This window comes from Salmo salar, chromosome ssa09 (genome assembly GCF_905237065.1).
Source record: "Salmo salar chromosome ssa09, Ssal_v3.1, whole genome shotgun sequence".
NCBI lineage: Eukaryota > Metazoa > Chordata > Actinopteri > Salmoniformes > Salmonidae > Salmo > Salmo salar.
In genome coordinates this window covers 92,564,318-92,708,496 of record NC_059450.1, presented here as the reverse complement: position 1 = coordinate 92,708,496, position 144,179 = coordinate 92,564,318, and the positions used below count along the sequence as shown (strand labels likewise).

Below are 144,179 nucleotides of genomic sequence, written 5' to 3'. Positions count from 1 at the left end.
TCTGTCTTTCCATACCCCTAAAAAACCCTGTCCTCTCTGTCTTTCCATACCTCTGAAGCACCCTGTCCTCTGTCCTTCCATACCCCTGAAACACCCTATCCTCTCTCTCTTTACATACCCCTGAAACACCCTGTCCTCTCTCTCTTTACATACCCCTGAAACACCCTGTCCTCTCTCTCTTTACATACCCCTGAAACACCCTGTCCTCTCTCTCTTTACATACCCCTGAAACACCCTGTCCTCTCTCTTTCCCCTTCTTCTTTTACTCCTCTGCTTTACTGCCAGGTCTTTCTCTCCTCTTGTTGGTTTGATTGTTACTGTATGAAACATGGTATGCAGATGAGCTCTGCCCTTAGCTGTCATAATGCATATTGATAAGGCACTACGATGGAGTACATGTACAGTATGTGGCACTTTATGTCTGCGGGCCATTTTCTAGATTATTCAGTGTAGCTTCCCGCCAAAATTCGAGTGAATGAGCCAAGTGTACGATATATCCAATGTACGGCCAAAACACAAAGACGCATCCTCTCCATTGGCTAGCAGTACTTTACATTCAATGGATGGAGTTATATATACAGGATGAAGGAAAGGTATTTGTATAGATTCTTTCACATTGAAAACCAAAAGATATGTATCCTGGATTCTCTGTGAGATGGGCTTGTCTTTGTTTGTTTCTCTCTTTGTCTCATCCCAGAAGTTTGTCTGCATGTTCAATGGAGTTCAGTGGCTGGGTTGACGCAATATTTATTCGGTATAATCTACTTTTATGCTCCCAGTTCTTTTGAGCTTGTAGCCTGCTTCTAACTGGACAACAACAACAAAAAACACGGTTTGCATTTACATTTACATTTACGTCATTTATCCAGAGCGACTTACAAATTGGTGCATTCACCTTATGATATCCAGTATTGCGATTCTATACTGTGATTTTATTACCATTCCGTGGTCCAAATATATTGCTCACAATATATCTGCTGCAGACGGACAAGAGAGAGCCATGAGTAAACGAGTTTTGATCAGTCGTGGAAATAAAAGTGCTGAAAACAAGCTGGCTCCCTATTTAAGAAGATGGAGAACAAGCTATGATGTAAAAAATACTGTAGTTTTGGTGCAGCCAAAGATATTGTGATACGTGATCTTTCAGATTAAAACAAAATGGTTCATCACATTTAATTAATGAATGAATGTAAACCGGCGGATGAGGAAAGCAATAATTCCCATAGTACTAAACCTCTGTGCTGCAGGCCTCAGGATGATGAGGTTAGCGTGTCTGTTGCTGTGTCTCTTGATGGAAACAGGATGTTGCGTGAGCCTCCTTAGACCTCTAACTTGTCTGAGAGTACAGGGGCATAGAGCCATGACACGCGACCAGAGGGGTGTCCTGGCATCCTGGACCTGGTCGACCAACCTGAGGAGGATAGTGTCCACACACACACACACACACACACACACACACACACACACACACACACACACAGAGAGAGATGGAGAGAGAGACACATGCACCCTGTCATCTCCCCTACCGAGCTAGGAAGGGCAACCGACCCTCTGCACACAAACCTTATCCCTCCTCATTTGTCCCCTCTTCTTCCCTCACGAAGAGAAAGTACTCCAAAATCAAAGTGACACCTGGGTTAAAGAACACGGAAGATCTCTGAAGGTTCATAGAATACAGAGAGAAAAGGGTAAAGGTCCCTCCAATGACCTATCTAGTGTGTTTTCAGTTCTACTGTCGATGGACATTCCTGTGTTGAGGTTTTTAGTAATGGCAGTGCATCTGATCTGATGAAAATGATGTGTTGGTTAGGTACTTCTTAAAAGCATTTGCTGTCCATGTGTGCATTGATGATACTATGATTAGTGGGTGGCGCTTGTTCGTCCATTTTAGAGAATGTGTCTGCATTTGAAAAACGGGCAGATTGCATGCGACCAGCCTGAACTGATTTTCACCCCTGCTTGGGTGCTCTTCTTCTCTCACTCTGTCAGGCGCTCTGTCTCCCTCAGCCATGGTAGCTCTTCTCCTCTGTCTCCCTCAGCCATGGTAGCTCTTCTCCTCTGTCTCCCTCAGCCATGGTAGCTCTTCTCCTCTGTCTCTCTCAGGCGCTCTTTCTCTCTCAGCCATGGTAGCTCTTCTCCTCTGTCTCTCTCAGCCATGGTAGCTCTTCTCTCACTCTCTCAGACCATGGTAGATTAAAAGTTAAGCTGTAACGACTAGAGTAACTGTCAAAGGGATTTCTCTGTGTTGTGAATAAACATGACAAGAGCCTTGTGTTGAGAATAAAGAAACACAAAATAAAAATAGCAAATTAACCTGTCTTTGAACCTCATTCACAAACTTGCTGCTTCTGCCTGCCTCTATTATACCCATAGTACCCAAAATTTATACATGCAATTATTTCAGTCATAGTTTCACAATAAGTGTACATGAACACTGAGCAGCGAACATTTTATTTATTTATTTATCCCTCCCTTTGAGAGATATACACTGAACAAAAATATAAACACAACATGTAAAGTGTTGGTCCCATGTTTCATGAGATGAAATAAAAGATCCCGGAAATTTTTCTCAAATATTTCTCTCAAATTGTGGGCACAAATGTGTTTACGTCCCTGTTAGTGAGAATTTCTCCTTTTACCAAGATAATCCATCCACCTGACAGGTGAAACATGTCAAGAAGCTGATTAAAAAAGCATGAGCATTACACAGGTGCACCTTGTGCTGGGGATAATAAAATGCCACTCTAAAATGTGCAGTTTTGTCACACAACACAATGCCACAGATGTCTCAAGTTTTGAGGGATCGTGTAATTGGCATGCGACTGCAGGAATGTCCACCAGAGCTGTTGCCAGAGAATATCATGTTAATTTCTCTACCATAAGCCGTCTCCGTTGTTTTAGAGAATTTGGCAGTACATCCAAACGGCCTCACAACCGCAGACCACGTGTATGGTATGGTGTGGGTGAGCGGTTTGCTGATGTCAACGTTGTGAACAGAGTGCCCCTTGGTGGGATTATGGTATGGGCAGGCATAAACTACGGACATTGAAAGTAATTTAAATGTAATGGCGCCGGTCCGCCACGAAGGATATACTGCTTCCCCAAGGCCAGGCCCAAATCCCCATCATTAGCATGAAGAAAAGACGGAAATAGGGGTGCCTTTTGAGAATTTGTCGGCGAGTGGGTAACCCACCTCCGCCATCCGTTCTATTGGCCAATATGCCATCACTGTAAAATAAACTAGATGATCTCCGTTCGAGATTAACCTACCAACAGAAAATACATTTTTGAAATATCTTATGTTTCACTGAGTCGTGGCTGAACAATGACACAAATAATATAGAGCTGGCTGGGTTTTCCGTGCATCGGCAGGACAGGACAGCTATGTCTGGAAAGACAATGGGTGGGGATGTGTGTCTATTTGTCAATAACAGCTGGTGTGCGATGTCTAATATTAAAGAAGTCTTGATGTATTGCATGCCTGAGGTAGTGTGGTCTATAGCTTATCATGAGGTACTCTATCTACCAAGGGAGTTTTCATCTATATTATTCGTAGCCGTCTATTTACCACCACAGATTGATGCTGGCACTAAGACCACACGCAATGAGCTGTATAAGGCCATAAGCAAACAAGAAAATGCTCATCCAGAGGCAGTGCTCCTAGTGGCCGGGGACTTTAATGCAGGGAAACTTAAATCTGTTTTACCTAATTTCTACCAGCATGTCGCATGTGCAACCATGGGGAAAAAAACTAGACCACCTTTACTCCACACACAGAAACGCATACAAAGCTCTCCCTCGCCCTCCATTTGACAAATCTGACCATAATTCTATCCTCCTGATTCCTACTTACAGTACAAGCAAAAACTAAAGCAGGAAGTACCAGTGACTCGCTCAATACGGAAATGGTCAGATGACCTGGATGCTACGCTACAGGACTGTTTTGCTAGCAAAGACTGGAATATGTTCCGTTATTCATCCAATGGCAATGAGGACCATACCACCTCAGTCACCGGCTTCAACAATAAGTGCATCGACGATGTCGTCCCACAGTGACCGTACGTACATATCCCAACCAGAAGCCATGGATTACAGGCAACATCTGCACCGAGGTAAAGGCTAGAGCTGCCGCTTTCAAGGAGCGGAACACTAATCCGAACGCTTATAAGAAATTCCGCAATGCCCTCAGACGAACCATCAAACAGGCAGAGTGTCAATACAGGAGTAAGGATGTGGCAGGGCTTGCAAACTATTAGGAACTACAAAGGGAACCCCAGCCGCGTGCTGGCCAGTGACGCAAGCCTACCAGATGAGCTAAATGCCTTTTTATACTGGCTTCGAGGCAAGCAACACTGAAGCATGCATGAGAGCACCAGCTGTTCCAGATGATTGTGTGATCACGATCTACGTAGCACATGTGAGCAAGACCTTTAAACAGGTCAACATTCACAAGGCCGGATTACCAGGACGTGTACTCAAAGCATGCTCGGACCAACTTGCAAGTGTCTTCACTGACATTTTCAACCTCTCCCTGACCGAGTCTGTAATAACACCATAGTCCCTGTGCCGAAGAAAGCGAAGGTAACCTGCCTAAATGAATGATTTTTTTTTAAGGAATGATTTTTTTAAGCCTTGAGACAATTGAGACATGGATTGTGAATGTCTGCCATTCAGAGGGTGAATGGGCAAAATATTTAAGTGCCTCTGAACGGAGTATGGTAGTAGGTGCCAGGCGCACTAGTTTGTGTCAAGAACTGCAACGCTGCTGGGTTTTTCACGCTCAACAGTTTCCAGTGTGTATCAAGAATGGTCCACTACCCAATGGGCATCCAGCCAACTTAACACAACTGTGGGAAGCATTGGAGTCAACATGGGCCAGCATCCCTGTGGAACGCTTTCAATACCTTGTAGAGTCCATGCCCTGAGGAATTGAGGATGTTCTGAGGGCAAAGGGGGTGTAACTCAATATTAGGAAAGTGAACACCGGGACTTTAAGGGAACTGATAGGTTTCGCTCTCTCCGAGCGTCTCGTTAGGTGGTTGGTTTGTGAGGGGATCAGACAGAAGCTGAGTAGTGGAACAGCGTGACATTGGCACGGCAACTCAACTTATTTGGGCTGCCACAACTGCCCCTCCCCTGTTCCTTTTCACATCACATCACATCAATCTCCTTAGCAACAGATGTAGATGGGTGATCCCCAGTTGTCTCCTAGCACCGGAAGGCCACCGACCAGCCCCAAAGACATGAAAAACACAGTCAATAACAATTATGCTTCTTTGGTAGTTGTTGTTTTTCAATGTACTTTTTAAAGCTACCGCCGTTCATTTCATTCCCCCTCACCCCTTCCTACCTCCCCAGATAAGAGAAAGAGTTGACTCTGTGTGTCCATTTGTGTCTCATCTCATCCCAGACCCCTCACCCTACCTGTATAGAGCAAGAGATGTGGTTCTGTCCTCTCTCTCTCTCCCCCCAGGTGATGTAATGGTTCTGTCTCTTTCTCCCCAGGTGTCCTGGCCATATTGATCCCCCAGTTGGACCTGGTCATCTCTTTAGTGGGGTCCGTCAGCAGCAGTTTCCTGGCTCTCATCTTCCCTCCACTCCTCCAGATCCTCACCTACCACAATGAAGGTCTGTCTCCCTGGGTCATCGTCAAGAACACCCTGATCTCTTTAATCGGCTTCATCGGCTTCATCACCGGCACCTATATATCCATCACAGAGATCATCAAACGCAACGGCAGACATGACAATCTGGATGTGACCTTCTTCCAGGTCCAGTGAGAGATCTAGTGAGGAGGATATCTTGACAGTGGTTGGTCTGGCAAACAGTGGAGGCTGGCGGGTGGAGAAATCTGAAGACAGGCTCATTTTAGTATGGATGGTACCTTCCTTCGATTTAGTGACACCAGCCTCCACTGCTGTCAAACAATCACAGTTAAAAGATGTCTTCACCCTGGCTTCAGACATATTTCTTTCTCACTTGCTCTATTGTCCATTGATTAAACATTTATTGATATTGTGAGTCTGCTTACTGTTGTAGTTAATGGTCGCTGTGGAACAATTCTTTAATGGAATATAAGTGTAAACCAACTAATTGTTACAGTAATCGTATAGCCAAGAAGATAACACTTTTTTAACATTTTTATTTAATCTTTATTTAACTAGGCAAGTCAATAAAGAACAAATTCTTATTTACAATGACGGCCTACCCCGGCCAAACCCAGACGACGCTGGGCCAATGGTTTCTGCCCTTCATTCTCTCTGTGCCTTCTGAGCTTCCATGTTTTTAACTTCTTATTTTTATGACATATTTTGTATATTTTTTTAACTTTTCCATGCCGCAAGAGCACCTATCTTACATGTTTTATTATTTTATGTTGAATAATTTAAACAAATCATTGAATATTGAGCAATGACATTCTCATAACATTCATTATTGTTAAAACAAGGTACTAATAGAAATACTAATACGTGTTCGACGTTCTGTTGAAATACATCCTGGAAGTTGTTCAAGTGATAAAATAGCATTTAAATAACAGTTATGTTCCATTTTGAATCATATCATAATTCTATAGGCCTTGTGAAGGGGGAGATGAATGTTTTAACTCGACTATTTCCACTAGAATGGTAATTTGACTGACAGTGTTTAATATGACTATCAGAACACTACAACCTGTAGTCTGACAATCACCATCATCATTACTGCTGCACATGTAGCTATGACATTGACATCGAATACAGTTTCCTGACTCCAAATTGAATAGTTTCCTGACTCCAAATTGAATACAGTTTCCTGACTCCAAATTCAATACAGTTTCCTGACTACAAATTTAATACAGTTTCCTGACTATAAATTGTATACAGTTTCCTGACTACAAATTGGATACAGTTTCCTGACTACAAATTGGATACAGTTTCCTGACTACAAATTTGATACAGTTTCCTGACTACAAATTCAGAGACAAAAAGATGTAATAGTTGAAAGGTAACTTTTTGTTTTTAAAAGGAAAAGCATTATTTACATGTTTCAAGTCAAGCTGTCTGGATCACCTACTGTAATACTGATTCACTTGAGGGACTGTAAAAAAAAAAAAAAGACAAAATAATGTGTATATTGTGAAGCTAATACCATGTGTTATTCCTCAGTTGAGGTCATTTATGTTGGTGCTTTCATTTATTACATTTGTCTCAAATTGGGCACTGGATTTATTTATCATGCTCTATTATTTTATTTAGGCAGCATTTGTTTTATCACTTGTCTCGGTTGTGCCAGCTGTTTTTTTTTTTTTTTAGACTGAATGGGCCCAGTTTAGAGTGGGTTGGATGTCATGGTGATACCACATGGCATTGGGAGAACTTAACTGATTGCCACTTTTTTCAACTAGCTTTGAATAATGGCAAGTTTTGAACTATTGTTGAGTTTGGACTTTATTGTAAATAAAAATTGAGTATTCTGAATTGTCCATGAGAAAATACTGCTGAGTATTTAATAAGGGGTCTTTTTGTTGTGATCATGAACATGTAAAAAAATATATATTGTTTTTATTTCATTACCGCCTTAATGAAAAAGTTCAAAATTATACATATGCATTTATTTGTATTTAATTTGTTTTGATGCTTGTTGTGGTGTTGACGGAAATTCAGATGTTTACATCCCTTAAAAATTGTACTCATCATATATTTTGCGTCCCAAAAGGCACCCTAGTTCCTTCATAGTGCACTACTTCTGACCAGAGTCCAATGTGCCCTGGTTAAAAGTAGTGCACTATATAGGGAATAGGGTGCCATTTAGGATGCACAGGGGGTCTCATTCACTAGTCTCTCTCTAGCAATTATCTACAAGGGGATGACTAGGAGTTTAACCATCAAAGAACTCAATTAAAGATACTCAACGCTACTTTTGCATACTTTTTAGCCAATAGTTCTGAAAGTTGTGCCCACGAGCCAAAAGTGGTCCCCAAAAATGGCCTACTACGTCATATGTGCACCACATCATTGCTCTCTCTCCCTCACTCTACTGTGTGTGTTTGTGTCTTCCTAGCTGTCACTCAAATGGCGAGGGGCTGAAACTTAAATTGCTAGGGGGCTGGCCCACGTGGGGATAAATATAGGGAAAATGGCACCACACAGCTTCTAGAAAAGTTGCTGTCAAGCTAAGGATTTTGTGGCTAATTGAGGTGAAACAGTGATTCTCCTCATATATTATGTATGTATGAAGTATGCATGAACACATCCAGCCCAAAATACTTACTATTCGCCAAAGTACCGGAGCATGTCTTTAATGGAAATAAATATTTGCATAGTCTGAATATCTCAACTATCATTACAGCTTGTCTTGGGGTTTTCACAGATGTATGTTAAGCCAGTGCAATGTTGTTCATTTGAGTCACTGAATGTCATTTCAGCAAAATAGAAACTCCTGTAGTGTGTGGATATAGAAAAGATGTGCATATTTCCTCAATATCTAAAATGCTCTCCACTTAAGTTGTTGGGACTTCTAAGTATGCTTGCAGGGCTTTGGGGTGACTAATGTTTAATAATCCTGTTTTGACTGAACTGATGAGTGACATAGAGAGCGGGCTTTGGGGTGACTAATGTTTAATTATCCTGTTATTAAATGTGTATAGCTGTTCAAGCAGGAAGAAAAAATTATAAATAACTAGTCATTATGGGCACGTTGGACATTGCAGCTGACTTGAAAGGCAAGTTGAGACTGACTGATCTACAAATCACTGATAACTATATGATTTGTAAATCAGTCAGTCACAATCTACCCACAATGCATCATGGATTTGATGGTCTCGAACACAGCCTATTATTTGTAGAGCAGTGCGTCTGTCACCATTTACCCACAATGCATCATAGATTTGATTCTCTCGAACACGCCCATTTGTATATATCAGGTTGTCCATCAGTTCGATGAACAACATACAGTGCATTCGGAAAGTATTCAGACCCCTTGACTTTTTCAACAAACAAAAAATACGTTACAGCCTTATTCAAAAATTTATTAAATCATTTTTTCCCCTCATCAATCTACACACAATACCCCATAATGACACAGCAAAAACTGTTTTTTTGAATATTTTTTTGTTGTTGAAATATCACATTTATATAAGTATTCAGACCCTTTACTTAGTACTTTGTTAATGCACCTTTGGCAGCGATTATAGCCTCGAGTCTTCTTGGGTATGAAGCTACAAGCTTGGCACACCTGTATTTGGGGAGTTTCTCCCATTCTTCTCTGCAGATCCTCTCAAGCTCTGTCAGGTTGGATGGGGAGCTTCGCTGTACAGTCCGAGCTTTGGCTGGGCCACTCAAGGACATTCAGAGACTTGTCCTGAAGTCACTCCTGCGTTGTCTTGGCCATGTGCTTACGGTCGTTGTCCTGTTGGAAGGTAAACCTTCTCCCCAGTCTGAGGTCCTGAGCGCTCTGGATCAGGTTTTCATCAAGGATCTCTCTGTACTTTGCTCTGTTCATCTTTCTCTTGACCCTGACTAGTCTCCCAGTCCCTGCCACTAAAAAACATCCCCACAGCATGCTGCTGCCACCACCAAGCTTCACCGTAGGGATGGTGCCAGGTTTCCTCCAGACGTGATGCTTGGCATTCAGGCCAAAGAGTTCAATCTTAGTTTCATCAGACCAGAGAATCTTGTTTCTCATGGTGTGAGAGTCTTTAGGTGCCTTTTGCAAACTCCAATTGGGCTGTCATGTGCCTTTTACTGAGGAGTGGCTTCTGTCTTGCCACTACCATAAAGGCCTGATTGGTGGAGTGCTGCAGAGATGGTTGACCTTCTGGAAGGTTCTCCCATCTCCACAGAGGAACTCTGGAGCTCTGTCAGAGTGACCATCGGGTTCTTGGTCATCTCCCTGACCGAGGCTCTTCTCCCCTGATTGATCAGTTTGGCCGGGCGGCCTGCTCTTGGAAGAGTCTTGGTTGTTCCAAACTTCTTCCATTTAAGAATGATGAAGGTCACTGTGTTCTTGGGGACCTTCAATGGTGCAGACCATTTTTGGTACCCTTCCCCAGATCTGTGCCTCGACACAATCCTGTCTCGGAGCTCTACGGACAATTCCGTCGACCTCATAACTTGGTTTTTGATCTAACGTGCACTGTCAACTGTGGGACCTTATATAAACGTGTGTGCCTTTCCAAATCATGTCCAATCAATTGAATTTACCACAGGTGGACTCCAATCAAGTTGTAGAAACATCTCAAGGATGATCAATGGAAACAGGATGCACCTGAGCTGAATTTCGAGTCTCATAGCAAAGGATCTGAATACTTATGTAAATAAAGAATTTCTGTTTTTATTTGTAATAAATTTGCAAAAAAATCTAAAAACCTGTTTTCTCTTTGTTATTATGGGGGAGTGCTGTGTGTAGATTGATGAGAAAAAAAATATGTATATATTTTAGAATAAGGCTGTAACGTAACAAAATGTAGAAAAAGTCGAAGGGTCTGAATACTTTTCGAATACATATAAAGCTAGAGAAGAAAAAAACATCCACAAGACATCTTTATTAAAACTGATTTGAATTACCTTTGACACAAAATGTTCTCATCAAACTTATTAAAGTCATAAATACCATTCTCCATCTTTATGATTTTTATGATAATTTGCAAAAAAGCATAATGATGACAAAACTGGTACATTCTCATAATCATCATATTTTTCAACAAGCTACCCAGGACATTCAAATAACTCACAGGATAGACATATACACGTGATACGTAACAAAACAATTATATGTAAACAAATACGTACGCCTGATACGTAAACAATAGATGTAAACATTCAATCATTTCGTATACTCACGTCTTAATCACCACAATGCGTATCAAAGTAGTGTAGTGGAGGTATACGCTCTATTAATTAATAAAGCTGATGGAACAAATCAGAACGTTTAGCTTAAAATATTGATAAAGTATTATTTTGTCACATTTTATGCGCAGCAATGTACACGCGGTAGGCCTGAGCGAGAATGTTTCAAAATGCAATTTGTGGGAAAACACCGTTCTAACGTGCATCTTACATGCCGTTTAATGGACAGAGTCAAATATCCATTATAAATATCCATTATCACCTGGACTCCATTACGTTGTTGATGACCCCCTCTATTTCTGTCTGCTCTTTAGTTTGTTCCCTGTGTCAGCATTGATGTCGTTATTTTTTCCCTGTCCAGACGCTGTTCCTGTTCTGTTTCATGTCCGTTGTTTCATTAAATGTTCACTCCCAGTACCTGCTTCTCGTCTCCAGCGTCGATCCTTACACATTTCTTCATTGGCTATTTTAATAACTATGAAAAAACTAAACATTTCCTTAATCGTTTCCTTATATTTTATTATTTGATCTAAATAAGTAAATCAAATTGTATTGGACATAGGATTGGGTAGTTGCAGCTAATTGGCTAATTGATATTCCCATCCCACGTTACCAGTGAGGTCCAATTGGACCTTATAATGAAGTATTGTGACACATCAAATACAGTTGAAGTCGGAAGGTTACATACACCTTAGCCAAATACATTTAAACTCAGTTTTTCACAATTCTTGAAATGTAACCCTAGTAAAAATTCCATGTTTTAGGTCAGTTAGGATCACCACTTTATTTTAAGAATGTGAAATGTCAAAATAATAGTAGAGAGAATTATTTATTTCAGCTTTTATTTCTGTCATCACATTCCCAGTGGGTCAGAAGTTTACATGCACTCAATTAGTATTTGGTAGCATTGCCTTTAAATTGTTTAACTTGGGTCAAACGCTTCGGGTAGCCTTCCACAAGTTGGTAGCCTTCCGTAAGTTGGATGAATTTTCGCCCATTTCTCCTGACAGAGCTGGTGTAACCGAGTCAGGTTTGTAGGCCTCCTTGCTCGCACACACTTTTTCAGTTCTGCTCACAAATTTTCTATGGGATTGAGGTCAGGGCTTTGTGATGGCCACTCCAATACATTGACTTTGTTGTCCTTAAGCCATTTTGCTACAACTTTGGAAGTATGCTTGGGGTAATTGTCCATTTGGAAGACCCATTTGCGACCAAGCTTTAACTTCCTGACTGATGTCTTGAGATGTTGCTTCAATATATCCACATAATTTTCCTGCCTCATGATGCCATATATTTTGTGAAGTACACCAGTCCCTCCTGCAGCAAAACACCCCCACAACAGGATGCTGCCACCCCCGTGCTTCACGGTTGGGATGGTGTTCTTCAGCTTGCAAGCATCCCCCTTTTTCCTCCAAACATAACGATGGTCATTATGGCCAAACAGTTCTATTTTTGTTTCATCAGACCAGAGGACATTTCTCCAAAAAGTATGATCTTTGTCCCCATGTGCAGTTGCAAACCGTAGTCTGGCTTTTTTATGCCGGTTTTGGAGCAGTGGCTTCTTCCTTGCTGTGTGGCCTTTCAGGTTATGTCGATATAAGACTTGTTTTACTGTGAATATAGATACTTTTGTACCTGTTTCCTCCAGCATCTTCACAAGGTCCTTTGCTGTTGTTCTGGGATTGATTATCACTTTTCGCACCAAGGTACATTCATCTCTAGGAGACAGAACGCGTCTCCTTCCTGAGCGGTAGGACGGCTGAGTGTTCCCATGGTGTTTATACTTGCTTACTATTGTTTGTACAGATGAATGTGGTACCTTTAGGCGTTTGGAAATTGCTCCCAAGGATGAACCAGACTTGTGGAGGTCTACATTTATTTTCTGAGGTCTTGGCTGATTTCTTTTGATTTTCCCATGATGTCAAGCAAAGAAGCACTGAGTTTGAAGGTAGGCCTTGAAATACATCTCCAATTGACTCAAATCAAGTCAATTAGCCTATCATAAGCTTCTAAAGCCATGACATAATTTTCTTGAATTTTCCATGCTGTTTAAAGGCACAGTCAAATTAGTGTATGTAAACTTCTGACCCACTGAAATTGTGATACAGTGAAATATAAGTGAAATAATCTGTCTGTTGTCACAGGTATCTTCGTCTTCTGACGATAATGCGAAATCGTCATCGGAAAAGGTAGACCAATACGCAGTTCATTTTGAACATTTAATTAAACCAACACGAATACAAAAACAACAAACAAGAAAACGAACGATAAACTGACAGTCTGCAAAGCAAAGCTCAACACAGAACAATCACCCACAAATCACACACACAAACACACCCTAATATATGGGACTCTCAATCAAAGGCAGATAGACAACACCTGCCTTCAACTGAGAGTCCCAACCCCAATTAACCAAACATAGAAACACACACACCAGACTAACCATAGAATACAAACACATAGACCATCAACCAAAAACCCGGAAATACTAACTCAAACACCCTTTACACAAACACACCACCCCGAACCACATAAAACAAATACCCTCTGCCACGTCCTGACCAAACTACAAAAACAATTAACCTTATACTGGCCAGGACGTGACAGTACCCCCCCCCCTTAAAGGTGCTACCCCAGAAGCACCTTAACAAAAAATAACCCCAAGCAACACCCAAAAAAATTCCCCTTTTCTAAAGGGAGGGAAGGGAGGGTGGCTGCCGTCAACGACGGCACTGTGCTACACCCCCCCTCCCCAACCCACCTATTTCTGGAGGAGGCTCCGGCTCAGGCCGTTCCAGGCTGTCGCGGGCAGTCGGGCCACTCTGGCATCGCCGGGGGGCAGTCGGGCCAGTCTGGCATCGCCGGGGGGCAGTCGGGCCAGTCTGGCAGTTCGGGACAGTCTGGGCAGTCTGGCAACTCGGGACAGTCTGGGCAGTCTGGCAACTCGGGACAGTCTGGCAACTCGGGACAGTCTGGGCAGTCTGGCAACTCGGGACAGTCTGGGCAGTCTGGCCACTCCGGCAGTTCAGGGCAGTCTGGCCACTCCGGCAGTTCAGGGCAGTCTGGCCACTCCGGCAGTTCAGGGCAGTCTGGCCACTCCGGCAGTTCAGGGCAGTCTGGCCACTCCGGCAGTTCAGCGCAGTCTGACCTCTCTGACGACTGTTGACTGGCGGGCAGCTCTGACGACTGTTGACTGGCGGGCAGCTCTGACGACTGTTGACTGGCGGGCAGCTCTGATGACGACTGTTGACTGGCGGGCAGCTCTGATGACGGCTGTTGACTGGCGGGCAGCTCTGATGACGACTGTTGACTGGCGGGCAGCTCTGATGACGACTGTTGACTGGCGGGCAGCTCTGATGACGACTGTTGACTGGCGGGCAGCTCTGATGACTGTTGACTGGTGAGGCTGGGTTTACGCACTTGTAGCCTGGTGCGTGGTGCTGGTACTGGGCTTACCAGATTATTAACACGCACCTCCAGGCTAGTGCGGGGAGCGGGAACAGGACGAGTCGGACTGGGTTGACGCACTTCCGGGTTCGCACGAGAGACAGGAGCTGGAAACCCAGGGCTATGGAGGCGCACAGTCGGTCTAGATCTTACCTCCTGCACAACCCGCCTTGGCTGGATGGAACTAATAGCCCTGTACGAGCGGGGTGCTCGTACAGGGCAGACTGGGCTGTGCAGGGGCCTGATGGTAGCCGTGCGTAGAGCGGGAGTTGGGTAGCCTGGTCCTCGGAGGCGTACCGGCGACCAGATGCGCTGCGCAGGCATCCTCCTACCAGGCTGGATGCCCGCTCTAGCACGGCACCTGCGAGGGGCTGGAATAACGCGCACCGGACTGTGCGTGCGTATGGGTGAGATAGTGCGCTCCTCAGCGAAACATGGTGCTCTCCACCCCATACGCTCCTCCATATAACCACGGGTAGCTGGCTTCCGGCTCTTCTTACGCCTAGCCAAACTACCCGTGTGCCCCCCCCAAAAACAATTATTGGGGGTGCCTCTCGTGCTTCTCCCTCAGCGCGTACTTGGCCTCGTACCTCCGCCTCTCTGCCTTGGCTGCCTCAATTTCCCACTGCGGGCGGCGATAATCCTCAGCCTGGTGCCAAGGTCCGGCCCCGTCCAGAACTTCCTCCCAGGTCCACTTCTCCCGCCAGTCCAACTCGAAGTCCCTCTGCTCCTTCTTCTGCTGCTTGGTCCATAGTTGGTGGGTGATTCTGTCACAGGTATCTTCGTCTTCTGACGATAATGCGAAATCGTCATCGGAAAAGGTAGACCAATACGCAGCAGGTGTGCAGTTGTTCATTTTGAACATTTAATTAAACCAACACGAATACAAAAACAACAAACAAGAAAACGAACGATAAACTGACAGTCTGCAAAGCAAAGCTCAACACAGAACAATCACCCACAAATCACACACACAAACACACCCTAATATATGGGACTCTCAATCAAAGGCAGATAGACAACACCTGCCTTCAACTGAGAGTCCCAACCCCAATTAACCAAACATAGAAACACACACACCAGACTAACCATAGAATACAAACACATAGACCATCAACCAAAAACCCGGAAATACTAAATCAAACACCCTTTACACAAACACACCACCCCGAACCACATAAAACAAATACCCTCTGCCACGTCCTGACCAAACTACAAAACAATTAACCTTATACTGGCCAGGACGTGACATCTGTAAACAATTGTTGGACAAATTACTTGTGTCATGCACAAAGTAGATGTCCTAACCGACTTGCCAAAACTATAGGTTGTTAACAAGACATTTGTGGAGTGGTTGAAAAACAAGTTTTACTGACTCCAAACTACGTGTATGTAAACTTCCGACTTCAACTGTATCTATACATTTTTTTAAATTAATTCATTTATTCTTGTTTTCTGTTCCTCATTCTTTGTTTCGATGAAGCAAATGTGTGGCGTTTGAATTGGACATTGTTTAAAGGGATAGGTAGGATTGGGGAAGTGCAGTCTATTGCTTAGGATTGGAAGTGCAGTCTATTGCTTATGAAATAAATCTGAATATGTATTTGAATTTGAACTGAGTTGTGCAGTAAAAAACATTTGTAACATGTGTAACGATGTTGATTTACATCATGACCAAACAATGTACTTCAACAGATTGGCATTCAACTTTTCATTACTCTCAGATCCATACTAAAACACCTCCAGGGAAAATGCAAGACAGACATCCCATGGAAAAGGTGTGAGATCAAAACCAAAGTTTCAGAATTTGTAACTCAAAGCTTGCAGCTGACAGATAATTGTGACATTACCAACAGTTCTGACTTTGACCAGGACATCATAATTTGACTCATCCCCCATCATGACACAATGTTTTAGTCTCAGTCTTACCTGTCCCAGAACCCAATGGAACCCTCAACAGTGCTGTTCCAGAATCCTACGGAACCTTCCAGAACCCTCAGCAGTGCTGTTCTGGAACCCTGCAGAACCCTAGGCAGTGCTGTTTCAAAGCCCTCCAGAACCCTCAGCAGTGCTGTTCCAGAACCCTATGGAACCCTAAGCAGTTCTGTTCCAGAACCCTCTGGAACCCTCAGCAGTGCTGTTCTGAAGCCCTCGCGAAGCCTCTGCAGTGGAACTTTAAAATTATTAGAACTATCCTTTTGTACTCCTTCCTGAAGTTTTGGTTGAGCACTCCGTAGATGACTGCGTTGAGGCAGCTGTTGAAATAGGCCATGAAGTAGCTGGCTGTGAAGAGCCACTCTGGGATATTCACACCCAGTCTGGGGTTGATAGCCACCGCCAGCCCGATGAAGTTCAGCGGAGCCCAGCAGACAGCGAACAACACAAACACCACAAACATAGTCAGGAAGATACGGAAGTCGTGTGGTTTGATCTTGGGCCTCGTGTCCGGTTTCACCCGTCTCCTCACCTGTAAGACCAGGATCCAGATCCTCAGGTAGCAGTACGTGACGATACTGATGGGGAGGATGAAGTGAACCACGACCACGGTGATGGTGTACAAGGAACTAACCGACTGGGCGAAGGTACACGAGTAGACCCTCGGGTCGTACTGCAGAGACTCCACAAACCAGTTGGGCACGATGGCCAGCACAGTCAGCGCCCACACCAGGATGACGTAACACATGGTGTTCTGGTTGGAGAAGAGCTTGTCGTACTTCAGATTGTGACAGATGTAGCAGTAGCGGTTGATGGCGATGCCGGTGATGTTGAAGATGGAACCGATGACGCTCAGGCCCATCAGGAAGCCGCTGATCTGGCAGTGGATGTACCCGGCGATCCAGCCATTGTGAAAGATGGCTGTCAGAACCAGAGGGTAAGGGTAGATCGCCACCACCAGGTCGGCCAGAGCCAAACTCACCACAAAGGCATTTCCTATGGGGCAGAGAGTGCATAAGATTTGATGGATCTTCAGAGTGTTAGGACAGTAAACAAGGGCTGCCATTTTTTATTTGTAAATATATTCATTTATAATCTAAAAACAGAATAAATACAATAAAATATTGATACATTTCCACCCACAAGGTCTGTCAGAGCCAAACTCAGCACACAGGCATTTCCTATGGGGCAGAGGATACCTCAGATTAAATAGTCCGTTTTGCTCTGTTCTCTGACCGTTCATTAGTAGAAGTTCGAGGTCTCCCATCCTCTTTGTAAAACCATTCAATATCACTAAAACGTAATAAATCAAATAAGTATTGGAAAATAATCCTACCCTATCTAATATGTACTGGTTGCTCCAAATGAACTATAGTTCCTTTTTCTAAGGCTATATCCTTAAGACCCTGTTATCATTCCTGTCTTGCCAAACTCTCATTAGTATGTACAGTACATAGGGAAAGACCAGGGGATCGAGGATCCTTGTTAATTCTCATACTGACTTGTGTGTTAAAACTACATGATAATAATTGTAAATAGTTCATGAAGACCCCCAGGATTTCAGCATCAGCTAGTGCTTGCATGATAGATTATTTCATTCATTCATTTAATTCACAGCATCCCATCCACGTGTGCAATAACATAATACAAAAACATGATATTTACACGTTGTGAGTTGAATAGCCCCTGCAGTCAGACACACGATCTGACTTGAACCGGAGTCTAATGAGTTGAATCGTTGCTTCCAGTCAGATAGTAGTATCAGTGTCCTGATAGATGAGTGGGTATTCATACAAATCCATACGCTCTCTCTTTCTCCTCTCTCTCTCTTTCTCCTCTCTCACTATTTCTTCTCTCTCTCTCTTTCTCCTCTCTCTCTTTCTCCTCTCTCTCTCTTTCTCCTCTCTCACTATTTCTTCTCTCTCTCTTTCTCTTCTCTCTCTCTTTCCCCTCTCTCTATTTCCCCTCTCTCTCTCTTTCCCCTCTCTCTCCCCTCTCTCTCTTTCTCCTCTCTCTCTCTTTCCCCTCTCTCTACCTTTCTCCTCTCTCTCTCTTTCCCCTCTCTCCTCTCTCACTATTTATTCTCTCTCCTTGTTCTTTCTCTCTTGGTCTCTCTCTTTCTCCTCTCTCACTATTTCTTCTCTCTCCTTGTTCTTTCTCTCTCTCTCTCTCTCTCTCTCTCTCTCTCTCTCTCTCTCTGCGAAGGCTGCCAGTGAATCTACCTCGAGAGACGGTGCATGATTGTCTTTACATGATTGTCTTTGACAGAACTTTACTAATAATTAAGTAATTACCTGTGACAAGGCCAAGCAGGAAAGGAGAGGGGAGGAAGATGAGGATAAGGAGAGGGGAGGAAGATGAGGAGAGGGGAGGAAGATGAGGAGAAGGAGAGGAGGAAAGAGTGAGGTGTTTTTATTTGTAACGTAATAAGGTTATCAAACAAGGGGGTAGAACTCCCTGAAATAGCCTCCCTCTCCCTACAACTTTTCAATTGATAGTGTGTATCTTAGGCTACGTTTACACAGGCAGCCCAATTCTGATCTTTTGACCAATTATTTTAGAAAGATCTGATTTGTCAAAAGACCAATTAGTGGCTAAAGAACTGCATTGGGCTGCCTGTGTGAACGCAGCCTTATTGTCTCGATAATTAAACATTTCTCTCTAGATCCTTAAGATATGCTTGCAGAAAACAGGACTTTCATTGAGGTGACACCTACATAGGAGCCTGAATTTTGAAATCCTATACCCTGAATTGAAAACAGAGTTAATTAACCCCAACGTGGACATCTACAGTGTACTCAGATGTCTGGTATGCCCTTTGAGCTGAGGGCTGCATAGAGGTTTAGCTTGGTAGGTGGATTCATGTCCCCCGGTGCAAGAAAGTGCAGGATTTTTACAGAAGTAATGTATCATCATATCTCTGCCTCACCATAGTTCACGCTGAATAGCCAACTGAACTCATTGATGCGTTAATTCACAGATGTGCTGTACAGTTAAACAGCAGTCTAAGGCACTGCATCTCAGTGCTAGAGGCGACATGACAGACACTCTGGTTCGAATCCAGGCTGTATCACAACCGGCCGTGATTGGGAGTCCAATAGGACAGAGCACAATTGGCCCAGTGTCGTCCGGGTTTGGCCGGGGTAGGCCATCATTGTAAATAAGAATTTGTTCTTCACTGATTTGCCTAGTTAAATAAAAGTTAAAGAAATCAGTAGTCAATAGGGATCGCTCACTTCAGGAAGCAAATTGAATTGTGCCTGTTGTGACACGTCATGATGGGTGACCTGCAGCTGATGATCTGACACAGTTATGAAGCAGCACAACCAGGATCAATGTCCTCTATGCCTGCACTAACTGCACTGGTTAAAGGGTCAAAACGTATTAACAACAGTGTTTCTGTCTGACAACTTGTGGCCCAAACCAGAACAAAATACTATCTGCTTTTCAAATCAGTTGAAGAAAGGATATGAACACCCCTGAGTGAATCACTGGATACTGTATCCATATAAATATAATCAACTATTCTTCTATTTATATGAATATACTGTATTTGTCTTCACTTTACAATCCTCTCTGTTGGACATGATGCTCAAGAAATCGCAATCGCAAATGTAATTGTCCAACGACACATATAACTCAGTACTGCAGTACTACTAACAACACATACCACAGTACTGTAGTACTACTAACAATACATATAACTCACTACTGTAGTACTACTAACAATACATATAACTCAATACTGTAGTACTACTAACAACACATATAACTCAGTACTGTAGTACTACTAACAACACATATACCTCAGTACTGTAGTAGTACTACTAAGAACACATATACTTTAGTACTGTATTACTACTAACAACACCAATACCTCAGTAATGTAATACTACTAACAACCCAGATACCTCATTACTGTAGTACTACTAACAACACAGATACCTCAGTACTGTAGTACTACTAAGAACACAGATACCTCAGTAATGTAGTATTACTAAGAACACAGATACCTCAGTAATGTAGTACTACTAACAACACAGATACCTCAGTAATGTAGTACTACTAACAACACAGATACCTCAGTAATGTAGTACTACTAACAACACAGATACAGTAAAATAGTACTACTAAGAACACAGAAGAAAACAGACTGGGTGGCTACTTGCAATAGGTTATTACCTGCTTTCCTGAGTTTCCTGTTCCTGAAGACAGACAAGATGACCAACAGGTTCCCCAGAATATCTACCACAATAGTTACGATCAGGACTGTTGCCAGTAGAGTGACCACCAACGGGTAAGGATGCCCCTCTGTGTCCCTGCCATGCCCTTGTGAAGAAGAGTTTCTAGGGGCCACAGTATCTTCAACCATCCTCACCTCATCCTTTAACGGCAGGGACAGTATGTCCTGCATGGTCCTTGTCCTTTCAATTACGACTTGCATTGAGTTTAAGTTGTATGTCCTTCCAGTCAGTGAACGCACGAAAGTAATTTGTTATTTTTCAGTTAACTAATCTTCTTAAAGAGTAATGTTGTCTTCTTCTACTTTGATTTGAAATGGAATCATAGCAGATTTAATTGTAATTTATCATGATATTTTATGAGAATAAATTATTAGAACAAAAAAAAAAGATATTTTAGCAAATTATTATTCTTATTATTAAACTCGGAACAACAGCTTATTCATGGGTAGGCAAATAGTCAATGCACGCAGAGTTAATTGAATTCTCTCACATTGGCAAAATTGTGTGACAGAACCCCATGGTGACAGAAACAGTTAATCTCTACAATGTGTTCATAAACCTCTTCCTTCATATGGAGTTTTTAATCCTTCATTCATCAAATTATCTTGATGGCGCGCGCATAGCTAATTTTCCCACACCCTTCGCACCTCGAGCGGTTTGTATCCCCACTTTCTCCCTATCAATCCGGTGGTGCGCAATAGTTATGCCTTCCGTTCCGTATCTCCGCTTTAGCTTCGGTGTTGTCTTGTCTCCTGTCACTCCTGTGCGTGAGAAAGTCTCTGCTTTCCTCACCTTCGTTTTCAGATGATGATGCTGCTGCTGCTGATGTTGGGCTCTCCTCAGCACACGACACACGCACGGTGCAAATTAAGGCTATTCCCCTGCCATAGCACCCCTCCCGCGCTAAAAAAAAAAACCACAACAACTATGTGTGCTCAAAACATGAATAATGACAGACTTAAAAGCTGCAGTCTAATATTTTAATGTCATAAAAGTTAGTATTTTCAGAGATTATATTATGGTAACTTTTCAGATACATCTTGCTGGATAATAGGCTTCATATATACATTACTGTTGAATAGGCTACTTATGAGTCATCATTGTAGACACTAAAAACCTTTGTTATTACATTTTAATGACATGACTTTAAGGGTTGCCCATATTACTTAGTAAACAACACTAGTTTAGATAAAGTAAATGAATTAGGATTTTGATTTTGCATGAATGTAACTGTACTCCTCTCTTCCAGTCTCAGCATGACTTTGGTGTAATTGGTTTGAATGACTCCATTAGCTTGCCTAAAGTCACACCCCTTAAACATGCATTGTTTGCAGTAGCTACAAGTCATCACTTCTATTCGGTTGACTAACTAACTCTGATTATCAACACACTACTGTACGGTCAGACCTACAGATCATGGCTGGTGCACCCGGATTTCATCTAACTTATTACCTTCTATCTGTTATTGATGACTTGCCCTTGAAGATCTACTGAAATTGTGTTTCTTTAATACTGTACACCTTCCAAATGATTTTAAATGCATGGGTTAGTCAATGTAAAAGAGGTAGCAAGTTAGGGAATCCCAGAATGTCCATGTCTTTTCACATTCTATTCCCTACATATAGCACCACTTTAGACCAGGGTGACTCCTATATAGGGCAGTTTGGTACCAGCACAGAACAAGGGGAGAAAAACTGCCCAGATCATTTGATATTTCATTAATACATCCAGTGGTGGAAAAAGTACCCAACTGTCATACTTGAGTAAAAGTAATTAATAGAAAATGAAAAAGCCTTTTTGAAATCTGACAAAGCGGGCTGGATTAACAAGAAGTTAAGCTTTTAAACGATGTAAGACACTTGTATTTTCATGAATGTTTAATATTACGATTTTTGTATTTTGAATTTCGCGCTCTGCAAAGCGTCACTTCTAGCCCAAAGAGGTTTCTTTAGAGGGCATATAAATGCCGCCCCTTGGGCTCAGAGTCTCATCTCTTCTGCCACACATCTATCAAAATGGCTCTGATCTTACATCTGGCCTCACCTCTACCCAGTGGAACATTACAGTTTTTCTCAATTGCTTAAACACAAAAACTGGTTCCTGTAGCACAAAAACTATACCCTTACGTCATTTCCAAAAACACACACACATTTCCCATAACCGTAAACACTATTCACCTGTTTCTACACGTTTCAATATTCAAAACTCTTTCTGCAAAACCTTACACAAAAGTGGCCAAATGAATCATTCATTGCACTATATATTAATTCAGCAAACATACGCTCTCAATATAATTAACTCAAGTCATCACAACCTAAACTCAAAGAGCACACCTTTCTCCACGTGCAAACACTAAGCCTCAAAATTGTTAACACCAATCAGAATTGCAGGATCAATAAATAGGGCCTAGAGGCATGTCCATGTGCTTTGGAACAACGGATCCTAACAATGCCGAAGTTGCAAGACAACAGAGAGGAAGAGGACGAGGACAAGGACGAGGACGACAATAACAAAAAAGCCAAGTAATCTCAGATGATATCCGTGCCACCCTAGTTCATCATGTGCTCATACATGGGAGGACTATGAGAGAAGCTGGACAGCTAGTGCAACCCAACACGGTTGCATTCATTGTCCGTACTTTCAGAAGGGAAAACAGGTAATTTGCCTTGTTACTGTGATACATGTAATGTTGTAGTACATAGAGACTGAATCTCCACTTTGTTCTCAGTGTAGTTTTTACCACGGTAATGGATGACCATAGGTCAGTAATGGTCAAATGTCATTTTGCAGAACTGAGAGGCAGCCATCTATTGGAGGTAGGTGGAGACTTCTCACAGCTGAGCAGGAGCCCTGGTGAATATGGAGGTTAGGTGGAGACTTCTCACAGCTGAGCAGGAGCCCTGGTGAATATGGAGGTTAGGTGGAGACTTCTCACAGCTGAGCAGGAGCCCTGGTGAATATGAAGGTTAGGTGGAGACTTCTAACAGCTGAGCAGGAGCCCTGGTGAATATGGAGGTAGATGGAGACTTCTCACAGCTGAGCAGGAGCCCTGGTGAATATGGAGGTTAGGTGGAGACTTCTAACAGCTGAGCAGGAGCCCTGGTGAATATGGTGATTGCCAGTAATTCCATCCGTTTGAGGGAAACTCAAACCCAAACAGTTGCAGACCAGGTAGTCTCCCAAGGAACTGACAGCATCAGCATTTCCACCACTGACCGGATCTTTCAGAAGAACCTCCATAAGGACAAAGCAGCTGTACCGTGTGACTTTTGAAAGGAATTCAAACAGAGTTAACCTGTTTGGGATAGGGGGCAGTATTTTCACAGCCGGATAAAAAACGTACCCGATTTAATCTGGTTACTACTCCTGCCCAGAAACTAGAATATGCATATAATTAGTAGATTTGGATAGAAAACACGCTAAAGTTTCTAAAACTGTTTGAATGGTGTCTGTGAGTATAACAGAACTCATATGGCAGGCCAAAACCTGAGAAGATTCTATACAGGAAGTGCCCTGTCTGACAATTTGTTCTCCTTCTTGGGCATCTCTATCAAAAATACAGCATCTCTGCTGTAATGTGACATTTTCTAAGGCTTCCATTGGCTCTCAGAAGGCGCCAGAAAGCGGAATGACGTCTCTGCAGTCTCTGGGCGAAAAAAAGCTGGAGTTTTTGTGAGTGGTCAGGCAGGGAACAATGACAATGGAGTGCGCGTGCACGAGACGACTCCATGTTTTCCTTTCAGTCTATGAATGAATATAACATCGCCCGGTTGGAATATTATCGCTATTTTACGAGAAAAATTGCATCAAAATTTATTTTAAACAGCGTTTGACATGCTTCGAAGTACGGTAATGGAATATTTTGAATTTTTTTGTCATGAAATGCGCCCGCGCGTCACCCTTCAGATACTAACATGAACGCACAAACAAAACGGAGCTATTTGGATATAACTATGGATTATTTCGAACCAAAACAACATTTGTTGTTGAAGTAGAAGTCCTGGGAGTGCATTCTGACGAAGAACAGCAAAGGTAATCCAATTTTTCTTATAGTAAATCTGAGTTTGGTGAGCACCAAACTTGGTGGGTGTCAAATTAGCTAGCCTGTGATGGCCGAGCTATCTACTCAGAATATTGCAAAATGTGCTTTCCCCTAAAAACTATTTTAAAATCTGACACTGCGATTGCATAAAGGAGTTCTGTATCTATAATTCTTAAAATAATTGTTATGTTTTTTGTAAACATTTATCGTGAGTAATTTAGTAAATTCACCGGAAGTTTGCGGTGGGTATGCTAGTTCTAAACATCACATGCTAATGTAAAAAGCTGTTTTTTGATATAAATATGAACTTGATTGAACAAAATATGCATGTATTGTATAACATAATGTCCTAGGAGTGTCATCTGATGAAGATCATCAAAGGTTAGTGCTGCATTTAGCTGTGGTTTTGGTTTTTGTGACATATATGCTTGCTTTGAAAACGGCTGTGTGATTTATTTTTGGCAGGGTACTCTCCTGACATAATCTAATGTTTTGCTTTCGCTGTAAAGCCTTTTTGAAATCGGACAATGTGGTTAGATTAACGAGAGTCTTGTCTTTAAAATGGTGCAAAATAGTTGATTGTTTGAGAAAATTTTATTGTGGTATTTTAGTTGGTTTTGTATTTCGCGCGATGCCATTGGCTGTTGGCTAGGGGTTCCACTAGCAGAACGTCTGTCCTTAACAGGTTTTAAGGAACAAAGATTCTAGTATGTGCAGGTAATTGCTATACTGTACAGAATTTTTACAGTATGTAGAGTGTGACCCATCTCTCCAGCATATCAATACAGTACTGTATAGTAATGTTGTCCGGACCTCTGGCAGTCTTTGTGGGTGTACCACAGGGTTCAATTCTCGGGCCGACTCTTTTCTCTGTATATATCAATGATGTCGCTCTTGCTGCGGGCAATTCCCTGATCCACCTCTATGCAGACAACACCATTCTGTATACTTCTGGCCCTTCCTTGGACACTGTGCTAACTAACCTCCAAACGAGCTTCAATGCCATACAACACTCCTTCCGCGGCCTCCAACTGCTCTTAAATGCTAGTAAAACCAAATGCATGCTTTTCAACCGTTCGCTGCCCGCACCCGCCCGCCCGACTAGCATCACCACCCTGGACGGTTCTGACCTAGAATATGTGGACAACTATAAATACCTAGGTGTCTGGCTAGACTGTAAACTCTCTTTCCAGACTCATATTAAACATCTCCAATCCAAAATCAAATCTAGAATCGGCTTTCTATTTCGCAAACAAAGCCTCTTTCACTCACGCCGCCAAACTTACCCTAGTAAAACTGACTATCCTGCCGAAGCTCGACTTCGGCGATGTCATCTACAAAATAGCTTCCAATACTCTACTCAGGAAACTGGATGCAGTCTATGTCAGTGCCATCCGTTTTGTTACCAAATCACCTTATACCACCCACCACTGCGACCTGTATGCTCTAGTTGGCTGGCCCTTGCTACATATTCGTCGCCAGACCCACTGGCTCCAGGTCATCTGTAAGTCTATGCTAGGTAAAGCTCTGCCTTATCTCAGTTCACTGGTCACGATAACAACACCCACCCGTAGCACACGTTCCAGCAGGTATATCTCACTGCTCATCCCCAAAGCCAACACCTAATTCGGCCGCCTTTCCTTCCAGTTCTCTGCTGCCAGTGACTGGAACGAATTGCAAAAATGGCTGAAGCTGGAGACTTTTATTTCCCTCACCAACTTTTAACATCAGCTATCTGAGCAGCTAACCGATCGCTACAGCTGTACATAGTCCATCTGTAAATAGCCCAGCCAATCTACCTACCTCATCCCCATACTGTTTTTATTAACTTTTCTGCTCTTTTGCACACCAGTACACCACTTGCACATCATCATCTGCTCATCTATCACTCCAGTGTTAATCTGCTAAATTGTTATTCTTCGCTACTATGGCCTATTTATTGCCTACCTCCTCATGCTTTTTGCACACACTGTATATAGACTTTCTTTTTTTTCTACTGTGTCATTGACTTGTTTATTGTGTTATTGGCTTGTTTATTGTTTATTCCATGTGTAACTCTGTGTTGTTGTCTGTGTCACACTGCGTTGCTTTATCTTGGCCAGGTCGCAGTTGTAAATGAGAACTTGTTCTCAACTAGCCTACCTGGTTAAATAAAGGTGAAATAAAAATACAAAAAATAAATAAAATACTGACAGTTCATCAAACAGCATCCACAGAGGAGTCAACTGTATCCCTTTTCTAACATACATTAACATGAGCATTTCAAATATCACACTTCCGTTACTTATATACTTCATCCAAGGTAACCCCAGGATGGACCCTAGAAAATGTCTTCCCCCGCCAACAAGTCAGCTTTTTCTTTATCAGTTACAGCCATTTTTTGATCCACAACATAGACCATAGACCATAGACCATGCAACATAGACCATAGACCATAGACCATACAACATAGACAATAGACCATAGACCATGCAACATAGACCATACAACATAGACAATAGACCATAGACCATGCAACATTGACCATACAACATAGACAATAGACCATAGACCATGCAACATTGACCATACAACATAGACCATAGACCATACAACATAGAGCATAGACCATAGACCATGCAACATAGACCATAGACCATACAACATAGACAATACAACATAGACCATAGACCATAGACCATACAACATAGACCATACAACATAGACCATGCATCATAGACCATAGACCATAGACCATACAACATAGACCATAAACCATAGACCATACAACATAGACCATACAACATAGACCTTACAACATAGACCATAGGCCATACAACATAGACCATACAACATAGACCATAGACCATACAACATAGACCATACAACATAGACCATACAACATAGACCATAGACCATAGACCATACAACATAGACCATTGACCATAGACCATACAACATAGACCATTGATCATAGACCATACAACATAGACCATAGACCATAGACCATAGACCATACACCATAGACCATAGACCATACAACATAGACCATAGAACATAGACCATAGACCATAGACCATATAACATAGACCATACAACATAGACCATAGACCATACAACATAGACCATAAACCATACAACATAGACCATAGACCATACAACATAGACCATACAACATGGACCATAGACCATACAACATAGACCATAGACCATACAACATAGACCATGGACCATAGACCATACAACATAGACCATAGACCATACAACATGGACCATAGACCATACAACATGGACCATAGACCATACAACACAGACCATAGACCATACAACATAGACCATACAACATAGACCATAGACCATACAACATAGACCATAGACCATACAACATAGATCCTACAACATAGACCATAGACCATGCAACATCGACCATAGACCATACAACATAGACCATAGACCATACAGGGTTAGACCATAGACCATAGACCATACAACATAGACCATAGACCATACAACATAGACCATACAACATGGACCATAGACCATACAACATAGACCATACAACATAGACCATACAACATAGACCATAGACCATACAACATAGACCATAGACCATACAGGGTTAGACCATGCAACATAGACCATAGACCATAGACCATACAACATAGACCATAGACCATACAACATAGACCATAGACCATACAGGGTTAGACCATGCAACATAGACCATAGACCATAGACCATACAACATAGACCATAGACCATACAACATAGACCATACAACATGGACCATAGACCATACAACATAGACCATAGACCATACAACATAGACCATACAACATAGACCATAGACCATACAACATAGACCATAGACCATAGACCATAGACCATAGACCATACAACATAGACCGTAGACCATACAACATAGACCATACATACATACATCATATTGTTAAATAAAGGGTTAAACAAATAAAACCATTTAACTATAGATTTTCACCATCACACATTCATATTCAGATGGGACAGGTATAATAAGATATACAAGACCTTCCCCTATGAACGTATAACACCCACCACCCTGTCCAGTTAATCTATCAGGTCAGATTGAACAATAACCAGGAATAATACAATCAAGACGGGGTCTAAGCCATGTTTCTTCAACACATATCACATTAGGTTGAATCTCTAAATCTATTACATATTTCTTAAACTCCTGACAAAAATGTTTCTGGCATTCCTCTGAAGGAGAACGAACAACATTACTCTAATTGTCATCATACTGAGACATTCCATCATTAGTATTATCAGCAGTCAACATATCATCATACTGAGACATTCCATCATTAGTATTATCAGCAGTCAACATATCATCATACTGAGACATTCCATCATTAGTATTATCAGGAGTCAACATATCATCATACTGAGACATTCCATCATTAGTATTATCAGCAGTCAACATATCATCATACTGAGACATTCCATCATTAGTATTATCAGCAGTCAACATATCATCATACTGAGACATTCCATCATAAGTATTATCAGCAGTCAACATATCATCATACTGAGACATTCCATCATTAGTATTATCAGGAGTCAACATATCATCATACTGAGACATTCCATCATTAGTATTATCAGGAGTCAACATATCATCATACTGAGACATTCCATCATTAGTATTATCAGGAGTCAACATATCATCATACTGAGACATTCCATCATTAGTATTATCAGGAGTCAACATATCATCATACTGAGACATTCCATCATTAATATTATCAGGAGTCAACATATCATCATACTGAGACATTCCATCATTAGTATTATCAGGAGTCAACATATCATCATACTGAGACATTCCATCATTAATATTATCAGGAGTCAACATATCATCATACTGAGACATTCCATCATTAGTATTATCAGCAGTCAACATATCATCATACTGAGACATTCCATCATTAGTATTATCAGGAGTCAACATATCATCATACTGAGACATTCCATCATTAGTATTATCAGGAGTCAACATATCATCATACTGAGACATTCCATCATTAGTATTATCAGCAGTCAACATATCATCATACTGAGACATTCCATCATTAGTATTATCAGGAGTCAACATATCATCATACTGAGACATTCCAACATTAGTATTATCAGGAGTCAACATATCATCATACTGAGACATTCCATCATTAGTATTATCAGGAGTCAACATATCATCATACTGAGACATTCCATCATTAATATTATCAGGAGTCAACATATCAACAATCATGGCGACAGTAACATTCCATCATTAGTATTATCAGGAGTCAACATATCAACAATCATGGCGACAGTAACATCTGTTACTCCTTAAAACTCTGTTTCTGCTTCCACAATGATCTTCAACTTGCCAGTTGTTCTTTCCACAAACACAGTCCGGTTGATAACCTTTCCAATGAAGGCTATAAAGTAAATCTGATTAACTATTAAAGTGTCCATTGAAACGACACATTTGTGAGAGCAACATTTCTGAACAGGGCTTGTATTCTGTGTCTGGACCAGCATAAGCAACATTTCCTAAAATAGGTCCACTTATTCCAGGACTGACCCTGTTATCTCCATCGTTCTGCCTAATAGTTCCACCAATGTGCCTCGCAGCCGCTCAATAAGAGACATTATGAGTGATGTTATATCTTTGTATCTATCCTCTCTAGCCTCTTTCTGCACCTGGCATCCACCTAGTGCTGCACTGTCCCCCCCCACACACACACAATTAAAACATTTAACTTGACATTGTTCCCACGTTCACCATAATCACGTTCCTCTCCACACTTGGCACATATTTTCTTTCCTTTACACAGAGCCGCTACATGTCCCATTCTTTGGAATTTAAAACATCTTAATGGAGGTGAGACAAACTCTCGAACAGTGAAATCCATGAGGACTATCTGTACTTTCTTAGGTAAAACCTTCTCAAACATTAATAATACTGACAGGCTTGCCCCTTTTTCTTCCTGAACAGCCTTTTGGCTTTAACCACTATGCCCCCCTCCACATGTTATTTTATATCATCGATGGACATAGATAGTGGAACCCCAGAAATGACCCCCCCTCATCTTCACGGTCTCAGCACTAGAAGTGCCACTGCTGTCAGTGTTAGGGGTGTGTACGGGAGGCGAAGTCAGGTGCAGGAGAGCAGAATGTAGTAAACAGGCGCACTTTAAATCCGGTCCAAAAATAACAGCACATAAAAACATAAACGTGCCAAAAACACGGAACATAGCAAAAGTATGGCGCCTGACAATATCCACATAACAATAAACAATTACACACAAAGACATGGAGGGGAACAGAGAACTAAATACATGCAGTGTGATTGTGGAATGACAATCAGGTGTGTAATGGAACAAGATAAAACAAATGGAAATATGAAAAATGGAGGGGCGATTGCTAGAAAGCCGGTGATGTCGATCGCCAAACGCCGCCCGAACAAGGAGAGGAGCCGACTTCGGTGGAAGTTGTGACAGTCAGCAACGTTTATAGCAGGGCCATTCACTGCCTTCACCCACTTCACAGTCTCAACACTAGAAGTGCCACTGCTCTCAGCAGCGCTTATAGCAGGGCCATTCACTACCTTCACCTAGCAGCGCTTATAGCAGGGCCATTCACGGCTTTCACCCAGCAGCACTTATAGCAGGGCCATTCACTACCTTCACCCAGCAGCACTTACACAGGGCCATTCACTACCTTCACCCATCAGCACTTGTAGCAGGGCCAATCACTACCTTCACCTAGCATCACTTATAGCAGGGCCAAACATTTCGGTAGCCTTCCACAAGCTTCCCACAATAAGTTGGGTGAATTTTGGCCCACTCCTCCTGACAGAGCTGGTGTAACTGAGTCAGGTTTGTAGGCCTACTTGCTCGCACACACTTTTTCAGTTCTGCCCACAAATATTCAATGGGATTGAGATCAGAGCTTTGTGATGGCCACTCCAATACCTTGACTTTGTTGTCCTTAAGCCATTTTGCCACAACTTTGGAAGTATACTTGGGGTCATTGTCCATTTGGAAGACCCATTTGTGACAAGCTTTAACTTCCTGACTGATGTCTTTTCGATGTTGCTTCAATCTATCCACATCATTTTCCTCCCTCATGATGCCATCTATTTTGTGACGTACACCAGTCCCTCCTGCAGCAAAGCACCCCCACAACATGATGCTGCCACCCCCGTGCTTCATGGTTGGGATGGTGTTCTTCGGCTTGTAAGCGTCCCCCTTTTTCCTCCAAACTTAACAATGGTCATTATGGCCAAACAGTTCTATTTTTGTTTCATCAGACCAGAGGACATTTCTCCAAAATGTACGATCTTTGTCCCCAGGTGCAGTTGCAAACCATAGTCTGGCTTTTTTATGGCGGTTTTGGAGCAGTGGCTTTTTCCTTGCTGAGTGGCCTTTCAGGTTATGTCCATATAGGACTCGTTTTACTGTGAATATAGATACTTTTGTACCTGTTTCCTCCAGCATCTTCACAAGGTCCTTTGCTGTTGTTCTGGGATTGAATTCAGATTGAATTCAGTAATGGTCGCTAGCATTTCTTCATGAACAAAAATCTAAAATGAGGCCAAATCCTGCTTAACATGGACAAATTTTGGGCGGAGTAATCCGTCTCACTTCGCCTCTTCTTCTATGGCTCTACTCTAAGCATGTGAAAGGTTAAATACTTAGCTTGAGGAACCACCACCTGCCTGGAAATGAAGATACTTTAAACAGGTCATCCAAAATAAAATGATCATTCAACAGTCTTTAGATGTTATTATTGTCTTTCTGAGATGTTCTTATTGTAGTCATATGGTCTCTGGACATTATCATTGTCTTTCTGCGATGTTGTTATTGTCGTCATATGGTCTCTGGACATTATCATTGTCTTTCTGGGATGTTGTTATTGTAGTCATATGTATGGTTGTGTGTCTATGTACTGTTCTCATAATAAAATAAAACAGTATCAATGGGGGAAACATTTTAATAAAGACAATTTAAAACAACTCATGAACATAATTCCTGTAGCCATAGCATCATCATATGCCATGTTTATGTAGCGTAATGCTTGGAGAGAAAATCAGACTCAACCACTAGGTATCCTATTAGAAGATAAGTAGAACCTTGTCTCAACCACTAGGTATCCTAGGAGAAGATAAGTAAGTCCTTGTCTCAACCACTAGGTATCCTAGGAGAAGATAAGTAGAACCGTGTCTCAACCACTAGGTATCCTAGGAGAAGATAAGTAGAACCTTGTCTCAACCACTAGGTATCCTAGGAGAAGATAAGTAGAACCTTGTCTCAACCACTAGGTATCCTAGGAGAAGATAAGTAGCACCTTGTCTCAACAACTAGGTATCTTAGGAGAGAAGATAAGTAGAACCTTGTCTCAACCACTAGGTATCTTAGGAGAAGATAAGTTCCACCTTGTCTCAACCGCTAGGTATCCTAGGAGAAGATAAGTAGAACCTTGTCTCAACCACTAGGTATCCTAGGAGAAGAAAAGTAGCACCTTGTCTCAACCACTAGGTATCCTAGGAGAAGATAAGTAAGACCTTGTCTCAACCACTAGGTATCTTAGGAGAAGATAAGTTCCACCTTGTCTCAACCACAAGGTATCTTAGAAGAAGATAAGTAGAACCTTGTCTCAACCGCTAGGTATCTTAGGAGAAGATAAGTTCCACCTTGTCTCAACCACAAGGTATATTAGGAGAAGATCAGGTAAGTAGCACCTTGTCCATACACTGAGTTTCACTCCAAATGTCAGAGGTAAGAAGCATATCATAGGAGTCTGGTACAGGGCAGAAACCGGTCATCTAGTTCTGTCTGAGAATATCCACCTGAGAATCATGTCCTCTTTTCTAACTCTCACTGTAATCACTATGGACAGACTGGAGAGTAGGATACCTCTCACTGTAATCACTATGGACAGACTGGACAGTTGGATACCTCTCACTGTAATCACTATGGACAGACTAGACAGTAGGATACCTCTCACTGTAATCACTATTTACAGACTGGACAGTAGGATACCTCTCACTGTAATCACTGTGGACTATGGAAAGACTAGAGAGTAGAATACCTCTCACTGTAATGGCTAAAAAGGCAACAATGCTCAAGTTGTACGTGATAAGATTCAAACACAAGTGTATTTTTTTTTGTTTAAATGTAACCTTTATTTAACCACTAGACCCGAATTAGGCAACGCCACTCAGTTATTTAAGTTTGATCATAATCTGGCGGTGCTTTCACTCTAGTGGTAGCATGAGACGGAGTCTACAACCCACACAAGTGTCTCAGGTAGTGCAGCTCATCCAGGATGGCACATCAATGCGAGCTGTGGCAAGAAGGTTTGCTGTGTCTGTCAGCGTAGTGTCCAGATCATGGAGGCACTACCAGGAGACAGGCCCGTACATCAGGAGACGTGGAGGAGGCCGTAGGAGGGCAACAACCCAGCAGCAGGACCGCTACCTCTGCCTTTGTGCAAAGAGGAGCAGGAGGAGCACTGCCAGAGCCCTGCAAAATGACCTCCAGCAGGCTACAAATATGCATGTGTCTGCTCAAACGGTCAGAAACAGACTCCGTGAGGGTGGTATGAGGGCCCGATGTCCACAGGTGGGGGCTGTGCTTACATCCCAACACCGTGCAGGACGTTTGGCATTTGCCACAGAACACCAAAATTGGCAAATTCGCCACTGGCGCCCTGTGCTCTTCACAGATGAAAGCAGGTTCACACTGAGCACATGTGACAGACGTGACAGTCTGGACACACCGTGGAGAACGTTCTGCTGCCTGCAACATCCTCCAGCATGACCAGTTTGGCGGTGGGTCAGTCATGGTGTGGGGTGGCATTTCTTTGGGGGGCCGCCCTCCATGTGCTCGCCAGAGGTAGCCTGACTGCCATTAGGTACCGAGATGAGATCCTCAGACCCCTTGTGAGACCATATGCTGGTGCGGTTGGCCCTGGGTTCCTCCTAATGCAAGACAATGCTAGACCTCATGTGGCTGGAGTGTGTCAGCAGTTCCTGCAAGAGGAAGGCCTTGATGCTCTGGACTGGCCCGCCCGTTCCCCAGACCTGAATCCAATTGAGCACATCTGGGACATCATGTCTCGCTCCATCCACCAACGCCACGTTGCACCACAGACTGTCCAGGAGTTGGCGGATGCTTTAGTCCAGGTCTGGGAGGAGATCCCTCAGGAGACCATCCGCCACCTCATCAGGAGCATGCCCAGGCGTTGTAGGGAGGTCATACAGGCACGTGGAGGCCACACACACTACTGAGCCTCGTTTTGACTTGTTTTAAGGACATTACATCAAAGTTGGATCAGCCTGTAGTGTGGTTTTCCACTTTAGTTTTGAGTGTGACTCCAAATCCAGACCTCCATGGGTTGATAAATTGGATTTCCATTGATTATTTTTGTGTGATTTTGTTGTCAGCACATTCAACTATGTAAAGAAAAAAGTATTTAATAAGATTATTTCATTCATTCAGATCTAGGATGTGTTATTTTAGTGTTCCCTTTATTTTTTTGAGCAGTGTATATACTATGTTTCGTCTAGTTCTTGAGACCAGGCTGGTATGCGTTGTTTGATTCTGTAATGCATAATGAGCATGCCATCTGGGTAACAGCTTCAATAGTTAACCACAATGTCCTGATGTCGCTCTCTACAATTACCTACTACTCTCATTTTAACACACAAACACCTCTTCCTGTCTGAATGGTGTCATGTTTTTAGAGAGGGTAGTGGCTGAATAGTGTCATGTTTTTAGAGAGAGGCTAGTATTTGAATGGTTTCATGTTTTTAGAGCGAGGCTAGTATTTGAATGGTTTCATGTTTTTAGAGGCTAGTATTTCAATGGTGTCATGTTATTAGAGAGGCTAGTATTTCAATGGTTTCATGTTTTTAGAGAGGCTAGTATTTCAATGGTTTCATGTTTTTAGAGAGGGTAGTATTTCAATTGTTTAATGTTTTTAGAGCGAGGCTAGTATTTCAATGGTTCATGTTTTTAGAGAGGCTAGTATTTCAATGGTGTCATGTTTTTAGAGAGAGGAGGCTAGTATTTCAATGGTTTCATGTTTTTAGAGAGGCTAGTATTTCAATGGTGTCATGTTTTTAGAGAGGCTAGTATTTCAATGGTTTCATGTTTTTAGAGAGAGGATAGTATTTCAATGGTTTCATGTTTTTAGAGCGAGGCTAGTATTTCAATGGTTTCATGTTTTTAGAGAGAGATGCTAGTATTTCAATGGTGTCATGTTTTTAGAGAGAGAGGCTAGTATTTCAATGGTTTCATGTTTTTAGAGCGAGGCTAGTATTTCAATGGTTTCATGTTTTTAGAGCGAGTCTAGTATTTCAATGGTTTCATGTTTTTAGAGGCTAGTATTTCAATGGTGTCATGTTTTTAGAGAGGCTAGTATTTCAATGGTTTCATGTTTTTAGAGAGGCTAGTATTTCAATGGTTTCATGTTTTTAGAGCGAGGCTAGTATTTCAATGGTTTCATGTTTTTAGAGCGAGGCTAGTATTTCAATGGTTTCATGTTTTTAGAGGCTAGTATTTCAATGGTGTCATGTTTTTAGAGAGAGAGGCTAGTATTTCAATGGTGTCATGTTTTTAGAGAGAGAGGCTAGTATTTCAATGGTTTCATGTTTTTAGAGAGGCTAGTATTTCAATGGTTTCATGTTTTTAGAGAGGCTAGTATTTCAATGGTTTCATGTTTTTAGAGCGAGGCTAGTATTTCAATGGTTTCATGTTTTTAGAGGCTAGTATTTCAATGGTGTCATGTTTTTAGAGAGAGAGGCTAGTATTTCAATGGTTTCATGTTTTTAGAGAGAGGCTAGTATTTCAATGGTTTCATGTTTTTAGAGCGAGGCTAGTATTTCAATGGTTTCATGTTTTTAGAGAGAGATGCTAGTATTTCAATGGTGTCATGTTTTAGAGAGAGAGGCTAGTATTTCAATGGTTTCATGTTTTTAGAGCGAGGCTAGTATTTCAATGGTTTCATGTTTTTAGAGCGAGGCTAGTATTTCAATGGTTTCATGTTTTTAGAGGCTAGTATTTCAATGGTGTCATGTTTTTAGAGAGGCTAGTATTTCAATGGTGTCATGTTTTTAGAGAGGATAGTATTTCAATGGTTTAATGTTTTTAGAGAGGCTAGTATTTCAATGGTGTCATGTTTTTAGAGAGAGAGGCTAGTATTTCAATGGTTTCATGTTTTTAGAGAGATGCTAGTATTTCAATGGTGTCATGTTTTTAGAGAGAGGCTAGTATTTCAATGGTTTCATGTTTTTAGAGAGAGATGCTAGTATTTCAATGGTTTCATGTTTTTAGAGAGAGGCTAGTATTTCAATGGTTTCATGTTTTTAGAGCGAGGCTAGTATTTCAATGGTTTCATGTTTTTAGAGCGAGGCTAGTATTTCAATGGTTTCATGTTTTTAGAGCGAGGCTAGTATTTCAATGGTGTCATGTTTTTAGAGAGGCTAGTATTTCAATGGTTTCATGTTTTTAGAGAGGCTAGTATTTCAATGGTGTCATGTTTTTAGAGCGAGGCTAATATTTTAATGGTTTCATGTTTTTAGAGAGGCTAGTATTTCAATGGTGTCATGTTTTTAGAGAGAGGGTAGTGTCTGAGAGCCTGATGGAGCCTGACAGGCCTGGGGAGTGATTGACAGCTGGGTGGATGTGATGACTTACTACACAGCGGGTCTAAAGACAGGGTTGTCAGTGAGGGGATGTTGCTGACTAACAACACCCTCCACCCTCACCAGGGGTGTGTGTGTGTGTGTGTGTGTGTGTGTGTGTGTGTGTGTGTGTGTGTGTGTGTGTGTGTGTGTGTGTGTGTGTGCGTGCGTGCGTGCGTGCGTGCGTGCGTGCGTGCGTGCGTGCGTGCGTGCGTGGGTGGGTGCGTGCATGTTGGGAGTGATATAATTATGATTACTATAATTGCATTGCTGTGAATGTAGCAATATCATTTTGGTAATTAGGGGAAAGTTCAGGCCCATGTCAAAGTCATTTTTATGTAGTTCAATTACCCACCAAAATGAGTGTGATGTGTTCCAAAACATACCCTATTCCCTTTATAGACCACTACTGTTGACCAGGGCCCATAGGGTAGTGCACTACTGTAGACCAGGGTACAGAACATTGAGCCTCTGAGATTTCTCAACCCTCAGTCACCCATCTAAATCCGTGGTCACCAACCTAGTCGATCACCAAATATTTCTGTAGAAAAGCCAACAATAAAGGCTTGCGCTCCTTTTTTGAAATTCAGAAGCCCTGTGTATCGGGTAGTCAAAGTGTTCCCGTGTCGAACCATTTCATTTGTCTTTAAAGACAAACTCCGCCTACCAGTCCACCTACCAGATGGAGAGAAGACAAACTCGGCCTACCAGTCAGATGGAGAGATCTGTGACTAAATCGAGTGTGCCTACTGTGTTGGCCAATGGGATAGCTCAAATCACCGTGACTACAGTTTCCACAACCCCGACCACAGCAACATTTCATACTAGCCTACAGTATGTGAGATTCATAACTTTTAAAACCTTAACCAGAGAGATAGAGAGAGAGAGAGAGAGAGAGACTGTCAAAGTATACAGCAAAGAGCTGCTGTTTTGATGAGTGAGTTCATGTCTAAGTTTTTATTAAGCACTGTCAACAAGGTTTTTATTCAACACTATTATTTGGTGCTGCAATGAATGTGTAGCCAAGTGTATCGATAGCTCTGCGTTTTTGTTGTTATTAGCAACTCGTCGTGTCTATCAATATAGGGGAATATTTAACTTTCTCTGGTCATAAGATCAGCATGATTGTGTGCATGAGGCAGATGCGGTGCGACTCGAGTTTCACCATCAGATGGAATACGATGTCCCCTCTTTCCACTCAGTCTCACCGGAGGAAAGGAAGGAGAGAGCAGTCAGGGACTGTGAGAGGCGGACCCTCTGCTGTTCTCTCCCTCCCTTTGCTGAGACTAATGCTGTGTTCAAACAACTGGGTACTCGGGAAATAGGAAATCTCCGACTTCAGTGCATTCAAGACTACTGGGAACTCAGAAAAAAAATGACATTGAAATTAGAGAGATAAATGACCGTGACCCAGTGTGTCCGAGTAGGCGTAATGTGGGAAAAAACATCTGGTCTTCACAAAGGGAAATTGTTTTGTAAAATGATACATGTTTTGAAGGAGAAGGGAGTTTTATTCTACCAATATGATACTGCATTGTTGAACATTATGTTGGTAGTAAGGGAAGTTATTTTGACATCATCAAATTGTGTCTCCTTGTGGTCACCGCTGGCGTTGCATGTATATGTGGGGGGTTAGAACCTTGTGACAATGTTATAGACGTCAATTCAAAAGCATCAGTGCATTACACATACAAGTATTACAATAATTACTGACAAAGTATAATTGTTACTATAAGATCATATTTTATTCATGGTGTCTTTACAGTGTTGAAAACAAAATGGGAATACAACATGACTTAAAATCTCTCACAGAGAAACAACTTAAAAAACATGGGGTTCATAACACCTCACATTGATACCAAAATAATACACATAAAAATACATTCATGTGAAGTCATTGGACTAGCACATACATACACAGCACATATAAACACATTGGGATATCATGATAACCCCTCGGTTTGCACAATCTGGTAATTTTGTTAAAAATTCTCTGGTTTTCCGGAAATCCTGGTTGAATGATTCTTGGATTTCCTGCTTATTCCCTCCTGGTTGCAGGAAACTTCCAACCGGGTTTCTGGAAAACTCACAACAGACTGAAAAGGAACTGTGACCAACTACAGTCTCCATACCTATGAGCTGCCATTCTGTACATACAAACTGAAAATGCTAGATTTTTTTCCCCAAACCCATGCGCACTAACCACTACAACAAAGCGATGGATATCCTTTCCACACAAAATACTTAATTGGTCACCAATTACACAACACAAGCACACAAATCAGGCCTAATGCATGCTTCCAATGTTGCACTCAGGCTTTTGAGGACACACATTACTGAGTGATAATGCTATCCCAGTTTTTTTCTGTTTTCTTATAGAAATGTGTTAACAAATTGTTACAGCAATGTTGGTTTTGTACCTGGGTGTAGAAGCACAGTATTTGTTGTTTTATGGGTAACCAACAGTCATGTTGCGTTACAGTATCAACCTTTTTCACCGCCAACTTGTTAATTCTGTTGGTCTAAAATGATTGAGCAGTAGAATATGTTAAACCTTTAAATGTACTATGACTGAGCAGTAGAATATGTTAAACCTTTAGATGTACTATATGTAAAAACAATTAATGTGGAATAATGCATTCTGTACTGCACACAGGCCCAAACAACACACTTGTATCATAACAGGCCTGCATATTCTGTACATATATAATAGCTGCATAGACATTCTGTACTGTTGGGCTATATACAGTCAGATTAGATACAGTTCCACATTTATGTGTTTGGCTATATACAGTCAGATTAGATACAGTACCACATTTATGTGTTTGGCTATATACAGTCAGATTAGATACAGTACCACATTTATGTGTTGGGCTATATACAGTCAGATTAGATACCACATTTATGTGTTGGGCTATATACAGTCAGATTAGATACCACATTTATGTGTTGGGCTATATACAGTCAGATTAGATACCACATTTATGTGTTGGGCTATAGACAGTCAGATTAGATACCACATTCTGTACTGTTGGGCTATAGACAGTCACATTAGATACAACATTCTGTACTATTGGGCTATAGACAGTCAGATTAGATACCACATTTATGTGTTGGGCTATAGACAGTCAGATTAGATACCACATTTATGTGTTGGGCTATATACAGTCAGATTAGATACAACATTCTGTACTGTTGGGCTATAGACAGTCAGATTAGATACCACATTTATGTGTTGGGCTATAGACAGTCAGATTAGATACAACATGTATGTGTTCGTACTCAAAATACTGTTTACAACCAAATACCACCAACCGTTACAATTCCGAGAAATGTTTTTTTGAGATCAAAGTCAGAATACTTCCACACTATGCACTATTTATACAATTGGCAATATCAGCGATTAAAGTTATATTGAAGAGACAACCTGTTTTACAACAAACACGTGTAGTATTTGTGAATATTTATTATCTACTTATTCATAAAATGTATGGATTTCTTCTTACTGTTAGGATCCAGTCCCCTTCATTATTTTTTCACATCCGTCCCAAACGTCACCCTATTCCCTTCGTAGTGCACTACTTTGGTCCAGGGTCCATAGGCATAGGGGGCTATTTGAGACGCACTCCATATCACTGAATGGTGAGGTCACAAATAGGAACTGTATTACTCTATGTGACATCTTTATGGTTATTATGGTTGTTATTATTGTATTAAATGGAGCAATTTTCTGCATGAAATGTAGGCACATTCATTCTTATAGGATTTGTTTTATTTTTATGTAAACCCACTCTCTTTATACGGTCAGTGTTGATTGACCTTGTTGTCTAGGCATATTCATTCTTATTGGAATTGGTTTCACCCAAAGCCAGTCTCTCTCCCCCTCGGATGGAGAGTGGTCTAGATGAGTGAGTTCGACATTGCTGCAGTATTTAGTACAGCATATCTTTGTGTTGCGTGGCCTTGTTGCCATAGTTTCAGATAAACATCCTGTAATACTGTTCAACCTTGCGAAACAAAAGGTGAGTGACTCATTTACTCTACTGAATGTCAAGCCCACTTAGATGCCGATCAATCACATTTTATGGAGACATTCTAAGAATTGACTGTATAGAATATAATAAATTCACCTCGTAGAATGTTCAAGAATCAACTCTTTCGTAGAAATGTTGCAGTCTCTCCTTGAAAGAGAACTCTGATAGGGAGCACTGTATCTTTAACTCGAGAATAGAAACTCTAAAACTTTCTAGAACATGACCTCCTCACAGCTTCCATAGTCGCTCTCCACCATGTCAGACCCGTTGTAGCAGCGAGAGTTCCGTCCTGCATGCCTAGCCTGCTGGGGTGGAGGGGGAGGAGGAGGAGAGTTACACTCAGCGTAGGACGGCATGGCAACACTGAGGCGCATGCTGAGGCGCCGGTAGCCTGGCGACACATTGTCCATGCTGTGTGCATGTTGCGTCGGATAGTAACTGATGGCAGTGTACTCGTTGGGGCACTGAGAGCTGGGTAAGGGAAGACCGTCAGGCCCCAGGAAGTCATCCAGGTTCTGGTTACTGTAACAGGGGGGTAAGGGAGCACGGCGGTCAGAGCGCTCCAGGGGAAACGGGAATCCGCCAAAGCGAGAGTTTCTACGTGAGTCTATTGATGCGGTCACAGAGCCGTAGGTGTCCTCCACAATGTCGAACTGGGGAAACTCTTGGACCTGGGGATACTCTTGGACTGAGGGGGTCGGTCGACCGTAGTAGTCAGGATCGGCAGGGTAGACTGAACGGCAGGGAAAAGAGAGAGATACACTCATTATCATTCACTATAGTCCTTCAGTATAATCGCCTTTCAGAAGATCTTCATACCAATTTTCAAAGTGTCCTTGTCGGTTATAAAACTCCTTAAACTCATTATAGGTAAAGTATTATAACCTCTGAGTGATGAAAAACCTATTAAAATTCAACACCTTGACACTTATCCTCTGCAGGAATTGCCTGCCTGATCAAACTATTGCTCAAAGCCACATGTTCTGTATGTATCACAACTGATAATGGATTACATTCATGTATGGATGAGTAACCTCCATTGTTTTGATCTAAAGGACAAAGTGAGAAGGAGTATAATATGAATAATGCTTTGTTATATCCGCCACATCTCCAGCTCATTCACCTTCAGACACTTGTCCTTTTGGGTGTCTCATTGACCATCTCAATTAAATGCTGTCACTTATTGTTGGATAAAGTGAAGACTGGCCCGGCAGGTTGAGTAAGCTACTACTACAGTTATTACCACAGTTATCAATAAAGTAAAAACTCAGACAGTTAGCTTAAAGTATTCACTCCAATTTCCCCTTAGGGAAATTATTAAAGTTTATTCAATTAACTCACCTTCATAGTCCTTATCCCAGTGGCGTTTCCTGATGGACTCATTGTCAGAGATGGATGAAGGTGTAGGAGGGAGGTTGGGGGCCACACTACACACCACAGGCCCCTGTGGCTTCTGCTTCCCGGCCCTTAGGCTTACCTGGGACCCCAGCCCCAGGTCCATCTGGCTGCGAGGCCTCAGAGATCTGAAGGGACTGTGTATGTTATCTAGGTCGTTACCAGAGCCCATCAGCATGTTCATCTCTATTGGGCTGACTTTTGGAGTGTCGGCCATCATGGATTTGGCCAGACTGGGTTGGAAGTAACCGTTGGAGTCCTGAACACAGACAGGCTTCTTCTTCTGTTGGACATAACGTTTGCGGACGCAGACGAAGACACCGACCAGGAAGAAAACCCCCATCAAGCTGGCACAGATCTCCACTATCTCGATGTAGCCCAGCCCGGCGTACACCTGTATTGAGGATGAGACAGGACACCTTTTGGTTAGCTTTATTCGGGGCCATCTAAGGCTGAGATTTGGTTGGGACCCCCCACCCTAACTCTCAACAGAAAGTTTGAGACCCTGACTGAGTTCCCAAAAACTAAAATAAAACTATGGGTTATGGGCCCCATAGCGGAGCCAGTCCTGGCTTTACTAAAATTCTCCAGGGGTGAAGTTTCCTGTATGTACAGGTCTAGGATCAGCTTCCCCTCCCCCAGTCATAACCTTTACCATTAGTGGGGAAAAGGCTAAACTGACCCAATATCAGCATCTAGGGCAATTTCACCCTATTCCTACTAAAACCAGATATGTTACACAGAGTATTATGTGTACTTTAGTTTAGCATGTTACAATACCTGGGGCAGAGGGTCGCAGTGGATGGAGCCCCCGGAGAAGGTACAATTGTACCCTCCTAGACAAGGGTTGGGGGAGCATCCGTCGATTAGGCTCTGACACCTAAAGAAGTGGAAGCAGAAGAATACTTTGTTGTCCATAAACTTGCAGAGAACGGAAATTAGGGGTTTTGCTTTCAGTACAATCCACTCAAGGAAGGAAGGAGGACAAACAATAGAATTAGGCTTAATCAGTTTGGGGACATTTAAATGTACAAAATGCCAAATGCTGTTCTCCAGCCCCTGAGCCAATCAATCTAAGAGCATGGCATGTGTAACATTTTCTGTGACTAACCAAAAAGAATCAGAACAACTGTACCATATGGCAGGTGAGGAGGTCTTAAAGAATCAGAACAACTGTACCATCTGGATCATTGCTACTCTAACTTCCGCGACGCATACAAAGCCATCCCTCGCCCTCCTTTCTGCAAATCTGACCAAGACTCCATTTTGTTGCTCTCAGCCTATAGACAGAAACTAAAGCAGGAAACGCCCATGCTCAGGTCTGTTCAACACTGGTCTGACCAATCTGATTCAATGCTTCAAGATTGCTTTGATCAGGTGGACTGGGATATGTTCCGGATAGCCTCAGACAACAACATTGATGTATACGCTGATTCGGTGAGCGAGTTTATTAGCAAGCACATTGGTGATGTTGTACCCACGGTGACTATTAAAACCTTCCCCAACCAGAAACCGCGGATTGATGGCAGCATTTGCGCAAAACTGAAAGCGCGAACCACTGCTTTTAATCACAGCAAGGCGACCGGAAACATGAACGAATACAAACAGTGTAGCTATTCCCTCCGCAAGGCAATCAAACAAGCTGAGCGTCAGTATAGAGACAAAGTAGAGTCGCAATTCAACGGCTCAGACACGAGAGGTATGTGGCAGGGTCTACAGTCAATCACGGATTACAAAAAGAAAACCAGCCCCGTCGCAGACACCGACGTCTTGCACCCAGACACACTAAACAACTTATTTGCTCGCTTTGAGGACAATACAGTGCCACTGACATGGCCCGCTACCATAATCTGCGGGCTCTCCTTCACCGCAGCTAACGTGAGTAAAACATTTAAACGTATTAACCCTCGCAAGGCTGCCGGCCCAGACGGCCTCCTTAGCCCCATCCTCAGAGCATGCGCAGACCAGCTGGCTGGTGTGTTTACGGACATATTCAATCAATCCCCATCCCAGTCTGCTGTTCCCACATGCTTCAAGAGGGCCACCAATGTTCCTGTTCCCAAGAAAGGTAACTGAGCTAAACGACTATCGCCCGTAGCACTCACTTCCGTCATCATGAAGTGCTTTGAGAGATTAGTCAATGATGATATCAATTCCACCCTACCTGACACCCTAGACCCACTGCAATTTGCTTACCGCCCCAATTGGTCGACAGATGACGCAATCGCAATCACACTGCACACTGCCCTAACCCATCTGGACCCAACTGGACCCTGGGTCTCGACCCCACCCTGTGCAACTGGGTCCTGGTCCAGGTGGTGAGGGTAGGGAACAACATCTCCACCCCGCTGATCCTCAACACTGGGGCCCCACAAGGGTGCGTTCTCAGCCCTCTCCTGTACTCCCTGTTCACCCATGACTGTGTGGCCATGCACGCCTCCAACTCAATCATCAAGTTTGCAGATGACACTACAGTGGTAGGCTTGATGACCAACAACAACGAGACGTCCTACAGGGAGGAGGTGAGGGCCGTCGGAGTGTGTTGTCAGTAAAATAACCTCACACTCAATGTCAACAAATCAAAGGACATGATCTGGACAGATTCTGGCACTAAGACCGCACTCAGTCAGCTGTATAAGGAAAAAAGCAAACAGGAAACCACTCACCCAGAGGCGGCGATCCTAGTGGCCGAAGACATTAATGCAGGGAAACTTAAATCTGTTCTACCTAATTTCTATCAACATGTTAAATGTGCAACCAGAGGGGGAAAAATTCGAGATCACCTGTACTCCACACACAGAGACGCGCACAAAGATCTCCCATCGCCCTCCATTTGGTAAATCCGACCACAACTCTATCCTCCTGACTCCTGCTTACAAGCAAAAATTGAAGCAGGAAGCACCAGTGACTCAGTCTATAAAAAAGTGGTCAGATGAAGCAGATGCTAAACTGCAGGACTGTTTTGCTATCATAGAATGGAACAGGTTCCGGGATTCTTCCGATGGCATTGAGGAGTGCACCACATCAGTCACTGTACGTACATACCCCAACCAGAAGCCATGGATTACAGGCAACATTCGCACAGAGCTAAAGGGTAGAGCTGCCGCTTTCAAGGTGCAGGACTCTAACCCGGAAGCTTATAAGAAATCCTGCTATGCCCTGCGATGAACCATCAAACAGGCAAAGCGTCAATACAGGACTAAGATTGAATCATACTACACCGGCTCCGACGCTCGTCTTATGTGGCAGGGCTTGCAAACTATTACAGACTACAACGGGAAGCACAGCTGTGAGCTGCCCAGTGACACGAGCCTACCAGACGAGCTAAATCACTTCTATGCTCGCTTCGAGGCAAGCAACACTGAGGCATGCATGAGAGCATCAGCTATTCCAGACGACTGTGTGATCACAGCCGACATGAGTAAGACCTTTAAACAGGTCAACATACACAAGGCTGCGGGGCCAGACGGATTACCAGGACATGTGCTCCGGGCATGTGCTGACCAATGGGCAGGTGTCTTCACTGACATTTTCAACATGTCCCTGATTGAGTCTGTAATACCAACATGTTTCAAGCAGACCACCATAGTCCCTGTGCCCAAGAACACGAAAGCAACCTGCCTAAATGACTACAGACCCGTAGCCCCCCGTCCGTAGCCATGAAGTGCTTTGAAAGGCTGGTAATGGCTCACAACAACACCATTATCCCAGAAACCCTAGACCCACTCCAATTTGCATACCGCCCAAACAGATCCACAGATGATGCAATCTTTATTGGACTCCACATTGCCCTTTCCCACCTGGACAAAAGGAACACCTATGTGAGAATGCTATTCATTGACCACAGCTCAGCATTCAACACCATAGTACCCTCAAAGTAACTGAAAGGTTGCAAGATCGAATCCCCAGCTGACAAGGTAAAAATCTGTCGTTCTTCCCCTGAACAAGGCAGTTAACCCACTGTTCCTAGGACGTCATTGAAAATAAGAATTTGTTCTTAACTGACTTGCCTAGTTAAATAAAGGTAAAACAAATTAAAAAAAAAAAGCTCATCACTAAGCTAAGGATCCTGGAACTAAACACCTCCCTCTGCAACTGGATCCTGTACTTCCTGATGGGTCGCCCCCAGGTGGTGAGAGTAGGTAGCAACACATCTGCCAAGCTGATCCTCAACACTGGAGCCCCCAGGGGTGCGTGCTCAGTCCCCTCCTGTACTCCCTGTTTACCCACGACTGCGTGGCCAGGCACGACTCCAACACCATCACTACGTTTTCAGACGACACAACAGTGGTAGGCCTGATCACCGACAACAATGAGACAGCCTATAGGGAGGAGGTCAGAGACCTGGCCGGGTGGTGCCTGAATAACAACCTATCCCTCAACGTAACCAAGACTCAGGAGATGATTGTGGACTACAGGAAAAGGAGGACCGAGCACGACCCCATTCTCATCGACGGGGCTGTAGATGAGCAGGTTGAGAGCTTCAAGTTCCTTGGTGTCCACATCACCAACAAACTAGAATGGTCCAAATACACCAAGACAGTCGTGAAGAGGGCACGACAAAGCCTATTCCCCCTCAAAAAACTAAAACGATTTGGCATGGGTCCTGACATCCTCAAAAGGTTCTACAGCTGCAACATTGAGAGTATCCTGACTGGTTGCATCACTGCCTGGTACGGCAATTGCTAGGCAATACAGAGGGTAGTGCGTACGGCCCAGTACATCACTGGAGCTAAGCTGCCTGCCATCCAGGACCTCTTCACCAGGCGGTGTCAGAGGAAGGCCCTAAAAATTGTCAAAGACCCCAGCCACCCCAGTCATAGACTGTTCTCTCTACTACTGCATGGCAAGCGGTATCAGAATGCCAAGTCTAGTACATAAAAGGGCTTCTCAACAGTTTTTACCCCCAAGCCATAAGATTCCTGAACAGGTAATCAAATGGCTACCCGGACTTTTTGCATTGTGTGCCCCCCCAACCCCTTTTTTACGCTGCTGCTACTCTCTGTTTATTATATATGCATAGTCACTTTAACTATACATTCATGTACATACTACCTCATTTGGCCCGACCAACCAGTGCTCCCGCACATTGGCTAACAGGGCTATCTGCATTGTGTCCCGTCACCCACCACCCGCCAACCCCTCTTTTACGCTACTGCTACTCTCTGTTTATCATATATGCATAGTCACTTTAACCATATCTACATGTACATACTACCTCAATCAGCTCGACTAACCGGTGTCTGTATATAGCCTTACTACTGTTATAGCCTTGCTACTGTATATTACCGTCGCTACTGTTATTTTTCACTTTCTTCTCACTGTTGTTTTTATTTCTTTACTTACCGATTGTTCACCTAATACCTTTTTTGCACTATTGGTTAGAGCCTGTAAGTAAGCATTTCACTGTAAGGTCTACACCTGTTGTATTCAACGCACGTGACAAATAAACTTTGATTTGATTGTGGACTTCAGGAAACAGCAGAGGGAGCACCCCCCTACCCACATCGACGAGACAGTAGTGGAGAAGGTGGAATGTTTTAGGTTCCTCGGCGTACACATCACGGACAAACTGAAATGGTCCACCCACACAGGCAGTGTGGTGAAGAAGGCACAACAGCGCCTCTTCAACCTCAGGAGGCTGAAGAAATTTTCATTGTCACCGAAAACACTCACAAACTTTTACAGATGCACAATCGAGAGCGTCCTGTCGGGCTGTATCAAAGCCTGGTATGGCAACTGCTCCGCCCACAACCGTAAGGCTCTCCAGAGGGTGGTGAGGTCTGCACAACGCATCACCGGGGGCAAACTACCTGCCCTCCAGGACACTTACACCACCCGATGTCACAGGAAGGCCAAAAAAGATCATCAAGGACAACAACCACTAGAGCCACTGCCTGTTCATCCCGCTATCATCCAGAAGGCGAGGTCAGTACAGGTGCATCAAAGCTGGGACTGAGAGACTGAAAAACAGCTTCTATCTCAAGGCCATCAGACTGTAAAACAGCCATCACTAACATTGAGTGGCTGCTGCCAACATACTGACTCATATCTCTAGCCACTTTAATAATTAAAAATTGGATGTAATAAATGTACCACTAGTCACTTTAAACAATGCCACTTTATATAATGTTTACATAATCGACATTACTCATCTCATATGTATATACTGTATTTTATACCATCTACTGCATCTTGCCTATGCCGTTCGGCCATCGCTCATCCATATATTTATATGTACATATTCTTATTCATTCCTTTTCACTTGTGTGTATAAGTAAGTTGTTGTGAAATTGTTAGATTACTTGTTAGATATTACTGCACGGTCGGAACAAGAAGCACAAGCATTTCGCTACACTCGCATTAACATCTGCTAACCATGTGTATGTGATGAATAAAATTTGATTTGATTTGATATGGCAGGTGAGGAGGTTTTAAAAATGAGAGAAACGTGGGGAGGGGGGAGGGGGGGACTGACAGCATTACAGAGGCCGCAGGGATGAGAGGGATAGCTATGTGGGAGATGGACATACCTGATTCCAGCCATATTCAGTTGACAGTTACAGATGTAACCTTGACTCTTTGGCACGCACACCCCACCGTGGGCGCAGGGCTGGGAGATACAGGGGTTGTTGTCCAGCTCACAGCGGGGGCCATAGAAGTGAACTGGACAGCTGCAGCGGAACCCTGGAGGGTAAACAAACATAAACAGGAAGAGAGATCAGCCTTCCGAAGATGGTCAAAGTTCTAGAACACCTTTAAAGTTCTCTTACTCTCTTAGTAACAGCAGAGGGATTCTAATAAAGGACAGGGTAGGAACTATTTTAAAAAGTGGAATATAGGGTAGACAGTTCAGTTACATCTAGTTGTCGTGAGGTCTGGTTATTCAGTTTGCACCCCACTACTCTAGTTTCAACTTCCCTGTAGAACAATTATAATAATACTTTATAGACAATAGGACAGTGTTAAAACACTGTAGTTTGTTCAACATTGTATTTTCATATTGGTGACTGAATTTCCATCTGTTGTTGTTGAAGGGATGATAGATAATGTACCTTAAGTATACTGTAGGTACATCTCAGAACAAATATCAATTAACTACATCTCAAAATCTGTAGGCTTTGTTGCTACATGTTAGTCCCAATACACAGCATTTTATTCACATGTTACGTGTTGTTCCCAATACACAGCATATTATTCACATGGACTGTACAGTCGTGGCCAAAAGTTTTGAGAATGACACAAATATTAATTTTCACAAAGTCTGCTGCCTCAGTTTGTATGATGGCAATTTGATATACTCCAAAATGTTATGAAGAGTGATCAGATGAATTGAAAATAATTGCAAAGTCCTTCTTTGCCATGCAAATGAACTGATTCCCCCAAAAACATTTCCACTGCATTTCAGCCCTGCCACAAAAGGACCAGCTGACATCATGTCAGTGATTTTCTCGTTAACACGGGTGTGAGTGTTGACGAGGACAAGGCTGGAGATCACTCTGTCATGCTGATTGAGTTCGAATAACAGACTGGAAGCTTCAAAAGGAGGATGGTGCTTGGAATCATTGTTCTTCCTCTGTCAACCATGGTTACCTGCAAGGAAACACGTGCCGTCATCATTGCTTTGCACAAAAAGGGCTTAACAGGCAAGGATATTGCTGCCAGTAAGATTGCACCTAAATCAACCATTTATCGGATCATCAAGAACTTCAAGGTGACGGTTCAATTGTTGTGAAGAAGGCTTCAGGGCACCCAAGAAAGTCTAGCAAGCGCCAGGACTGTCTCCTAAAGTTGATTCAGCTGCGGGATCGGGGCACCACCAGTACAGAGCTTGCTCAGGAATGGCAGCAGCCAGGTGTGAGTGCATCTGCATGCACAGTGAGGCGAAGACTTTTGGAGGATGGCCCGGTGTCAAGAAGGGCAGCAAAGAAGCCACTTCTCTCCAGGAAAAACATCAGGGACAGACTGATATTCTGCAAAAGGTACAGGGATTGGACTGCTGAGGACTGGGCTAAAGTCATTTTCTCTGATGAATCCCCTTTCCGATTGTTTGGGGTATCCGGAAAAAAGCTTGTCCGGAGAAGACAAGGTGAGCGCTACCATCAGTCCTGTGTCATGCCAACAGTAAAGCATCCTGACACCATTCATGTGTGGGGTTGCTTCTCAGCCAAGGGAGTGGACTCACTCACAATTTTGCCTAAGAACACAGGCATGATTAAAGAATGGTACCAACACATCCTCTGAGAGCAACTTCACCTAACCATCCAGGAACCGTTTGGTGATGAACAATGCCTTTTCCAGCATGATGGAGCACCTTGCCATAAGGCAAAAGTGATAACTAAGTGGCTCAGGGAACACAACATCTATATTTTGGGTCCATGGCCAGGAAACTCCCCAAACCTTAATCTCATTGAGAACTTGTGGTCAATCCTCAGGTGGTCAAACAAAAACCCACAAAATCTGACAAACTCCAAGCATTGATTATGCAAGAATGGGCTGCCATCAGTCAGGATGTGGCCAGAAGTTAATTGACAGCATGCCAGGGTGGATTGCAGAGGTCTTGAAAAAGAAGTGTCAACACTGCAAATATTGACTCTGCATCAACTTTATGTAATTGTCAATAAAAGCCTTTGACACTTATGAAATGCTTGTAATTATACTTCAGTATTCCATAGTAACTTCTGACAAAAATATCTAAAGACACTGAAGCAGCAAACTTTGTGGAAATTAATATTTGTGTCATTCTCAAAACTTTTGGCCACGACTGTACATGTTGTTCCCAATACACAGCATAGTATTCACAGCCTGTTGTTTGCCTTCATATCCACCTCACCAAGCGGAGAGAATGGTTTTACAGAGCCACAAAATGTCACAATGACAAATATCACAATGACAAATATCACAATGACAAATATCACAATGACAAAATATCACAATGACAAATATCACAATGACATTGCAAAACATTTGAGAACATTTTCTCTACAAATGTTTCTTATCTTTTGATTACAGACGGTGGGTGTTTAGCATGTTTAGCATTGCAATGTAATGGGCAGAATGGGCAACACAGGGCCTCCAAACTTCCTTAGAGAGAATCCTTTGCATTTCCTGTTCCATTTAGCTAGGAGGTGCATTAAGTGTATGATACAGTGGTAAAAACGCACAGATGCGAGGATGGAACATAGTCCTCTCTCTCACCCTATGCTATATGATTACATGCCTTTACCACGTGATGACTATGACTTCATTACCGCACAAATCATGAGTTGCTAACACGGTTAACTTAACCCTGACCTTGACCTTGAATGTTGTGGGTAGAGGCTTAATGTTATTTGTGTTGTTTGTAGAGCTTGACACTATTGGGGAGTGATATAGTATGCCAAGGTTAAGAAACTGACCTCCATTTGATTCCTGCTCACAGGTTCCTCCATTCAGACAGGGGTTACTGTCACAGCTGTTCATCCTGACCTGGTTGACACAGCACTGGTAGACCCCAAACACCCTCCTCCTCCCAGGCCCATTCCACTCCTTATTCTCTTCTGTCCTGATCGGCTCCCCATTCAGCTCCATACCCTCCAGGCAGCCAACCAAGCCTTGTGCTTGGGTCTGGGCCAAGGCCTGGGTCTCTGTAGAGGTGGTGGTGGTGGTGGGGGTGGTGGTGGGAGAAGAACCAGGGACCAGGGTGGCCAGCGAGGATCAGAGCCCCATGGGGCTGCATCAGATGGCAGGGTTTAGAGAGGACGACCTGGGCTGAGTGAATGTGGTCCAGGGTGAGTCTGAGGATGGTGCCGTTGACCTCCAGAAGGACGTGGTGCCACCGCCCGTCTGACACCACTGGGGCTGCGTGGACACGCAGGGAACCTGGGAGCGTGTTGCCACAGAGGTACATGAACCTCAACTCTCCACCCATCAGCTGTAGAAGATAATAGAACATTGTTCATATACACACTGGTACAATTATCCATCAGCTGTGGAAGATAATAGAACGATGTTCATATACACGCTGGTACAACTATCCATCATCTGTAGCAGATAATATAACAGTGTTCATTCTTCGTAAACTTTTATTCCTCAGAGTCCCCACCAGTGTGAAGTAGAGACAGTGGATGAGAACACAACACATCAATATAGTTTTGATACATTTGGCAGATCATTCGTTTAAACTGGAAATAATAGAGGTCCAAGACTCGATCCCTGTGGAACACCACATTTGATTTTAGGGGTTGCATTTTTTTATTGACGTGTGGTTTAAGAAGACTTCTTAAGGCTAGGGGGCAGTATTCGGAAGTTCGGATGACTGACGTGCCAAAGTAAACTGCCTGTTACTCAGGGCCAGAAGCTAGGATATGCATATAATTGATAGAATTGGATAGAAAACACTCAGAAGTTTCGAAATTTTTTACAATAATGTCTGTGAGTTTAACAGAACTGATATGGCAGGCAAAACCCCGAGGAGAATCCATCCCAAAAATGTTTTTTGAGGTCACAGTCCATTCAAATGCTTGCCTATGGGATATTCAAAGAAATATGTGGCTAGTACCACAGATTGTCCCGGGAGTGTGACTGTTTGAATCCCTGCTGTTTGTTGATGTTTCCATCTGCCCTGCGACCTGCCATGTCTGGAACTGCAAGGGGTAACAGCATTGCCTACATTGCTACCATAACAAAGACCAAAGCTGGTGGGAGTACTGTTGAGGACAGTGGTGGCTCTATCACAAGTGAAAGATCTTTAAATCAAACAAAAAAGTTCTACAAGCAGTTGTTACAACAACAAGAATATAGCTTCAAGTGTTTTGTCCAAACACTGGTGGATTCAACTAATAAAAGAATGGACCTGACCAGAGAGGTCCAGAACCTGAAGAACAGTTTGCAGTTTTCCCAGGGTCAGCTCGATGACTTTAATCAGGAGAACAGCAAGATGACAACAAAAGTCCTTGAGAGAGGACATCATTTCTGTATGTGAATCCGTGATAACCATGACGGAGAAATCCGATTATCTCATGGGACAATCAAGGGGGAACATAACATTGTTGTGGACGGAATCACATGAGACCTGGATTGAGTCTGAGGACAAAGTGGGGGAAATGATCTCGGAAAAACTGAAGATGGGACTGGAAAACCCACCACCGGCCCAGGTGACAGGCCCCAGACCGATAGTGGTCAAGTTCCTGAGGTTCAAGTACAAGGTAACTGTTCCGGAAAGACCCAAGAATTTTAGAATTAGTCAAATAGGACAATCCTGAAGCTGTGCGCCAGAAGAGGAAATCAATTATCCCAGCCATGAAAGCTGCCAGAGCACATGGGGACATTGATTACATCCACTATGACAGGCTCATTGTCCACCCTCCCTCCCAAAGCCCTGGAGGGATGAGAGAGCCAAGCCTAGCTTCAACACTGTAGCACACACTTACACACACCAACTGATTGATGGACTGCTGAATAATGGTTTTTTTCTTGCTTTGTTTGTTCTTTTCCATATTACTGTAACTACTGCAGCAGAGTCTTCTGAGGGTTTTGTGGACATGTTGAACTAGCACAGTGCTAGGCTGCTGAGCTGCTAGGTTGTTGGGCTGCTAGCATGGAGCTAACATGGGAATGAAAAGATCCCCTTCCCTCTGTTGTTTTGGAGAGAGAAGCTATGGACTGCCCGACGTACAGCTCGGCCTGCCTGACGTACAGAATGTACCAGATGGACCTGACGTGAAACTCCAGTTAGGGAAAAATCTAATTCAGTGTGTATATCGACTGCGTGCCAAATGGAACACTATTCCCTATTTAGTGCACTACTTTTTACCAGAGCCCTAATGGGGTAGTGTACAAATTTTTACCAGAGCCCTATGGTGTAGTGCACTACTAGCTCTCTGCCGGAGATGTTTATGATCAGAGGGTGTCCTCCACAGCCACTGTGACTAGTAGCATTAAATACTATCTTCTCCTTTACAGTGTCTTTCTAGCATGCTTCTCCTTGATAATAATAGATCTAAGCTGTCACTATTGTTAAAGGCTACAGTGGTTTTATTTAACAAGTCACCTTTTCTTCTTTCTCCACAGGCTTGTCACAGGCGCTTTTGTTCAAATGGGAAAAATCTATTCCAATTCAAAGGTAATTTACTTAAAGGATGTGGAATACATGAAAAAGATTTAGCCGGTGATCAGTGAGTAGGTCCTAAACTTTATTTCCATTTCAGAAGTTTCTGAAGGATGTATGTGCCTGCTGCTCCCATTTTCCTTTTGGTCAGAATATTGATGAGATTTGGGAATTGATAAGAATTTGTTCAAGGTGCTGTGAAGCCTAACTCTGAAGGGAAACACATGAATCGTGTTGTATCTTCTGATGAAGCCGGTGTGAAGTAAAGGGGAGGAAAGAAACTGAAAAGAAATTCTTGAATAACCATGTTTAGCAATTCCTTTTGAAGCAATTTTCTTACAATTAAAAGGCCCCATGTTCCAGGAACGTAAAACCCAGAAATAGGCCTGAGTATAGAAAAAGTGAATGCTACTGTTGATGTTTCAAGATGGAACAAATGTAATATTCTATCTATATGTATTCAATGCCACACAAATGAAGAGAAATCCATTGGGAGATGTGTTGTATGCGTGTCAAGGAGTTTCATCTGAGCACTGAGGATTTTTATTTATCCCTCTCATCAAAATATACAATCATTTAATATTCCCTTTAAACTTTGTGGTTAACCTACATCAGCACAAAACTGACTCTAGCTCAACATTCCAAACCCCAGCAAGAATTAGTCTATGTACCAGATCTGTTTTTTTTTTAATGTCTTGCCAACACTTAAATTTAAATTCCAGAAGTGTCTGTAGGATGTGCTGGTCCTTTTTTTGAAGTTTAAACTCAGAGTATTGAGTTTGTCAATGCAGAAAACAGATCTGGGACCATGCTATGAAAGAACTGATGGAAACGGGGACATGAAGATAGACACAGTCCTCACCACAACATGGTTGGATCAGTTAAAATTCCCATTGATCAACTGACACAGACAAAGCCAGCAGAGGGAATAATATGATAAGAGACCAGTATGAATTAAGCCTGGAATCCACTCTGAAATGTTTTGTTCAGGATAAACTCAGCCCTCTGATATGCAATCAGGCATTTTTAGATTAGGGCATATGTAAACTACTACAGACTGCCAAGGAAAAGGAATATGTTGCTTTTATGATCTCTGATAACAATGCAGTGTATTATCATTATATGTATGATACTGTGACGCAATGATGTAAAACGGGCAAAAATCAAATGGAACTGATTGGATGAGATACGAGAGACTACAAAAATCAAATAACAATGTGTGTTTTCTCATCTCTGATAATACTGAATGCATGTGAGCTTTACAATACCTTCAAGCTCCCCCAATTGATTGCATTGGTATTCATGACAATGCCTTGTTGCTGGAAGGTCTTGATGCGCAGAGAGAGACTGAAGTTCTGATTCTCCTCCTCCTCAGTCAGATACAGGTATTTCAGATAGCCCTTCCCATCAAAACTCACAGCAGACTCTGAAGTTGAAAAACAGTGTAAATGTTAAATATGATTTGTAGAACACGTCTAATTAACATGTAGGCCTAATATTCAAAACACTTATTTTGGATGACGATCCGGCTGTCAAATTAGGAATAGTCACACAAATTTGTTCTCATAATCAAATCTGCTTGATTGAAACAGACAAAATCCCCCAAATTCCCATCGTGTATTATATTTCAGCCTCAGATCTTCAATGTCGCTTTCCTAGAGACATTTGGTTTGTTGAGGCTTTGGGTTTAGCTAAAATAGTCTAACTAAAGAAGCAATAACCTCAATGGAATACCTCCACTAAATATGTCTGCCAGGCAGACAACAGTAACTAAGAAGATCCACTACAACAAGATAATCACTAGTACTAAGCTGGAGGCCCCTAGCTGCCACCTGCACCCAGCTAATCCCCATAGGAATGTGACGTGAGTTAGATCATGAAGGGGGTGACTTCAGGCTCCTACTGTGATCATAGAGAGGTAGGAGACTATATGACTGATAGGGTTCAATCCCAGGGTCTACTGTTTGCTAAAAGTACATGTTAGCCCACTAAACCAAAGCCTAGGCATTGACTTGTAGAGCTAATGCAACTGTTCACGTCTCAGGCACATCTCACACAAGTTACACCTACCATTGCAGGGCCAGACATGCTCCCAGTACACCTACCGTTGCAGGGGCAGACACTCTCCCAGGTGTGTTGTGGGGTGATGAAGCCGGCCCTGGCTGTGGCGTAGTGGCTCAGCCTCTCCCCTCTCATCTGGACTGAGTTCCTGCATCCTCTAGGAGGGCATTCTGTCCCTAGACACCCATTGTGATGCACCCTGAGAACACTCAGTCCCAACGAGTCTTCTATGTCAGCGATGATCCCTGCCAGCCGGGTGGTTGGTAACGGTTCTACAGTTACACCATGCGGCCTCCATAGCAGCAGAACCTCCAGGACCAGGGAGTTGGGTTGTTGCTGTAGGCTCACCAGGTGGAGGTCTTGCCTGGCTATACCCAGGGCTGTGCTGAGGCCCCTCTGGAGGCCTCTCCAGTGGTCCCCCAGGAACTCCTCTGGGGAAAGCCCAGCCAACTGCAGAGTGAGCCCAGCGTCTAGGGCCTGCTGGGTGGGTTTCCACACATGAACCTTCACCCCAGCCCACACGCTGAACTTCCCATCGGAGACGCTGACATTGAGGGAGTAGAGACCAGGTTTCAAGTCTTCGTCGGCCCAGATCTTCCCATCCACCAGGTCCACAGAGAACCTGGAGAGACCCTGGGTCAGCCCTGGGTCTCCCCCATCAGGGGACTCCGAGACCAGCTTGTAGTTTAGGATGTCGTGCAGGTCCTGGTCGGAGGCATGGAGCTTGCCTATGACTCGGTTGGAGAAGGTGTCTCCTGTGGTGGTGATGAAGACTTCCAGGGGCATCACAGAAGGAGGATACTTGCTCTGCTCAGTGACGTTGATCTTCACCACGCAGATGGAGGAGAGAGGAGGGTGTCCGCTGTCTGTCACCTGAGGTAAGGACATTAATAAAAACATACATTATCAAATGTCCGTATCTGCTAGTACTGTGTAGGTATAAAGTTCGACTCCATTTTAACATCCCAAATAACCAGTGGGCATGTATAGACGTCAGATAAACAGATTACAACCAGGTAAATATGTTTTGCTTGCAACGTTTCGGCATCACTGCGTCTTCCTCACCCGTAAGAAGGAACAGTGATGACAAAACGTTGGTGTTTTTTTGTTTTTTTTCAATAAATTACTGGGATGTTATCCATATGGAGTGTGCAACTATAGTTCAAAGTTTATTCACCGTTAGTCAGCACCTCTACACTAAATAACGGTCTCTGGGTGGTGCGCCAGCTTGTGCTTTTTTACAGGAAAAATCCTTACCTGTATTTTCAGTAGGTGCTGTGGCTTGATCTTCTTCTTCAGAGGGGCAGAGATGGACAACAAACCTCCCTGGTCTACGTGGAAGCGGTGGTCCTCGTTCCCAGACACGATGTGGAATGTGAAGGGAGGTCCATTCTGAGGGGTGTCTCTGTCTGTGACCACCAGTTGGAGGATGCTGCTACCGATGGCCTCGCCCTCCTGACAAGGAACATACGGTACCATCGTTAGTTAAGTAGTCATGGAAACTAGGTCAAGCCTTCCATGGCACCTTGTTCCACAAGGGTCTAAAACAAGACAGCGCCTAATGATTTTACTACAAAAACGTACTGATCGCGATCTTATCTCGAAGAGGGGAAAAATGTCAAAAGTTTCCAGTGATTGCCCGGAAGTTTCCACCTGCCCCGAATGCTACAGTACTTGGCTGAGGTACTGGAAAGCAGACAAGCTCGTACCACAGTGTGTACTGTGCAATGTGTTCATAAAGACAGTTCATAAAGAGCTAAGACATATGTTTCATTTGTTACTGTTAAGTGCTATGGACTTATTGTTACAAAGACAATGTGTTATTCTGTTTGTCGGGACGGCGGCCCGTTCAGAGGAGCGACACAGATGTGGGATCCTACTATTTAAATTGAGTTGATTAGATTAGAATCTGAATGTCTTGTTCCTGCCTATTGTTTTTACTGGCAAAGTGTCACTTTGAATTTGGTTAAAAGGACAGTGAATTTGCTCATATTTTCAGAACTTGTTAGCAAGCGCCTGTGTGTATCAGACGACGTGTAACCACGATGTCTTATTTAGTGGATAGTCATTTACTCTGAGTAGTCTGTAATGTATCCTGTATTTCATGTACACTGTAATTGTTTGAGTGTTAATTCCTTCATAACTAATAAATCCTATTAGTTGAATTGAGTAAATGTATTCCTTGTTTTACAGAGTAATTCTTTGATTGCCCATTGTGCTCATAATTTAGTAGGTATATTGGTAGTTGTTATTTCAACTGTACACACAGCATATGCTTGGGTTCCAACTTGAAATCTCTGATCTGCTTGTCTCAATAAATGTAATGCTAGTACATTGGGTTGCCAGGGTTAGCTATTTGTATCTCAAATCAAATAAAATTGTATTTGTCACATGTGCCGAATACAACAGGTGTAGACTTTACCGTGAAATGATTAGTTACGAGCGCTTTAACCAACAACACAGAGTTAAACAAGTAAGAAAAACAAGTCTCTTAATAATTGCATAACCGTACAAGATAGACACATGCTCAATATAGCCACACTGCTAAGTGGTGATGGAAGGAAGGCCAAGAATAGAGCCTCTAGAACCACAGGGCCTGTTGCATTTAATCAAATAATAACGGAGTCAGATTTATGAAAATAGTTGATTATATACAAAATAATTTCTCCATAATGGTGAATTTTCATGGTGTGTAAAGTCAGCCTCCGTAGACACACAGAGTGGAGGTAAATGGTGTGTAAAGTCAGCCTCCGTAGACACACAGAGTGGAGGTAAATGGTGTGTAAAGTCAGCTTCCATAGACACACAGAGTGGATGTAAATGGTGTGTAAAGTCAGCGTCCATAGACACACAGAGTGGAGGTAAATGGTGTGTAAAGTCAGCCTCCGTAGACACACAGAGTGGAGGTAAATGGTGTGTAAAGTCAGCCTCCGTAGACACACAGAGTGGAGGTAAAAGGTGTGTAAAGTCAGCCTCCGTAGACACACAGAGTGGAGGTAAATGGTGTGTAAAGTCAGCTTCCGTAGACACACAGAGTGGAGGTAAATGGTGTGTAAAGTCAGCCTCCGTAGACACACAGAGCGGAGGTAAATGGTGTGTAAAGTCAGCCTCCGTAGACACACAGAGCAGAGGTAAATGGTGTGTAAAGTCAGCCTCCGTAGACACACAGAGTGGAGGTAAATGGTGTGTAAAGTCAGCCTCCGTAGACACACAGAGTGCAGGTAAATGGTGTGTAAAGTCAGCCTCCGTAGACACACAGAGTGGAGGTAAATGGTGTGTAAAGTCAGCTTCCATAGACACACAGAGTGGATGTAAATGGTGTGTAAAGTCAGCGTCCATAGACACACAGAGTGGAGGTAAATGGTGTGTAAAGTCAGCCTCCGTAGACACACAGAGTGGAGGTAAATGGTGTGTAAAGTCAGCTTCCATAAACACACAGAGTGGAGGTAAATGGTGTGTAAAGTCAGCGTCCATAGACACACAGAGTGGAGGTAAATGGTGTGTAAAGTCAGCTTCCGTAGACACACAGAGTGGAGGTAAATGGTGTGTAAAGTCAGCCTCCGTAGACACACAGAGTGGAGGTAAATGGTGTGTAAAGTCAGCCTCCGTAGACACACAGAGTGGAGGTAAATGGTGTGTAAAGTCAGCCTCCGTAGACACACAGAGTGGAGGTAAAAGGTGTGTAAAGTCAGCCTCCGTAGACACACAGAGTGGAGGTAAATGGTGTGTAAAGTCAGCCTCCGTAGACACACAGAGTGGAGGTAAATGGTGTGTAAAGTCAGCTTCCATAGACACACAGTGGAGGTAAATGGTGTGTAAAGTCAGCTTCCATAGACACACAGTGGAGGTAAATGGTGTGTAAAGTCAGCCTCCGTAGACACACAGAGTGGAGGTAAATGGTGTGTAAATTCAGCTTCCGTAGACACACAGAGTGGAGGTAAATGGTGTGTAAAGTCAGCCTCCGTAGACACACAGAGTGGAGGTAAATGGTGTGGAAAGTCAGCTTCCGTAGACACACAGAGTGGAGATAAATGGTGTGTAAAGTCAGCTTCCATAGACACACAGTGGAGGTAAATGGTGTGTAAAGTCAGCCTCCGTAGACACACAGAGTGGAGGTAAATGGTGTGCAGAGTCAGCTTCCGTAGACACACAGAGTGGAGGTAAATGGTGTGTAAAGTCAGCCTCCGTAGACACACAGAGTGGAGGTAAATGGTGTGTAAAGTCAGCTTCCGTAGACACACAGAGTGGAGGTAAATGGTGTGTAAAGTCAGCCAGAGAGGAAAAGCATGGAGTTGATTTCATACTGTAGCTGAATTAAACACGTGAGAGTCTACAGTGTAAAGTCACACACCCTCAGTTTGAGGTGCCTGGAGAACAGACACAGCAACGGGTGTGGACAGAGAGGAGAATGGAGAATGGAATCCCACCGAGAGGCAACAACAACATACAAGTCATTTACCCTGCTGCGTTACTAATATCCTAAGAAAGTGTTTGTAACGTGGTGGAAGTCCTTGAGTAGCTGTAGGACAGCAGGTCTAATTTACAAATGAATGATCAATGCTGTCTCTGCACTTTCCACACCGGATGCTAACTGATAGCCTAGCCCATTGTGTATTCATGGTCGGTGAAACTCTCTGTAGTTTCAACGGTTGTGAAAGCCTATGTGACTAATGTAGCCCTCTCACGTTTTCTCTTTCAATTAACAAGACCATCTAATCCTCAAAAGTCTTGTGAATGTACTATTGTATTTGCCTGTGTTGAGTACAGAAGTTCATTTATATTGACCTGTGGAGACTCAACCTCAATAACTGTGTTGTGTCCTGTTATAACCTCCCTCTATAGTGTATCTGTTAACTACCTCATTATCTAGTAAAACATTTTAAATCATTATTTGTAGTATTGAGTTCATTGGGTTCTTGAGGTCTCAGAGCTTGACGACGTTTCAGAATGACAACGTAGAAATTGACTGTTGATTAAGACTGTGGATATAGGATTAACGGTTAATGATGACTACTGATGGAGTACATTCAAGGGTCTCCCTTTGTCCAACCCTTAATGGTGCCCCTAGCACAACCAAATTAATCAAATAAATAAAGCAGATCAATTCATTACTTCAGTTATTATTCAATAGATGGCACACGCTTGATTGGTTCTTCAGCTCTCAACCATTCCACTCCTGCCTGCCTGGTGGGTGGAAGCAGCCGAGGATGGCCAGCTGTTAGTATGCTGATCGTGTAGAGGGAGAGAGAGGGAAACCGTGTGTGTGTGTGTGTGTGTGTGTGTAAGGGGAAGTGGCCTGTGTTGGGTACCTGAAGGACCAGGTTGTGTTTAATCTGGGAGAAGACAGGTGGGTTGTCGTTGACATCGGACACGGTCAAGGTCACTTGGACCGCGGTAGACAGAGGAGGGTCTCCCTCATCAGCTGCTTGGACCGTCAGAGCGTAGTGAGTGATCTGGGACAGGGAGAGAGACCAGTTAGATACAGGATATCAGGTTCTCCTACTTCCTTGACTTCTCTCTCTTAGCTCCTAGGAGAGCAAAGGGCTTCAACAGTGCATCTCCAGGGAACCCTGTTCTGAGTAGTTCTTTTTCAACTTTATTCCAGGTGATTCCTTCCCCATATAAAAGCCCAAACTAAACCCCCCTCACCTCCTCTCTGTCCAGCGTGGCCCTGACTATGATCTCTCCACTGCGAGGGTCGATGCTGAACTGCCCCTGAGGGTCTCCACTGGAGATGGAATAGTGGATGAGGTTGTTCAATGGCCCATCCAGGTCGTTGGCTGTCACCTTGGAGTGGGGAAAATGAGGGGAAAGAGGAAGAAGAGAGGAGAGATAAGGGAGGAGAGAAGAGGGGGTTGAGAGGAGAGAGGGTTGGGAGGAGAGGGGTTTGAGAGGAGAGAGTTTGAGAGGAGAGGGGGTTGGGAGGAGAGGGGGTTGGGAGGAGAGGGGGTTGGGAGGAGAGGAGGATGAGAGGAGAGGGGGTTGAGAGGAGAGGGGGTTGAGAGGAGAGGAAACAGTAAGCCTCATTGAACTGAGATGCTTGGCTCTTATTGACACCAAATTAAATGACAGTCTGATTATTATCTCAACCAAACTGCCATGTTCTATAAGTACTTAGATGTGTTGCTGTCCAAATGCCAAATTCAAATTCAGAACAACTTTATTAGTCCCCTCAGAGAAATTACTTGAGCACATTGAATTGTGTATTACAATCACTTGTTTCTAAAGTGACAGTTGACAATTGAGAGTGAAAACTACCTGCATCACCACATCACCAGGCGACAGGTCCTCTGAGACGTCAGCTCTGTAGTCTCGCTGTCCGAACATGGGCGTGTTGTCATTGACATCTGTGATGTTGATAATCACCATGGTGATGTCGCTCAGAGTCGACTTGCCTCTCGTCCCCTCCAATGACAGGTAGTATTCACGACACAGCTCAAAGTCTAAAGAGCCATTCACAGCCAGAACACCTGAAAAACACACAACACAAACTGTATTAATTTAACTGAGCTGTGTTGACCTGGTCTTGTATACACTAGCACAGTCCTGGGTTGACAGCTGTGTTAACTTGGTCTTGTACACACTAACACAGCCCTGGGTTGACAGCTGTGTTAACTTGGTCTTGTACACACTAACACAGCCCTGGGTTGACAGCTGTGTTAACTTGGTCTTGTACACACTAACACAGCCCTGGGTTGACAGCTGTGTTAACATGGTCTTGTACACACTAACACAGCCCTGGGTTGACAGCTGTGTTAACTTGGTCTTGTACACACTAACACAGCCCTGGGTTGACAGCTGTGTTAACTTGGTATTGTACACACTAACACAGCCCTGGGTTGACAGCTGTGTTAACTTGGTATTGTACACACTAACACAGCCCTGGGTTGACATGTGGGTTTTGAGTATATGTTCTAAGCCTTCAAAGAAATAGGACAAATTACAGCGATTTCCAAAGATTACCACAGTAACAATATATTAAATTCACCTTGTGGTGCTCTTTTATTACAAACTAAAACGCTGACATGTTTCCACCTAGTGGGTTTTTTGACAGCGCTATCTGATCGTCTTTGTTCTGTTGACAAAAAAACATAGATCTGGTCATTGGGTCTTGAAGTCACACATGTGTTGGGTTCTACCTGTTAATAGTGCCAGGATGTAGAGAAATGGGCCTTCTAAAATATACATCTGTTCCAGCCCAAGGTAACTACAGCACCAGGATGTAGAGAAATGGACATGTCTTGAGCAGATTGGAGTTGTCCTTTCTATCTTGTTCTAAGGACAGCTCCACCTCAAGGTCAGAAATAATTGTTATTGGTTAAGTTTAGGAAAAGGATGTCCATAGCAGGAAGGTGTTTGCCATAATAGTGGGTATGGATCGTGATTTTTGAAATATTTGACATTTGGCTTGTCTCACTTTATCTGAACATCCCTTACTGTAGCTATGGTTACAAAAGCCACAAAGTGCTGCGGTACAGTACATTGGATGTATGTACCACGGTCCATCTATTGGTGTTCTGTACCATGGTGGAAACCTGTCACTGCTCTCGTATTCAGCCGATAGGCTGATGTGAAAATTACTGATATGAAACAGACTTGAAAACAAACATCAGGGAATGTTCTGCCATGTGGGTGTTAATTGTTCTCTCTCTCTCTCCCTCTCTCCCGTCCGTCTCTCTCTCTCTCTCACTTCCGTCCGTCTCTCTCTCTCCCTCACTCCCGTCCGTCTCTCTCTCTCCCTCACTTCCGTCCGTCTCTCTCTCTCCCTCACTTCCGTCCGTCTCTCTCTCTCCCTCACTTCCGTCCGTCTCTCTCTCTCCCTCACTTCCGTCCGTCTCTCTCTCTCTCTCACTTCCGTCCGTCCGTCCGTCTCTCTCTCTCTCTCTCACTTCCGTCCGTCCGTCTCTCTCTCTCTCTCTCTCTCACTTCCGTCCGTCTCTCTCTCTCTCTCTCTCTCTCTCACTTCCGTCCGTCCGTCTCTCTCTCTCTCTCTCTCACTTCCGTCCGTCTCTCTCTCTCTCTCTCTCTCACTTCCGTCCGTCCGTCTCTCTCTCTCTCTCTCTCTACTTCCGTCCGTCCGTCTCTCTCTCTCTCTCTCTCTCACTTCCGTCCGTCCGTCTCTCTCGCTCTCTCTCTCCGTCTCTCTCGCTCTCCGTCCGTCTCTCTCGCTCTCTCACGTCCGTCCGAAGTCTCTCTCTCTCTCTCTCACTTCCGTCCGAAGTCTCTCTCTCTCTCTCTCTCTCTCTCTCTCTCTCTCTCTCTCTCTCTCTCTCTCTCTCTCTCTCTCTCTCTCTCTCTCTCTCTCTCTCTCTCTCTCTCTCTCTCTCTCTCTCTCTCTCTCTCTCTCTCTCTCTCTCTCTCTCTCTCTCTCTCTCTCTCTCTCTCTCTCTCTCTCTCTCTCTCTCTCTCTCTCTCTCTCTCTCTCTCTCTCTCTCTCTCTCTCTCTCTCTCTCTCTCTCTCTCTCTCTCTCTCTCTCTCTCTCTCTCTCTCTCTCTCTCTCTCTCTCTCTCTCTCTCTCTCTCTCTCTCTCTCTCTCTCACTCTCTCTTCGTCCGTCTCTCTCTCTCTCTCTCTCTCTCTCTCACTTCCGTCGTCTCTCTCTCTCTCTCACTTCCGTCCGTCTCTCTCTCTCTCTCTCACTTCCGTCCGTCTCTCTCTCTCTCTCTCTCACTTCCGTCCGTCTCTCTCTCTCTCTCTCTCACTTCCTCTCTCTCTCTCTCTCTCACTCCCTCTCTCTCACTCACTCTCTCTCTCTCTCTCTCTCTCACTCCTCCTCTCTCTCTCTCTCTCACTCTCTCACTCACCACTCTCTCTCTCTCTCTCTCTCTCTCTCTCTCTCTCTCTCTCTCTCTCTCTCTCTCTCTCTCTCTCTCTCTCTCTCTCTCTCTCTCCCTCTCTCTCTCTCCCCTCTCTCTCTCTCTCCCCCCCTCTCTCTCTCCTCTCTCACTCCCCCTCGCTCTCTCTCTCTCTCTCTCTCTCTCTCTCTCTCACCCCTCTCTTTATCTCCCACTCCTCCCTCCTCTCTCTCTCACTTCCGCCTCTTTCTCCATCTCCTTCCGTCTCTCTATCTCTACGCATGTACATTTGGCAGAGAGAGAGTTCCTGGCTTCCTGGGCCGTCTGCCAGTCTGGTTTACACACTTCATAAACACAAGACAAGATGACAATATAACAACAGACGTAACTGTTGTTATATTCTCTGTCTCTATCTCTCTCTGCATGTACATTTGGCAGAGAGAGAGAGTTCCTGGCTTCCTGGGCCGTCTGCCAGTCTGGTTTACACACTTCATAAACACAAGACAAGATGACAATATAACAACAGACATAACTGCCACCTGCATTCCTCTTACAACCAAACCAGGTTTCAACATGTGCAATTATATCACACAGGTACACTTCTGTTTGCTGAGCTAGTTAAAGACTTCTAGAGCTGACCCTTGTTCAACAGAGTAGCTAGGATCAGTCAATAAGGCTGGTAAAGCCCTGTATTTGGACAGACAGACAGACAGACAGACAGACAGACAGACAGACAGACAGACAGACAGACAGACAGACAGACAGACAGACAGACAGACAGACAGACAGACAGACAGACAGACAGACAGACAGACAGACAGACAGACAGACAGACAGACAGACAGACAGACAGACAGACAGACAGACAGACAGACAGACAGACAGACAGACAGACAGTGCACTGTTGCCTACATCTGAATTGTAAGAAAGCAAGAGCAAGGGGGTTGGGGTAGGTACCGGACCCCTCACTGCTATGTGTCTTCTTCTTTATTTTTTTGTATAATTTTTAAAACAATACAAAACATCCACAGACAAACGGCAACATACAGACACTCACCAAAATCCACATCACCCCTGCCCAGACCCACCTGCTCACACATCTGTCTCTCTCTCTCTCTCTCTCTCTCTATTTTTCTCTCCCTCATACTCCCTCCTACACACATCTCCAGCGCCCGCATCACTCTCCGTCACATGGCCTCAACCTGCACCATATTGTTTCTCTCCGTCGCCCACGCACTTTCAACATTTAGGTAATAAAGCGTTTCACTTTTCGTAAAGCATTTTACATTTCCATTGTGTTAACAATGGAGGATTGGTTATTTTCCAGTTTTTAAGGGTATGTTTTTTCAAAATGATTGACGAATCGTCCAACCCATCGGGTATCTCTCTGCACCCTCATATGCAATGTTTTGAAGTATGCACACAGACTGATTAAATGTACATTGACATTGTAATTGTAATGCTTATGACAGGCAGCTATTTGTCAACGCCAACTCAAATGACTCCCTTAGTTCTTATTCAGGCTCTTTTGAGTGTGATTTTACATGTACATCTGCCAGGTGTTTGTCTGGAAGGGATACAGATTTTGTCAAAATTGACTTTTCGTAGCATGTTTAGGAGAATTAACGTAGCAGGTTAGGAAGATTAGGTTAAGGTTAGGAAAAGGGTTAGGTTTAGCTAACATCCTTTTTAATTTTTTTAACTTTTGACGTCAATTTGACCAAAGCTGTATCCCATCTAGACATGACCATCTGCCAGGGTTTGTATCAATTTGAATTCAAGTCAGTAAATTCAGGAAGCGATTTGAATTTAAAATCCCAAAACAGCTTCTCCTTTTCAGTTTATTGAGAAGTAACTGAAAATAGATGCCCTTTTTCATTAATTGAATTGGAATTTCAGTTTACTTCCTGAATTGTCTGACTTCAACCTTATACTCTGCTCATGTTGGAACTGAGATAGCAAAAAAGCTGCTATTTTTCAAACTGAAGAAAACAACCTAATACTGCAGGGCTCTGCTCCGAAGTAAGACAACAAAGAGAATCACGAATTCAAACTCATTCAAACCTCTAAACTTTCTCTTTCATGTGACTAGCTAAGACCAAAGTAAAAAAAGAAAAGAAGATTAAGCTTCCAAGTCTGTCTCCATTGATTAAACATATAATACATATCACTAAGCTTCCAAGTCTGTCTCCATTGATTAAACATATAATACATATCAATAAGCTTCCAAGTCTGTCTCCATTGATTAAACATATAATACATATCACTAAGCTTCCAAGTCTGTCTCCATTGATTAAACATATAATACATATCACTAAGCTTCCAAGTCTGTCTCCATTGATTAAACATATAATACATATCACTAAGCTTCCAAGTCTGTCTCCATTGATTAAACATATAATACATATCAATAAGCTTCCAAGTCTGTCTCCATTGATTAAACATATAATACATAACACTAAGCTTCCAAGTCTGTCTCCATTGATTAAACATATAATACATATCACTAAGCTTCCAAGTCTGTCTCCATTGATTAAACATATAATACATAACACTAAGCTTCCAAGTCTGTCTCCATTGATTAAACATATAATACATAACACTAAGCTTCCAAGTCTGTCTCCATTGATTAAACATATAATACATATCAATAAGCTTCCAAGTCTGTCTCCATTGATTAAACATATAATACATAACACTAAGCTTCCAAGTCTGTCTCCATTGATTAAACATATAATACATATCACTAAGCTTCCAAGTCTGTCTCCATTGATTAAACATATAATACATATCACTAAGCTTCCAAGTCTGTCTCCATTGATTAAACATATAATACATATCACTAAGCTTCCAAGTCTGTCTCCATTGATTAAACATATAATACATATCACTAAGCTTCCAAGTCTGTCTCCATTGATTAAACATATAATACATATCACTAAGCTTCCAAGTCTGTCTCCATTGATTAAACATATAATACATAACACTAAGCTTCCAAGTCTGTCTCCATTGATTAAACATATAATACATATCACTAAGCTTCCAAGTCTGTCTCCATTGATTAAACATATAATACATAACTAAAAAAGCTACTTCTTTAGTTTGACACATGTAGCAATCATAACAAAATGATTACTCTTGGGATGGAACTATACACAAGTTGATTAAGTTGCTGACAAGCCCGGAGATTGGTTTGGCTCAGTCCAACCAACCTCTATGAGACTCGTGCCTTGCTACAGGTAGATCAAACCAGGGAGGATTTGTAATGAAGGGACACCAAGAGAAGTCAGGGAGAAAATAGTAGGTAAAGTATATAGGTGCATGTCAGTGCTGGACCAAGCAGTATAATACAGTACTGACTACGTTATACTCCTCCAGAGTGGCTGATTGCTGTACAGTGTATATCAGCAGGACCTTTACAAAATCTATACAAAGTGCACCGGCAGTGACAATATACTTTCAATCACTTCTCTGCCTCGCTGTGCAATACTGCTCCGATATTTGACTTCTGAGTGTCAATAGAAAGCAGACTTATCTCTGCCAAAACATTCAAGAAATTGTACTTTATTGCAGTCAGCAGCACAACCAGGTGAATAGGTATTTGCTATACCGTTTAGTGTTTCATCAACCTCATAAGTGGGCTTCTCTGCCTGCTCCCAGTTCTTTCTTGCTGATGTTGGTGTACGTTTTAGGGTTCAAAACAACCATGTGGTGGGATGATTGCTCTTGGGATGGATCTATACACAACCCGGCTACTGAATGGTTTGACAACTAATACAGAGATTGGTTGGCGCTTCATAAATATATTCATTTGCACAAATAAACTCAAATAAACTTTATGAAACCTTACGGAATGTCATGAAATCTAACAGAACCTTACTGACCCATGGAACTCAAGGAAGTAATGGAACAGAACCTTACCAGTTGCCGGGTGCAGGTAGAACCTTCCCCCCTCGTTGCCGGAGACAATGGAGTAGACGATGGGTTCCGTCTCGGTCCCGTCTCTAGTGAGGGCAGAGACGCTGATGACCTCTGATCCTACCAGAGTGGATTCTGGGATCTGGGCGGAGTACTCCTGGCTCAGGAACACCGGCTGGTAGTCGCTCAGGTCGACAACGTGCACCGTAACCGTGGCAACAGAGTACAGTTGTCGGGGAAGCCCCCGGTCTGTGGCTTTGACCTTGAGTTCAAAGCTCGACCGTGTGTTTTCAGCCAGCGACCTCTCCAGGCGCAGGATACCGGAGAACTCTTCCAATGAGAAGTGGCCGCTGTTGTCCTCAAGTAGAGAATACTTCACCTCAGAGTTTATACCTGCAGAAGGAGAGGAGAGAAGATGAGTGAGTCTGGTTGTCCTGAGCAGAGACTATTTCATATAGACACAGGACACTATCTAGCTACTATTATCTCTATGGCACTTCACCTCAGAGATCATATCTGCCGGAGGAGAATAGGAATTAACAGTCTGGTTGGTTTGGCACGACGAATTTGGGTTTCTTCCAAAGTAGGCTAGGAGTTAATGGCCTAATCAAAGCTGTATCAAAACAATATGCATGGTGCAATTATGAAGAACAATAAAATAATAAACATCCATAATAAACAGCCATAATAAACATCTATAATAACACATCTATAATAAACATCCATAATAAACATCCATAATAAACGTCCATAATAAACATCCATAATAAACAGCCATAATAAACATCCATAATAACACAGCCATAATAAACATCTATAATAACACAGCCATAATAACACAGCCATAATAACACAGCCATAATAAACATCCATAATAAACATCTATAATAAACATCCATAATAAACAGCCATAATAAACATCCATAATAACACAGCCATAATAAACATCTATAATAACACAGCCATAATAACACAGCCATAATAACACAGCCATAATAACACAGCCATAATAAACATCCATAATAAACAGCCATAATAAACAGCCATAATAAACAGCCATAATAAACAGCCATAATAAACAGCCATAATAAACAGCCATAATAAACGTCCATAATAAACGTCCATAATAAACAGCCATAATAAACAGCCATAATAAACATCCATAATAACACATTTACATTTACATTTACGTCATTTAGCAGACACTCTTATCCAGAGCGACTTACAAATTGGTGCATTCACCTTATGATATCCAGTGGAACAACCACTTTACAACAGCCAAACATCACAATAAACAGCCAAACAGCCATAATAAACATCCATAATAAACATCCATAATAAACATCCATAATAAACATCCATAATAAACATCCATAATAAACAGCCAAACAGCCATAATAAACAGCCATAATAAACATCCATAATAAACATCCATAATAAACATCCATAATAAACAGCCATAATAAACAGCCATAATAAACATCCATAATAAACAGCCAAACAGTCATAATAAACAGCCATAATAAACAGCCATAATAAACAGCCAAAATAGAAACAGCCAAAATAGAAACAGCCATAATAAACATCCATAATAAACAGCCATAATAAACATCCATAATAAACATCCATAATAAACATCCATAATAATCAGCCAAACAGCCATAATAAACATCCATAATAAACAGCCATAATAAACAGCCATAATAAACAGCCAAAATAGAAACAGCCATAATAAACATCCATAATTGTCATATTCGTGTCTGTAGGTGGCAGGGAAGTCAGACGCAGGAGAAACCAAATTGGTTAATCTGGAGTATTTAATGAAAAAACAAACTCCAAAACCAAAGTGCAAAATAACATGGGTAACATATACCCGTCGCACACCGATACAAAATACACACGTAACTTAACATCACAAAACAATCACCGACAAGGACATGAGGGGAAACAGAGGGTTAAATACACAACATGTAATTAATGTGATTGGAAACAGGTATGTAGGAAGACAAGACAAGACCAATGGAAAATGAAAAACTGATCAATGATGGCTAGAAGACCGGTGACGTCGACCGCCAAGCACCACTCGAGCAAGGAGGGGCATCGACTTTGGCAGAAGTCGTGACAATAATAAACATCCATAATAAATAGCCAAACAGCCATAATAAACATCCATAATAAACATCACAATAAACAGCCAAACAGCCATAATAAACAGCCATAATAAACATCCATAATAAACATCACAATAAACAGCCAAACATCCATAATAAACAGCCATAATAAACATCCATAATAAACAGCCATAATAAACATCCATAATAAACATCCATAATAAACATCCATAATAAACAGCCATAATAAACAGCCATAATAAACATCCATAATAAACATCCATAATAAACATCCATAATAAACAGCCATAATAAACATCCATAATAAACATCCATAATAAACAGCCATAATAAACAGCCATAATAAACAGCCATAATAAACAGCCATAATAAACAGCCATAATAAACAGCCATAATAAATAGCCATAATAAATAGCCATAATAAACATCTATAATAACACAGCCATAATAACACAGCCATAATAAACATCCATAATAAACATCCATAATAAACAGCCATAATAAACAGCCATAATAAACAGCCATAATAAACAGCCATAATAAACAGCCATAATAAACAGCCATAATAAACATCCATAATAAACATCCATAATAAACATCCATAATAACATCCATAATAACATCCATAATAACATCCATAATAAACAGCCATAATAAACATCCATAATAAACAGCCATAATAAACAGCCATAATAAACATCCATAATAAACAGCCAAACATCCATAATAAACATCCATAATATACATCCATAATAAACACCCACAATAAACATCTATAATAAACATCCATAATTATCATCTATAATAACACAGCCAAACATCCATAATAAACATCCATAATAAACAGCCATAATAAACATCTATAATAAACAGCCATAATAAACAGCCATAATAACATCCATAATAAACAGCCATAATAAACAGCCATAATAAACAGCCATAATGAACATCCGTAATAAACATCCGTAATAAACATCCGTAATAAACAGCCGTAATAAACAGCCATAATAAACAGCCATAATAACATCCATAATAAACATCCATAATAAACATCCATAATAAACATCCATAATAAACATCCATAATAAACAGCCATAATAAACAGCCATAATAAACAGCCATAATAAACAGCCATAATAAACAGCCATAATAAACAGCCACAGGATAATACATGATTAGGTATGTGTTTCTACACACCTACAGGAGTGGCCCTGTTTCTCAGGATAATACATGATTAGGTATGTGTTTGAAGGTTAACAATGAGGTAAGGCATGGGGGAAGTTTATGCAAGAGGGCTTTATAGACAAAATGAGAGCAATGTATCGATCTAGGAGACTTCAAAGAGGGCCAGCCTACTTTCTGATACAGAATACATGCATGTGTCCTGATCCTGCTGCCCGTAATAAATCATAGTGCACTATGATAAACTGCATCCAATGATTTCACTGCATTGGCAGCTGTATTCATATAGATGGTGTCGCCATAGTCTAAAGCCATCAGGAATGTTGACTGAATTATTTGTTTTTTGCTATTCAACAAAAAACTGGACCTGTTCTTATAGAATAAGTCTATTTAAATTCTTAATTTCTTAACCAACTCATCAACATGATTTTTGAAAAAGAGTTTTTCGTCAATTCAGATGCCCAGATATTTATAAGCGGGGACACGAACAATGCATAAATTAGTGATGTGTTTGTTGACTCATAACCCGCAGTCCTGGTGGTTATATCCACAGGGCAGGCAGATTGAAGGTCATGAAATATTGTGTGGATGAAGGGCGGGTGGGTGGTGGTCAGGAAGTATATAGGAGAACTGTCTCTATGTTATGACCTGGGGGATAGGGGAATAGTCTCTGTTATGACCTGGGGGATAGGAGAATAGTCGATGTTATGACCTGAGGGGTAGGGGAATTGTCTCTGTTATGACCTGGGGAATAGGGGAATAGTCTATGTTATGACCTGGGGGATAGGAGAATAGTCTATGTTATGACCTGGGGGATAGGGGAATAGTCTCTGTTATGACCTGGGGGATAGAGGAATAGTCTCTATGTTATGACCTGGGGGATAGGAGAATAGTCTCTGTTATGACCTGGGGGATAGGGGAATAGTCTCTGTTATGACCTGGGGGATAGGAGAATAGTCTCTGTTATGACCTGGGGGATAGAGGAATAGTCTCTATGTCATGACCTGGGGGATAGAGTAATACTCTCTCTGTTATGACCTGAGGGATAGGAGAATAGTCTATGTTATGACCTGGGGCATAGGAGAATAGTCTATGTTATGACCTGGGGGATAGGAGAATAGTCTCTATGTTATGACCTGGGGGATAGAGGAATAGTGTCTATTTTATGACCTGGGGGATAGAGGAATAGTCTATGTTATGACCTGGGGGATAGAGGAATAGTCTCTATGTTATGACCTGGGGGATAGAGGAATAGTCTCTATGTTATGACCTGGGGGATAGGGGAATAGTCAATGTTATGACCTGGGGGATAGAGGAATAGTCTATGTTATGGCCTGGGGGATAGAGGAATAGTCTCTATGTTATGACCTGGGGGATAGAGGAATAGTGTCTATTTTATGACCTGGGGGATAGAGGAATAGTCTCTATGTTATGACCTGGGGGATAGAGGAATAGTCTCTATGTCATGACCTGGGGGATAGAGTAATACTCTCTCTGTTATGACCTGAGGGATAGGAGAATAGTCTATGTTATGACCTGGGGGATAGGAGAATAGTCTCTATGTTATGACCTGGGGGATAGGAGAATAGTCAATGTTATGACCTGGGGGGTAGGGGAAAAGTCTCTGTTATGACCTGGGGGATAGGAGAATAGTCTCTGTTATGACCTGGGGGATAGGGGAATAGTCTCTATGTTATGACCTGGGGGATAGAGGAATAGTCTCTGTTATGACCTGGGGGATAGAGGAATAGTCTATGTTATGGCCTGGGGGATAGGGGAATAGTCTCTATGTTATGACCTGGGGGATAGAGGAATAGTCTCTATGTTATGACCTGGGGGATAGGGGAATCGTCTCTGTTATGACCTGGGGGATAGGAGAATAGTCTCTATGTTATGACCTGGGGGATAGGAGAATAGTCTCTATGTTATGACCTGGGGGATAGAGGAATAGTCTCTATGTCATGACCTGGGGGATAGAGTAATACTCTCTCTGTTATGACCTGAGGGATAGGAGAATAGTCTATGTTATGACCTGGGGGATAGGAGAATAGTCTCTATGTTATGACCTGGGGGATAGAGCAATAGTGTCTATTTTATGACCTGGGGGATAGAGGAATAGTCTCTATGTTATGACCTGGGGGATAGAGGAATAGTCTCTATGTTATGACCGGGGGGATAGGGGAATAGTCAATGTTATGACCTGGGGGATAGAGGGATAGTCTATGTTATGGCCTGGGGGATAGAGGGATAGTCTCTGTTATGACCTGGGGGATAGAGGGATAGTCTCTATGTTATGACCTGGGGGATAGGGGAATAGTCTCTATGTTATGACCTGGGGGATAGAGGAATAGTCTCTATGTTATGACCTGGGGGATAGGGGAATAGTCTCTGTTATGACCTGGGAAGTAGGAGAATAGTCTATGTTATGACCTAAGTATATTGGTGTAGAGCCTCTGCTACATAAAGGGGAATTTAGATTTTACCATAGAAATAGAATTACTAGGTCAGACAAAGCCCCTCAAACTATACCTCAGAACGTCCATTCTAGTCATTCTGATTTTATACATTTTGGCCCATAGAAATAGAATAACTAGATCAACAAATCCCCTTTCAGACTATCCCTCAGAATGGGAATGTCGACTCTATTCATTCTATCTCAATAATATGACTTACCAGTGTCAGGGTCTTTGGCGTAGATGACAGCGATGGGTGTCCTGACGGTGGTGTTGTCGAACACAGTGACTTCATAGTGGTTGTTGGAGAACTTGGGAGGGTTGTCATTCATATCCTGGATCATGAGTAAGATGTCTGCCTGGCAGGAGCGACCTCCACCGTCCGTGACTTTAACTACCAGATCATACTCCTTCACCTTCTCCCGGTCCAACTGGGCCAGAGTGAACAATTCCCCTGTCACAAATAAAATAACTAATAATTAGATGAACATATAGATGGACTTAACTTCTTATTTCTATCTCCTAGTGGAGCAGAGGACATACAGTGCATGTAGATAGTCTATGTATAGATGAAAACTGTCTGACTGACTGAAAAACACACAGATGTATATCAAAATGGTGGGGAAAAACAATGAGATGTATATTAAAATGGTGGGAAAAAACACTGAGATGTATATTAAAATGGTGGGAAAAACAATGAGATGCATATCAAAATGGTGGGGAAAAACACTGAGATGTATATCAAAATGGTGGGGAAAAACACTGAGATGTATATCAAACTGGTGGGGAAAAACACTGAGATGTATATTAAAATGGTGTGAAAAAACACTGAGATGTATATTAAAATGGTGGGAAAAAACAATGACATGTATATCAAAATGGTGGGGAAAAACACTGAGATGTATATTAAAATGGTGGGGGGAAAAACCGTACCAGTCAAAGTTTTGTCGCACCTACTAATTTTTTGCTATTTTCTACATTGTACAATAATAGTGAAGACATCAAAACTATGAAATAACACATATGGAATCATGTAGTAACCAAAAAAGTGTTAAACAAATCAAAATATATTTTAGATTTTAGATTCTTCAAAGTAACCACCCTTAGCCTTGAAGACAGCTTTGCACACTCTTGGTATTCTCTAAACCAGCTTCATGAGGAATGCTTTTACAACAGTCTTGAAGGAGTTCCCACATATGCTGAGCACTTGTTGGTTTCTTTCACTCTGCAGTCCAACTCATCCCAAACCATCTCAATTGGGTTGAGGTTGGGTGATTGTGGAGGCCAGGTCATCTGATAAAGCACTCCATCACTCCTTCTTGGTCAAATAGCCCTTACACAGCCTGGAGGTGTGTTGGGTAATTGTCCTGTTAAAAAAACAAATTATAGTCCCACTAAGCGCAAACCAGATGGGATGGCGTATCGCTGCAGAATGCTGTGGTAGCCATACTGGTTAAGTGTGCCTTGAATTCTAAATAATTCACAGTGTCACCTGCAAAGCACCCCCACACCATCACACCTCCTCCTCCATGCTTCATGGTGGGAACCACACATGTGGAGAACATCCGTTCACCTATTCTGCGTCTCAGAAAGACACGGCGGTTGAAACCAAAAATCTCAAATTTGGACTCATCAGACCAAACGACAGATTTCCACCGGTCTAATGCTCATTGCTCGTGTTTCTTGGCCCAAGCAAGTCTCTTCTTCTTATTGGTGTCCTTTAGTGGTGGTTTCTTTGCAGCAATTTGACCATGAAGGCCTGATTCACACAGTCTCCTCTGAACAGTTGATGATGAGATGTGTCTGTTACTTGAACTCTGTGAAGCATTTATTTTGGCTGCCATCTGAGATGCAGTTAACTCTAATGAACTTATCATCTGCAGCAGAGGTAACTCTGGGTCTTCCTTTCCTGTGGCGGTCCTCATGAGAGCCAATTTCATCATAGCGCTTGATGGTTTTTGCGACTGCTTTCAAAGTCCTTTAAATTTTACGGATTGACTGACCTTCACGTGATAATGTAACACTGGACTGTCGTTTCTCTTTGCTTATTTGAGCTGTTCTTGCCATAATATGAACTTGGCCTTTTACCAAATAGGGCTATCTTCTGTATACCACCCCTAACTTGTCACAACACAGATAATTGGCACAAACGCATTTAGAAGGAAAGAAATTCCACAAATAAACTTTTAACAAGGCACACCTGTTAATTGAAATGTATTCCAGGTGACTACCTCATGAAGTTGGTTGAGAAAATGACAAGATTGTGTAAAGCTGTCATCAAGTCAAAGGCTGTCTACATTGAATAATCTCAAACATAAAATATATTTCGATTTGTTTAACACTTTTTTGGTTACTACATGATTCCATATGTGTTATTTCATAGTTTTGATGTCTTCACTATTATTCTACAATGTAGAAAATAGCTAAAAATTAAGAAAAACCCTGCAATGAGTAGGTGTGTCCAAGCTTTTGACTGGTACTGTATATCAAAATGGTGGGGAAAAACACTTAAATGTACTGTACAATATTTCAAAATTATGGGAAAAAGGGCCAAACAGTAGGCCTATGCATTCTTTAAAAATAGCATCACAGTTTACAAAATATTTACTGAAATATATCAAAAAGGAAACCATGAGAAGTACAAATAAATCTCTAAATATTTACATTTCTGGTAGTCATTCACTGTGCTACTAGCGCCAAACCATTACCTTGGGTTGAAGGCCATGTCAAAGCTTCTCCTAGCATATGTGTATTGTGATAGGACAAATTATTGAGATTATGAGCTCTGATTGGCTTACAATAATGAAGCTAGGCTAGTGCTATGACAAACAGGAAGTATGTTTGATGAGAAGCCAAAGCACCAAACATGGAAAAAAACACCAACCATTTATGGTGGTCTGACAGTGCACCATCTTGTCTTCTTGAAGACCTCAGTTTATGTATTTTGTAAGAATGGAGATGCTATCTTTCAAACCAAACAAATAATGGATTTCACTTAGGACCTCTATTTGTTTAGACCCCAAATAAAAGTAGTCTCTAACCTGTCTTTTGATCAAGATGGAACTTGTCTGCGTTGGGGCCGTGGAGGGTGTAGGACACTTGTCCGTTGGTGCCGATGTCTGGGTCCGATGCTGAAACCTTCAGTATGAACATGCTTGACGGGGAATTCTCCATGACAACCTCTGTGTACAGCAACTGGACAGAAACATTGATAGTCAGCTACGTCTTAGGTCAAATTGCAGTTGTTGATATTTTATTCATGCTTAGGTAGGCTACTGCTCATGAATGTGTTACGTATGTATGAACTGTTATAAAGTCCTTATGTAGGTACAACATGTTACCGCTATCTACAGGAATCTAAGTATATACTGTAGTGTCATGGCGGACTGACATACCTGCTCACACAGAGGACTGTTATCGTTGATGTCTAGAACATGGACCTCTACAGTGGCAGGGGCTTCGAATCTCCCGTCAGTAACTCTTATTTTCAGGGAGTAGTTATCTTTAGCTTCACGGTCAAGAGACTCTTTGAGGACCAGCCCCCATTCCTCTCCCTCTTGCACAATGGAGAACTGGCCTAATGGATCTCCGTCTAAGGAAAAACATTTGAATGTAATACATAAATGTCAATGCTACCCGGAGGCCTATATGGGTTTGATCATCACCACCACATTTCTTCCTGTCAATGTAGTCACTTTTACACTTAGAATGAACCCTTATAGAAGATATATTGCTCTGTTATAATGATCCATTATATAATATATATTGTTCTGTTATAATAAGCTGTTATTATAGTAGATATATTGCTATCTTATAATAAGCCATGATTATAATAGATATAATGCTCTGGAGAAATAATGTGCCCATCTGTTTCTTATTAAAATGTTGTCCATAATGCTGATAGACCTACCATTCAACTACTTCAAAAAAGTGTATGTGATCAATCATTCAATCAACCAAATTAATCAATCAACAAGACTCACCTGTGATGTAACACGTGATCTGCCTGTTCTCTTTAGTCACATCCATATCAATGGTCGTCAGGCTCATGATGACCTCCCCAGGCCTAGTGTTCTCCATGACAGACCCATGGTACACGTCCTCCTTGAACCGAGGAGGGTTGTCGTTCTCGTCAGTCACTGTCACCTCCACCAGAACTGAGGAAGAGAGCTTCACCTCCCCCCCGTGGTCAGTAGCCACCACTGTGAAGCTGTAGTGCTGTATCGTCTCACAGTCCGTCTCTCTCAGAGTAGTTATCCAACCGCTCTCACTATCAATGGAGAAGACATCGGTGATGTCATCAGGTTCGGTTTCCAAGGTGTAGGTCACCTGTCCATTAGTGTCCTGGTCAGGGTCGTTGGCAGTCACCTGGATGGATGGATGAATGAATGGATGAATTCATTAATTAAAACTAAACTGTTCTTGCCCTAAAAGAGAATTTGATTTGCACATCACGAACACAGAAATCGTAAAGAATTGCATACAACATTCAAGTACAAAAATATAAGATAAATTTAAAAAATATATCTGAAAAAAACACACCTGGATGACGGTGGTTCCTGGTGGCATGTTCTCAGCCAGGAAGGCCTTGTAAGGGTTGGCCTCGAACACCGGCACGTTGTCATTCACATCTTGGACCTGGATGCTGACCGACACCAGTGAGGCTACATCAGTCCCGTTGTGGTTGCCTTGAGCAATAACATCTATCTGATACCACTTGGTTTTCTCGTGGTCGATGCTCTTCTGGACGAGTAGAGTACCACTCTCTTTATCCAGAGCAAACACTCTGTCTCTGTTACTCTCCACTGTGTTGCCATTGACCAGGCTGTAGATGACTGGCATGTCGGAGTCGGCCTTGATCGTCCCGATCTCTGTTCCCATGGAGATGTCCTCGGCTGCGGAGAAGGTGTACAGCGGCTCGGAGAATTTCGGAAGAGGGACCTCAGGTGGGACTACTTTCACCTGCACCGGAACCGTGGAGTTGTAGAACGGTAATCCGCCATCCCGAGCCTTGACTTTGAAGTTGAATATCTTGTTCTCTTGGCCTATCAGGCTCTCTTTGACACTGACAATGCCAGTGAAGGGGTTGATCTCAATGATGTCCTCAGTCACTTCCTCTGCTTCGTCCACAGTGTAGGTGACGTCAGCATTTTTGCCGTCGTCTGCGTCGTACGCCATTATCTGAATCACGGGAGAGCCTTTGTTTACAGTAGACTGAATTGACACCTGATACTCTGAAGCTTTGAACTGAGGGGCATTATCATTCTCATCTGTCAGGATAATCTTCACAGTGCAGAATGCTACTTTCCCTCCGCCATCTTTAGCCATCACCTTGATGGCGATCACTCTTTGGGATGGGTTCTCTCGATCTAAAGGTTGAGATGTTATGATCTGTCCATTCTTGTCTATGGAGAATTTCTCATCTGCCAGTTTGTTGATGATGGTGTAGTCCACGCTGCCATAAGGTCCATCGTCAGGGTCTATAGCGGCCAGGCGAATCACACGTGTTCCAGCCTCAGCATTCTCAGCTAGTTCCGCCTCGTAGATGTTTTTGTTGAAATAGGGACTGTGTTTATTAGTGTTCATCATATCAATGTTCACAGGGGCTGTGTTCTGGAAAACTCCATCTGACACAGCCACGGTGAGGTTGTAGAATGGGTCCACATTTCTCTTGCAGACGTTAGAAAAGGAGATAATCCCGGAGGATTCATTGATGGCGAAGTATCGTTCCTCATTACCTGAGAGGATCTTATACTGTAGATTGTTCAAGTCTCTGGTGTCGGGGTCCGAAGCTTGGATTTTTATGACGATGTGGCCACATTTGGCCATTTCATCCAGTGTTGCCTGATAGTGGGTCTTGGAGAAGTTTGGAGGGTTATCGTTGACATCAGTTACGTTAACAATGACATAGGCTTCACTGCTCAACAGGTTTGTGCCATTATCTATGGCTTTGATCTTTAACTGGAAGTGTTTTGTCTTCTCATAGTCCAACACCTGTGTCGTAATAATTAGACCACTCTGGGGATCTATCTCAAAGAAGTCTGTTTCATTTTCCCCCGTCCCCAAAATATGGAAGGTTATGTCTTTATTTCTGCCTGAGTCTCTATCTGTGGCTGATATCTGTAATACAGACGTACCTATGGGTAATCCTTCAGGTATATCCACTGTGTCAGTCAGCTTGGAGAAGACTGGAGCGTTATCGTTAACATCTTCAACCTCTATTTCGACAGCGGCCTCTGAAAAGGAGCCTGTCACAGAGTCAGTGGCTCGGACCGTCAATAGATGCATTGTCTGGCTCTCATAGTCCAATGAATCGGTGACAGTCAACACTCCTGTTTTAAAATCTATGTGAAAGTTTGTCGAGGCATTCTCCTCTTCCAGATTGTAAATAAGCCGGTATCCCTCAGGGTTTCTTGCTTGTACATGCAAGATGGTGGTGAAGGGAGATATGTTTTCAGGGACTTTTAGAGGATATAGCAAAGTCTGAAAAATGGGATTAGTGCGATTTCTCACCGTGATACTCAGTTCTGCTGAAGTGGTCAAACTTGGCGAGCCCTCGTCTGTGGCCAGGACAGTCAAGGTATATTTATTAGTAGCATCAAAGTCTATTGGCCGCTGAAGGGACACATCACCAACATAAGGGTCTATCCTAAAGAGATCAAAATCCTCCTGCAACAAGTACATAATAGAGCCATTTTCTCCAAGATCACTGTCGGACGCCATCACTTGAAAGATTACATCTCCTAGGTCCGTGTCTTCAGAGATCATCATGGAGTGAGGCAGGTTCAAGAACCTTGGTGGATTGTCATTGATGTCAACTATGTAAATGTTGACGTGGGTTATTGCCCTGCGAGGGGGACTCCTCATGTCTCTCACCTCCACCACTATGTCATAGACATCCTGCTCCTCTCTGTCGAAGGGGACGCCGGTGGTCTCAAGCACCCCTGATGTTGGGACTATAGAAAACTGTCCCATTGGGTTCAATACAGAGTAAATTAGAGGCTCGTTCAAGTAGCTACCTGAAGCTCTCAAAACAACTAACATTTTGACCGACATCGAGTTCTCCACAATGGTGGCTGCATACAATCCCTGCTCAAATTGAAGATGGCCGCTTGCTGTTATGTTGGTGACGTTTATCTTAACTGTAGCAAGGTCTTTGTACAGGCCGTCAGAGGCTTTGACCAGCAGCTGGTAAAATGATTTAAACTCTGAAACATTGTTTACAGAGATAGCACCAGTAAAAGGATGAATGAGAAAAGCGTTGTGAAGGTTGCCCTCTGTGATGCTGTACGAGACAACTGAATCTGCATCTTGTGCCGTGACCCGTACAACCTCCATCTCTCTGACAGGAGGGAAGATGATGGACGACTCGTACACCGGCCTAGAGAATTTGGGGGAACAGTCATTGAAATCCAGGACACGGATGGTGACTCTTGCTGGCTCTGCTGCGTACAGCGACGGTTCCCCTGAGTCCCGTACCTGAATGCTGAAGTGAAACTCAGGTGTTTCTTCAAAGTCCACCTCGGATATCACAGAGAGTGTACCCATGCTGGGATCTATCTTGAAGACTTTCATCGCTTCTGGTTCCAGGATTTGGAAGACTAGGAGAGAGTTAGAGTCCCTGTCAGCATCAGAGGCTCGTATCACTAGAGGTGTGTTGCTCTCTCCCATCACCATGCTGTTTATGTGAGCAGACTCACTAATCTGGCCATGGAATTTCTCCTGGAGGAACACCGGAGGGTTATCATTCTCATCTATCACATAGACGTAAACAACCGTATCTGACGAGGCTCCTGCCGAGGTGCTGGCACGCACTTTGAGCCTGTAAGAGAAACACTTCTCGAAGTTGAGGCTTGTTTGGACAGAGAGAACTCCGGAGTTTGCATTGATGTGGAAGGTTCCGTTAGGGTCTCCATCTTTGATGCTGTAGTGTACTGCGGATGGGCTGGCTGCAGAGACAGCGATCACGGGAGTTCCCAAAGAACTGGCTTCACTGACTTCTGAGAAGAACTCATCAGAGGGGAACCTGGGAGAGAGAAGAGAGAACGTTTTTTATTTACAATTAGGAAAGCAGTATATAATATCAACAGTACCTGAAGTTGAATTATTTGATGCAATTTACAAATTAAAGCATTTAAGAATGATCAAACAACATAATACTAGTTTCTATATATATTAACCTGGGAGGGGTTCTGTCTGAGAGCAGGACGGTAATGGAGACAGAACAGAGATCGCTGTGCTGGGGAAAACCCTGGTCTGTGGCCTTCACTGTTAGATGAAACTGCTCCTGGGGTAGGCTGTCCAGAGATTTGGTGATAGTGATACTCCCCAGCTCGCCATCAATGTCAAAGGTGTTGTTGACATTCCCTGGAAAGATGAATCAAAGACCAAATTAAAATTAACAAATTATTTTACAAACAAATATTTTTTTGTGTATAGAATGTTTGAAATTGTCAACACATTTGCCTATATGTGAACAATGCCTTGTTCACGGGCAGAAGGACAGATTTTTACCTTGTCAACTCGGGGATTTGATCTTGCAACTCTTTCGGTTACTAGCTCAACGCTCTAACCACTAGGCTACCTGCCACCCCCAGAATGTGAGCGAAAACATTCTCAAAAATATAATATACTTATCCTGTAGCACTCTTATAAAGAATGCTAAAAATAGGTAATCATATTTGAAGATTTTTTCACAATTTAAATCCATCATAATCTAGCCCTCATAATCTCTGATCTGGGTTGTACCTGAGTGAAGGGAGTAGATAATCTGAGCATTGCTCCCCATGTCCTTATCCAGAGCCTTGACACGCAGCACCTCTGTCCCAGCCGCAGCCAGATTGGTGATAGTGCCCTCATAGCCGGCTGCCATGAAAGCAGGAGAGTGGTCGTTGCAGTCCTCCACATAAACCACTGCCTTCACAAAGTTTCTTTTCACTGGGATCTCCTGATCTCGAACCTATGCATTTAAAGGAGATGGTGAGAGCAAGACAGTGTAGGGACATTAACTTAAACAAAATGAAATTCCTAGAAAACCAGCAAAAATGATTGCTATAATCAGACAGAGATTATTTTGCTTTGTGAAACTGTTAGATGATAGATACGCTGTACTTTAGATCGTCATGTTTTCAAATGGTAAGGGAGATGAAAAGGAGACATGACTAAAAAACATCAACACCATTACCATCACAATGAGTGTGTGCACAGAAAGCTTCTCACGGTCCAGCTGCTCAGTCATGACCAGAACACCACTCTTATGGTCCAGATGGAAGTTCTTCAGGCTGTCTGGATCGACGCTGCTGTGGAGCGAGTAGATGAGTTTGCTGTTGCTGTCTCGGTCCTGAGCAGAGATGTGGAGGATGTCCTTCCATGGAGAGGTGTCTTCCGGTACTCTGACCTCGTAGATGGACTTCATGAACATGGGTCGATGCTCGTTCATGTCCAGCACACGAATATATGCCTAGGAGACATACAGACAGGAAGAGAAACTTAATCTAAAATTTTACGATAACTACTAATTTACTTTGTATTTCATATGTGTATCACCTGTGTGGTTGCGAACTGATGCCCGTCTGTAACCTGTACAGTCAGATTATAGTTGGACTTCCTCCCTGCATCCAGAGGCCTGCCGATCACAATGCTGCCTGTGTTTCTCTCAATGTCAAAGTCCTGTTCCTCATCGCCCCCTGGGGTAGAACAACACAATAGATAGGAGATTGTAGAAATAAATCAACATCATTCAATCACCCCATACAAGGACAGTTTCAAGTGTGACCGTTTGAAAATTGACAGTTGAAAGGCCTCAATAGAAGCCTGCCCAGAGTCCCTCAGGTTGTTTGGCTTCGTAAGTGTTTGTCACTGAGACTGGCCCCAATGGCCTTATGGGAGGAGTGAGTGAGAGCCCATACGGCAATTGTGACACACAGGTGTGTCATCCAGAACCATAATGACTTGGCCGTGGTTGGAGGATCATTCTTTCAACAGATGGAATTGTGGGCAGCTGTTTGGAGCGTCCACTGGAAATGGAGTTTGCCCAGTCAGGACAGGTGGAAAGACAAGAACACCAACAAAACATCCCAAAGCTACTGAGAGAGGTTATACTACTTAATTCTCTCCTTCGATTGTTGGCATGAGTGCGTGTGAATACAGAATATGAGCCCTCACTAAATATGGCCACAAACACACGTACTGTATTGCACCCTCAACAGTTTAGAAGTATTATCCCTGTGCATACTATGCCTCATTTACTGAGTGTAAAAAAATAACGATGTGCCAGTATGGGGCCAACGAACCACCGTCATCCTCCCATGCTCAGCAATGTATGTATTAATGACAGAAAACAAGGTTGCAGCAAAGGGTTGCCCCCCCCCCCCATGTGTCCAAGTGTCGCAGAATAAGTGTAACACAATTGTTTAAGGGGAAACATTTGGCAGTGACACACTTTGAACAGACGCCGTGAACAGTAGGGGTAAAGCTCATGCTTGTTCAGCCAGATGGTGTTTATTAAGAAATAGATGCACCTTTTCAAGGCTCTCATGACTCCATTTTAAACACGCTTTCACTTTTAATATCACCGGTGGGACTACATGAAAATGCAACACTTTAAACATGTCACAAAATGTGAGCATTATTGAAGAATTAATAAAATGTTTAGATTTCTAGTTGGTGCTTTTGCAACATGTGAAGAAAAAAAACGCTAGTTGATGTTTATTGTCATGAGTCTTCCCACTGGACACAGATGTCAATTCAACGTCTATTCCACGTTGGTTCAACGTAATTTCCTTGAAATGATGTGGAAACAATGTTGATTCAACCAGTGTGTGCCCAGTTGGTTGTTCTGGAGGCAGAACTGAGCGATTTCCCCTTAGATAGGCCAGCTGCAACGTCAAAATTGGCTACATTGTAAAAATTCATGATTTTTTAAAAAGAAAATGGCTTTTATGTCTTAATTTAAGGTTAGGGTTAGCAGTGTGGTTAAGGTTAGTTTTGATGACTGCAAAGCTGCCTTTAGAACAAGATTCATGATGAAAAACGCTAATATGCGGGAAAACAAACATCCAACGTATTCCATGCCCAGTGTCACGATCGTTTTAAAGAATGGACCAAGGCGCAGCGTGATATGGGTTCCACATGTTTATTGAATTAAACGCACAAAAAAACAATAACGAACGAAACGTGAAGCAAATGAAGTGCTCACAGGCAACTACACATAAGCAAGATCTCACAAAACACAGTGGGGAAATGGCTGCCTAAATATGATCCCCAATCAGAGACAACGAAAAACAGCTGCCTCTGATTGTGGACCATACCAGGCCAACATAGAAATAAACAACCTAGATTACCCACCCTTGTCACACCCCGACCTAACCAAAATAGAGAATAAAAAGGCTCTATGGTCAGGGCGTAACAGTACCCCCCCCCCCAAAGGTGCGGACTCCGGCCGTAAAACCTGACTCTATAGGGGAGGGTCCGGGTAGGCATCTAGCGTCGGTGGCGGCTCCGGTGCAGGTCGTAACCCCTGCCCAGACCCCGGATCCGACCATGGCGCCGGGCTAAACGCCGTGCCTGGACTGGGCACCGGCGCAAAGGAGGGCTCCGGCCATGGAGCAGGACTGGACACCTTGCCTGGAAGCTCCGGACCATTGACCCTCGCTGGAGGTTCTGGACCGTTGACCGTCGCAGGTGGTTCCGGACCGGGGACCATCGCCGGAAGCTTCGGACTGGGGACCGTCGCCGGAAGCTCTGGACCGGGGACCATCGCCGGAAGCTCTGGACTGTGAATGCACACTGGAGGCCAAGTGAGTGGAGCCGGTGCAGGGGGCACCGGACTGGTGACACACACTTCAGGACGAGTGCGTGGAGCAGGCACAGGACTTACCGGACTGAGAAGGCGCACTGGAGGCCTGATGCGTGGGACCGGCACAGGTTGCACCGGACTGGTGACACGCTCTTCAGGGCGAGTGCAAGGAGCTGGCACAGGACGTACTGGGCTGTGGAGGCGCACTGGAGACCTGGTGCATAGAGCCGGCACAGGTGGCACCGGACTGGTGACACGCACCTCAGGGCGAGTGCGGGGAGCTGGCACAGGACGCACCAGACTGGGGAGATGCACTTCAGGGTGAGTGCGAGGAGCAGGCACAGGACGTACCGGACTGGGAAGGCGCACTGGAGGCCAGATACGTGGAGCCGGCCCAGGTTTCACCGGACTGATGACACGTTCCTCCAAACGCCTCCGTTGCCGCATACTCCTAGCCAACTCCATTCTCCGGTATCCCTCCTCGCACTGTTCCATCGAATCCCAGGCGGGCTCTGGTACTCTCCTTGGGTTGACCGACCACCTCTCTATCTCCTCCCAGGTGGTCTCTGGCTCTTCCCTCTGCTCAGCCGCCAGCTCCATGTGCCCCCCCCCCCCCCAAAATAAATCTTGTGGTTTCTGTGGTCGTGGTCTGACGACACGCTCCTCCAGAGTTTGCCATTCGGGCTCTGGCACTCTCCTCGGCTTGACCGGCCACCCTTTGTGCCCCCCCCAAAACAAATCTTGGGGTTGTCCTTGGGCTTTCTGTGGCCGCGAACGCCAGCGTCGTCGTCCTCCTCCCTTATCTCCCTGCATCTGCTTCCAAGGAATTATTTCGTGTCCCTCCATGATCTCCTCCCAAGCCCAGGATACCTTCTCCTCCTGGGCACGCTGCTTGGTCCTGGTTTGGTGGGATATTCTGTCACGATCGTTTTGAAGAACGGACCAAGGCGCAGCGTGATTAAAGTTCCACATCTTTATTTAGTGTGAACTTCCAAACAAAACAAGTAAACAACCAACGAACCGTGACATCAGAGGTGCTACATGCACTTAACTCAAAACAATATCCCACAAGAACACAGGTGGGAAAAAAGGCTACCTAAATATGATCCTCAATTAGAGGCAACGATTACCAGCTGCCTCTAATTGGGAACTCTACCAAGCACAACAACATAGAAATAATAAACCTAGAACACCCCTAGTCACGCTCTGACCTACTATACCATAGAGAACCAAGGGCTCTCTATGGTCAGGGAGTGACAGCCTGATAAAAAATATTGAAAGAGACAAAGAAGAAATAGATTGTTTAAATATATTTTGGTTGACCAGATGGAGGGTTGAAAAGCAGCTGTCACAGTCGAAGAACAAGTCAAATGAAAAGCTGAAGATCTCAACACATTAGAACTGCATTGACTGCCACATTCAGCCATCAAGCGCTTTTCGAGGCACCATCTAAATTGCCATGTTTGAATTCATGAATGTTCCACCGCAAAGGCTTGCTTTCATTGGAATATTTTCAAACATATCTATGCAGCAGGAATTGTAATACTATAGTGTTATTCCAGGCTGTATCACATCCGGCCGTGATTGGGAGTCCCATAGGGTGGCGCACAATTGTCCCAGGGTCGTCCTGGTTTGGCTGGGGTTGGCCGTCATTGTAAATAAGAATTTGTTCTTAACTGACTTGCCTAGTTAAATAAAGGTTAAATAAAGGTTCTATAAAATAATTTCAATGTAAGTGTAACTATCATACTTGATGTTTGGAATCAATCGTTATTTTGTCCATGTTAATCCAAGTTAATTTAATTGTCAAAGAGCTAGATGAATACTTTAGCAAAGGGTCAGCAACGTGTTCTGCCACGTGGCCACGTGAGGCAGATCATCCATCCAGTTAGGCTCTACCTATCCTGTTGTGTCCTGGCCCTTCATCTGAGGAAATATGTCTGTTCTCCTCCTGCTGGGGTGTAGGACACACGGACACACGGACACACACACACACACACACACACACACACACACACACACACACACACACACACACACACACACACACACACACACACACACACACACACATATTGGGCAACTTCCTCTAGCTGAGGTGTTATCTGCCACACCGAGACCAGGCCTGCTCTACTCTGTTCAACAGCAGGCTGACATGAACTCAACCTATTACCATCATAGTTTACATGGGGCACAGCAAAACACACAGCGCACAGCAAAACACACAGAGTGTAACGGGCGTCATATAGAGGAGACCAAGGCGCAGCGTGTTGTGTGCTCATCGTTATATTTTAATGAAAACGAACGCTAGACAAAATAAACAAAATGACAGCCAACAGTTCCGTCAGGTTATACAAACTAAACAGAAAGCAACTACCCACGAAAACCAAGTGGGAAAAGGCTGCCTAAGTATGGCTTCCAATCAGAGACAACGATAGACAGCTGCCTCTGATTGGAAACCATACACGGCCAAAACATAGAAACACAAACATAGAATGCCCATCAGCTATCACACCCTGACCTAACTTAACAGAGAAAAAACAGCTCTCTTTGGTCAGGGCGTGACACAGAGCACAGCAAAACACACAGAGCACAGCAAAACACACAGAGCACAGCAAAACACACAGTGCACAGCAAAACACACAGAGCACAGCAAAACACACAGAGCACAGCAAAACACACAGTGCACAGCAAAACACAACTCCCATGCCACATTCTCCCCAATAATAATCTCCTTTCCTTTGCAATCCATTTGCATTCTTTTGACGGGTCACGTTTTGTCTTGCCGTTAAGTACATGTTGACAGATCATCTTAATTTGGACTCATCCCATTTGGTCAGTTTAATAAAACAGCCAATTTTACAGATAACTTTACTCTAAGCCTTTATTGTGTCAACTAATATAACTATTGCTATAACAACATCAAATGACACAAATCTGATCATATTTTAGTTTCTAGAAAATACGCTGTAATTCTACACACCATATCATCAACACACAACACACAATACACAGCGCAAAACACACAACACACAGCGCAAAACACACAACACACAATACACAGCGCAAAACACACAACACACAATACACAGCGCAAAACACACAACACACAATACACAGCGCAAAACACACTGCACACAACACACTGCACACTACACACTACACACTGCACACAACACACTGCACACTGCACACAACACACACCACACACCACACTGCACACACCACACTGCACACAACACACTGCACACAACACACTGCACACAACACACTGCACAGGACACACTGCACACAACACACAACACACTGTACACAACACACTGTACACAACACACTGTACACAACACACTGTACACAACACACAACACACTGCACACAACACACAACACACTGCACACAACACACTGCACACAACACACTGCACACGGACACACAACACACTGAACACAACACACTGCACACAACACACTGCACACAACACACTGCACACGACACACAACACACTGTACACAACACACAACACACTGCACACTGCACACAACACACAACACACTGCACACAACACACTGCACACAACACACTGCACACAACACACTGCACACAACACACAACACACAATACACTGCAAACAACACACAACACACTGTACACAACACACTGCACACAACACACTGCACACAACACACTGCACACAACACACTGCACACAACACACTGCACACAACACACTGCACACAACACAATGCACACAACACACAGCACACTGCACACAACACAATGCACACTGCACACAACACAATGCACACAACACACTGCACACAACACACAGCACACTGCACACAACACAATGCACACTGCACTCAACACAATGCACACTGCACTCAACACAATGCACACAACACACAACACACAACACACTGCACACAACACACGGCACACAACACACGGCACACAACACACTGCACACAACACACTGTACACAACACACTGTACACAACACACTGCACACAACACACTGCACACAACACACAACACACTGCACACAACACACTGCACACAACACACAACACAACACTGCACACAACACAACACTGCACACAACACACAACACACTGCACACAGCACACTGCACACTGCACACAACACACAACACACTGCACACTACACACTGCACACTGCACACAGCACACTGCACACTGCACACTGCACACAGCACACAACACACTGCACACAACACACTGCACACTGCACACAACACACTGCACATCTCCACACGTCAGAGTTACTGATGTTAGTCCCCACCTGTGATGTCGTACCACAGTAGCCTCTGTGTCTCCGTGAGGATGATCCCCACCATGTGAGTGACAGGATCCGTCTCCATGACAGCGAAGGTGAAGTGTGGCTCGTCAAACGTCAGCAGATCGGAAGTGGGAGTCGGCTTGGGGATCCACTCTACGTCGAGGCGAACTGTCGACGATCTCACCGGGCTCCCATGGTCCTTTGCTTTGATCTGACAGAGGGAAGGGTTGGGATGGAGAGGACAATGCTAATGTTATTGCGCTGGGGTGTGGATCTTTGTGTTACTCATCACAATATACGAGAACATGACAGGGTTGGGGTTCATCACAATGGTATTCACATGCAATTTTACACACTCCCTGCATGTGAATCAGAGCCATGAAAGAAGATGTGATTGTATTTGTTTAGGGATAGCAGGTGTGCTTAATTAAAGAGTGCTCCACCACTTCGTGTGAATGCGAAAAGCAGAAGAATCAGTGGGACATGGTAATTATGGTGTTCTATTATTATCTTGTCCACCTACCGTGAGGATGCTGTAGTTGCCTGCTGTAAAGTCCCCCCGTGCCGTCACCACCCCAGTGTCTGGATGGATCTCAAACCTCTCGTTCTGGTTGTCCTGGAGACTGAAGGTGACCTCAGCATTAGGCCCTTCATCGTCATCCTGGGCAACCATCCGACACACCTCCACCTGTGGCCTCACACCCTGACCCCTGTGTTGCTCAGGTAGTTTGACCTGGAAACAATCAATGATTCAATCAGTCACATTTATTTACAAAAGCCCTTTTTTTACATCAGCAGTTGTCATTTAGTGTATGGCATCCTATTCCATAAATAGTGCACTACTTGTTACCAGATCCCTACATGGTCCTTGTCAGAAGTAGTGCACAATGGAATTTTACCAATCAGATCAGCTCTGAAAAAGATATGATGTGAAAAGATCTGATGTGATTGGTCAAAATATCAATGAGTTGAAAAAAATATCAGAATTGTTCTGCCCTATGTAGGCTGCGTTTATAAATGTAGGAAACCCCAAAGAGCCAACAAAAGCAGACCTGGAAGAGCTTGTGGTTGAACTGGGGCCTGTTGTCATTCTCATCCAGCACCTGGATGATCACTGTAGAGGTGGAGCGGAGAGGAGGGGCTCCGTTGTCCGACACTATCACCTGAGAGGAGAAGAGGGGGAAGAGGGTTTAGTCTAACAGTAGGATGTGGAGGAAGAGGGTTTGGTCTAACAATAGGATATGGAGGAAGAGGGTTTAGTCTAACAGTAGGATATGGAGGAAGAGGGGTTAGTTAGTCTAACAGTAGGATATGGAGGAAGAGGGTTTGGTCTAACAGTAGGATGTGGAGGAAGAGGGTTTGGTCTAACAGTAGGATATGGAGGAAGAGAGTTTAGTTAGTCTAACAGTAGGATATGGAGGAAGAGGGTTTGGTCTAACAGTAGGATATGGAGGAAGAGGGTTTAGTCTAACAGTAGGATATGGAGGAAGAGGGGTTAGTTAGTCTAACAGTAGGATGTGGAGGAAGAGGGTTTAGTCTAACAGTAGGATATGGAGGAAGAGGGGTTAGTTAGTCTAACAGTAGGATATGGAGGAAGAGGGTTTAGTCTAACAGTAGGATATGGAGGAAGAGGGGTTAGTTAGTCTAACAGTAGGATATGGAGGAAGAGGGTTTAGTCTAACAGTAGGATATGGAGGAAGAGGGTTTAGTCTAACAGTAGGATATGGAGGAAGAGAGTTTAGTTAGTCTAACAGTAGGATATGGAGGAAGAGGGGTTAGTTAGTCTAACAGTAGGATATGGAGGAAGAGGGTTTAGTCTAACAGTAGGATGTGGAGGAAGAGAGTTTAGTCTGTCGAGGATTGATCGAGATTTAAATTAAATTTAAAAAGTTGTATGTATCATAAATCACATATACACTGCTCAAAAAAATTAAGGGAACACTTAAACAACACAATGTAACTCCAAGTCAATCACACTTCTATGAAATCAAACTGTCCACTTAGGAAGCAACACTGATTGACAATAAATTTCACATGCTGTTGTGCAAATGGAATGGACAACAGGTGGAAATTATAGGCAGTTAGCAAGACACCCCCAATAAAGGAGTGGTTCTGCAGGTGGGGACCACAGACCACTTCTCAGTTCCTATGCTTCCTGGTTGATGTTTTGGTCACTTTTGAATGCTGGCGGTGCTTTCACTCTAGTGGTAGCATGAGACGGAGTCTACAACCCACACAAGTGTCTCAGGTAGTGCAGCTCATCCAGGATGGCACATCAATGCGAGCTGTGGCAAGAAGGTTTGCTGTGTCTGTCAGCGTAGTGTCCAGATCATGGAGGCGCTACCAGGAGACAGGCCCGTACATCAGGAGACGTGGAGGAGGCCGTAGGAGGGCAACAACCCAGCAGCAGGACCGCTACCTCCGCCTTTGTGCAAGGAGGAGCAGGAGAAGCACTGCCAGAGCCCTGCAAAATGACCTCCAGCAGGCCACAAATGTGCATGTGTCTGCTCAAACGGTCAGAAACAGACTCCATGAGGGTGGTATGAGGGCCCGACATCCACAGGTGTGGGTTGTGCTTACAGCCCAACACCATGCAGGACGTTTGGCATTTGCCAGAGAACACCAAGATTGGCAAATTCGCCACTGGCGCCCTGTGCTCTTCACAGATGAAAGCAGGTTCACACTGAGCACGTGACAGACGTGATAGAGTCTGGAGACGCCGTGGAGAACGTTCTGCTGCCTGCAACATCCCCCAGCATGACCGGTTTGGCGGTGGGTCAGTCATGGTGTAGGGTGGCATTTCTTTGGGGGGCCGCACAGCCCTCCATGTGCTCGCCAGAGGTAGCCTGACTGCCATTAGGTACCGAGATGAGATCCTCAGACCCCTTGTGAGACCATATGCTGGTGCGGTTGGCCCTGGGTTCCTCCTAATGCAAGACAATGCTAGACCTCATGTGGCTGGAGTGTGTCAGCTGTTCCTGCAAGAGGAAGGCATTGATGCTATGGACTGGCCCGCCCGTTCCCCAGACCTGAACCCAATTGAGCACATCTGGGACATCATGTCTCGCTCCATCCACCAACGCCACGTTGCACCACAGACTGTCTAGGAGTTGGCGGATGCTTTAGTCCAGGTCTGGGAGGAGATCCCTCAGGAGACCATCCGCCACCTCATCAGGAGCATGCCCAGGTGTTGTAGGGAGGTCATACAGGCACATGGAGGCCACACACACACTACTGAGCCTCATTTTGACTTGTTTTAAGGACATTACATCAAAGTTGGATCAGCCTGTAGTGTAGTTTTCCACTTTAATTTTGAGTGTGACTCCAAATCCAGACCTCCATGGGTTGATAAATTGGATTTCCATTGATTATTTTTGTGTGATTTTGTTGTCAGCACATTCAACTATGTAAAGAAAAAAGTATTTAATAAGATTATTTCTTTCATTCAGATCTAGGATGTGTTGTTTAAGTGTTCCCTTTATTTTTTTGAGCAGTATATTTTGTGAGCAATGTTCTTTATCAAGACTACACACGTTATGGATAATTGACAGTCTAGTTTAAGCTCTCATGGTTAGGCCTTTTAATGATCTCATAAAAAATGCACATGTTGTTTAATCACAAACAGGTGTCTCAGTCTCACCTCGACACTGTGCTCAGACTTCAGTTCCCGGTCCAGAGAGGTCAGAGTGCTGATGATGCCTAAGAAAACATAGAGGGGAAGTGGGGAGAGAGAGGGGGGGAGAGATGGAGGAGATGGGAGGGAAGGAGGAAGAAGGAGCATTGTCATCAAAAAGGAATCTTTCCCACATGGACAGCAGTAGCAGGGTAGTTCGACGAAATGAGTGTCTTTTGAGTCTGATATTTTAAGTAGAAATTGTGCACCAATATTTAATTGTATTTTTATTTATTTATTTTATTTTACCCTTATTTTACCGGGTAAGTTGACTGAATACACATTCTCATTTACAACAACGGCCTTAAGAATAGTTACGGGGGGGGGGGGGGGGGTATGGGTAGTGACCACAGAGAGTCAGGACACGCGTTTAATGTCCCATCCGAAAGACAGTGCCTTACAAAGGGCAATGTCCCCAATCACTGCTCTTGGGCATTGGGATATTTTATTTTACACCAGAGGAAAGAGTGCCTCCTACTGGCCAACACAACTTCCAGCAGCATCAAAACGTTTCTCAGCATTGAAGCTCCCCAAAAACACAGTGGCCGCCATCATTTTAAAATGGAAGAAGTTTGGAACCACTTGACCTGGCTGCCCGGCCAACATGAGCAATTGAAGGAGAAGGGCTTTGGTCAAGGAGGTGAACAACAACCTAATGGTCACTCTGACAGAGCTCCAGAGTTCCTCTGTGGAGTTGGGAGAACCTTCCAGAAGGACAACCATCTCTGCAGCACTCCACCAATCAGGCCTTTATGGTAGAGACGCTAGACGCAATCCACTCCTCAGTTTAAGGCACATGATAGTCCAATTGGACTTTGCCAAAAGGCACATAAAGGACTCTCAGACCATGAGCAACAAGATTCTTTGGTCTGATGAAACCAAGATTGAACTCTTTAGTCTGAATGCCAAGCGTCATGTCTGGAGGAAACCAGGCATTGCTCATCACCTGGCCAATACCATCCCTACCGTGAAGCATGGTGGTGGCTATTTTTTTCAGCGGCGGAGACTGGAAGACTAGTCAGGATAGAGGGAAAGATTAACGGAGCAAAGTACAGAGAGATCCTTGATGAAAACCTGCTCCAGAGTGCTCAGGACCTCATACTGGGGCTAACGTTCACCTTCCAACAGGACAATGACCCTAAGCACACAGCCAAGACAACGCAGGAGTGGCTTCGGGACAGGTCTCTGAATGTACATGAGTGGCCCAGCCAGAGCCCGGACTTGAACCCAGTCTAACATCTCTGGAAAGACCTGAAAATAGCTGTGTAGCGACGCTCCCCATCCAACCTGACAGAGCTTGAGATGATCTGCATACAAAAATGGGAGAAACTCCCCAAATACAAGTGTGTCAAGCTTGTAGTGCCATACCCAAGAAGACTCGAGGCTGTAATCTATGCTAAAGGTTCTTCAACAAAGTCCTGAGTAAAGGGTCTGAAAACTTATGTAAATACTAATATATATTTTTTTACATATTTGCTAAAATGTCTAAACCTTGCTTTGTCATTATGGAGTATTGTGTGTAGATTTATGGGGGGGGGGACGATTTAATCCATTTTAGAATAAGGCTGTAACTTAACAAAATGTGGAGAAAATGCACTGTATGTCTCTGAGTGTAGTTTGAAGGAAGTTATTAAATAGCACTAGTGTTAGCATTGGCTTGCGAAACTACCTCTAATTTCCTTCATATTGGTCATGGAGAAATAAAAATGGTATCCATGAGTTCATCTAAATATATCTGACTCTGAAAAGATCCCGACGTATCCCCTTGATATAAGGAATTTGATATGATTTATACTTTTACTTTTTATACTTATGTATAGTCTATCAATTACATTTACTTTTGATTCTTAAGTATATTTAAAACCAAATACTTTTAGACTTTTACTCAAGTATTATTTTATTGGGTGACTTTCACTTTTACTTGAGTCATTTTCTATTGAAGTATCTTTACTTTTATTCAAGTATGACAAATGGGTACTTTTTCCACCACTGCCTTTAATAGGCACTTACTATAGTCATTTTGTTATAAACCTCTTGAGATAGGAAAACATGTTTTTTATTAAGTTGAACATGTGCTCTTTGTGACAGAATTGTAAAATTAGCTGAAATTAAAAAAAAAAAAGTTTTAACCAAGTTACGCTTCTCAAAAGGCACCGAATTAGCGGAATGACCCAACACACCTGTCACTGTCTGAGCCCCAGGCAGCTGGTTCACTCTTCTTCCTTTCCACAAGTCTGTTTTTCTAACAGTGTTTATTTGGCTTTATAGTGTTCACGGAAGAAACCTCTGAGAACTTTCCAGAGCCTGTTATTTTCAAAAAATACTCAGCCTTTTAGGCCTGTGGACACTTTACTATTATAATGTGTGTAGCAAGAGCCAATACAATCAAGCAGGTTAACATCTTTCATTTTGAATGATGTTCTGGAGTCAGCTCTGCAGAGTGGTCACTAGCTGGCACAGCCACAAAGTCATGAAATCAGATTTTAAACCTAACCCTAAACTTAACCCTAACCTTAACCACACTGCTAACCCTAATGTCCAACCCTAACCTTAAATTAAGACCAAAAAGATCATTTCGTTTTCACAAATTTTACAACACAGCCAATTTTGACATTGCAGCTAAGGAGCTAAGGAGAAATCGCTCAGTTCTCCCCCCAGGACAAATCTTTTGACAATAAACCTCAACCTGCTACAATCTGACTAGGTATCCCACTTTCCCTCTCCCCTTTCCCAATCTATCCACTGATAAGCTATCCAACTATATTGTCATTTGGTAAAGATTTCCCATGCTGCTTCTGTTCCTTTAGTAGGCTAATTCTCCTGCCATTCTGCTTCTGTTCCTTTAGTAGGCTAATTCTCCTGCCATGCTGCTTCTGTTCCATTAGTAGGCTAATTCTCCTGCCATTCTGCTTCTGTCCCTTAAATAAGCTAATTCTCCTGCCATGCTGCTTCTGTTCCATTAGTAGGCTAATTCTCCTGCCATTCTGCTTCTGTCCCTTAAATAAGCTAATTCTCCTGCCATTCTGCTTCTGTCCCTTAAATAAGCTAATTCTCCTGCCATGCTGCTTCTGTCCCTTAAATAAACGAATTCTCCTGCCATGCTGCTTCTGTCCCTTAAATAAGCTAATTCTCCTGCCATGCTGCTTCTGTTCCATTAGTAGGCTAATTCCTCTGTTCCTTTAGTAGGCTAATTCTCCTGCCAAATTAAAGCGACTATGAGATCAGAAAACCTGACAAAACAGGTTACACGACTGGTTTGGACTTTTTTTGTCGTTTGTGTTAAAATCTGGGTGAGGCTGTCTGGATTGCAGCCTGAGTTGATATCAGAGTTCGGTTCAGTTCACCATCCGACTGCCCCAAGTGACACCCCAGGGACTGATTACCGTGTGTGTGTGTGTGTGTGTGTGTGTGTGTGTGTGTGTGTGTGTGTGTGTGTGTGTGTGTGTGTGTGTGTGTGTGTGTGTGTGTGTGTGTGTGTGTGTGTGTGTTGGGTGGGTGGGGGGTGCGGCGGGGGGGGTGGAGTTGCCCTTCTCTGCTTGGTCTCCTTGTAAAGAGGTCTCTTCACCTCATAGGGTTTTGCTGGGATAGCAGGTAGCCTCAAGGTTAGCGCGTTGGGCCAGTTACTGAAAGGTTGCTGGTTTGAATCCTGGAGCCCACAAAAAATATTTCTCTGTGCAGTTATTCCCAATTTCTCCTGGGGTGCTGGACAATGGTGACTCCACCCCCTGGGGGAGTTGGGATATGCAAGAAACGCATTCTGTTGCACACTTCTATAACTGAATAACAGGACAAATATAAGCATCCGCAAAATTATTATTTATTTTATAGTTTGGGCTTTTCTGTATCTTCCAGCTGGTAATACAGCTATACTGCTTGTATTCAAAGGTATTATTGGTTCTTAACTGACTACCTGCTGGGACATCACTACAGATACTGTACTGTGTGTACTTTGCTGCTACTCTCCTGAACTGAGATCTTAGTCAGACTTCTCTGAGTCATGTGTATCCTGTTCAGACATGAGGAGCACAGCTCATATCCTCTCACAAGGAGCATAAATCTACCATGCTGTTGAGTCATAGAAGTTGAGGTTTCATCTTATTGATAGTGTTTTATTCCACCTATACTCTTCACTTTGTAGAAGAACAAGGCTTGTGTTGTAGTAATGAGTTTAAAGGCCTGATTTTCCTGTGTTTTATATACACTGAATGTACAAAACATTAGGAACACCGTTGTAAAATTGAACACCTTTTTACCCTCAGAACTAGCATCAATTTGTCAGGGCACGGACTCTACAAGGGGTCGAAAGCGTTCCACAGGGATTCTGGCCCATGTTGACTCCAGTTGGCTGGATGTCCTTTTGATACACATGGGAAACTGTTGAGCGTGAAAAACCCATCAGCGTTAGACACTCAAACCGGCACGCCTAGCACCTACTACCATACCCTGTTCAAGGGCACTTAAATATGTTGTCTTGTCCATTCACCCTCTGAATAACACACATTAACAATCCATGTCCCAGTTGTCTCAAAGCTTAAAAATCCTTCTTTAACCTGTCTCCTCCCCTTCATCTACACTGATTGAAGTGGATTTAACAAGTGACATCAATAAGGGATCATAGCTTTCACCTGGATTTACCTGGTCTAATATGTTCTATACTCAGTATAAATGAGGATACTGTCATTTTAGTGTAAGAGCTGTTTGAAAAGACCACCTGAAATTTCAGCCTGTTTTGGTGGGACGGAGTTTTGACATCACCAGGCCGTAATTGAGTTAATAGACCAATAAAATAGAGAGTTGCGAACTTTGCTGCAAATAACAGCTAGTTTTCAGTTTTCCCCTCCTCACTCAGACCACTCCAGGCAGTCTCAGTGAAACTAACCCGTGTCTTGATTACACTGGGGGTTTCTATAAAACATCTAATATATTGTACATCTTCCAAGGCATTAATGGAGCACCTTTTCAGCTTTAATCCAAACACACACACACACACACACACACACACACACACACACACACACACACACACACACACACACACACACACACACACACACACACACACACACACACACACACACACACACACACACAGAGAGCCCAGCAGAGACGACAAGTCGAGGACGGACGGACGTGTAGAAGCTTGTGACGTAGAGTTAATCTGGTTGCAATTTGTCCTGTCTTCAAAGGCCCATGCTATGTTGTTGTGTGACAGGCACTCAGCTGCATGACGAAACTGTCATAGATTTGGGGTTTAACTTTCTGTTTGGGAAGTTGTTCTTTTACTGCCCTCCCAGCCCAGACATGACTGCATCATTTGTTGTGTTTTTGTGTACATTTATAGGTAGAAAATAAGTTTAACCTTGGCCGGTTTTCACCACAGGTTATGACACACCCTGAGTGATGGCTGTGCACAGTGCTGCTGAGACATGTTATAATCTACCATTTTCTACTCAACTTGAGAAATTACAATGTTTTACAGCTAGTTAAACTTTATATTGAGATGTATATTTGACGTAGAGTTGTCAAATTTAATATGGACACAATATAGCAGCCTACCTTTCCTCAAAAGTGTTAAGACTAATAATACAGAAATAAAAACACCTTCAAATCACATCGCTCCATGTTTCCTTGTGAAATGTGTCAATTACCTGTCTTGGGTTCTATGGTGAAATACGTCCGCGGTGACTCCAATAACTGGAAGGTAAGTTTCCCCTCAGAGGAGCTGTCCACGTCAGTAGCAGTGACCTGAAGCACTGACTTGTCTTTAGGCATGTTTTCTAGGACGGAGCCGAAGTAGACCGGCTGGGACAGCTGGGGAGGGTTATCATTGATGTCCAGGACTTCCACAAATATGTCTGTCCAGGTCACTAGAGGGATGGTGCCAAGGTCTTTGGCATAGACCGATAGCCAGTAGTGTGGGACGGCCTCGCGGTCTAACGTCTCAGCCGTGCGGATTACTCCTGCAAAACAGAAGGAGAAATCGTTTATAATGTCATCCATCTGTATTTGCATTTTTTTTGCTGACAGGTGTGGTGATGAACAACTTTGTTAAATCATCTAGGTTTATCCAAAAATAGTTATTTGGTTAAAACTGGATGATACACTGTCAGGTTATAAGTATGAGTAATATTCTGAAAAAGAGGCCTGGTGCGTCAGTGCAGGTTCAGCACTATAATGACAGAGCATTTTTCCAACAGGAGTCAAGCATACTAATGAAACGTGATACTTTGTGAGGTCACAGGCTATCAGCTGTAAAGTATCCATTATGTAGGAACATAGACGGGTCCCAAGAAGCCTCGGGTTATTTTTTACATTGCTCATTACTATTATTACACACACACACACACACACACACACACACACACACACACACACACACACACACACACACACACACACACACACACACACACACACACACACACACACACACACACACACACACACACACACACACTTACCTGTTTCCTCATCGATCATGAAAACTCCCAGGCCAGATCCATCGTGGATGTGGTACCTGACGACTCCATCTCTCCCCAGGTCCATGTCTGCTGCTGTCAGCATCAACACTGAGGTTCCCACAGGAGCGTCCTCCATCACTGAGGCCGCATAGACAAACATGGAGAAGACTGGCTTATTCAGGTTCTCATTCACATCCAGGACCTCCACCTCGATGAAACAGGAGGAGGAGAGTGACCGAGGAAGGCCATGGTCAACCGCTCGAACCGTCAGGTTGTAAGACTGTCTCCTCTCAAAGTCCAGTTCCTTCTCAAGGGTTAGAGATCCCGTTGACGCATCCAGAAAAAAGGCCCCATTCTCACTGTTCTTCAGGTTGTAGCTGATCTGTCCAGCGCTGCCCAGGTCTAAGTCGTAGCTCTCGACCCACAGTAGCACCGTCCCCAAGGGAACATCCTCTGGGACTTTGATGTTGTAGATCTTGGGGACGAACTTGGGAGGATTGTCGTTGATGTCCTCCAACATGACCACCAGATCGGTCATAGAGAAGAGCTGTGGGTCTGTTTTAGACTGATCTCTAGCCTCTATCTTCAGGTTATGTCTGGGAAGGGCCTCTCTGTCTAAACGATCAGACACCTTCACTTCGCCAGTGAGTTCATTGATCTTGAAAAGATCAGTTAAAGTTAGCATCGAATATAATATGTTTCCATTGTCCTCAGAGTCTAAATCTGTTGCGTGCACTTGGAATATCCTCGTGTCAACCTCCATGTTCTCTGGAATGTGCACGACATACCTGGATTGGTCAAATACTGGTCGGTTGTCGTTAACATCCAATAGATTCACAGCGAGAAATTTCCATGCTGAGGTTTGTGGGCTTCCTAAGTCATAGACAGTTACGTTCAAAATGTAGAACTCTTTGGTTTCTCGGTCTAAAGGACACACAAGCTGAAGCTCCCCAGAGAAAATACCAATGGAGAAACACCCGTCTTCATTTCCACTTGAGATAGCGTACACAAGCTTGCTGTTGAATCCAGTGTCGTTATCCGTAGCCTTGAAGTAAAGGATAGTTGAATTCAAAGGGAAGTCCTCTCTGATGTCAATAGTACTCGGGATGCCAGAGTTGAACTTAGGAGAGTGGCGGTTGATGATATGAACGTCCGAGAAGGATTCCTCATCCTGGAAATTCAACCCTGGCTTTATGGATTCAATCAGTTTGTCTGTAAGCTGTTTGAAAATCCCAGTCTCCTGACAACTGACGGTGGCTTCAGTGCCCTGGTTTACGACAGTAACAGTAACAACAGAGGGATCAGAGGTATGTTTACCATCTGTTGCTGTGATTCTGAGTCTGAACGAAGGTAATTCAGTCTCTATCGAAGCGGTGGGTATCTGTTTGATCAGTTTAATGACTCCTGATACAGCGTCGATGTCAAACAGTTTTTGGTCATTCCCTGACTCGATCACATATCTGAGCTGTTGTAGTTCATCCAGGTCAACAGCAGATAGCTCTGCGATTGGCTCTCTCACTGCTAAATCTACAGGTATGGTGGCATTGCATCCCACCTGCTCAAACAGAGGGGTGTTGTCGTTGACGTTGCTCATGGTGATCGTCACGGCGCACTCAGAAACATAACTGAAGGGACTGCCGCTGTCCGAAGCCCACACTCTGAGATGATACCACCTCTTCATCAACTCGTAGTCCAGATCCTCAGATGTAGAGATCACTCCACTGATTGGGTCTATTGTGAATGGGGAAGGAGCTGAGTTGGCTATGGCATAGGTCACAAAACCATTTCGGTCCCTGTCATCGTCTATTGCAGAGACTGATAGAACGCTGCTGCCTATAGGTACGTTCTCTGGTAGTGTGGCTTGGTATGAAGGTTTGGTGAATATTGGGGCGTTGTCGTTTTCATCAGTTATCTCAACGACTATATGGGTCTCGGCTTCGCCGTGATTCGCTATCACGTCGAATTCAAAACGAGACTTTTTCTCAAAGTCAAAGGACTCTGAGGTAACGATTATTCCTGTTTTGGGGTTAATCTTAAATTTGGGGCTATCAGAGTTACTTTTAATGTGGTATCTAACATTCAAATATGCCGGACTCACACTAACTCTGACCACATGTGTTTTTGGTGGTGAAAACTCACTTAGTGTGAGAATGTATGTGTCTTCCAGAAAGCTAAACAGGCTTTGTTTATAGGGAGGGATATGGATTTCTGAAACTGGAGAAACTAAAGGTGGACTGCTCTTGTCTTTAGCTTGAAGGGAGAGGTTTAATCCAGATGGGCTCTGAGACCAGTTCATTCTCTTGGTGGAGACCACTTGGAAACCATTGCCTTGCAGGCTGGATGGAATAATCTCAAAATACCTCTGTGGATCCCCACCAACAATACTAACGGACTCAACTGGCTTTACACCCGACTCTACATGGATATCAATAGTTATCTTCTCATCTTCGTCCTTTTGAGCTAGGACAACCGGGAGAGGTTTGATGATGGGGGCGGTTGAAGAGACCTTTTCTATGGTAACTTTAACCCTGGCCACGTTGCCAAACTTCTGAACCCCAGATATCTTCTTGGTCCTGTCCTCGGCTAATACAGTGAGATCGTATGTTTCTGCTCGGCTGTGGTTCAGCCTCTTGACGAGGATGATGGTGCCTGAGAAAGGATCAACGGCGAACGGATGGGCTCTACTCATGAAGGAGTAATAGAACTCAGCGTTACAGCCAATATCCGCATCCGTCGCACTGACCCTGACCACGCTGGACTTCAACGGAGCGTCTTCCCTGATGACTACGTTGTACGAGGCTGGGTAGAAGAGTGGTTTCAGATCATTGGTATCAAGCACCTGAACGAATACCTTGGTCCTGGCCTGGAAGTCGTAAGTGATTTCAGTGGCTTCAATGGTGAGAGTATAACTGTCTCTTACTTCCCTGTTTAGTGACGCAGAATTACTGCTTCGCGTTTTGATTCGCAGGATGCAGAAATCCCCTACTCTGACCTCCTCCGCTTTGAATAGGCCGTCGTCGTCTCCAGAGACGAGTTTGAACTTGATGTCCCAGAAAGGATCGGTCACTACGATACCCATCTTGATGGGACTCTCCACAGCAGTCCTGGGGGCTGAGTTCTCATTAATGGTGGCATTGTAGAGATGATAAGTGAACCTCATGGGAGAGCTGTCCTTTCCAAGCACCTTTCCCAAACTCCATTTTGTTGGTATTTTGTGATACTCGTTACTTGCTACTAGGTTTAGTAAGACTGCTACCACTAAGAGTAGTGTACTTGTGTCTGTTGTAACCATCTTCACTGTCATCACCAGGATCCTCAGCTCTGAGAGAGAGAGAGAGAGAGAGAGAGAGAGAGAGAGAGAGAGAGAAATTAGATTTGAGTTCATATGGCGGGAAAAAATATACATCTTAATTTTATAATTCAATACTCTACGAAAATCACATACAAAATACATCTCTTTGACCAGATTGTGAACATATCAGTCATTTCCTTAGTGCCTGCTCCTGTCTGAGCAGTACAATGTGAGAGTAATGACCCAATGACACAGCACCACAGTGAAAGCCTGCTGTGAGGAATTTGTCTCCTGTTCTAACATGCCTTGACCAAAGCAAAGCAATACATTGTTTGATGAAAGGAAACAGCCTCAGAGCAGCATTAGACAGGTGGTGCCTTTCCCCCCATGTCATTATTCCTTTCCCTTGAGTGCAACAACTGATAATCAAATCATTATTATAAAGCCTTTGTCAACGTGTGTTAATAAAAAAGGATTTGTTACGTGATGACAGATGTAAAACAGGATTTGGTGGTTTGTTTCCACCTTTATCCAAACGTAAATAGTGTGTCTGTTTGTCTGTGTTCTGAGCGGTCTTCTGTTCAGCGTAGGCTGTTCTGACATGAACCATTTACTCCTAAATGTAAACACATTTAAAGCTCAACGATTCATAAGACTCATTGTGAAATATACAGTACGAACCCGTTCTCTAGTGGATAACAATAATTCATATATTTGCCAATAAAAATGAAAACTACAAATATTAAAATCATTAAGATTATATCAACAACTCAAAATAAATCAAATATATAATTGGCCTTTAGGTGAAATGGTCTAGTTTTTAGTGCTGTACTTGGCAACAATAAAGACTCCAGTATTCCTGCATGGTGATTTGACCTTCTCTCAGCACTTTAAATGCCTATAGCTGTTGCTTATCAGCTCCATGACTGCTACTTTTCACTTCTCTTACATCTGAAGTTTACCGGAGATATCAGAGAGATCTGGAGGGAGAGGACGCTTTATAAGCCGCTCCTTGAAAACTTACATAAAATACCTGTCAATCTCTTACTGTGGCGATGAACAAAATGACTGTTTACATAACTAACCTTTCACTTTGTCATCACTAGTAGAAAGTGATCGATCGTTTTGGTCCGTAGAATCATTACTAGCTTAGACAAACATGCTCATACAGGAACACATGGCTTTACAGATTATTATAAATGATGATTTGACTAATCAAATGTGATAAAATGAGTGATTCCTCAGCCATCTCTCGTAACAACTGCTAAAGGGGGGGGGTGACAGCCAGAGTCAGGTACAGTTCAAGTCGGAAGTTTACATACACTCAATTAGTATTTGGTAGCATTGCCTTTAAATTGATTAACTTGGGTCAAACGTTTCGGGTAGCCTTCCACAAGCTTCCCGCAATAAGTTGGGTGAATTTTGGCCCATTCCTCCCGACAGAGATGGTGTGAGTCAGGTTTGTAGGCCTCCTTGCTCTCACACGCTTTTTCAGTTCTGCCAACAAATTTTCTATGGGTTTGAGGTCAAAGCTTTGTGATGGCCACTCCAATAGCTTGACTTTGTTGTCCTTAAGCCATTTTGCCACAACTTTGGAAGTATGCTTGGGGTCATTGTCCATTTGGAAGACCCATTTGCGACCAAGCCTTAACTTCCTGACTGAAGTCTTGAGATGTTGCTTCAATACATCCACATAATTTTCACTTCTCATGATGCCATCTATTTTGTGAAGTGCACCAGTCCCTCCTGCAGCAAAGCACCCCCACAACATGATGCTGCCACCCCCGTGCTTCACGGTTGGGATGGTGTTCTTCGGCTTGCTGCCATCCCCCTTTTTCCTCCAAACACAACGATAGTCATTATGGCCAAACAGTTCTATTTTTGTTTCATCAGACCAGAGGACATTTCTCCCAAAAATACAATCTTTGTCCCCATCTGCAGTTGTAAACCGTAGTCTTGCTTTTTTATGGCAGTTTTGGAGCAGTGGCTTCTCTTCTTCCTTGCTGAGCCGCCTTTCAGGTTATGTCCATATAGGACTCGTTTTACTGTAAATATAGGTACTTTTGTACCTGTTTCCTTCAGCATCTTCACAAGGTCCTTTGCTGTTGTTCTGGGATTGATTTGCACTTTTCGCAGCAAAGTACGTTCATCTCTAGGAGACAAAACGCGTCTCCTTTCTGAGCGGTATGACAGCTGCGTGGTCCCATGGTTTTTATACTTGCGTACTATTGTTTGTACAGATGAACGTGGTACCTTCAAGCATTTGGAAATTGCTCCCAAGGATGAACCAGACTTGTGGAGGTCTGATTTATTTTGATTTTCCCATGATGTCAAGCAAAGAGGCACTGAGTTTGAAGGTAGGCCTTGAAATACATCCACAGGTACACCTGCAATTGACTCAAATGATGTCAATTAGCCTATCAGAAGCTTCTAAAGCCATGACATCATTTTCAGGAATTTTCCAAGCTGTTTAAAGGCACAGTCAACTTAGTGTATGTAAACTTCTGACCCACTGGAATTGTGATACAGTGAATTATAAGTGAAATAATCTGTCTGTAAACAAATGTTGGAAAAATTACTTGTGTCATGCGCAAAGTAGATGTCCTATCCGACTTGCCAAAACTATAGTTTGTTAACAAGACATTTGTGGAGTGGTTGAAAAACGAGATTTGATGACTCCAAACTAAGTGTATGTAAACTTCCCACTTTAACTGTAGGTGTGTTTATCTTAACTAGGCCGTGTTGGTGACCTCGTAATATAATATGTAATTTAGCAGACACTCTTATCCAAAGCGACAGTCATGCATGCATGCATGGGGCTCCCGAGTGGCGCAGCAGTCTAGGGTACTGCACCTTGTGCAATCTATTGTGCAGTCCCTGGTTCAAATCCAGGCTAGTGATTTGGAGTCCCATAGGGCAGTGCACAAACAGCCCAGTGTTGGCTGCAGTAGGCTGTCGTTCACTGACTTTCCTGGTGAAATAATAATACAAAATATCTAATTCAATTTAACCTGATGGTGATCCTGGGAATTGAACCCACTACACTGGTGTTACAAGTGCTATGCTCTACCAACTGAGCTACAAAGGACCACAGTAATGATATTGTCTGTGTTTAAACAGGTCCTGTCATCTCTTTCAATTTGATGCCATATCAATTTACAGTCTTCAGATCATTCTAAACGAACCTTATCCTTTACATGAACATGGGTTGAGTCCCAAATTATTCCCTATATACAGTGCACTCTGGTCAAAAGTAGTGCACTATGTAGGGAATTGGTGCCATTTGGGACGCAGGCTGTGGACATGGCACTAAACCATTTAATTTTCAGATGTAGGGGTTAAAATGAAATGTTTGTCTGGCTGGCAGTGCTGCTGGTGGGTAAGATCTGAGGTCTGTCTGCTGTTAGCTGTGGGATGTTCTCCTGTTCATGTTCCTGTGTGTTCCTGCCTGTCTTCCTCCTCCTCATTCAAACCCCCGCAGTCACGACCTGTAGGTACACGCTCAGCCATGCTGCGCAGAACAGATCAAATTTCAACATCACCTCCATGGTATTGTACCTGTAAAGGTATTTATTTGGGGCAAAGTTTGCAGTGTTTCTGAGTGATGGTTTTTAACAGCTCATTGATCTCTCTCTCTTTCTCTGTCTCTCATCCCCCCTATCTCTCTCTCTCTCTCTCTCTCTCTCTGTCTGTCTCTGATCCCTCCCCGCTCTCTCCATCTCTCTCTCTGTCTCTCATCCCCCTCTCTCTCTTTGTATCTGTCTCTCACCTCTCCTCCCCTCTCTCTCTCTCTGTGTCTCTGTCTCTCATCCCCCTCTCTCTCTCTCTCTGTCTTTCTATTTATTTCTGTGAAATGTTATATTGCCTTGGGGCTCTATTCAATCCGTATTGTGGAAGTTCAGCAATCTGCAATCGTGCAATCTGTAACGCTTGTGATCCAGATTGAATAGAACTCTACATTGACTGTGCAAGGCACGATTTGGGAGATCTATTCAAACTTTTCACACTAAAAATACTGGTGTAATAAGGACTTTTGATCATTCATCTACCAATCCTTGAGGGTTCCTTATTCTCCATCTATATAGTAGAGTTGACGTGAATCTCTCCCCACAATCATCATCATCAGGCCTTCTACAATCATCTTCATCAGGCCTTCTTTTATTATAATTTAACTAGGCAAGTCAGTTAAGAACAAATTCTTATTTACAATGACGGCCTCCCTTGTTCAGGGACAGAATGACAGATTTTTACCTTGTCAGCTCGGGGATTTGATCTTGCAACTCTTTCGGTTACTAGTCCAACACTCTAACCACTAGGCTACCTGCCGCCCTTCTACAATCATCATCATCATCATTATCATCAGGCCTTCTATTATAAAGGGCTCCAGGCTTTTAACAGATCAAGATGTGTGGTTAGAATCTAGCTATGAGTCAACATGTCTTCCCACCAACAGTCATGCAGGAAATAAATGAATACCTACATGTACTTTTCTTTGGAAATTCCACTGTGCATTTATGTGTGTACGTCTTTTGAATCTTTGTACTGTGTCTGCCAGGCAACCAGGTTACTTTGGAAATACATTGTGGCAGTTATGAATTCCTTATACTACTAAATCTTTTCTCAAGTAAAAAACTTAATGTGAAGTGTTGTTGATTATGGTTATTCTAGAACACAATAAGCACATCTCACAGCATAGTGTATTTCATGATTCAGTACATTGGCTCAACTTGATCAAATGGGGAAGTGGCCAAATGTTCAATCCCAACCTATTTGTTGAGTTACAAAGTATTTCAGCAGCAGTAGACCTACGATGGTAAGTTATTCCATAGACCACTGCCCTGAGCCATGATAACACCCTGTCTGGACCAGTGAATTACCCCTACACCCAGTAACTCTGGACATCAGCCGTTAGATAACTCTCCCCACACCCAGTAACTCTGGACATCAGCCATTAGTTACCTCTACCACCCAGTAACTCTGGACATCAGCCGTTAGTTACCTCTACCACCCAGTAACTCTGGACATCAGCCGTCAGTTACCTCTACCACCCAGTAACTCTGGACATCAGCCGTTAGTTATCTCTACCACCCAGTAACTCTGGACATCAGCCGTCAGTTACCTCTACCACCCAGTAACTCTGGACATCAGCCGTCAGTTACCTCTACCACCCAGTAACTCTGGACATCAGCCGTTAGTTACCTCTACCACCCAGTAACTCTGGACATCAGCCGTAAGTTACCTTTACCACCCAGTAACTCTGGACATCAGCCGTTAGTTAACTCTACCACCCAGTAACTCTGGACAGCAGCCGTTAGTTACCTCTACCACCCAGTAACTCTGGACATCAGCCGTAAGTTACCTTTACCACCCAGTAACTCTGGACATCAGCCGTTAGTTAACTCTACCACCCAGTAACTCAGGACATCAGCCGTTAGTTACCTCTATCACCCAGTAACTCTGGACATCAGCCGTTAGTTACCTCTACCACCCAGTAACTCTGGACATCAGCCGTTAATTACCTCTACCACCCAGTAACTATGGACATCAGCCGTCAGTCACCTTTACCACCCAGTAACTCTGGACATCAGCCGTTAGTTAACTCTATCACCCAGTAACTCAGGACATCAGCCGTTAGTTACCTCTACCACCCAGTAACTCTGGACATCAGCCGTCAGTTACCTCTACCACCCAGTAACTCTGGACATCAGCCGTTAGTTACCTCTACCACCCAGTAACTCTGGACATCAGCCGTCAGTTACCTCTACCACCCAGTAACTCTGGACATCAGCCGTCAGTTACCTCTACCACCCAGTAACTCTGGACATCAGCCGTTAGTTACCTCTCCCCACACCCAGTAACTCTGGACATCAGACGTTAGTTACCTCTACCACCCAGTAACTCTGGACATCAGCCGTCAGTTACCTCTACCACCCAGTAACTCTGGACATCAGCCGTCAGTTACCTCTACCACCCAGTAACTCTGGACATCAGCCGTTAGTTACCCCTTCCACCCAGTAACTCTGGACATCAGCCACCCAGTAACTCTGGACATCAGCCGTCAGTTACCTCTACCACCCAGTAAATCTGGACATCAGCCGTCACTTACCTCTACCACTCAGTAAATCTGGACATCAGCCGTTAGTTACCTCTACCACCCAGTAAATCTGGACATCAGCCGTTAGTTACCTCTACCACCCAGTAACTCTGGACATCAGCCACCCAGTAACTCTGGACATCAGCCGTCAGTTACCTCTACCACCCAGTAACTCTGGACATCAGCCGTCAGTTACCTCTACCACCCAGTAAATCTGGACATCAGCCGTCACTTACCTCTACCACTCAGTAAATCTGGACATCAGCCGTTAGTTACCTCTACCACCCAGTAACTCTGGACATCAGCCGTTAGTTACCCCTTCCACCCAGTAACTCTGGACATCAGCCACCCAGTAACTCTGGACATCAGCCGTTAGTTACCTCTACCACCCAGTAACTCTGGACATCAGCCGTCAGTTACCTCTACCACCCAGTAAATCTGGACATCAGCCGTCACTTACCTCTACCACTCAGTAAATCTGGACATCAGCGGTCAGTTACCTCTACCACCCAGTAACTCTGGACATCAGCCACCCAGTAACTCTGGACATCAGCCGTCAGTTACCTCTACCACCCAGTAACTCTGGACATCAGCCGTCAGTTACCACTACCACCCAGTAACTCTGGACATCAGCCGTTAGTTACCTCTACCACCCAGTAACTCTGGACATCAGCCGTTAGTTACCCCTTCCACCCAGTAACTCTGGACATCAGCCGTTAGTTACCTCTACCACCCAGTAACTCTGGACATCAGCCGTCAGTTACCTCTACCACCCAGTAAATCTGGACATCAGCCGTCAGTTATCTCTACCACCCAGTAACTCTGGACATCAGCCGTTAGTTACCTCTCCCCCCACCCAGTGACTCTGGACTTCAGCCGTCAGTTACCTCTACCACCCAGTAACTCTGGACATCAGCCGTCAGTTACCTCTACCACCCAGTAACTCTGGACATCAGCCGTCAGTTACCTCTACCACCCAGTAACTCTGGACATCAGCCGTCAGTTACCTCTACCACCCAGTAACTCTGGACATCAGCCGTTAGTTACCTCTACCACCCAGTAACTCTGGACATCAGCCGTTAATTACCTCTACCACCCAGTAACTCTGGACATCAGCCGTTAGTTACCTCTCCCCACACCCAGTAACTCTGGACATCAGCCGTTAGTTACCTCTCCCCACACCCAGTAACTCTGGACATCAGCCGTTAGTTACCTCTACCACCCAGTAACTCTGGACATCAGCCGTTAGTTAACTCTACCACCCAGTAACTCTGGACATCAGCCGTTAGTTACCTCTACCACCCAGTAACTCTGGACATCAGCCGTCAGTTACCGCTACCACCCAGTAACTCTGGACATCAGCCGTCAGTTACTTCTACCACCCAGTAACTCTTGACATCAGCCGTTAGTTACCTCTACCACCCAGTAACTCTGGACATCAGCCGTTAGTTACCTCTACCACCCAGTAACTCTGGACATCAGCCGTTAGTTACCTCTACCACCCAGTAACTCTGGACATCAGCCGTTAGTTACCTCTACCACCCAGTAACTCTGGACATCAGCCGTTAGTTACCTCTACCACCCAGTAACTCTGGACATCAGCCGTCAGTTACCTCTACCACCCAGTAACTCTGGACATCAGCCGTTAGTTACCTCTACCATCCAGTGCCACAGGCAGACCAATTACCTAAATGACTGGGAATGGACAGTATTGTATGGCCAGGTCAAATGTCTTCATTTTATTGAGTTGTTTTTTTTTACCTTTATTTAACTAGGCAAGTCAGTTAAGAACAAATTCTTTTTTAGAATGCCGGCCTCAATCTTGCAACCTTTTGGTTACTAGTCTAACGCTCTAACCACTAGGCTACCTGCCACCCCAGTACATTCATTCTGATGTACTGGACAAGACAAGGCCATTTATAGCACACACACACACACACACACACACACACACACACACACACACACACACACACACACACACACACACACACACACACACACACACACACACACACACACACCTATCTATTGGTAAAGCACACTTTACAGTAACATCACAGTGCTGTCTCAGGTTATTCCAGGTTGAAGGAATGTGATGTATCAATAGGAACTCATCAACTCCTAGATGCTAATTTGTTTCAGGAATGAAGCAATATGAATGGAGGAAAGAACTTTACGGCCAATGGGAAGACAGGGAAGTCTCCGTCATGGAAACGGACGAGTAGGCTTCCAGGAGGTTATCTGATGGGCCATCCGTCTGTCATAGGTAATAAAGTTGAAAGTTCAGACCATCAGTGTCTTTTACAGATTTCATAGGTTGGTAGAGCATGGCATTTGCAACACCAGGGATTGTGGTTTTAATTCCCACGGGGGACCAGTATGACCAATTATTTTTATTTTTTATGATGCATTCACTACTGTAAGTCGCTCTGGATAAGAGTCTCTGCTAAATGACAATTTTTTTTTATTTATTGTCATGTAAAATACTGGTCAACACATCTCAGTGACAGAAGTCAAATTATCCTACTGGGGCCACATGATGCCACTCTTGGAAATATGTTTTTGTGTCAGTAAACAGGGGTCAACTAGGGTAAACAGAAGGAGGGACAACTAAGCTACAAGCTTATGAACAAAACTAGTTTATATAGAGAGTATTTGAGATTGATTTTTTTTTTTAAACCAGGCATTTCCTCCACAAACAAGTTTAGCTCAATTCCATGCATATTTCACAGCAATTACTTATCTCCCACGCAATGCATACAGAAAAAACTACAGAAAACGACTTATAGTGAATAGAAATAGTCCGAAATAGTGCACGATATGCAAAATGTTCCCACATTGGAACACACCCTAAGCCATGCCCAGACCGTTCTAGAAGCTGTGTTTCGTCAATAAAACAAACCATGATGACACTTAGCACACAGGATTAACAGTAAGTTTACAGTAACTAACTTGGGTAACACTTTTGTGAATAAGCCTTTATCACTGATTAGACATGTTTAGAAATATATTTTTAATCTGTTATAAATTATGAAACATGTTTTAATATGCTTATCATTTGTAAGACTTTAAGAGTTGTAAAAACGAACTAAAGTTGCACATGAATTCAGCTAACATCAGTCAACACTGACATGACAGAACATAAACTTACCCAAGGTGCTCTGAGTTGACCCCTTCTGAAATGAGTCTTATTATTATTTTCCTCCTTTATGCTTTAAGGATTTTGCAGATCCAGCAAAACGAGAGTGACAAGCACTGTTCTTCTTCCATAGTGTCTCTCATGGGAATCCCCCCCGAAAAAACAGACAATATTGTGAACTCTGTCAGTGTCAGTAGCCGGCTAGCTAACTTTACTCACATCTATTCCACTCAGGAGCTTTGCAGGAGAGTGCTAAGAGACTCCTAGCTCCCTGAGGAACTCCACGGTCCCCTCCCACTTCTCACACTGTCCCCTTCTCCCTCCCTCCCCCCTCCCTCGCTCCCTCCCTCCCTCCCTCCCTCCCTCACCCACACACACACACACACACACGGGTGCCTGTGCACAGATTGTGGGCTGGTGCTTTCATGTTAGCCTTCTGGGCTGGGGCCAGATAAGTGCTCAGTGCTCTCAGGGCGTGTATTGAAACAATAGTTGTTGGTGTGCCTGTCCTGTTTGGATAGTCTAACTCGCAGGTTTGAGAAATTAAATCCTGGCTTGCTCTTATCAGCAAATAGCCTAAACACCATCAAGCAACATTATGGTCTAAACATTTAAATGCTGTTGCTGCATGATTATTTTGCTGCGACAACACTGATCAAATTAAGATCCTAACGAATTACGTGTCATTCATAGGAGAGGTTAATCTATCAGACACTGAGTGACAGCTAATAAGACCAAAACATTAGCTCTCTGTTAGCTGTAATGCCAATAGGTAATGATCTATTGTGGGCTGTAGTGCTGCTGTAGTGCTGTAGTGCTGCTGCTTACTACTGTAGTGCTGCTGTAGTGCTGCTGTAATGCTGTAGTGCTGCTGTAGTGCTGTAATGCTGTAGTGCTGTAGTGCTGATGTAGTGCTGTAGTGCTGTAGTGCTGCTGTAGGTAGTGCTGTAGTGCTGCTGTAGTGTTGTAGTGCTGTAGTGCTGTAGTGCTGCTGTAGTGCTGTTGTGCTGTAGTGCTGCTGCTTACTACTGTAGTGCTGCTGTAGTGCTGCTGTAGTGCTGCTGTAATGCTGTAGTGCTGCTGTAGTGCTGTAATGCTGTAGTGCTGTAGTGCTGCTGTAATGCTGTAATGCTGTAGTGCTGTAGTGCTGCTGTAGTGCTGTAGTGCTGCTGTAGTGCTGTAATGCTGTAGTGCTGCTGTAGTGCTGTAATGCTGTAGTGCTGTATTGCTGTAGTGCTGCTGTAGTGCTGTAGTGCTGCTGTAATGCTGTAATGCTGTAGTGCTGTAGTGCTGTAGTGCTGCTGTAGTGCTGTATTGCTGTAGTGCTGCTGCAGTGCTGTAGTGCTGCTGTAGTGCTGTAGTGCTGTAGTGCTGCTGTAGTGCTGTAGTGCTGCTGTAGTGCTGTAGTGCTGTAGTTCTGCTGTAGTGTTGTAGTGCTGTAGTGCTGCTGTAGTGCTGTAGTGCTGTCGTTCTGCTGTAGTGTTGTAGTGCTGTAGTGCTGTAGTTCTGCTGTAGTGTTGTAGTGCTGTATTGCTGTAGCGCTGTAGTACTGTAGTGCTGTAGTACTGTAGTGCTGTAGTGCTGTAGTGCTGCTGTAGTACTGTACTGCGGTAGTGCTGCTGTAGTGCTGTAGGCTGCTGTAGTGCTGCTGTAGTGCTGTAGTGCTGTAGTGCTGCTGTAGTGCTGTAGTGCTGTAGTGCTGCTGTAGTGCTGTAGTGCTGCTGTAGTGCTGGTGTAGTGCTGTGGTGCTGTAGTGCTGTAGTGCTGCTGTAGTGCTGTAGTGCTGCTGTAGTGCTGTAGTACTGTAGTGCTGTAGTGCTGCTGTAGTGCTGTAGTGCTGTGGTGCTGTAGTGCTGCTGTAGTGCTGTAGTGCTGTAGTGCTGCTGTAGTGCTGTGGTGCTGTAGTGCTGCTCTAGTGCTGCTGTAGTGCTGTAGTGATGTAGTGCTGTAGTGCTATAATGCTGTATTGCTGTAGTGCTATAGTGTTGTATTGCTGTAGTGCTGTAGTGCTGTAGTACTGTATTGCTGTAGTGATGTAGTGCTGTAGTGCTATAGTGCTGTATTGCTGTAGTGCTGTAGTGCTATAGTGCTATAGTGCTGTATTCCTGTATTGCTGCAGTGCTGTAGTGCTGTAGTGCTGTATTGCTGCTGCTTACACCCTGAGGTCAAAAGACTTTGTCTTATTGTTGTGTAAACAGTGGCTCACCGCACATGCTCAACACAACTCTCAGCAAATTATCCGAGGGTGTCAAATGAGGTGAACACACCAGAGCAAAAGGAGATATTTGATTCTCTCAGGGAGGGGAGCGCATCAAAAGATTAGAAAGACCTTAGGGTCTGTCCTCAGTCTTCACCATGGGTTTAGTGGTACTGTGAGGTGTCAACACGGTTCAGGATACAGTGAGAAACAGAAGCTGTCGATATACGCTGTACCTCTCCTTCTAACCCAGGTGCAGGAACAGTGGTGCAGACTGAAGATGAAAAGAGAACTCTTGGTAGTAAGACAATTGAAGTGTGCTTTCAAAAGTCAATACTTTATTGGTAGAACACCTCAGGACACAAACACCAGAGTGAGAAAGTCAGAACAGAACTTGGTCCCTCGTCAGTTCCTCCAGGCATTGTGATTCACGTAAGCAGGCCACGAGGACAGTGCCAGGACCTGATATTTCCAGGGGCACAGTGAACACATGGACGTCAGGGGGAAGAGAGGGAGTCTGTTGGGAATGGCCTACAAAGACAACAGAAGGTAGGCACTGGGCCAGCAGCAGCAGGGGCACCTGTCAGAAGAAGAATACCTTTAGGATGAGGATTAAGAGTAGCACACAGACACAGTCCTAATGCTGGTGAAGAAACAACCTGGCATTGCATAGATATCAGTTTCGGAATGTTTTTTAATTTGAGTAGCATTTAATTGTTTATTCAAGATTTAGTTTAGCAGTCAACCAAAGCAATAGAAGCAGGACCAGTCTTTAAAATCATGATTCATGAACTGTCGGGCTAGACTGGATAATCTGCAGGGTGGAATTTTCTCAAGCCTGCAGAAATTGTTTTATATAATAAAAAATAAAAAAATACATATTTCAATTCAAATGAAACCAAACACAGATACTTAACACAGTTGTATTGAAGTATATACAGACAGTATGGTAATTATTGAAACATTTCCCCAAAGGTTCTTCTATCTGTCTCTTAAAAGAATGAAATAGGTAGGAAACAAGTCAATATAATCCCATAAAGATGTTATCAGGTCACATACCTGACATGTTGGGACCATTCCTCTCTAACCTCTAGACAGACAGCCAGGTAATGGGCAGTGAGGCTGTGAAAGGCATTTTTTCAACAGTCAGATAGTAGAGTCTATTGACCATACTCTTAAACACGTGAATGATGGATGGCTGAAGGTCTCTGTTGAACCCCAGTCAGTCCTACAACATAAATACTACTTTAACTTTTGTTTAGTGTGTCTGTCAGTACGTTCACTTATTTGCCCCATTCCTTACCCCTATTCCTTACCCCCATTCCTTACCCCCATTCCTTACCCCCATTACTTTCCCCCTTCCTTACCCCATTCCTTCCCCCTTCCTTACCCCCTTCCTTACCCCCAGAGTAAATAGAACTGTGGGTCATATAGGACAGGGGCTGGGGGACAGAGTGATGTAGCTAGAAAATTCAGAGAGAGGAGAAGATATAAAGTTAAAATGGAACTGATTCCAAATGCTAAATTCTATATTCTAAATTCCACATTGTAGATTCTAAATTCTAAATTCCAGTATAAAAAACTGCACTGTTTACGAATTTGTTAATTTGGATTTGTGTGACTCCGCATCAATGAATGCTGTAATAAGCCTGTGGTTTGAAACATGAACTAACATTACAGTAACTACAGACCGGAAAAACGTACTGAAGTGTAACCTGCCCGCTCGCCCCTACTAACAGATAAGGATCCCTCCTGCAGAGATAGAAGATAGATGACAGTTGATCTTTCTCAAGTATGTTGGGCTGTCAGAGTGGCCCAGGACTCACACACACACACTTCTGGGCCGCTCTCTGGGCTTTCAGGAGTCTTCACCAAGTAAACACCAGCATCCAACCGCCACCTGACCATCAGATACACACACACACACACACACACACACACACACACACACACACACACACACACACACACACACACACACACACACACACACACACACACACACACACACACACACACACACACACAGTCTCTGTCTGTGTCTGTGTGGAGTATTTACTTGGTGGTGGCAGTCAGTCAGATACCAATGCATTTAGGAGGACTGTTAGAGGTGTTAGCTTGTTAGAGTGGCTGAACACAGTTTCAGATTACACCATTATTACAGATGTAGGGTCTTAATTTGATCACCCTGTTGTTGCAGGACATTTCACCCTACACAGCAGGAAAAAGGTCTAAAAAGGCTTCTAAAGTTTGTAATTTCCACTTAAAAATGTCAGACTTGATTTGCCCTAACAAAACATTTATCAATCCCTACAAAAATGGCCATTAATTTTAATCCACATAATAATTCAAATTTTCTTTTGCTGCAGGAATTTCCTGCTGTGAGAAACTGGTGAAATTACAGACAGAAGTTGGCAGATTGGCTATACCGGCTGTACCGACTTTACTGGCTGAACCGACTTCAGACGAGTGGAGCAAAACGGAGAACACCATCGTGTTCGTGAGAGTCTCACCTTTCCATAGAGGGGTCACAATAGTTTCTAGGCCGCTACAGATGATTTTGTGAGAAGACCGATTTTCAGGACGTCTCATGGTCTGACAAACACCGCTATAGCTCTGTCACCTTTCACCGCACATGCGGAAGTGCAACACTTGTGCACGTGGTGAATTGAGACGCATCCAGTGTCAAGATATCTCTTGCTTGAACTGACGGATTTATATGGGGATTTATGTATTTTTTTCACTGGGGCACTGACATCAACTCTAGTGAGTTTTAAGACAGATAGCCTTGGCAGCTTGATCTCGCGAGCTTACATCTAGTACATGTATTTCCATCAAAAGAGATCAATCAAAAGAAATCAAGCTTAAGAGATCAAACTGGCTCATAAGGCTATGGATATACAGTGCCTTCGGAAAGTATTCAGACCCCTTGACTTTTCCCACATGTTGTTAGGTTACAGCCTTATTCTAAAATTGATTAAATAGTTTTTTACCCCTCATCAATCTACACACAATACCCCATAATGACAAAGCAAGAACAGGTTAAGACATTTTAGCAAATGTATTAAAATAATAACTGAAGTATCACATTTATATAAGTATTCAGACCCTTTACTCAGGACTTTGTTGAAGAACCTTTGGCAGCAATTACAGTCTCGAGTCTTCTTGGGTATGGCACTACAAGCTTGGCACACCTGTATTTGGGGAGTTTCTCCCATTCTTCTCTGCAGAACCTCTCAAACTCTGCCAGGTTGAATTGGAAGCGTCACTGCACAGCTATTTTCAGGTCTTTCCAGAGATATTCGAGTGGGTTCAAGTCCGGGCTGTGGCTGGTTCAGTAGATGAAAAATAGATTTGGCTCATTAATCTATATGGTCCAAATCAGGATGATCCATACTTCTTTGAAAATATTTATAGCAATTTATTGAACTTACAGGCAACAAATTATCAAATCATTATGGTAGGAGACTATAACACAGTGTTAAGTACCTCAATGGACCGTAAAGGTAATCACTCTACAAACTATCATCACCGTGAACTTAAGGAAATCACAAATATTATGGACACGTTAGAAGTAGGGGATATTTGGAGACTAAAAACCCTGACCTAGTGAGATATACATGGAGGAGACTTAATCAAGCTAGTCGTCTTGACTACTTGCTTTTATTTTCTCTCTCGCATCAAAGGTTTAAAACGTTTTAATAGGAGACAGAATGCGATCGGATCGCATCATCTAATTGGCCTTCACATAACTCTTATAGAATTTCCACGTGGACGGGGATATTGGAAATTGAATCAAAGTTTACTGGAGGACAAGTTATTTTTAACTAAAACAAAATAATACTGAATTTTTTCCAGTATAATATAGGCTCAGCAAATCCCCTTATTGTTTGGGATACCTTTAAAAGTACCTTCAGAGGTCATTCAATTCAATATTCATCAATAATTAAAAAAAGCAGTTTCTTGCTAAAGAGACAAGAATAACAAGGGAAATCCATGAACTAATACTACAGGTAGATAGCAATAAAAACGATACTACAGAGATACAAAATAAGTTACAACACAGGAACGCTAACAAAAATAATTTGCAGAAACTCGTTACTGACGATGGAGTCATCATGATTCTCCAAATGATATTTTAAAAGAGGAAGCTAAACATTTTAAGCAGACATTCTCTTTTCCATCTCATCCTCTCCCACTGAATGAAGATTACGGAATTCCTTCCAAATAATATAAGAAAATGAAAATGAACACATTTTCGGAATAACTTTTTGAGGCTATTAAATCCTTTCAGTCTAGAAATACCCCAGGGGTTGATGGCATACAGGTAGAGGTATATCAATAGTTTTTTTTATATATTTTAAGCTCCATTGTCAGATTGTTTTAACTACTCCTATAGAAATGGTAGTCTGTCAGGTACTCAGCAAGAAGGTCTGATTTCTCTATTATTAAAACAAGACCCAGATGGAAAATATAAAGATCCAGTCTATCTAAAAAACTGGAGGCCCCTTACACTTTAATGTTGTGATGCAAAAATACTAGCGAAATGCATAGCACTCAGAATTAAAAAGGTTTTACCAGGTATTGTTCATCCTGATCAGACAGGGTTTTTACATGGACGATACATTGGAGATAATATACGACAACTACTAGAAATAATAGAACATCATGAAACAGATAAGAAGCCAGGCCTGGTATTTATAGCGGATATTGAAAAGGCCTTTGATAAAGTAAGACTGGAATTTATGTATAAATGTCTGGATTTTTTTCAATTTCAGTGATTCTCTTATAAAATGAGAATCAACCCCAGGTGTAAAATGATAAATAGCGGCTACTTCTCAGAGAGTTTTGAATTGTCAAGAGGAGTTAAACAAGGGTGTCCGCTGTCACATATCTATTCGTTATGGCCATCGAAAAGCTAGCTTTTAAAAATCAGATCCAATAACAACATTAGAGGATTAGAAATCCAAGGCTTAAAAACAAAGGTGTCCATGTATGCCGATGACTCAAGTTTTGCATTAAGTCCGCAAGCTAGAGCCCAGCAATGTCTCATTGAAGATCTAGATAACTTTTCTGTACTCTGGACTAAAACCTAATTATGATAAGTGTACAATATTACGTATTGGCTCTTAAAAAAATACAACTTTTACATTACCTTGCAGTTTACCTATAAAATGGGCTGACGGTGAAGTAGACATAGTTGGTGTTCATATCAGAAAATATATAAATAAGCTCTCAACAATGGATTTCAATAGAAAACTTGTAAAAATAGACAAGATCCTGCAACCACGAAGAAGTAAATACCTGTCTATTTATGGAAGAATTGCCCTGATTAACTCCTTAGTCATATCTCAGTTTACTCACTTACTTATGGTGCTGCCTACTCCTGATGATTTGTTTTTCAAATCATATGAGCAAAAAATATTTTGCTTTATCTGGGACACTAAACCAGACAATATAAAGCGTGCCTATCTATATAATGAATATGAATTGGGTGGGTTGAGATTATTAAATATAAAATCACGAAACCTCTCTCTAAAAGCTTCACTTACACAACAGTCTTACTTGAACCCTAAATGGTTCTCAAGTCGATTACTAAGGAAAGCTCATCCATTGTTTAAAAATTGCCTTTTTGCCTTTGTGCAGATTGCCATGTCTCATTTTCGATTAATTGAAAATGATACTTTTTCAAAGTATCTCTCTTTTTCAAATAATCCTTGCAGAGCTGGTTACAATTTCAATTTCATCCCCCTGAAATGTTAGGACAAATATTATGGCTGAACTCAAATGTGCTGGTTGATAAAATATGTTGGAAAATTGTATTTTATTTTTAAATTATATCGTAAATTGGAATGGTAGATTTATGTCTTTAATGGAGTTATAGAATTGTACGGGAAGGTCTGCTCAATCCAAGAGTACAACCAATTGATTACAGCATTACCCCAAAAAATGGAGGAGGCAGGTGGCAGTGGGAGGAGGAAGGGAACTGGTCTGTCTGCCCAATATAAAGGATCAAAACTGGCGGAGGAATAAAAATAACATAAATAGGAAAGTATACCATTTTCATTTGTGGACCAGGACGTTGACAACTGTGCCATACGGATTGCAAAATAGTTGGGAAGAGATTTTTGATTTACCGATTCCACAGTACAGGGTGTATGAGTTGATATATAAAACCACCCAAGATTCAAGACTTCATGCTTTCAGCTAAAATGATTCTATAGAATTCTTGCCACCAACAAAATGTTGAATATTTGGGGCATAAATCATCGAAGCTCTGCAGATTTTGTTGTGAGGATACAGAATCATTAGACCATTTCTTTTTGTATTGCCCTCAGGTAGCCTGTTTCTGGTCTCAGGTTCAGGAATGGCTGAGAATGCATAACATTGATTCTAAAATGGACACTAGAAATAGTACTGTTAGGAGATCTGGAGAGACCGGGTCAGTCAATTACTAATATACTAATACTCTTAGTAAAAGTATTTATCTTCAACTCGCAATCTGTGGATTCTATTCGATTAGATAGATTGCAATAGTACTTTAAACATCACAGCATAGTTGAAAGATATGTGTTGCATAGAAATCCGAAGAGGTGGCCAGCAGAGATAGGTGGGATGGGCTGAGGGAAGCTGAGAGTTGGGATGTGGAATTGGAAACAAGTGGGAGTGGAGTTGCTGGGCGTGGGATAGAATGATAGTCAAAGTTAAAAGTATAAAAAATAAAACATAATTAAAAGCAAGTTTAAATGATAATGAGGGGCAGTGTTTTTACAGCTAATGCCGGTTTGCCTGAGGCTGATGCCTTGCAGGTGTTTGTACACATGAATATTCACACACTCTCATTCAAATGCACACATACACGGACACACACACGCATGTAAATAGTGCCAGACATGCACTCAAACATATACAGTTGGCCTTGCTGTTATGATTTTAGTTGTTCTTGATGTCCTTTGTTTTTTGCATTTTTGTTTGCTGTTTTCCTTTGTCTTTTTCTTTTTTCTCTTTAGTTCATTTACTTGGTTGTTGGTGCGTTGGGGGGGGGGGTTATGGGGGTGGGGAATGGAATTATTTTTATTTTGTATTATTTTTTACTTTTTTTTCTTGGGGGGGCTGTTTGAGGGGTCTCGGATGGTTGAGGGGCAGCTCTTAGGGAACTGTGGGGGGATCTTGGAGAGTTCGGATCCCCGTTTTTGGCCTTGTGGGAGATCTGTCGACGTGCCCTTGAGCAGGGCGTTGACCCTGGATGCTTCTGTGTGTCACTCTGAATGGGAGTCTGTTGGATGACTGGTGTGGTGTAGTTGTTGAGCGGCTTCACTGCAAGTATATTGTTTGTTTTGGATATTCAATAAAATACCATTTTAAAATATATATTTTTAAATAATGATGGAGGCCACTGTGTTCTTGGGGACCTTTAATTCTGCAGATGTGTTTTGGTACCCTTCCCCAAATCTGTGCCTCGACACTATCCTCTCTGGGCTAGGTGGGACGAAATCGTCCCACCTACGCAACAGCCAGTGTAATCCCGTGGCGCGATTTTCAAATACCTTAGAAATGCTATTACTTCAATTTCTCAAACATATGACTATTTTACACCATTTTAAAGACAAGACTCTCGTTAATCTAACCACACTGTCCGATTTCAAAAAGGCTTTACAACGAAAGCAAAACATTCGATTATGTCAGCAGAGTACCCAGCCAGAAATAATCATACACCCATTTTTCAAGCTAGCATATAATGTCACAAAAACCCAGAAGACCGCTAAATGCAGCACTAACCTTTGATGATCTTCATCAGATGACACACCTAGGACATTATGCTATACAATACATGCATGTTTTGTTCAATCAAGTTCATATTTATATCAAAAACCAGCTTTTTACATTAGCATGTGACGTTCAGAACTAGCATACCCCCCGCAAACCTCCGGTGAATTTACTAAATTACTCACGATAAACGTTCACAAAAAACATAACAATTATTTTAAGAATTATAGATACAGAACTCCTTTGTGCAATCGAGGTGTCCGATTTTAAAATAGCTTTTCGGTGAAAGCAAATTTTGCAATATTCTGAGTACATAGCCCAGCCATCACGACTAGCTATTTAGACACCCACCAAGTTTAGCCCTGACCAAACTCCGATTTACTATTACAAAAGTTTGATTACCTTTGATCTTCTTCGTCAGAATGCACTCCCAGGACTGCTACTTCAATAACAAATGTTGGTTTGGTCCAAAATAATCCAACGTTATATCCAAATAGCGGCGTTTTGTTCGTGCGTTCAAGACACTATCCGAAGTGTAAATAAGGGTCACGAGCATGGCGCAATTCGTGACAAAAAAATTCTAAATATTCCATTACCGTACTTCGAAGCATGTCAACCGCTGTTTAAAATCCATTTTTATGCCATTTTTCTTGTAAAAAAGCGATAATATTCCGACCGGGAATCTGCATTTAGGTAAACAGAGGAAAGAAAATAAAGCATTCGGTCGACTCGGGCACGCGCCTAAGCCCATAGTACTCTGACCAGCCACTATCCAAACGCGATAAAGTGTTTCAGCCAGAGCCTGCCTCGATATCCTTCAGCTTTTTCCCGGGCTCTGAGAGCCTATGGGAGCCGTAGGAAGTGTCACGTTATTGCAAAGATCCTCAGTCTTCAATAAAAAGAGCCAAGATAAAACACAACTTGTCAGACAGGCCACTTCCTGCATGGAATCTTCTCAGGTTTTGGCCTGCCATATGAGTTCTGTTATACTCACAGACACCATTCAAACAGTTTTAGAAACTTTAGGGTGTTTTCTATCCAAAGCCAATACTTATATGCATATTCTAGTTACTGGGCAGGAGTAGTAACCAGATTAAATCGGGTACGTTTTTTTATCCAGCCGTGTCAATACTGCCCCCTAGCCCTAACAGGCTATCCTGTCTTGGAGCTCTACGGACAATTCCTTCGACCTCATAGCTTGGTTTTTGCTCTGACATGCGCTGTCAACTGTGGGACCTTATATAGACAGGAGTGTTAATTTCTAAATCATGTAAAAATCATTTGAATTTACCACAGGTGACTCCAATCAAGTTGTAGAAACATCTCAAGGATGATCAATGAAAACAGAATCCACCTGAGCTCAAAAACTGTTTTTGCTTTGTCATAATGGGGTGTTGTGTGTAGATTGATGAGGATTTTTATTTATGTTATCCATTTTAGAATTAGGCTGTAATTTTGCAAAATGTGGAAAAAGTCAAGGGTTCTGAAAACTTTCCGAAGGCACTGTTCATGCATGGGCTTAAATCTTTCTAGAAAGGTGGAACGAATGATCTATTTCTTGCTTGAATGCATCTTGATGCATGTCAATTAGACTGTGACAGACCTGGAGGGGATTTTATTTTCAGACTGTTACTGATCATCTGAGAGAAACTGTAAGTGTTTAAGCTAAAGTTAATCCTCCTCCCATTCAACCAGTCCCAACCTGTTAACTTGTCTTCCCAGACATGCTTTTAGCTCTTGGTATTTTGTATTTTGTAAGCATTATGTTGGCATAGCCTGCCCCAGGACAACCTCAGACTATAAGCTCAATAATGTGTATGAGGAAATGCATGTGATGCACATCCATTAAATCTCATCACAGTGATATTCTGTGTGTATTGTTATTGTGTTGCTAGCTATTAACCTATGGAGGATGTGTATATTGTTATTGTAATGCTATATATTAAAGTATGGATAATGTGTGTATTGTTATTGTGTTGTTAGGTATTACTGCACTCTGCACCTGAAAAAACATCTGCAAATTTGTGTACGTGACCAACAAACTTTGATTTAGATTTTGAGTGATTCTGCCCATAGAAAAACCATGAGTCAATGCCAAGAAAGACAGAAACACATTAAATCTTAACAGAGCTCATTCTCTACCTCTGTGCTTTCTGAAAGGGAATAATGAGCTTCAGAGAAAACCGGCAGAGAGACAGGATGCTGCATTTGTGACTCTCTCTCTTCAAACCCAGAGAAACCCATCGTATCTCACAGGCAAGCAGGAATTAGACAGGCAGTCAGGCAGGCAAGCAGGCTTCCGTTCCCCCTGCGGTGGGACAGATCCTGGGGATGCGGGGAACACTGTGCGTCAGCAGCACTCATTACCACACAGCACACCGACATAGACTGGGGCTGGGATAGGTGTATAGAGATAGAATCTCTAGAATGGACATGCCAATTCAAGTCAACGTTCCGGCGGCCATATGTTCTAGTAATTCTATTTCTATGGTTATTTCTACCACCACCATAACGTCATAATCTAAGTCACCTATTCCCACCTGTTCCTTGGCCTAGCCAGCTGATACGTGGTCAGAGTGTGGCGTGGGGGAGGGGAGGTAGTGGAGGAGGCTGGGTAAAGGAATAAGGGCACCGAATGAGGGGTAGGGCCAGCTGGAGCAGGGTAGGAGGGAGTGAAGGGGGAGTGGACAGGGTTGGACCGTGGCCTCAGCCCAGCACGACCAGGAAACAATCCCAGCAGACCCACTGGGCATGACATGTATCCTCTCTCAGAGAAGGCTGTAGACACTATGGCATGACGTAACAATGTACATACTGCCAAAGCTTACATTGAAGATTTACAATATCAACATAATTAATAATAATAATAAACAATATTATCAAAGGGACAACAGTAACAACAATAATCAAGGGTAAAAATAACCATATGCAGGTTGGTTGGTCCCTCATATTATGACAGCCTGCAATGCAGTGCGGTGCCAACCTACAGCTCTCTGCGTCCTCCCCCAACAGGACAGGTAGTCTGTTCTCATCAGAGAGCTCTTTTAAACCTTCAATAAGGGGTTCAAATTTGGGGAAATTACATTCTCTAATTGTTTTATATTTTTTTACATTTCGTCAAGAAATGCAGCTCTGTCTCAGGTTCTGCAGTGGTGCAGTGGTTGCACAGCCTTTCCTCGACAGGGAGACTACCCTTCTCAATGGCAAGGCTGTGCTCTCTGAGCCTGTACTTTGTCAAGGTTTTTCTAAGGTTTGGATCAGTAACCATGGTCAAATAGTTAGCCACGGTGTACTGGCGATTTAGGGCCAGATAGCACTGCATTTTGCTTTGTGCTTGTATTTCCCAATAAGCAATGTAGTTTTGTTTGACTGTGTTGTAATATGTTTTATTCTGATTGATTGGATGTTCTGGTCCTGGGGCTTCATTGTGTTAGTAGAACAGGTTTGTGAACTCAGCCCCAGGACCAGCTGGATGAGGGGACTCTTTTCTTTGCTCAGCTCTTGGCATTGAAGGGCTTGGTAATGATATGAGAGGGGGTCACTGTATTTTAGATGTTTCCAAAACTTAATTGCTATTTTTTGTATTTTTATTATTAGTGGACATTGCCCTAATTCTGCCCTGCATGGACTGTTTGTGGTTGTCCTCTGGACATGTAGGACAATCTTATAGAACTCTGCATGCAGGGTTTCAATGGGGTGTTTGTCCCGTTGCGTAAAATCTTGTTTTGCAAGTGGACCCCACACCTCAATGCCATAAAATGCAATTGGTTCATGGACACATTCAATTAGTTTTAGCCACATTTGAATAGGTATTTAGCCCTCCGTGCTTCCTCTCTCAGTTCATTCACAGCCTCATTAAGGTATCCAGTTGAGCTTATTTTTTTAAAGGTAAGTAATTGTAGTGTATGCAGTGCAGGTCTGGCAGTACTGCTCTAGCAGGATCAGGCTCTGCTGTAGGTTACAGAAGGCACAGGTCATCTGCAAAGAGCAGACATTTTCTCTCTCTCTCTCTCTGGTCTTCACTCTGAGCGTTTTGTTGGTGGTCTTGAGAACTTATGGTGTGGCTCAAACAATAAGACGGTGAACTGCACAACACTGAGAAGTATTCTACTGTATTCTACAGTAGACATCCTCCTGTCTACTGAGGCCCCCAGGGGCCTTGAACTACACACACAATAAACAATAAGACGGTGAACTGCACAACACTGAGAAGTATTCTACTGTATTCTACAGTAGACATCCTCCTGTCTACTGAGGCCCCCAGGGGCCTTGAACTACACACACAATAAACAATAAGACGGTGAACTGAACAACACTGAGAAGTATTCTACTGTATTCTACAGTAGACATCCTCCTGTCTACTGAGGCCCCCAGGGGCTATGAACTACACACACAATAAACAATAAGACGGTGAACTGCAGAACACTGAGCAGTGTTCTAACGAGCAAATAAACCTCTCCAAAAACAACAGATGATACACGTGGAGGACAATTATTCTGAGTTCTAACTTGAATGCAGATGAGAGGTGGGTGGTGCAGTAACACTGGTAATATAGAGAAGAGTCTCTCTGGCTGAGAGGTGGGTGGTGTAACATAATATAGAGAAGAGTCTGTCTGGCTGAGAGGTGGGTGGTGTAACACTGGTAACATAGAGAAGAGTCTGTCTGGCTGAGAGGTGGGTGGTGTAACACTGGTAATATAGAGAAGAGTCTGTCTGGCTGAGAGGTGGGTGGTGTAACATAATATAGAGAAGAGTCTGTCTGGCTGAGAGGTGGGTGGTGTAACATAATATAGAGAAGAGTCTGTCTGGCTGAGAGGTGGTGGTGTAACACTGGTAACATAGAGAAGAGTCTGTCTGGCTGAGAGGTGGGTGGTGTAACACTGGTAATATAGAGAAGAGTCTGTCCGGCTGAGAGGTGGTGGTGTAACTGGTAATAGAGAAGAGTCTGTCTGGCTGAGAGGTGGTGGTGTAACACTGGTAATATAGAGAAGAGTCCGTCTGGCTGAGAGGTGGGTGGTGTAACATAATATAGAGAAGAGTCTGTCTGGCTGAGAGGTGGTGGTGTAACTGGTAATATAGAGAAGAGTCTGTCTGGCTGAGAGGTGGGTGGTGTAACACTGGTAATATAGAGAAGAGTCTGTCTGGCTGAGAGGTGGGTGGTGTAACATAATATAGAGAAGAGTCTGTCTGGCTGAGAGGTGGTGGTGTAACTGGTAATATAGAGAAGAGTCTGTCTGGCTGAGAGGTGGTGGTGTAACTGGTAATAGAGAAGAGTCTGTCTGGCTGAGAGGTGGGTGGTGTAACACTGGTAATATAGAAGAGTCCGTCTGGCTGAGAGGTGGGTGGTGTAACATAATATAGAGAAGAGTCTGTCTGGCTGAGAGGTGGTGGTGTAACTGGTAATATAGAGAAGAGTCTGTCTGGCTGAGAGGTGGGTGGTGTAACACTGGTAATATAGAGAAGAGTCTGTCTGGCTGAGAGGTGGGTGGTGTAACATAATATAGAGAAGAGTCTGTCTGGCTGAGAGGTGGTGGTGTAACTGGTAATATAGAGAAGAGTCTGTCTGGCTGAGAGGTGGGTGGAGAGAGAGAGAGAGAGAGAGAGAGGAGGGGTGAGAGAGAGAGAGAGGAGGGGTGAGAGAAAGAGAGAGAGAGAGAGAGAGAGGAGGGGTGAGAGAAAGAGAGAGAGAGAGAGAGAGAGAGGAGGGGTGAGAGAAAGAGAGAGAGAGAGAGGAGGGGTGAGAGAAAGAGAGAGAGAGAGAGAGAGGAGGGGTGAGAGAAAGAGAGAGAGAGAGAGAGAGAGAGGAGGGGTGAGAGAAAGAGAGAGAGAGAGAGAGAGAGGAGGGGTGAGAGAAAGAGAGAGAGAGGAGGGGTGAGAGAAAGAGAGAGAGAGAGGAGGGGTGAGAGAGAGGAGGGGTGTGAGAGAGAGAGAGAGAGAGAGGAGGGGTGAGAGAAAGAGAGAGAGAGAGAGAGAGGAGGGGTAAGAGAGAGAGAGAGAGAGAGGAGGGGTGAGAGAAAGAGAGAGAGAGAGAGAGAGAGAGGAGGGGTGAGAGAAAGAGAGAGAGAGAGAGAGAGAGGAGGGGTGAGAGAAAGAGAGAGAGAGAGAGAGGGGAGGGGTGAGAGAAAGAGAGAGAGAGAGGAGGGGTGAGAGAGAGAGAGAAATGGGGAGAGTGAGGTGGGGGAGAAAGAGACAGAGACAGAGACAGAGAGAGAGAGAGAGGAGGGGTGAGAGAGAGAGAGGAGGGGTGAGAGAAAGAGCGAGGGAGAGAGAGAAATGGGGAGAGTGAGGTGGGGGAGAAAGAGAGAGATAAAGAGGGGGAGTGAGAGATAGAGAGAGAAATGGGGAGAGTGAGGGGGGGGAGAAAGAGACAGAGAGGGGGGGTGAGAGAGAGAGAGGGGAAAGAGAGAGAGAGGGGAAAGAGAGAGAGAGGGGAGAAAGAGAGGGGGTGAGAGAAAGAGACAGAGAGATAGAGAGAGGGTGAGAGGGGGAGAGAGAGCAAGAGGGGGAGAGTGAGAGAGGGGTGAGAGAGAGAGAGAGAGAGAGAGAGAGAGAGAGAGAGAGCGAGAGACATAGAGACAGAGACATAGAGAGAGGAGGGGTGAGAGAAAGAGGGAGAGAGAGAGGTGGGTGAGAAAGAGCGAGGGAGAGAGAGAGGGGGAGTGAGAGATAGAGAGAGATAGAGAGGGGGAGTGAGAGATAGAGAGAGATAGAGAGGGGGAGTGAGAGATAGAGAGAGATAGAGAGGCGGAGTGAGAGATAGAGAGAGAAATGGGGGACAGTGAGGTGGGGGAGAAAGAGACAGAGAGGGGGGGGAGAGAGAGAGAGGGGAAAGAGAGAGAGAGGGGAGAAAGAGAGGGGGTGAGAGAAAGAGACAGAGAGATAGAGAGAGGGTGAGAGGGGGAGAGAGAGCAAGAGGGGGAGAGTGAGAGAGGGGTGAGAGAGAGCGAGAGAGGGAGAGAGAGAGATAAAGAGGGGGAGAGAGAGCGAGAGGGGGAGAGAGAGGGGCGAGAGAGAGAAAGAGGATGGTGAGAGAGTGGGGGTGAGAGAGTGGGGGAGAAGGAGAGGGCGGAGAGAGACAGGGGAGAGAGAGAGGGGGTGAGAGAGAGAGGTTGGGAGAGAGAGAGAAATGGGGGAAAGAGGTGAGCGGAGAGTGGGGGGAGAAAGAGGGGGCAGAAAAAGAGGGGGGAGAGAGATAGAAAGAGAGAGAGTGAGAGAGAGAGGGGAAAGAGAGAGAGAGAGGGGAGAAAGAGAGAAACAAATCTGTAAAACTACCAGCTCTGTAAATGTTGATTTATTAACAGCGCTAACAGACTAGACATAGCCTCTGGCTGGAAAACCTGCTTTTTATGCCCTAACACCTCTCTCTGTATCCATCTGGTTTCACAGCCCCTTCTCTTCACTGCACACCGGGCTAGTGGGCTAGATATGTCATATCTCAGCTGTTGTACTTTACAGTACATTTTCTAGTAAAAGTGGACAGTCTTTAAGATTACACAAAACCAGCCTGTACTGTAGTTAATCTGGTATAAATGGTCATATGAAAAGGCAGAATATATACAGTGAAAACTATGATCGGAGTTCCTTTATGTTGGAAGTCAAAACACAGGAACACCCCAAAGCCCTGACCTGTGTCTCAGAGCTAGGAGCTCCTAATGTTTACGTCTGATTCTTTCCCTTCCCCTCCCCTCTCCCCTTGCCCTTTCAGTCAACATTAACATTCAGGGATATACATGGTGAAGTCAGATTAACATTCAGGGATATACATGGTGAAGCCAGATTAACATTCAGGGATATAGATGGTTAAGCCAGATTAACATTCAGGGATATAGATGGTGAAGTCAGATTAACATTCAGGGATATAGATGGCGAAGTCAGATTATTATTCAGGGATATAGATGGTGAAGTCAGATTAACATTCAGGGATATAGATGGTGAAGTCAGATTAACATTCAGGGATATAGATGGTGAAGTCAGATTAACATTCAGGGATATAGATGGTGAAGTCAGATTAACATTCAGGGATATACATGGTGAAGTCAGATTAACATTCAGGGATATAGATGGTGAAGTAAGACTAACATTCAGGGATATACATGGTGAAGTCAGATTAACATTCAGGGATATAGATAGCAAAGTCAGACTATTATTCACTGATATACATGGTGAAGTCAGATTATTATTTACTGACATACATGGTGAAGTCAGATTAACATTCAGGGATATAGATGGTTAAGCCAGATTAACATTCAGGGATATAGATGGTGAAGTCAGATTAACATTCATGGATATAGATGGTGACGTCAGATTAACATTCAGGGATATAGATGGTGAAGTCAGATTATTATTCATGGTTATAGATGGTGAAGTCAGATTAACATTCAGGGATATAGATGGTGAAGTCAGATTAACATTCAGGGATATAGATGGTGACGTCAGATTAACATTCAGGGATATAGATGGTGAAGTCAGATTAACATTCAGGGATATACATGGTGAAGTCAGATTAACATTCAGGGATATAGATGGTGAAGTAAGACTAACATTCAGGGATATACATGGTGAAGTCAGATTAACATTCAGGGATATAGATAGCAAAGTCAGACTATTATTCACTGATATACATGGTGAAGTCAGATTAACATTCAGGGATATAGATGGTGAAGTAAGACTAACATTCAGGGATATACATGGTGAAGTCAGATTAACATTCAGGTATATAGATAGCAAAGTCAGACTATTATTCACTGATATACATGGTGAAGTCAGATTATTATTTACTGATATACATGGTGAAGTCAGATTAACATTCAGGGATATAGATGGTTAAACCAGATTAATTTTCAGGGATATAGATGGTGAAGTCAGATTATTATTCAGGGATATAGATGGTGAAGTCAGATTAACATTCTGGGATATAGATGGTGAAGTCAGATTAACATTCAGGGATATAGATGGTGAAGTAAGACTAACATTCAGGGATATACATGATGAAGTCAGATTAACATTCAGGGATATAGATAGCAAAGTCAGACTATTATTCACTGATATACATGGTGAAGTCAGATTAACATTCAGGGATATAGATGGTGAAGTAAGACTAACATTCAGGGATATACATGGTGAAGTCAGATTAACATTCAGGGATATAGATAGCAAAGTCAGACTATTATTCACTGATATACATGGTGAAGTCAGATTAACATTCAGGGATATAGATGGTGAAGTCAGATTAACATTCAGGGATATAGATGGTGAAGTCAGATTAACATTCAGGGATATACATGGTGAAGTCAGATTAACATTCAGGGATATAGATGGTGAAGTCAGATTATTATTCACTGATACACACTGAACAAAAATATTAAAACAACATGTAATGTGTTGGTCCCACGTTTCATGAGATTAAATAAAATATAAAATGTCCTTCATATCTTCTGGTTCTGTTGTTGATAGTGGTGGGGCCCAGGCCTCTAATGTTAGCTCTGTTACAGTAAACTAAGATATATGCCCTCATGTGAACCATTTTAACTTTGAGCCTGTTTCTTATGCTGAGGTCTATAAAGCACTAAAGGCAATAGACACTAAAAAGTCTGCAGGTCCAGACAACCTGGACCCCTACCTCTTAAAGATAGAAGCTGGTATTATTACTGAACCTGTGGCTCACATTTTCAACTTGAGTCTCTTGACCAATTCCATACCCAGCATTTGTAAATCCGTTTATGTCCTCCCACTGCTAAAGGCTGGAGATCCCTCAGATGCTAATAACTATCATTCTGTCTCTAAACTCCCTATCCTGGCCAATGTCTATGAATCCCTAGTGAACTCACAGTTAAAAAAATATATATTGAAAATAACATACTGATCAGGGCTCAGTTTGGGTTTAGATCGGGGCACAGCACCACACCTGCAGCTATGATAAAAAGCAACATTGTGCTGCTCCATTTGTTGATTTATCAAAGGCATTTGACCATAAATTGTTGCTAGCTAGACTCAGTAATATTGGTCTCAGTGAAGGGGCAGTAAATTGGTTTAGGAACTATCTTTCTGACAGAACACAATGTGTATATACTGACAATCACAAGTCTAGCTTTCTAGAGATTAATTAAGGGTGTGCCCCAGGGTTCCATTTTAGCTCCTGTGTTGTTCTCAAGTTTTAGGGAAATGGGATGCAACCAGCAAAGTTGCATCTACAGTGCATTCGGAAAGTATTCAGACCCCTTTACTTTTAGCATATTTTGTAATGTTGCAGTCTTAATCTAAAATGGGTTGAATATGCATTTTTTACTCATCAATCTACACACAATAACCCATAATGACAAAGCGAAAACAGGTCTGCAAATGTATTAAAAAATCAAAAAACAGAAATACCTTATTTACATGAGTATTCATACCCTTTGCTATGACAAATTGAGGACAGGTGCATCCTGTTTCCATTAATCATCCTTGAGATGTTTCTTCAACTTGATGGAAGTCCACCAGTGGTAAATTCTATTGATTGGACATGATTTGGAAAGGCACACACCTGTCTATATAAGGTCCCACAGTTTACAGTGCATTGTTTTGAGGCACAGATCTGGGGAATGGTACCACAAAATTCTGTAAGCATTAAAGTTCCCAGGAACACAGTGGCTTCCATCATTCTAAAATGGAGAAGACTCGAGGCCATAATTGCTGCCAAAGGTGCTTCAACAAAATACTGAGTAAAGTATCTGAATACAATACATATGTAAATGTGATATTTCAGTTTTTAAAAAACAGTTTTTGCTTCGTCATTATGGGGTATTGAGTGTAGATTGATTTAAGAATAAGAATAATCCATTTAAGAATAATGATGTAACGTAACAAAATGTGTAAAAAGTCAAGGGGTTCTGAATGCACTGTATATGCAGATGATAAAGTCATATATTTTTATTTAGTTGATTGAACCTTTATTTAACTAGGCAAGTGAGTTAGGAACAAAATGTTATTTACAATGACGGCCTCTCCGCCCAAACTCGAGTGACGCGTGGCCCATTGTACACCGCCCTATGGGATTCCCAATCACGCCCAGATGTGATACAGCCTGGATTCGAACCAGGGACTGTAGTGATGCCTCTTGCACTGAGATGCAGTGCCTTTAGACCGCTGCGCCACTCGGGAGTCCCAAAATGTATGTGCTCCTTCTCTGGTACAGGCTGTTGAAGAGCTCCAGACTGCTTTTCAGTCACTGCAGGCCTCCCTTTATGGTCTCAAACTGATCTTGAATGTACAAAAAAAACTGAATTCATGACCTTTACCGGAGCTCGCAATCAACCAGAGAAGGTTAGCATTGTCACATCTGGTGGCTTACCCATTGAAAAAGTGTCATCATACAAATACCTAGGTATATGGTTGGATGACAAGTTGTCCTTTAAAGTTCATGTGGATAATCTTGTAAGGAAGCTTAAATTGAAATTGGGTTTTTATTTTCGTAATAAGGCTTGCTATCTGCTTATGGCCAGGCAGAAGCTTGTTCAGGTTACTTTTGTCATTGTAATTGATTATGGTGACATGTTGTATATACAAGCAGCCTCTTCCGTTTTAGAGACTGGACTCTGTTTATCATGCATCCTTGGGCTTTATTACAAACACCAAGTCACTCCCCCAACATTGCACATTGTACCAAATGGTAGGTTGGACCTCACTTTATATGTGCAGAAAGCTACCTTGACTTTGTGAGTTCTTCTACAAAGCCCTTTTGGGTAAACTCCCTCTTTACCTCTGTAGTCTGGTCTCCTTCACCACCAGCAGTTACCATACCTGGTCTGCTAGGTGGTTGCTACTTAAAGTCCCCAGGACATTCACAGTATTAGGCAAGACTGCCTTCTCATCTGGTGCACCAGAGGCAAGGAATATTCTACTACCCATGCTTCTACTGCATGCTCTATGTTAATGCCGCTGGATCAATCTAACATTTTGATGGGAGACTTTTTTACAGAGGAGTGTAAATGCTTTTTTATTAGGCTGGATCATGTTGTTGAATTGTATTCTATTGTTGTATGTTTTAGTTATGGCCAGGTCTCCCTTGAAAAAGAGACTATGGGCCTCAATGGGCTTTTCCTGGTTAAATAAAGGTTAAATAAAAAAATAACAATGTGTTTACATCCCTGTTTGTGTTTTCTCCTTTGCTTAGATAATCCATCCACCTGACAGATGTGGCATATCAAGAAGAAGATTAAACAGCATGATCATTTAACAGGTGCATCTTGTTCTGGGGACAATAAAAGGCCACTCTAAAATATGCAGTTTTGTCACACAGCACAATGCCACAGATGTCTCAAGTTTTGAGGGAGCATGCAAATGGCATGCTGACTGCAGGAATGTCCACCTGTACTGTTGTCAGAGAATTTCATGTTAATATCTCTACCATAAGCCGCCTCCAACATCGTTTTAGAGAATTTGGCAGTACATCCAACCGGCCTCACAACCGCAGACTACGTGTAACACCAGCCCAGGACCTCCACATCCGGCTTCTTCACCCGCGGGATCATCTGAGACCAGACACCCGGACACCTGATGAAACTGTGGGTTTGCACAACCGAACAATTCCTGCAAAAACTGTTAAAAAAAAACCGTCTCAGGGAAGCTCACCTGCGTGCTCGTCGTCCTCACCAGGGTCTGACTGCAGTTCGGCGTTGTAACTGTCTTGTGTGTGTGCATGCTGTGTGTGTGTGTGTGTGTGTGTGTGTGTGTGTGTGTGTGTGTGTGTGTGTGTGTGTGTGTGTGTGTGTGCGTGTGCATGCTCTCTGTATGTGTGTGTGTGTGTGTGTGTGTGTGTGTGTGTGTGTGTGTGTGTGTGTGTGTGTGTGTGTGTGTGTGTGTGTGTGTGTGTGTGTGTGTGTGTGTGTGTGTGTGTGTGTGTGCATGCTCTGTGCATGCGTGTGTACAGTTGAAGTCGGAAGTTTACATACACTTAGGTTGGAGTCATTAAAGCTCGTTTTTCAACCACTCCACACATTTCTTGTTAACAAACTATAGTTTTGTCAAGTCGGTTAGGACATCTACTTTGTGCATGACACAAGTAATTTTTCCAGCAATTGTTTACAGAAAGATTATTTCACATATAATTCACTGTATCACAATTCTAGTGAGTCAGAAGTTTCCATACACTAAGTTGACTGTGCCTTTAAACAGCTTGGAATATTCCTGAAAATGATGTCATGGCTTTAGAAGCTTCTGATAGGCTAATTGACATCATTTGAGTCAATTGGAGGTGTACCTGTGGATGTATTTCAAGGCCTACCTTCAAACTCACTGCCTCTTTGCTTGACATCATGGGAAAATGAAATTTGCATCACAGTTACTTTTAGTTAATATCATCACCCCTTTTGAATTTCTTTGCCCATGACAGAAGTATATTCTCCCCCCCCCCCCCCCCACAGTTATTTTTCCACAAAACTTCAGCTAAAATTGTTGAATGAGTTTCCTGTAAACAATAGCCAGTTAACTGCTGATTGTCTTTTCTTATTATCTGCTAAGCCATTACAATTATAACTGTCTATACTTATTTCACCAATTACCATAATGAGACAGAAGTTTAATTTCTATTTATCAAAATATATGTTCGTAAACTTACCATTAGAAAGTAACATGATGACTGAGTGTCTATATAGCTGTACCATGATATTTGCATTGCTACTAAGTAAACATCCAATTGGTCCCCACTATGCCACCCGCTAAAACCCCTCCTCATCCTGAATTTGGTTGTCATCCCGATGCCCGGCAGACCACCCCCGACCCCCCGGATCCCAAGGCCCCGGAGAGACCGGGACCCATCCTTCGATAACAGCACACAGAGCCACCCACAGAACAGAAGCAGATCAACCGCCAAATGCATTTCCATACCTCGATTTGTATTATATATAGCTATTAAAAAAAAAATATATATATATATATATTTAAATATTCCTGTTTATCTTATTTTCTATAATTAGCTATTAATATTTGTAGTAATGTAGGCAGTTTATTGCAAGGAATTTTATCTCTTATCAGTCTCGACATTACCAGAAATACATTACGGAAAGCAATTATTATTTTAGCAAACAATTATTGTGATTCATCCTATATTGTCCCTAACATATTTTTCTCCCTCGCAACAGTTGTGGGACACACACACACATACACACACACACACACACACACACACACACACACACACACACACACACACACACACACACACACACACACACACACACACACACACACACACACGCAACCCCTTTCCACCACAACAACCATAGACTCAGATTCTCACCATCTCAGAGATATACCCCTTTCCCCTGAAACACCCACAACATGGTCCCCCGTATTGACCATATTCCCATATTCCCACCGGAATCCCCACCGGCTAGGTACAAGGTCATCAAGGTTCTCATTAGCAGCTTTGAGAATTCCCTTGTATAGTATGCTCTCTCATCAGGGGGCTCTGGCTCTGCAGGACCACCGCTGCCAAGCAGGCTCAGAATCGTAAGGGGGCGGTCCTGCTCTAGGTCTCTGACCGCATTTTGGCTGCATACAGGCAGCTTACAGCAGGCCCATAAAACAGATAGGGACTTTTTTATCTCCACCATGTTGAATTTGTGCTTTTGTGTTCCAATCAGTTATATTTGAAGATAGATAGAAAAGTTATATATTTTTTGGTTTCATTACGATTCATACCATGGCTAGTATTGTGTGTATCATTATTTGTGTCCTCTATGAGAACTTTGTAATTTTTAGAATAACCATGGAGTAATCTTTGTGTCTCTGAACAACTGGTTATCAATATACAGTTTATCGACTACTAGAGCTACTCTTTCTCCTTTCAATCTATTTTCCTTGAATATTGGATACAGAACTACAGACCTCCGTTCTGTAATTTCCTTCGGGAACTGGTCATTCATGCCTATTTTTGTGCCAGCAAGTCTTTTACCCAGGCTTTTAATCATTATTTTATCTTTAAAGAAAGCAAATTTGGCAACAATTGGGCGTTCATACCTCTGCCCTCTCTATCCGAAGCGGTGTATACGTTCGAGTTGGATTTTGTCGATAGCTTCACGTGGGATCTGAAGAGCTGTAAGGAGGAACTCCAACTACAGATTCGTATTTTTACATTTACATTTTAGTCATTTAGCAGACGCTCTTATCCAGAGCGACTTACAGTAGTGAGTGCATACATTTCATTTCATGCTTTTTTTTTTTTTTGTACTGGCCCCCCGTGGGAATCGAACCCACAACCCTGGCGTTGCACACACCATGCTCTACCAAAGTAAGGCTTCTCTCACAATGATGTTCTCCTTTTTAAGTTCATTAACTTCGGTTTTAATCTTGTTGACTGTCCCTTTCAGCTTGTTAGTGTCTTTCTCCAATGTTGCAGGTTTTTGGTCACTCATCTCGAGGCCTTCAACTCTTTTATATCCTTACTGACTAGTTCTAGTATACCCAGTTTGTCATTTATTGATTTTAACAGATGCGTTTCGACCTTTACCATTCCTGATGGTATTAAATCGTCTGTGTCTGTCATAGTGTCATGTTTTCGTTTTGAAATAGGTTCCCCTGTCTTACTCTTCATCATGTTGAGATTGGTTCCCCTGTCTTACTCTTCATCATGTTTGGGTGTTGCTTGTTTTCTTAATATTTGTAGATACATTTCTCTAGCCTTATGATTTGTTTTGTGTTGTTATCCAGATTGAAGGTTATTATCCACCAGATTAATATTTAGTCTAACTTACCGATATTGAATATTATGTTTTTAGGTGATCTACACTGCTGTGTTCAGTCCGCCATCTTCCTCCTAGATCTTGTTAAGCATCATTAATGATATGCAATTAAGGCATTAAACATCATTAATGATATGCAATTAAGGTATTAAGCACCATTAATGATATGCAATGAAGGTATTAAGCATCATTAATGATATGCAATTAAGGTATTAAGCGTCATTAATAACATGCAATTAAGGTATTAAGCATAATTCATGCTACACAATTAAGGTGTTAATCCCATTTTCATGCATGAGTTCCCCCAAGAGGGTGACACAGATGGAGCATTAGGTTAGAGCATCGGGCCAGTAAACCGAAAGGTTGCTAGTTAGAATATCCGAGCCGAGAAGGTACAAATTCTGATGATCTGCCCTTGAGCAAGACACTTACCCCTAATTGCTCAAGGGTTCGTTGTCATCAATGGCTCATCTGTGGCCCCGCTCTCCAAAAGTTTCTCAGGGGATACTGGTGTCACGACTTCAGCCGAAGTCAGTCCCTCTCCTTGTTCAGGCAACGTTCGGCGGTCGACGTCACCAGCCTTCTAGCCATCGCCAATCCACTTTTTATTTTCCATTTGTTTTGTCTTTGTTTTACACACCTGGTTTCAATTCCCCAATTACAAGTTCATTATTTAACCCTCTGTTTTCCCCATGGTTTTTGTGCGTGATTGTTTTATGTATGTTCGGTCCATTATTGTGGGCTCGGTATTACGACATGTTATTGGAATATTTGAGTAAAGTTACTTGTGTTACTCATCTCTGCTGTCCTGCGCCTGACTCCTCTTCACCACCTACACCCAGACCACTACAGAATCACGCACCCCAAAAATGGAGTCAGCAGGAGCAGAAAACCCCCCTTTGGCGGTCGAGGAGCGCGTCCAGCAGCATGCGACCATGTTGCAACGTCTCGACACCGCCATGGATCGCGTGCTGTCCCACTGGGACCGATGGGAGACAGGAAGAGTTTTTCCAGCACCTCCACCGGCACCACTACAACAGGCACCTCTGTTCACCCCTCCTTCACCCGATCCCAGTGGGATTCGGCTCGCGCTCCTGAGGGAGTATGATGGGACGAGGTGCTGCGCTTAGGGCGACCAGAGGAGGGGCCGTTCCCTGTACCATCTGTGGCCACAGAGGGCACACTGCTGGTTGGTGCTGGGGAGGTTCCTCTGGGAGTCGAGGCAGCAGGCAGGGCACTCTCGTGTCACCCCAGGTGAGTCGGCACCAGCCTCACTCAGAGCCCCCTGTTGCTCACATGTTTTTGTTTATCAATTTTCCTGAGTTTTCCCCGTATTCCCAGCATAAGGTGCTCGTAGACTCAGGCGAAGCTGGGAATTTTATTGACAGAGCATTTGCCCATGGTTTAGGGATCCCCGTTGATCCTGTGGATATGCCCTTCCCTGTGCACGCCCTAGATAGTCGACCATTAGGGTCAGGGCTAATTAGGGAGGCCACCGCTCCACTGGGCATGGTTACGCAGGAGGGTCACAAGGAGAGAATTAGTCTTTTCCTTATTGATTCTCCTGCGTTTACCGTGGTGCTGGGCCTACCCTGGTTGGCCTGTCATGACCCCACTATTTCGTGGCAACAGAGGTCTCTCAAGGGGTGGTCACAAAAGTGCTCGGGGAGGTGTTTAGGGGTTTCCATTGGTGCTACTACGGTGGAAAGTCCAGACCAGGTCTCCACCGTGCGCATCCTCTCTGAATATGCCGATTTGGCTCTCGTCTTCTGTAAGAAGAGGGTGACTCAATTACCACCCCATCGACGGCGGGATTGTGCAATAAATCTCCTGGTAGACGCAGCACTTCCCAGGAGTCACGTGTATCCCCTGACACAGGCGGAGACGGCGGCTATGGAAACATATGTCTCCGAATCCCTGGGGCAGGGATACATTCGGCCCTCCACTTCACCTGCCTCCTCGAGTTTATTTTTTGTGAAGAAGAAGGATGGAGGTCTGCGCCCATGCATTGACTATCGAGGTATCAACCAAATCACTGTGAGGTACAGCTACCCGCTGCCTCTCATAGCCAGTGCAATAGAGTCAATGCACGGGGCGCGCTTCTTCACAAAATTGGATCTCAGGAGCGCTTACACCCTGGTGCGTATCTGGGAGGGGGACGAGTGGAAGACGGCATTTAATACCACCTCAGGGCACTATGAGTACCTCGTCATGCCGTACGGGTTGATGAATGCTCCATCAGTCTTCCAGGCCTTTGTAGATGAGATTTTCAGGGACCTGCACGGGCAGGATGGAGTGGAGTATATCCACAACATTCTGATGTACTCTGCTACATGCGCCGAGCATGCGTCCCTGGTGCGCAGGGTGCTTGGTCGACTGTTGGAGCGTGACCTGTACGTCAAGGCTGAGAAATGTCTGTTCTCCTTCCCAGGGTACCGCATTTCCACTTCAGGGGTGGAGATGGAGAGTGACCGCATTTCAGCCGTGCGTAATTGGCTGAAACAGGACAAATATAAGCACCCCCTATTTGACCTAATCCCACCCTTGTTGTCAGCTCCATTCCTAGTCAGAGGAGTCCAGCGAGGCTGAGGAGTCCAGCGAGGCTGAGGGGTCCAGCGAGGCTGAGGGGTCCAGCGAGGCTGAGGGGTGTGATTCACCTTGATCCAATCTGGTCTGTTCAAGTCCATTTAACCTACAGAGCCAACCTGGGCTGTACTGGTCCATTTAACCTACAGAGAGCTAACCTGGGCTGTACTGGTCCATTTAACCTACAGAGCCAACCTGGGCTGTACTGGTCCATTTAACCTACAGAGCCAACCTGGGCTGTACTGGTCCATTTAACCTACAGAGCCAACCTGGGCTGTACTGGTCTATTTAACCTACAGAGAGCCAACCTGGACTGTACTGGTCCATTTAACCTACAGAGAGCTAACCTGGGCTGTACTGGTCCATTTAACCTACAGAGAGCCAACCTGGGCTGTACTGGTCCATTTAACCTACAGAGAGCCAACCTGGGCTGTACTGGTCTATTTAACCTACAGAGAGCCAACCTGGACTGTACTGGTCTATTTAACCTACAGAGAGCCAACCTGGGCTGTACTGGTCTATTTAACCTACAGAGAGCCAACCTGGACTGTACTGGTCTATTTAACATACAGAGAGCCATGCTGGCCATTATGACCTCTTTGAACTATTTATTTTATTTAACCTTTATTTAACTACAATGTCGGCCTACCAAAAGACAAAAGGCCTAAAGCGGGGTCGGGGTATGGGATTAAAAGATATATAAATAAATTAAATAAAAATATAGGACAAAACACACATCACGACAAAAGAGACAACACTACATAAAGAGAGACCTAAGACAACAACATAGCATGGCAGCAACACATGACAACACAGCATGGTAGCAACACAACATGACAAAAACATGGTAGCAACACAACATGGTAGCAACACAACATGACAACAACATGGTAGCAACACAACATAACAACAACATGGTAGCAACACAACATGACATGGTAGAGACAACAATACATCACGCAAAGCAGCCACAACTGAAGAAATTGAGATAAAACTGTCCAGTTTGAGTGTTTTTTGCAGCTCATTCCAGTCGCTAGCTGCAGCGAACTGAAAAGACCGACCCAGGGATGTGTGTGCTTTAGGGATCTTTAACAAAATGTCAAAACCAAATCAAATCAAATTTTATTGGTCACATACACATGGTTAGCAGATGTTAATGCGAGTGTAGCGAAATGCTTTTGCTTCTAGTTCCGACAGTGCAGTAATATCTAACAAGTAACCTAACAATTTCACAACAACTAACTTATACACACAAGTGTAAAGGAAAGAATAAGAATATGTACATATAAATATATGGATGAGCGATGGCCGAACGGCATAGACAAGATGCAGTAGATGGTATAGAGTACAGTATATACATATGAGATGAGTGATGTAGGGTATGTAAACATTATATAAAGTGGCATTGTTTAAAGTGACTAATGATACATTTATTACATCCAAGGAATGTAGCAGTAGTCGATGAACAGCATTCTTACATAGGTATTCCTCTTGTCCAGATGGGTTAGGGCATCGTCTGTGGACCTATTGGGGCGGTAAGCAAATTGGAGTGGGTCTAGGGTGTCAGGTAGGGTGGAGGTGATATGATCCTTGACTAGTCTCTCAAAGCACTTCATGATAATTGTGTAGTTTAGAGTAATTATCAAGGTTAGCTAGCCAGCCGCGACGCGCCGCGACGCGACGCCGTTGTCCAGACTCCAGACTTAGTCAACACACCTAGTCATCATCAAACCCACTGCTAGCTAGCCAACCTTTACTGACTAGCAGCACTGTAGAAACTAATACATTACAACGGAACGATTTGACTAGTGCAGTGTTAGCTAGCTACATAGTTGTCTTTGTCATAGTTTGATAATTGTGTAGTTTAGAGTAATTATCGAGGTTAGCTAGCCAGCTATTTTCGT

General features: G+C 43.2%; 3 protein-coding genes across 4 annotated transcripts in view; 1 reads left to right on the top strand and 2 right to left on the bottom strand.

The window, feature by feature from the left end:
• LOC106612256 (proton-coupled amino acid transporter 1) overlaps positions 1-8,308 on the top strand; it is a 64,453-nt gene extending 56,145 nt beyond the window's left edge. For both annotated transcript variants that reach the window (XM_014213256.2, XM_014213255.2), the window contains exon 12: positions 5,506-8,308. In XM_014213256.2, the coding sequence (XP_014068731.2) occupies positions 5,506-5,780 (275 nt within the window). In that variant the 3' untranslated portion in view covers positions 5,781-8,308. The remainder of the gene's footprint in view (positions 1-5,505) is intronic.
• Positions 8,309-16,401: 8,093 nt separating this feature from the next.
• Positions 16,402-20,580, bottom strand: mtnr1al (melatonin receptor type 1A like). The gene is made up of 2 exons (XM_014213248.1): positions 20,391-20,580; positions 16,402-17,204 (listed from the first exon to the last, which is right to left on the bottom strand). Exons 1-2 carry the CDS (start codon positions 20,578-20,580, stop codon positions 16,402-16,404), a joined length of 993 nt encoding a protein of 330 aa, XP_014068723.1.
• A 28,575-nt stretch (positions 20,581-49,155) lies between these two features.
• Positions 49,156-114,302, bottom strand: LOC106612258 (protocadherin Fat 2). The gene is made up of 25 exons (XM_014213260.2): positions 114,019-114,302; positions 101,479-104,799; positions 100,666-100,977; positions 94,985-95,043; positions 92,397-92,507; positions 91,868-92,077; positions 91,348-91,555; positions 84,796-84,935; positions 84,434-84,709; positions 83,998-84,208; positions 83,430-83,616; positions 79,792-83,275; positions 79,233-79,617; positions 78,645-78,841; positions 78,291-78,444; positions 75,470-75,703; positions 69,486-69,875; positions 63,028-63,239; positions 62,419-62,556; positions 62,079-62,222; positions 58,027-58,224; positions 56,814-57,642; positions 55,977-56,134; positions 52,019-52,533; positions 49,156-49,307 (listed from the first exon to the last, which is right to left on the bottom strand). The coding sequence occupies exons 2-24, from the start codon at positions 104,780-104,782 to the stop codon at positions 52,150-52,152; spliced, it is 11,925 nt and encodes a 3,974-aa protein (XP_014068735.2). The 5' UTR covers positions 104,783-104,799; positions 114,019-114,302; the 3' UTR covers positions 49,156-49,307; positions 52,019-52,149.
• Positions 114,303-144,179: the final 29,877 nt, after the last annotated feature.

Excerpts from the sequence above, each read along its gene's own strand:
- LOC106612258 (XM_014213260.2), bottom strand. The coding sequence starts at position 104,782 with ATGACAGTGAAGATGGTTACAACAGACACAAGTACACTACTCTTAGTG. Across the intron at positions 95,044-100,665 it reads CACCATAGAACCCAAGACAG|GCATCATCAGCACTCTGACC; the intron begins GTAATTGACACA and ends ATGTTTTCTTAG. Across the intron at positions 84,936-91,347 it reads ACTGTGGTACGACATCACAG|GGGGCGATGAGGAACAGGAC; the intron begins GTGGGGACTAAC and ends GTTCTACCCCAG.
- mtnr1al (XM_014213248.1), bottom strand. The coding sequence starts at position 20,580 with ATGGTTGAAGATACTGTGGCCCCTAGAAACTCTTCTTCACAAGGGCAT. Across the intron at positions 17,205-20,390 it reads CAGGAAACTCAGGAAAGCAG|GAAATGCCTTTGTGGTGAGT; the intron begins GTAATAACCTAT and ends TCTGCCCCATAG.